Consider the following 115,775-nt stretch of genomic DNA (forward strand, 5'->3'; position numbering starts at 1 on the left):
AAACAGACTTTCTTCACGCAGCATGGCTCGCGTAACAATATGGTAGACTAGTTAATTGTTAAAATTTGGATGGTAAACTGTTAAGAAATAGATGATTTAACTGTCAGGAAACGACTGGTATACTAGTAAATTGTTAAGAAATTTATGGTAGACTAGTTCATTGTTATGATGTGGATGGTAGACTACTTCTAGTAAACTGTTAGAATATGGATGGTAAACTAGTCAATTGTTAGAATAGGGATGGTAGACTAGTTAATTGTTAGGATATGGATGGTAGACTAGTTAATTGTTAGGATATGGATGTTAGTTATTTGTTGGGATATGGATGGTAGACTTGCAAATTGTTATGATATGGATGGTAGACTAGTTAATTGTTAGGATATGGATGGTAGACTAGTTAATTGTTAGGATATGGATGTAGACTAGTTAATTGTTAGGATATGGATGGTTAGATTAGTTATTTGTTGGGATATGGATGGTAGACTTGCAAATTGTTATGATATGGATGCGTAGACTAGTTATTTGTTAGAATATGGATGGTTAGATTAGTTAATTGTTAGGATATGGATGGTAGACTTGGAAATTGTTAGGATACGGATGCGTAGACTAGATAATTGTTAGAATATGGATGGTTAGATAAGTTAATTGTTAGGATATGAATGGTAGACTTGGATATTGTTAGGATAACTTGGATATTGTTAGGATACGGATGCGTAGACTAGTTAATTGTTAGGATATGGATGGTAGATTAGTTAATTGTTAGGATATGGATGGTAGACTTGGAAATTGTTAGGATATGGATGGTAGATTAGTTAATTGTCAGGATATGGATGGTAGACTTGTAATTTGTTAGGATATGGATGGTAGATTAGTTAATTGTCAGGATATGGATGGTAGACTTGTAAATTGTTAGGATATGGATGGTAAACTAGTTCATTGTTAGGGTATGGATGGTAGACTTGTAAATTGTTAGGATATGGATAGTAAAATAGTTAATTGTTAGGATATGGATGGTAGATTAGTTGATTGTTAGGAAATGGATGCGTAGACTAGTAAACTTTTAGGAAACGAATGGTAGACCAAGTGTATGTACTGTTCAATTAATCAACTATGAGAAATGACGAGTAAGGTTTGATTGTGAAAGATTTCTATTGATCTAACAATCAGACATCATTCCTAGGTCCGTAAAACTTTGATTGGATTTCTCCGATCTTCGTCCTGGATTCTCGTCCTGGAAAAGAATCTTCCAAATCAGTTGTCAGGGTTTAAACCTGGACTGCCCTATATGGAATTGTAATATACAAGCAATATCAGATAAAGGTTTCACATAATAAAGGGAGGGTGAAAAGTAGTGGTGTGTGTGTGTGTGTGGAGAGAGGGGGGGAGGTAGGGGTTGCAGAAAAGAATATAAGATGGTGTGAAGAAGGCTTGTGCTTGAAACAATGAAAAATCATGATGAATAATTAGCGTGAAATTCTCTTGAATTAATTAAGACAATATTAGCTCTGTAAATACTAACAAGAGAAGAACAAGAGAAAGGATCTTAAAGGGAGTGTTGACGTAGTTTCAATTAACCCTATATTTAATAAGAGTTGCATGCCGCATTCACAATGGAACTCTTTTAACCTTCAAATGCCAAAAATGATGAAAATATACTTGACTTTTTATTTGCATCATGACAATTTTAAAATGTGGTTTTTTTATGAAAGAAACCTGCGGATCTATGGTGTTGAGATAAAGAGTAAACTTGACAGAATTAAAGACTAGTTGTTTGTTTGTTTTAGATTGAGTCGGGATGAAACAGACCAAGAATTTGTTACTCTGGCAGCTCTGCTACTGTGTGGTGAACTGGAGATCAGAGCAGATACATTTCAGGCCATAACAACCAAATTAAAGGTAGTTTAACTTATCTCTATCTATATCTATACCTAGACTCCATCCAAGATTTAAAAAAAATCTAACCATCTCCAAGTTTATTTAACGGGACAAACTATTCTGAAGATCACTAATAGTCTCCTTACCTTATCTCTTTCTCTCTCCATTTTGTTCAATTTCCTAGTTTTCCATTCCTGAGCACTTCTTCTATAGTTCAATCCTTCTCACTCGTTCTTTCTTTCTTTTAAAAATGATTATAATAATTACAGTAAAATTAATAATAATGATAATAATAATAATAATAGTAATAATAAAGGTTCGAGAGAAACTGTACGGACTAGTTTCAGCGGAGACGGACGGGATAGTTACAGGAGATCAGGTATTAGTTCTTCATTTTCTTAAAGGGACTGTTTTAGTAATTTTAAAAGTCCATTCATTTCAAAAGTTCATGTATCCTTTAACGTTAATCTAAGAAACAATGATAGAGATTGTTTTACCATAAACACGTGATAAAAGTGGTCGTTTCAATGTTTAAAAGAGAACTGCGTCAGTTTCTGGGACTAAACTATTGTTAATAAACTATATGACGAGGTTGCGTGATTTTACTTCTATTCGCGCACGTGTTCAATATATTCAGCGCTCATTTTGGATCTTTGTATTGAGTAGAAAAGAGAAGACGAATATATGAATATCTTAACACCTTTCCAACTTACAAAGAGGGTCAATGCACGTTGTATGCTAATTCTTTTATAGTTTTTAAACTAAAGATAGTTACGCTCTTCATAAACAATAAAATTAGCATTTTCAGTTTTGGTTCATTGTCGACATTTTAGGGGAACAATGCCATTTTTACAAGTTAGCGTTTGAAGGAAAACAAATGTTATTTTAATACCGCTAAATTAATAAATAGCGAGAAGAAAAATAGTAAGATGACATTTAAACAATCTCATGTTATAAAGTAAATAATTTGAAATCAACAATTATTTCTTGAAATGGATCTATTCTAGATATCATAATTGGAGTTTAACAGTCGTCTGCCTATTCCACGGTTTTTATGTGTCCCAATTTGTGCACTCGTAACTAGTTCATCTACTTCTTGCTTTTCATTAGTTTCGGCCTCAGATTTACATTAAAAATACTTTTCATTAGTTTCGGCCTCAGAATTACATTAAAAATACTTTTCGTGCCGCGTATATTGAGGAAGCAAACAATTTCATAAATATGCTCAAATAAATTTTGCAGAGGATGGAGTGCAAATCTGAGATCACAACTTTAATTTCGGTTTCTTTGACAGCAGGAGGATATATATCGTTAAAATATATTTTGTTGCTGTTTAATTCAGATGAAAGAGTGTCCCGAAAACCCCAATTTACTTTAGTCGTAAAGAAATTTTAAAAATTAAAAATTTTAGAATTGTCGCAGAAAACTGTACATAAGGAAGACGTCTCCAAGTCTCAAAGTGATGATTTCAAATATGAAATAGTCCAATAAATATGAAACACAATAATTATGCAGTGTACACAAACCCATTTCTCTTAATGAGTTTATTTTCAAGTTGATTTCTTGTATTTCTAGTTGATGAAGGAGTACACAAACCTATATTTCTAGTTGATGAAGGAGTACATAAACCTATATTTCTAGTTGATGAAGGAGTAGATAAACCTATATTTCTATTTGATTAAGGGGTGCACAAACCTATATTTCTATTTGATGAAGGAGTACATAAACAAATATTTTTAGTTGATGAAGGAGTACATAAACCTATATTTCTAGTTGATGAAGGAGTACACAAACCTATCTTTCTAGTTGATGAAAGAGTACATAAACCTAAATTTCTAGTTGATGAAGGAGTACATAAACCTATATTTCTAGTTGATGAAGGAGTACATGAACCTATATTTCTAGTTGATGAAGGAGTACACAAACTTGATTAAGTATTACATAAACCTATATTTCTAGTTTATGAAGGAGTACATAAACCTATATTTCTAGTTGATGAAGGAGTACATAAACCTATATTTCTAGTTGATGAAGGAGTACATAAACCTATATTTCTAGTTGATGAAGGAGTACACAAACCTATATTTCTAATTGATGAAGGAATTCATAAACAAATATTTCTAGTTGATGAAGGAGTACATAAACCTATATTTCTATTTGATTAAGTATTACAATAAACCTATATTTTTAGTTGATGAAGGAGTACATAAATCTATATTTCTAGTTAATTGAACGAGTAGCTACCGCACGTCGGTCAGCTCCCAAGTCCGAGCTGGCGGGGGATAATCTGAGATGGTTGGAGAAGGTGTTCAAGAGGACGGTGGGGGATCATGGAGAGATCACGCTCTCCGACTTCAAAAATATCGTCCAGTCCAAAAATGTAAGAATCAAAAAACATTTCTCCGATACTTTGCCCCAAAAAACAAGCTAATATAAGCTGATATAACTTTATTTAACATATCTCACACTCAGTTAGATATGTAGAACAAATTGTTATTTTGTGGCCAAATTAAAAGATATATGTTTCCACGACTGATATAATATCTCACACATTGTTTTGTGTGATTACGTGACTTATATAATTTATTAAACATTCCCGAAAAATAAGGATTAGAAAATTAGAGTTTGAAGCAAACAATCAGTTCCTTTCTCATGATTTATCACCAGAGGGGGGGGGGGACAAGTGCTCTGGATGATCTATGATCCTCTAAAACACTTTGGTTTAAAGAGACTGTACTCTCCATTACACGAATGGTATGTCCTATTTACAATAGTTACTTTAAAAGCTTTGTCTGATCAAGGATAAGTGAGATATCAATGGCTATCTCGATTAAAATTTATTATATCAATTGCAATTTCTCTAAAATAATGATTTGCACATTCTTTCTGCAGAAACAATAGAGTAGATTATCAGAATTCAACATTTTTTAAGCTAGAAAAGCGACAATATCCTCCACAAAAATTATCAGATCAAGATTTGATGGGTACCATTGTGAATCTGGCATGTCCCTCTTCTCTTTTTTAAATTGAGCCTCACTTGAAAACACAGGACAGTCCCTTTAAAAGATAAGGAAGTTTGTTTGATATAAAACTAAGAGTTGGTTGTAAACGTCTCCTTCGCTCCATTGTTCCCGTGTTCTCCGCTAGGGTTGGTTTCTTCCATTAGAGTATAAAAACCAATGGTTTAACAACTAATAAAACTAATGTATTCATTTCTCCAATGGTGGTCAGAGAGAGGGTGGATTCAGAAACTAGATCTATAAATTATTAATTTAGGGCTCCCCCACCGCCAACCCTTCTTTTTCAGTTTAAAGACGTGTAGAGCAGTTATTTGAGAGATGGAGGAGGCAATATTTAAAATACATTTTAAATATATAGCTGTTTCTAGGCGATAATATCAAAATATCAAATGCCAAATGATCAAATGGCTAATTATGGAGTAAAAACGCAGTACGTTTCAGTTAGGTCTACAAGCTAGAAATGCAAACAAATCAGAGAAAAATCATAATACCGTATGGTACTACAGAGTAGATAAAGAAGAAAAAATATATTGCGTGAAAGAGAGAGTTTGCATTTTACTGAAGTTTTATCATAAAAATACACATGTTTAAGAATACCTTAAACTTTAAAATTAACTTTATTGTGAAGTTGTATGATATTAAAAAAAAAATAGTTGTCCTAACTGTTCAGCGTACATTTTTTTGATCATTTAATGATTTTTGATCATTTGGCATTTGATATTCTGATATTTTTGCGGTTTCTAGGCTTTTAAAGGGAAAATGTGAATTCTATGGGTGTATATTGCCCTTAGCCCCCTTCCCCTGTATACGCCCCTGATTGAGTGACACTTTTTCGACTTTTAAATCCTCGATCCTGCACTAAAACAATTTACCAATATGAGATACAGTTCGATATTTATTTATGATTCCATCTCTCTTTATCCTGGTTGATATAGTGAACTATAACACGCAACTACAGTAGAGTATTGGATCTTTGTTTTAGGATTGCTAATGAATAAATTAAAGATATTTGGCGAGGTTAAAAACTTGGAGTTCGGAAATGATTCATTTCTGATCTTTTTTAAAATTGAAGACCCAAGAGGGGGGGGGGTTGCACATTCTAATCCAAAGCCCATTTGCAATAAAATACCCGGAATTGATGACCAATAATCCCCCAAAATACAAACAATACAGAATATAAATAGGAGTGGTGGGTTAGAGGTTTATTGCTCAATAACTATCAGAATAAAACTTAATACAAAATTATGACGCATTTCTGACGCTTTTTACGCAAAACCTGGGTATTGTTTTCTAATAATCAAATCTGAAAAATTGCTTGCTCCGGGCCTAGTGTAGATTTTGTAAGATTTTATGATATTTTTCCTTTAAATGTGTTCCCATCATTATAGTTATTACTGTCAGCAGTCAGCAGTACATTTTTATATCAAACTTACTTTGTCCTTCATCAGTTAAACATACATTTAAACATAGTCTCAAAATTCACCAATAACCCAAAATATTTGCCCCATCGGGATTATGCAGAAATTTTAAAATTATTCCCTAACATTTAAAATGAAAGTTCTGTTTCGTAAGAATAATAATGAAAACAAAGCAGAAAAATGGGAGCCTTTTATATTTCGACATTGTCCTCATCAGAGTGTTAATATGTATAGAAGGATCACTGGCAAACTAGACCAATTTTGTCTGACAAACATCCCTTAGTAATCTTTGTCGGAACCCTATATATGAAGCAGAATGTGAATAATCATTATTGTAAATAGTAACTGCAAACTGCAGTTGGTAAGCAAACACACTACTGAAAGTCGGTTTAAACACGTGCACAAGCTACAAAGTAAAGACTAACCGCGAGAGAAAAGAAACTGAGGAAATTCTTCACAAAGGAAATAGTTACTCGTCTTAAACTCAAGTTTTCTAATCCTTTTATCATTACAATCTGATGGCTAAAACCTTTGATATTTAAAACTTTAACTAATTGATTCCTAGTTACATTAAAGTATTCAAAGAATAAAAGATTAAAACCTTTGATACCCCTCTTTTCGTCTTTGTCTGTCTAGATTAAAGAGAATGTAGGCGTAATACCAAATGACCCTCCTTTGGAAGAGTTGCATTTCCAATTCACAACGATACCCTTTAAAACCTTTTCTGATTAAAGATGGTACCGTTGCGACCTTTAATAAATGGAGGGTCACATGACCCGAGTCTGACGTCAACACTGTCAACAGTCGCTAACTTTCAACTAAGATAATTTATATTTTCAGCCATTTTTCGTTGAACGAGTTTTCCAGATCTTCGACAAGGATGAGAGCGGATCCATTTCATTCCAGGCAATATATTTTTTAAACCAAACCAAACCAAACCATACCAAACCAAACCAAACCAAACTAAGCCAAACCAAATCAAACAAAACAAAAGAAAACTAAATAAAACAAAACTAAACTAAACCAACCCAAACCAAACCAGCCAAAAAATCTAAGCTATATCAATATCAAATACCATCTCTATTTCCTTTATTTTAGGTAAAAAAACGGTCGACAATAAATATTTTATTTCTGATTTTAACCCTTGCCCATACATGTGCATTGTGCACTGTGCAGTTTTGCTGCATGATACAATTCCTCAAAATTAAAATGAATACTGTGAGATCCATAAAACTGTGGAATAGGACGACGACTACTAGACTCAAGTTATGATTTTTCCTTATCAATAATTAACATGAAGACAGCAGTTGTGCAATATACGCCTAAACAGAACCATTCATTTAATTTTTAACTAGGAAAACGCTTTGCTTTAAATCTAATACTAAATGTGCGCTTTAATGTCGTTTTCCTATTTCACTGTTTTATGGGTCTCACTGTACAATGTAAAGCATAAATTCTATTGTTAAACTGCAGGAGTTCCTGGATGCAATGCATCAGTTCGCTGGTCAAACTCCAGACGATAAAATCAAATTTCTCTTCAAAGTTTACGATATCGACGGTAAGTTAGATTTTTATATAATTATACTGTTGGACTTTTTTCCAAACTCTTGACTCTCCTTTCATCTTACTCTACAGTCTACATATTTATATATTTATCCATATCTTGGATTCTCCTACATTTGGTTATATCCTAATCTTTGATTCTCCCATTATATATTCTAAGATTCTTCTTTGTTATTTCCAGATTTTCCTTTGTTATATCCAGATTTTCCTTTGTTATATCCAGATTCTACCTTGTTATATCCGGATTCCTCTTTGCTATATACAGATTCTCCTTTGTTATATACAGATTCTCCCTTGTTATTTCCAGATTCTCCTTTGTTATATCCAGATTCTCCTTTGCTATATCCAGATTCTCCTTTGCTATATCCAGAATCTCCTTTGTTATATCCAGATTCTCATTTATTATATCCAGATTCTACCTTGTTATATCCAGATTCTCCTTTGCTATTTCCAGATTTTCCTTTGTTATATCCAGATTCTCCTTTGCTATATCCAGATTATCCTTTGTTATTTCCAGATTCTCCTTTGTTATATCCAGATTTTCCTTTGTTATATCAAGATTCTCCTTTGTTATATCCAGATTCTCCTTTGTTATATCCATATTCTCCTTTGCTATGTACAGATTCTCCTTTGCTATATCCAGATTCTCCTTTGCTATATCCAGATTCTTCATTGTTAAACACAGATTTTTCTATGTAACACTAAAGTAAATTCCACGTAAGATTTAAATATCATATGTTTTCAATGATAACTCCACTAACTAAAGAGAAGATTAAGAAGAAGAAGATTTAAGTTTCTGACATGTCACCAGATAAATTTTCTTTTCATATGATTTTGTGCGTAAAATGAAAACTACAGGAGGTACGAGGTCACAAAGTCGTGCAAATAAAGTCTCACGAATTTGAGCTTCTTCTTTTGTCTAGTTTGCAGTGGTTTTATGTAAACATATTTTTATTTGATTTATAGCCTAATCTTTACTAACATTTTATAAATTAATCTCATCTATTCTAATTCCTCCTCTTATATATCCCGAATCCAAATTCTTAGTTTAAAACTTCTGATTCTAAATTTATATTTTTCCTTCTCCAAACTGTCTATATTCATAATTCTCACAATTTCTGCAAATTTTCTGAAAAATCATATTCCGTGAAATATCGCACTCAGAAACTCAACTTCCGGAACTATAAAGATTGTTGAAGAGTTGAGAACTGAGCGCTTCCTTTGTCAAGGTGGTGAAGGTCTGGTACTAACAATATATATATACTCTAGGTTTAACACTAACAATGAGAGTTTACTGTTGTTTTCTTCAACTCTGTAATAAAGCTGTCCAGTGTGCACTCTATGATACTTACTATGCAGCAAAGAGACTTCTTTTAAACCCAAGCAGAGAATATTGGTGTTGTAAAACATTCAAGTTTTTCTAGACTTTCCGCTTCATCAACTAAATCATACAAGAAGGGGTTAGATCGTAAAATTGTATTGTTTATCTTTGGTTATCAGGAGATATCAATAGATTAGGGTTTACGATACCGTTCTCTGCACACGTTTAGCTCTCTGGCAGGAATGTTAATAAAATGGTATTCGTTTTTCAACCCATTAGTTCTGGTGTAATATATGGACTTGAAGAGTTAGAATTGAACGGAGATATAAAGGGTGTAGTAAATATACTCTTCAATATCAACATATCATGTTTTGTTTAAAGGGATTGTTGTTATAATTTTCAGAACTATTTACAACAGTTTCCTTTAAACCTTTAACAAATAAATGCACCAGAAGCTGCAAATTATTAATTAAAAAAAATATTTAAAGGGTATTGTCACGAGTTTTGAAATAAAGTTGATAGTCCCACCAGGAACCAAGGTTTTCTAAGATATTAAAGGGAAATTGCCAGTTACCATTCAATAAAACGTATGTACTCATGTAATAAAATTAATTCTAATCAATATTTGTAATTTCACCTTTTCCCATTTGATTTTAGAGACCACTGTACAATTTATTTATCTGTTTTATTTTCCATTGGCGGTATCCCTGTAAATAAGGTTGTGTTTGAGTAAGGTTTGTCATGAACCCAAGTTGCAAAGAAGAACTTTGTGGTTTTCAAGGTTTCAGGTCGTGACTGCATTGCAGACTGTTTAATAGATGCAATTAGTATATATTATATCTACTTATATACACATTATAGATATAAGGACTAGAGCAATAAACAAAATGAAAAATGTAAAAGATAAGTTCGAAAAGAAAAATTATTTGCAACTTTTCTTCTAGGTTTGCACATAATTTTTTATCATAAGTATCTTTATAATTTTGAATTAATTTTAGCTAAATAGTTTCTTTCACAAGATTAAGTGGGAACATAAAGGAAAGGACATATAAGGGGAGGAAGTGGGAACATAAAGGAAAGGACATACAAGGGGGGGATATGTAACATTGAGGAGGGGGGATTTGAAATATACAGGGGGAACAAACAATGGATGGGAGAGGGGGAACTAAATGGGAGGAACAGAAAAGAGGAGAATGATGGAACATATATCAGAGGAACATACAATAGGAGGGTGATGGAACATATATCAGAGGAACATACAATGGGAGGGTGATGGAACATATATCAGGGGGAACATACAATAGGAGGGTGATGGAACATATATCAGAGGGAACATACAATGGGAGGGTGATGGAACATATATCAAGGATAACATACAATGGGAGGGTGATGGAACATATATCAGAGGGAACATACAATGGGAGGATGATGGAACATATATCAGGGGGAACATACAATGGGAGGGTGATGGAACATATATCAGGGGGAACATACAATGTGAGGGTGATGGAACGGCTCAGTAAATAAGAAATAATTACAAAATCAATAAATGGAGAAAATTACAAACAGTTTGTTCGTTTAAACTATTTTTGATGTTCATTTCAACTGCCAACCATAGCGCACGGCCCTCAGCCTGTCCTAGCCGCAGCGCTCGGCTCAGAAAGTGTCTTAACCTAGCCTTGTATTATTTCAGGGTTAGGTTAGGTTAAGACAGTTTTTGGGCCGAGCGCTGCGGCTTGGAGTTCAAATGAACATAAAAAGTAACTTATATTCTATGTTACTTATATCATATGTAATTATATGTTTTGTTATTATATGTTTCGTAATTATATCTAATGTTACTGAGCCGATGGAACACATAGCGTTAAAGCGGGCTGTACCAATAAACCTCTAATATTGCTCTATTGCTCCCTTTCTATTGCTCCACTGCTCCCCCTATATAGTAAATAAAAATAATGCTCCTGTAACCCCTCAAAATATGTTTCAAATATAGAACAATGAAAGGTTTAATTAGCATCAACCTTTATTGAATAATGAGCAAGCTAATTCTTTTGTCCTGTACTTTATATTCATTATTTTTCTCTAGTTCATGTACAACACTTGATTGCTGCACAAGGGTCCAGGAAGGGAAGAAGAAGGAAGAGAGGGGAGAGGTTAGAACTAGGGATAGGAAAACAATGGAGGGGAGGGGGAGGTAAATAGGAAGGAATGGGAAGGAAAGGAAGAAATGGGAAGTAACGGGGAGGTTAAGTAAGGAATGGGAAAGAATGAGGTTGGAAGCCGAAGGGGTAGAAATGGATTGAGGGAGGATCCGAGGGGGAGGAATAGGCGAAGATTTTGATATTTTGATATCCTGATATCTTGATATCCTGATATCAATTGATATCCTGATATCTTGATATCCTGATATCTTGATATCCTGATATCTTGATATCCTGATATCTTGATATCCTGATATCTTGATATCCTGATATCTTGATATCCTGATATCTTGATATCCTGATATCTTGATATCCTTATATATTGATATCTAGATATCTTGAAATCTTGATATCTTGATATCTTAATATCTTGATATCCTGATATCCTGATATCTTAATATCCTAATATGCTGATATCCTGATATCTTAATATCTTGATATCTTGATATCTTGATATCTTGATATCTTGACATTGAAATAAACTGATTTTGATTGTTCTGCTGCATGCACTGTATATTAATATTCATCTCTAATATCCCTGGTTCTCCGAACTACTCCGGGAACTGCCTAAACCTAGGGTTTAGCCTACAGATACCATGGTCATGGCTAGATCAGACCATATCGAGGAATATTGGTTTTTATCGACAGAATCGTCTTGAAACACTCTATTGTCCTCACATGTGTTTTTATAACGAACATTAATTATTATGCTTTAATTACTAACATATGTTATATAAGAAATACGAGTTTCATTGGGAAGGGTATACCCCACCCCCCCCCCCNCCCCCCCCTCCACGAAATATAAACCCTCCATGGCCCCTAGGTTGGCTGGAAAAAAATGAGAAACTGAATCTAGAATTATAAATTAAGCGTAGAACATTTCTTAGATAAGTATGTGGATGCTAGCAAGGGAAAGAGTTCCACCCTAGAATTACAAGTATTTAATAAACCTAATTTTGTTTAAAAAGCATGAATTTCAACACGTAATATTCAATATACATAGTTTATTCGTATTCAGCATGACATAATCACAAAGTTTTACTTTTCATCAAGCTCTTGGTTTATTTAGTTTTCAGGTTTTTAACCTCGTCAAGTTTTCATCCCTTTCCATACATTATGGTTTATTTTATGAATAAGTTACATTTCTTTCCATAAACAATATTGTTTATTTACTTTTATTCATGATTTTTTACATTTCTATTCATGAAGTTTATGGTTTTTTACATTTCTATTTATAAACTTTATGTTTTTTTTACATTTCTATTCATAACCTTTATGGGTTTTCACATTTCTATTCATGAACTTTATGGTTTATTTACATTTCTATTCATGAACTTTATGGTTTTTTACTTTCTTTTCATGAACTTTATGGTTTTTTACATTTCTATTCATGAACTTATAGCTTTTTACATTTCTATTCATGAACTTTATGGTTCTTTACATTTCTATTGATGAACTTCATGGTTTTTTACATTTCTATTCGTGAACTTTATGGTGTATTAACATTAATTTCAGAAACCATGGTTTATTTACATTTATAATCATGAACTTTATGGTGTATTAACATTACTTTCAGAAACCGTGGTTTATCTACATTTCTAATCATGAATTTTACGGTGTATTAACATTACTTTCAGAAACCGTGGTTCATTTACATTTCTATTCATGAACTTTATGGTGTATTAACATTACTTTCAGAAACCATGGTTCATTTACATTTCTATTCATGAACTTTATGGTGTATTAACATTATTTTCAGAAACCATGGTTCATTTACATTTCTATTCATAAACTTTATGGTGTATTAAAATTACTTTCAGAAACCATGGTTCATTTACATTTCTATTCATGAACTGTTTTTTATTTTACATTATTTAAAAACAATGCTTTATTTACATTTACATTAATGAAATTAAGGGTTTATTTACATTTATATTAATGAAATTAAGGGTTTTATTTACATTTCTTTTCATAAACTTTATATTTTTGTTAATTAAACTATCAATCTATCTGTCCAAATTTCTAACTATCTAACTTCTCTGTATCTATCTATCTTTCTTTCTAACTTCTATCTATGTATCTATCTATCTAGGGGATGGATTGGTCCAGGAGGCTGAGCTCCAGCATGTGATGAGAGCCTGTATGGACGAGAACGGGATGAATTTTGACGAGGATTCAGTGGAGGAGCTGACAGGAGCTCTGTATCAGGTTAAACAAACCTTTATTTTGCATTAAAAGGGTCTGTACACGTAATTTAAAGTAACCCTCTAATTTAAAAAAATGACATTTTTATGGAGAAAGCACAGTTGATTAGAAACACAAAACTGAGTTTTTGTCACAACCTCTAATTATCACATACATATAACTTTGCGGATTTGTACTCCAGATAGAATGAAGGAAATATTCAGAATTTAAAACTATTCAGGAAGAACGACAATGCTTTCTTCGTTTAAAGGGTACTGCTGTGAATCAAACGTTCCACTCTTTAGGTTACGTCTTGAAGTTACGTCTACAGTACCTTTTATGATCTCCCCTCTTCCCTCTCCCCTCTCCCCTCTCCCCTCTCTCTGTTTTATAATTTAGAATTGAATCAATGATTATTTAGGATGCTACCTCTAGTAATCAGAATGGGATCACATTCTCAGCATTGAAATCTCAAATCTCTAAACATGAAGGATTGTTGGAGAACCTCACTATCAGGTAGGGTTCAGGGTTTACTCCGACATCCAGGTCATCTCTAGTTTAATATTATCTGTGGTTTTATATTCCTAGTCCGTACCTAGAGCTTAAATTATGAATTATGAATATTACCAAATAAAAAATAATGAATTTGCATATATGGAAGATTATATTGATTTTATGTTTAGTATTGATCGCTGGTTAGTTCCCCCGAAACCTAAGAAAAGACAAATATTGACAAATTTGTTTAATTTGTCTCGAAACCGTCATCATCAGTTCTCCTTCACCTACGTGAGGAACAACGCGCCCTTGTTCGCGTTCTACATCATATTCTTCCTTGTCAACCTGGGGTTGATCATCAGCAGACTGGTCGGATACAGACACACCAAGAACTTGGACGGTTCCAGGAACTGGGCTCTCATGGTTGCAAGAGCAGCAGGTCAGGGTTTAACTTTTCTAACCTGAATCATGGATTCGTGTCTCTAGGTGTATTTCTAACATTGTACGTGTATACTAGTATACTATAGGAGTAAAACCTTCCAAATTAATTATCTGAAACCAGGAGGTTTTTACTGCAACGCACCCGCTGCATAATTAATTCATAGTTTAAACCTTTCGCGAGGGGCGGGTTTAGTAAACTCTGGGTAGGTTTGAACACTAGTTGGGCGGGTTTAGTAAACTCTGGGTAGGTTTGAACACTAGTTGGATTGATTGATTAGTTTGGTTTGTAGGAAGATCAGTTCTGTCAATCATCCGAGGCGGTAAATAATATATTTGTAGTATAATCAATCAATCAATCAATGCAACCTTTGATCATTTAAGAATTAACTCTTATTCAGTATTCCGAGTAGTTTATGATATATGGAGATTCTGGTTAATTATATGTATACAATGATTCAGCATTTTTCAAATTTTTAAAAAAATGTTCACTTTCTTCTTTTCTTCGGTTTTCCCCTATTCTTCTCTTTCCCATAGTTCTCAACCCTTGAATACCATTTTCCTCTATTCCTTTGGATCCACTAGTCCTTCCTGTCTTTCCTTGTCTTACCTTTCTCTCTCTCTTGGCGGTCCTTGTCCAGTAATCTCCTTGGCCCTTTTCTCTTCCTTCCTCGTGTATTCCATAATCCTCCCTTCCTCTTGGTTACCCTTGCCGTACCTTCCCCTCGGATCTCCTTATCCTTCAATCCCTTTATATCCCCCTGTTCTGTCTTTACTTTGGCTCCCCTTGTTCTTCCTTTCCCTGGGATACCTTTTTTCTCCTTATCCCACCTTCCCCTTTGACCCCCTTATCCCTTAATTCCTTTGATTTCCTTTGTCCTTCTTTCCATTGGCTTCCTTTTTCCCTCCTTCCCGATCCCCTTGTCCTTCCTTTCTCTTTGCTCCACATGTTCTCCCTCCCCCCCCTGCCCCCCCCTCTAATTCTTCCTTGACAAATGAAGATGTTTGAGCTGAATGGGACTGAATAGGTCTCAATAGAGCTGAATACAGCTCAGCAAAACTTTCATAAAGATCAGAAATGACCTTTCGTTGTCTCCTTGCCTTGGANAGGGTTAAGTTATAAAATAATATTAATGGATAACACTGAGATTTGGATTCGTTTTTCACCCTGTAGATAGACCTTTAGAATATTGTACATGTTGAAGTGAAAAAGACGACAAGTGCAGAAAATATACGAAAAAGATTATTAAATGTTTAGACTAAAAATTCCTATTGTTAACCTAATATCTGCAAATATTTACTCGTGTAAGGTTTACATTGGGTTTACATATGTGTGTTCATCCTGTAAAGGTGTCATTGGCTTGTTATACAGTATACAAGGTTACAGACACAAAAAAGACTTTAAAGGCGACCTGGAACTAAATAAAACAATTTTAAGGTTTAATTTGGGATTTTTCATAACGCATTATTTTTTGTAAATGATTTTGATAATGATGTTTAAAATATAAGACGTGATTGTGTACAGTTGTAGTGAATTACGAATTATATCAATGACAAATCTGTACAGTCGTCCTTGCAGTATCATCATGTATAGGGTTCCTTTATCGGTTTTTATTGACTAATATTTTTAAGATTATATCATTTCTTTCAGAAGTGTTGAAGGTAAAGGGAACTGACTTTTTGCCACAAACTCTAATTTTCTAATCCCTATATCTTTGCAACCTGACAGTATAATACTTTGGTATTTCAAATATAAAAGGTCAACAATTTGGGGTTGCCAAGATATAGCGATTAGAAATTTAGAGTTGCTTTATCTTCGATTAGAAATCGGACATAAAGTGAGAGAGGGGAGGGAAGGCTCAGATGATAATACGTTCGAAATTCTAAGAAACTAAATTTTTTTTCAGGTCAATGTTTGAACTTTTGCTGCACCTTCGTCCTGGTTCCAATGCTCCGGTTGAGCGTGACTAAACTCCGAGAGAAGGGTTTAAACTATCTTCTGCCCCTGGATAAACATGTTTCATTCCACGCTCTTACTGGCAAACTTATTGGAGTTTACAGTCTTATCCATACAGTAGCACATCTAGTCAATCTAGGTAAATATTAGAGTTTACAGTCTTATCCATACAGTAGCACATCTAGTCAAAGTTTACAGTCTTATCCATACAGTAGCACATCTAGTCAATCTAGGTAGATATTAGAGTTTACAGTCTTATCCATACAGTAGCACATCTAGTCAATCTAGGTAGATATAAGAGTTTACAGTCTTATCCATACAGTCGCACATCTTCTTTTTCAATAAAAAAGAAATAATCTTTTAATTCAGGAGCTAGACAAAAGGGAAGCTTAAGCTTCCATATATTCTAGCTCCTCAACTTCATAATTTTACCATGCATCACATTTAAATAACATGTTTGTTCTTGTCTAGGTTTGTGTTAAACTTCCAAAATTACGTCACTGAGTTTTGAGAAACCCAAATATAGTTTTCGTTAACGCCCTGTAATCAAAGCTTAGTTTGGGCCCGGTTTCTCTCTCCGGAGAAAAATTAGTTGAAAATTAGTCCCGATTCTTTAACCTTGGCCTAGAGATAGTTTAGAGAGAGACCTGGAGACTGATTAGAGAGGAACCTAGAGATTGCTTTGAAAGGTATTTGGAGACAGCGACGGGGAGGAATCTAGGGATGTTTTAGATAGTTTAGAGTGGGACCTGGAGACAGTTTAGAGAGTGATATAGAGATTTATTTGAGAAGGACCTAGAGATAGCTTAGAGAGGGGCCCGGAAATAGTTTAGAGAGGGACCTGGAGCAGCTTAGATAGGTCACCTGAGATTGCGTAGAGAGGGACCTAGAGATAGCTTAAAGAAGAACCTAGAAAGAACTGAGAGATGAACCTGGAGTCTAGAAAGGTCCCATGAAGACAGCTTAGATAGATCACTGGAGGAAGCTGAGAAAGGTCCTTAGAGGCAGTTTAGATAGGTCCCTGGAGACAGCATAGAGAGGTCCCTGGAGACAGCTTAGAGAGGTTCCTGGAGCCAATAAGATAATGAATAGCTAAATAGCGACAATCCTCATCCCTCAGATGAAAAAGGACAAAAAGAGTTTGTTTAGGAACAATCTGTGCCGGGATAGTAGGGTTAAGTTATAAAATAATATTAATGGATAACACTGAGATTTGGATTCGTTTTTCACCCTGTAGATAGACCTTTAGAATATTGTAAATATTGAACCCTGTAGATAGACCTGTAGAATATTGTAAATGTTGAACCCTGTAGATAGACCTGTAGAATATTGTAAATATTGAACCCTGTAGATAGACCTGTAGAATATTGTAAATGTTGAACCCTGTAGATAGACCTGTAGAATATTGTAAATGTTGAACCTAGAATATTGTAAAGGTTGAACCCTGTAGATTCTAATCTGGAATCATGAATTCTTAATTAACAAGAATAGAACAACAATGCTTTAATTGCTCTTTAGGGGTTTACAGGGTTGGGGGGTGTTGTGATAGTTATATGAGGTTTATCCGAGATATAAAACCAGAATTCTTTCATGTCGTTTTTATAAACTTTAAATATTACAAAATGTAAACACTAACGTGGATAGAGTCTTCCAGTATGTACACTGTACACTGTACACTGTACACTGTACACTGTACACTGTACACTGTACACTATACACTGTACACTGTACACTATACACTGTACACTGTACACTATACACTGTACACTGTACACTATACACTGTACACTGTACACTATACACTGTACACTGTACACTATACACTGTACAACTACAATTTTCCACCTTTTTTTTCGTTAGCCCCCCCTTGCCAACCCCTCAAGTTGCGTCTGCTTATATGAAGTGTGCTGTTAAATTAAAGCCTAATATATTGTGAGAGTTGAGAGCATGAGATATTAGACCCGCCTGATGGACACCTTTCTTATCAAGGATGAAATTATAATTTAAATTGTAGAGTTGGATTTGATTTTATCAGGTTTTTACATGCGTGTAAGGTTGAGCCCTCTTCAAGTAATGAGATTTTAATCTTTTCGTTGTTATACAACTTGTCTACATTGTTCACAATATCTACAGTGTTATACAACTTGTCTACATTTGTTCACAATATCTACAGTGTTATACAACTTGTACACATTGTTCACAATATCTACAGTGTTATACAACTTGTTTACATTTGTTCACAATATCTACATTGTTATACAACTTGTCTACATTGTTCACAATATCTACAGTGTTATACAACTTGTCTACATTGTTCACAATATCTACATTGTTATACAACTTGTCTACATTTGTTCACAATATCTACAGTGTTATACAACTTGTCTACATTTGTTCACAATATCTACAGTGTTATACAACTTGTTTACATTGTTCACAATATCTACAGTGTTATACAACTTGTTTACATTGTTCACAATATCTACAGTGTTATACAACTTGTCTACATTTGTTCACAATATCTACAGTGTTATACAACTTGTCTTCATTGTTCACAATATCTACAGGGGGAATCAGAAAACAGAGAAAATCTCGTCGTCTTCTTTTTCTTTAAGTCTTGAGATATCGCCAAGGATTTTGTAATACAAGGGAAATTATTTCCAAAACTAACACTTGCCCCATTTCTAACACTGTTTTGGACTGTGTGTTGGAAATGGGCCAATTCGTAGTATTGGAACTAATGTCCCCTGAATTAGCAAATGAATATTTCTAAAAATGTGCCCTGAACACATTTAGATAGGAATTAGGTGTTTCCCAAAAGTAAATGTTCGAATCCGTATATCTTTACAACCTGATGGTGTAAAACTTTGATATTTAAAATTAGATAACTAGATCTAACAGTATTCATTGTTTGAAATTATCTAAGGTATGTGACATTGGGTTGCAAAGATGTAGGGATTAGAAAATCAGAGTTTGTGGCAAAGATTCAATTCCTTTATCCGTTGCAACATTTTGCAAATAACATAATCCTTAGCCACATTTCTGAAGGAAATGAAGGAGCAATCTACGATTCCACAGTTTTTTGGTTATCAATGTACAATATTTAATATGCCCCAGCTAGGTTTAAACTAGATTAAATTAAATTTAAACCATCTGTTGGAATTCATGCAATGAGTTCTAGAGAAATTTGAATACTTGTAATTTCAGGGATGAATACATCTCTTATTAGTACAAGTACCTATGTTCAATGCTTAGGGATTAATATATATCTGAATAGTACAAGTATATATTTGTAATGTTTAGGGATGAATATATCTCTAAATAGTATCAAGTATATATGTTCAATGTTTAGGGATGAATATATCTCTAAATAGTACAAGTATATATTTGTAATGTTTAGGGATGAATATATCTCTAAATAGTATAAGTATATATGTGTGATGTTTAGGGATGAATATATCTTTTAAATATACACGTGTTTAATGTTTAGGGATGAATATATCTCTAAAATGTACACGTGTTTAATGTTTAGGGATAAATATATATCTCTAAAATTTATACGTGTTTAATGTTTGGGGATGAATATATCTCTAAAATGTACACGTTTTTAATGTTTAGGGATGAATATCCTGGTTGATCCTGTTGGTTTCCTTCTGATCAATAGAGTTCCTATACCAGAGCACTGGAGTTCAAATATATCCCTCTCTTCTCCTCCCGTCATAGCTCTTCTTCCTCCACCCTTCCTGACTCCGGGAGTAAACCTCAGCAGCTCTGGGAATCTCGCAAACCCGAATATTATTGATTTTGATCATCAATTCTTTAGGAACCAAGAGTTATTCTTATTCTTATACACTCACATTTTTTCATCGCAAAACTAATACTCGAATCACTGTATCTTTCCAACCAGATGGTGTAGAATTCAGCTGGTTGCAAAGATATATGAGATCATAAAATAAGATTTTGTGACTAGATTTAGTTTTGGGAATAGGAAATGCGCAAATTTTGCGTAATCGTAGATAATAAAACCAGGTTGTGCGTAATGATACGTATTTTCTGTTTATGGGGCCTTGTTCTCCCTAGAGTATACGTATGGTGGGTAAACTGTATAATTATTCCTTTTGTTTGGTAATTTTCTATGTTTATGCTGATATAAAACCCTAGATAAGATGTTTACGGGTATCCTTGGAGGTATAGTGGTATACTTCTAATTATAGGATACGTTGGATATCATCATATTCTCTAGATTAAAGAACGGCAGGCGAGTTGGCGCTTTTCAAAATGGAGTACAAAATGATCTAGACAAAAGTTTTTGAATAAATCATTTTATTTTAAATATTACAGTTTTACTCTGAACACGATACATCTCCAGAAAAATATTCATGTTTCAATTTTACGAAATAGTGTTCAACATAAATATGTTGACACTGAGTACCATTATTAGGGATTATTTAGTCCACCGCATGAGCTTGAAAGTATAAATTGACTTGTCAAAACGCAGAGATTAAAAGTAAAATTTGAGTCGCTTAAATCAGCATGAATGTACAGATTGACTCGTCTTAATGCACTTAAAACATTCGTTGACTCAAAAAATAATCCTTTTGCCTAGAAAGTACTAATTTTCTCGTTTAAAGTACATATTGGCTTGAAAGTACAAATTTTCTCGTTTAAAGTACACAGATTGGCTTGAAAGAAAAAATATATTTTTCAAAGTTCTGTTGATTAAAAACACTCACCGCGTTAAATATTCTGTCCGTCATTATTCTCAAATATCTTTATATTTCTGAAATATATCAACCGTCTGTTGGACGCCATGTTTAATCTGTCAATCTGTCAATTCATTTCTGTATTAAATACTACCATAGGCTTCACACAGTTCCGGGATTCATTTATCACTTTTTTAATTAAATAAACACATATTTATATAATTTATCTTATAATTGAAAATATGTATTTGATCCCATACAACTTATATAATAAAAAGATTAGTTAAATAAAAACAAATAGAAAATATTCAAAAAGACCTTCGTTAGCTTGGAAACCCAGCTCTGCCTGGAAACTAAGTTTACTGTCAAAGCCAACCTTTTAAATTTGGAATTTTTAAACCAAAGAAAGAAAATTCCCGTGATTTTACCAAGCTCTTCAATCAAAATGAGGCAAATCGGTCATGGGGTTCACGAGTATTGATCGGACATACATACAAACAAAAATAGATTTTAATATATAATATTTATTTTATTTATCTTAATTGATAATTATATGAATGGCTTGGTATAATCAGTATCCCCGAGAACTGGACGGTTTGGAGCTGGTTACTCACCTCTACTCCGGGTATATTTGGACTACTGCCTGGTTTAGCCAACCCTACTGGAGTAGCTCTAGTTATTATCCTCTCTATAATGATTATCTGCTCCATGAAGTGGGTTAGGAAATCAGGAAACTTTGAGGTAAGAGTCAATTTTCTAAATTAAAAACATATATATCTCAATTCTCAATCCTTCTTGATCACAAACAGCTTTTAAAGGTACCGTTGAAATAGGAGATACTATTCTAGTCTCTTTATACAGTCCTTCTAAGCGTTAAAATAGGACATAATATACTTGTCTCTTTATACAGTCCCTATAAACGTTGAAATAGGACATAATATACTGGTCTCTTTATACAGTCCCTATAAACGTTGAAATAGGACATACTATACTCGTCTCTTTATACAGTCCATTTAAACGTTGAAATAGGACATAATATACTCGTCTCTTTATACAGTTCCTTTAAACGTTGAAATAGGAGATACTATACTCGTCTCGTTATAAAGTCCCTTCAAACTTTGAAATAAGACATACTATACTCGTCTCTTTATACAGTCCCTTCAAACTTTGAAATAAGACATAATATACTCGTCTCTTTATTCAGTCCCTTTAAACGTTGAAATAGGACATAATATACTTCTTTATACAGTTCCTTTAAACGTTGAAATAGGACATAATATACTAGTCTCTTTATACAGTCCCTTTAAACGTTGAAATAGGACATAATATACTCGTCTCTTTATTCAGTCCCTTTAAACGTTGAAATAGGACATAATATACTCGTCTCTTTATACAGTTCCTTTAAACGTTGAAATAGGACAAAATATACTAGTCTCTTTATACAGTCCCTTTAAACGTTGAAATAGGACATAATATACTAGTCTCTTTATTCAGTCCCTTTAAACGTTGAAATATGACATAATATACTCGTCTCTTTATACAGTCCCTTTAAACGTTGAAATAGGACATAATATACTGGTCTCTTTATACAGTCCCTTTCAGCGTTAAAATAGGACATAATATACTGGTCTCTTTATACAGTCCCTATAAACGTTGAAATAGGACATAATATACTCGTCTCTTTATACAGGCCCTATAAACGTTGAAATAGGACATAATATACTGGTCTCTTTATAAAGTCCCTACAAACGTTAAAATAGGACATAATATACTCGTATCTTTATACATTACCTATAAACGTTGAAATAAGACATAATATATTCGTCTCTTTATACAGTCCCTATAAACGTTGAAATAGGACACAATATATTCTTCTCTTTATACAGTCCCTATAAACGTTGAAATAGGACATAATATACTGGTCTCTTTATACAGACCCTATAAACGTTGAAATAGGACAAAATATACTGGTCTCTTTATACATTCCCTATAAACGTTGAAATAGGACATACTATACTCGTCTCTTTATACAGTCCATTTAAACGTTGAAATAGGACATAATATATTCTTCTCTTTATACAGTCCCTATAAACGTTGAAATAGGACATAATATACTGGTCTCTTTATACAGTCCCTATAAACGTTGAAATAGGACATAATATACTGTTCTCTTTATACAGTCCCTCTAAGCGTTAAAATAGGACATAATATACTGGTCTCTTTATTCAGTCCCTTTAAACGTTGAAATAGGACATAATATACTGGTCTCTTTATACAGTCCCTATAAACGTTAAAATAGGACACACTATACTCGTATCTTTATACAGTCCCTCTAAGCGTTGAAATAGGACATACTATACTCTTATACAGTTCCCTTAAACGTTGAAAAATATACCAATATCCTTTCAGTTTTTAAATCTCAGACCATATGTTTATTGAAAATAATAGATTACGAAACGTCAAAAATAGAGTAAATTAAATCTTATAATATCAAGAACATAGCGAAAACTTATTATTTATTTTAGATTTAATCAGAGTAAACCAAAGGAAAATAAAAACCATTATTTACTAATTACGAAGACATATGTACATTTTACAGTCGTCCTCGTATACAAATATCAATACAATAAAGACAACTTTCAATTTCAATTTTAGATTTCTTTAAACAGCCTGCAGATAAACATAAATACACAGAAACAAAGAGAAGCTGTCAATTAACAGCTTCTTTTTCTTTACTTATAAACTTGTAATGGGATAAAAGCTTGATAGAACTCAAAACTCAAAAAGAAAAGTCGTCTTTATTGTATTGATATAAACACCGACAACTGTACATTAACATTAACGTGAGACTGAGTAACTATTTTACATAATATCAGCAGTGTAAGGACTGTTATATGGGAATGTGTCTGTGCTGCTAAATATATTTTTATAAAGATTAATCAATTTAAATATTTTTATAATGATTAATCAATTTAAATATTTTATATAATGATTAATCAATTTAGATATTTTTAGATATTTTACTGGACGCATTTTCTGTACTTGGTATTCTGGTTGTTGGTAATCTTACACGCTCCAAACTTCTGGAAATGGTTTATAGGACCCTGCTGTCTTTTCATCATTGAGAAATGTCTTAGGTGAGTTAAACTTTTTTTTTAATTTCTAACCCATGAAATGTAATGTTTCTTAATTTTCCCTTGGGATAACTGTGAAAAATAGTATCCTGCTGTGCAAACTCCAACGCAACTATGTTTCGGTAAAATGCAAATAATATAAACCAATTACTAAATCTATTAGAAATATCTGCTGTAAAGATGCTGTAAAGATAAAGTTCCTTTAACTCTAGTTTTCTTGGATATGTTAAAAATATCCACTGTAATAAGACAATTCCTTTAACTTTAGTTTTCTTGAAACAATTAAAAATATCCGCAACAAAATATTTTCTTTAAGTATAATTTTCTTGAATCTATCAAATATTTCCATTGCAATTAGATAATTCCTTCAACTCTAGTTTTTTTGAATCTATCAAATATATCCATGGTAACAAGATAATTCTCATAAAAAGCACAACTCTTCAATATTTATTTTGGACGAAGTCCAGATTGAGTCACGAGAATGTTAGAATCCTTGAAATGTTTATTGAACCTGGATTTTGCATCCATGCATCATATAAAAGTATGAAACTGTTTGAACCGCTTTATTCTTCTAGGTTCTACAACTCTTTATCTGAGAAAGGGAAAAGCTACGTCACTACTGGAGTAGTTCTACCCTCTAAGGTTGTTAACCTGGTGATAAAACGACCTCCCAACTTCAGTTTTAAACCCGGAGACTATATATTCTTAAATATCCCATCTATTGCCTACTTTGAGTGGCATCCTTTCACCATCTCCTCAGCTCCAGAGCAAGCAGATACCATCTCTCTTCATATCCGAGCTGTAGGACACTGGACCAACAGTCTCTATCAGGTATACAGTCTAACCCTGTCAATCCAAGTGTATTGAGATCAGTCTTGTCTACCTTGTCAGGATATTATCTTGGTTTGATTAGAACAGAATATATAGTTTAACTATACAGACTGACTTTGCAAACTTGACTTTGACATATCTAGACAGGAGATTTGAACCAAGGTTTTGTTAAACCATTTTGGCTCTTTAAATGTTTTTGACAATAAACTACATCAAGATGTTCACAACTTTACCTCAATGAGTTCAGTAATTATAAGAGTTTATTCAAAATACAATATTATCCCGATTGCGGATTATTTGCCTCATTTTCTGATTCTTACATTAAAAACATATGAATTCTGCTTGATTAACTAGGCAAAGTTTGAAACATCAAAAGAAAACACATTGCAAAGATATAAGGATTAGAAAACTATATTCTGGGGCGAGTGTCAATTGTTCCTTTCTAATTTTATTTACCAGAACTATTTTTTATGTTTATCCTATTTCAGCACTTTGAAAAAGAGCAAGCACGGCAGGACGGATTAGAATCTCCGAGAACTCGGAGAACTAGACTCCGAGAGACACTTCAGACTGCGCGCGAGCGTGCGCGAAAGATTAGCTCCGGTATCTCCGGAACCAGTACCTATAATCTACACAGCCGGCCTGGAGCAGGGGCGTGGCAAGGAGGCGTGGCAGGCCGAGGGAGGAGCAGAACTACAATGTCCAACCTTTACAACAATAATCACATGAAGAGGAGGGAAACAGTTCTACAGTAAGTTTTACTAATTAATTCAGAAATAAAAGAAAATGCCGCCTGAAAATCAAGTACAGGGTTACCTTCAAATGATGAGACTTCAGAGACGACTGAACGGAGTTTATGCTGTCTGTTTCCTCACTTGTTTCTTTCTTGTTTACCAAATCATTAAATAAGCTATTAAAAGGCTATATTTCAGGCAAATTTAATTTAATCTTGTAATTGTCATATTTTAATAAGAGTGTTAGGTCGTCTTTACCGTCTTATTATTTGTCGGTAACCCTGTAGACCATCGTTAAAAGAAGTTTCTTTTTAAATATTCTCTCTTAATTAATAATTTTTTCTATTATGCTTCCGCATTTCATATTTACCCTCCCCAGCCCTCGCTTCAATCAAAGTTTATAGGCAATGCCTATAGCAACAACATGCAGTATTCATGCAGTATTCATGCAGTATTCATGCATTTGTAGTATTCATGCAATATTCATGCATATGAAGTATTCATGCAGTATTCATGCAGTATTCATGCAGCAACTATAAGTTCATGAAGCATCTATACTTTCATTCAACATTTAAGGTTTATTCACTATTCACTCAGACTTATACTTTTTTGTAGTATTTATGCAATTTTTATATTCATCCACTATATTTTTATACATTTTTATTAATTCTCATATGTATTTACACTTTCATGAACTAAATATTTAATAGCAATGCAGTGTTCATAACAAATTTATGAAGTATTCATGCAGTGTTCAAGCAGTATTCTTGTGATATACATACAGTGTTCATGCATTAATCATGCAGTATTATATCTAAATTCAAAATTTGCTTACTTTTCATGCTGTATTTATACTTTCATTGCAGTATTCATTCAGTATTTAAACTTTCATTGCAGTATTCCTTCATGCAGTATTTATACTTTCATTGCAGTATTCATTTATGGAGTATTTATACTTTCATTGCAGTATTCATTTATGCAGTATTTATACTTTCATTGCAGTATTCATTCAGTATTTACACTTTCATTGCGGTATTCATTCATGCAGTATTTATACTTTCATTGCAGGATTTATTCAGTATTTATACTTTCATTGCAGTATTAATTCATGGAGTATTTATACTTTCATTGCAGTATTCATTCATGGAGTATTTATACTTTCAGTGCAGTATTTATTCAGTATTTATACTTTCATTACAGTATTCATTCAGTATTTATACTTTCATTGCAGTATTAATTCATGGAGTATTTATACTTTCATGCCGTGTTCATTCAGTATTTATACTTTCATTGCAGTATTCATTCAGTATTTATACTTTCATTGCAGTATTCATTCAGTATTTATACTTTTATTGCAGTATTAATTCATGGAGTATTTATACTTTCATGCCGTGTTCATTCATCGTATATATGCATGCAGCAATTATGAAGATTAAGTATTATTCCAGTATATAAAAATGTATTCTGAATATCTAAAAATATTAAAATATTGCATTTTTTAAATGTTGAATTTGTAGTTGAAGGTAAAGTGCTGACAAGTATAAGATTCATTATATGCATGTATATAGTGTATCTTGAAAATTTATTGCTGCTAATAAGTGTCACACCTCTACTCCCACATTTTATAGTTGTATGCAGTTCTTGTGTTGAAATTACCAAGAAATAAAACGATCTTTTTATTTTATCATTATTTTTGCAAAAAGTTTGCTTGATTTCGTTCATATTTTAATGGCTTGACGACTAGCAGTTGAAAGGAACTGAACTCATATCTAGTACTGTCTAAACTATGGTTTGTGTACTCTGTATATATCTAGTACTGTCTAAACTATGGTTTGTGTACTCTGTATATCTAGTACTGTCTAAACTATGGTTTGTGTACTCTACATATATCTAGTACTGTCTAAGCTATGGTTTGTGTACTTTTTATATATCTAGTACTGTTTAAACTATGGTTTGTGTACTCTGTGTATATCTAGTACTGTTTAAACTATGGCTTGTGTACTCTGTATATATCTAGTACTGTTTAAACTATGGGTTGTGTACTCTGTATATATCTAGTACTGTCTAAACTATGGTTTGTGTACTCTGTATATATCTAGTACTGTTTAAACTATGGTTTGTGTACTCTGTATATATCTAGTACTGTCTAAACTATGACTTGTGTACTCTATATATATCTAGTACTGTCTAAACTATGACTTATGTACTCTACATGTATCTAGTACTGTCTAAACTATGGTAAGAATAATATAAATGTTTCAAGATTTGTACTCTTGATATAAATGACTGGTTATCAAAGGAGGACATTTGTACTCCACCACATTTGATGCTTGTCTGAACATTAATATAATGACAACAAGTATTTTCATCAAATTGCCACCGATTATATATTGTATATATTGTTCCTAAAACCTTATCTATGATCTACAGAGGTAGAATTCAGAGGTGCAACTTTTGATCTAAATTTTGCTTGGGGCTGCTTTGACATAGCACGTTTTTAACTGCATACACTACACAGTTATAAACATTATACACGTGTGTCAAGATGGAGTTGAGCCGTAGAGATGGGCACCGTTTTTTCAACCAACCAAATTTTTGTGAAAAAGGTGTCGTTCAGAATAAAACGAATGATGGATGAACGAAACGGATCGTTCAGAGAAGTGACATTTTTTTCGTGTTTGAAAACGAACGAATAAAAGAACGATTTAAAATCGTTGGAAAAAAAAACTTGAGAAAACGATCGTTTAGTGAGAAAACGAACGAAATAGACGGAAAATGAACGATAATTTTGAGAACGAACGGAATCAACTTTTCTGAACGTTTGAAAAAAACGAACGAAATGGGTCGTTCACAAACAATTAACGAACGAAAGGAAAAAAGTTGAACGTGCTCATCTCTAGGTTGAGAGGCAGGATTTAGGTATTCTGTCAACTGTAATTTTACGAACAAATTTGTATATTTGCAGCAGCTATTATATTCTTCATATTTAACAAGGATATCTATAATATACAACGAAATTCAACATAATGGATAACAAATAAACAGTGGAATAAATGTGCATGGAAAGTTTATAATTAACAACTGTTGCAAAAATAAAAATAGCGTAAATTCCAACGAAAAGAAAAAAACAATACTTGATTTTTCACCTTAAACTATATTTCTTATATTTTTGCAACCTAACGTCGTAAACCTCTGATTTCTGTTAAATCAAATGTTCTTGAAATGTCAAGGGTTTTCACCATCATGCATGAACCAAATTTAATGAATATCAAGAAGAAGTTGAATAACGTTGCTTAAGCTTGAATCGGAGCATTAGATAAATGGCTTAACTTCTTTTTTTCTATTCATTAAAGAATTTAAGACTCTGCCAAAATCTAAGATTTTCTAATCCCTATATCTTGGCAACCTGATGGTGCAAACTTTTGACATTTCAAACGTAGATTATTTGACATTCGGTTGCAAAGACGTAGGGATTAGTCAATCAAAGTTTGCGACTAAGACTGAATTCTTTTGGTCCCAGGTTGCAAAGATATAGATATTATAAAATGAGAAGTTGGGGCTAGTTCTCAGTACCTTAGTGAGAATACAAATTTACATGTTTGGTTTAGGATGAGCGGGATAGGAGGAGGAGAGATGAGAGAGGACGAGGTATCTACAGATATCAAGATGGTGGCTAGATCCTACAGATATATGAGAAGAAAACCAACCATTCTATCCTACCAACCTCCTAAAGGTATTTTACTCCCAGGGGCGCGTATTCAGTATTTGATTTAAGGGCGGGTAGCAACACATGCTTGCCCTCATTGTTTACGCCATTGATTACGTTATACACGAAGTAGCAAAATGTATCCTAGGCCTCGTGGTAAACCTTCAGATATTTGCTTCAGAAGTTGAAACACATTCCTGCTTGAGTCACAGCATTAATTAGAGAATAAAAAGTGTTGATAGTCAGATAATGAGACAGATAGTTAGTGAGGAACTATATTTTATCTTTTGCTCCGGGATACATCTCAACCCTGGCAGGTTTAAATCCGTCCCTGCAGCTCCAGTGTATAGATGGACGCATCCCTCATCTTATACAAACTCCTCTTCAGTTTATCGAGGAACCAGGGGTGTAAAGTAGGATAGGGGGGGAGTACTAGAACAAGGTGTAAAATAAGAGGGGGGGGGGGGGACTAAAATAATATGATTGGAAAAGGTAGAAGAATTTAAGACGTGCATCAGCTGCGTTATATTTGAGGTCTGAAAAGGATCTAGTTCTGAAAGGGTGTTAGTTCTGAAAGGGTGCTAGTTCTGAAAGGGGCTAGATCTGAAAGGGTGTTAGTTTTGAAGCGGTGTAAGTTCCGGAGGGTGCTAGATCTGAAAGGGTGCCAGATCTGAAAGGTTGCTAGTTTTGAAAGGGTGTAAGTTCCGGAGGGTGTTAGGCCTGAAAGGGTACTATAGGTCTGAAAAGGTATACTATATGCCTGAAAGGTAATATAGGTTTGAAAGGGTGTTAGGTCTGAAAATGTAATATAGGTTTGAAAGGCTGTTAGGTCTAAAAAAGTAATATAGGTTTGAAAGGGTGTTAGGTCTGAAAAGGTAATATAAGTTTAAAAGGGTGTTAGGTCTGAAAAGGTAATATAAGTTTGAAAGGGTGTTAGGTCTGAAAAGGTAATATAGGTTTGGAAGGATGTTAGTTCTGAAAAGGTAATATAGGTTTGGAAGGGTGTTAGGTCTGAAAAGGTAATATAGGTTTGAAAGGGTGTTAGGTCTGAAAAGGTAATATAGGTTTGGAAGGGTGTTAGGTCTGAAAAGGTAATATAAGTTTGAATGGGTGTTAGGTCTGAAAAGGTAATATAGGTTTGAAAGGGTGTTAGGTCTGAAAAGGTACTAGGTCTAGGAATAGGTTGCTATGTTTAAAAGTGTATAGATGAGATTATAAAGGGTTAAGGTTAGCGCAGAATTGTTAAAGAATGAGCACGCTATTGAGAGAATAAGTAATTATATGTCTGGGTTGAGAGGATAAATGATTAGCACAAGCTTGTTTTCAATTTTAAAATATCTAAACCAGGATTGTACATTTGTCAGGTTAAAGGGGATAAGTGGTGTTTGACTCAGAACGGTCCCCTTAAAACCTTTGTTTGATCAAGACGCATGCATCAATCTACAATCAATCATCTTCTTTTTTAAATTTGATTCTTTCCAGTGGTGGTTTCCAATCTATAAAGTGACATTTGCATATCTGGTCCAGATAAAAATTATTTTATTCTTTAAATAAATGTTATTACAGAGAGTATTGATGAAAGAGTTGAAGATGATCTATGCTCGTCAAACCATTTTATTCTTTAAATAAATGTTATTACAGAAAGTATTGATGAAAGAGGTGAAGATGATCTATGCTCGTCAAACCATTTCATCCTGGATCGTATTGCTGAGAAGGAAAGCACTGATAATCTTTACAGGTATTAAACTAACACGTCAATCTAAATTAAATTGCATGTATAAAGATTGAAATCTTACATGTTTTCAATCATAACTCCTCATACTGAACTTCTGATATAACCGGATGAATGAATTGAGATTTTGCCACAAACTCTATTTTGGAAATCTTTATATGTTTGCAACCCGTGGTAGATCTTTGATATTGGGATTAGAACATTTGCTTTGTTTGTCTGATACTCATAAAATGAAAACTAGAGGATCTAGGAGGTTAGTGAGTCATACCAGAATGTTACGTACATTTTACCTTTCCCTTCTGTCAAGTTTAAAGTTGCAATATTTGACTGTGACATATTAGGATTGACACACGATGATTTGACAGTTTAGTCCTTTCACCTGGTCCTTTCACCAGCAAGCTGAGATAATTTGTTCTCTGTTTCTCTTTCATACTTTTCCACCGGAGAAGGCGTTTTAAATGAATTAGTTTAAAAAGAGATAGTTCCGTTAGTTTAAATCTTGTTGAAGTATGAAACAATTAAATATTCTAATAGAAGAAACCGGTTTTAAATGAATTAGTTTTAAAAGAGATAGTTCCGTTAGTTTAAATCTTGTTGAAGTATGAAACAATTAAATATTCTAATAGAAGAAACCGGTTTTAAATGAATTAGTTTAAAAAGAGATAATTCCGTTAGTTTAAATCTTGTTGAAGTATGAAACAAACCGCAATTAAATATTCTAATAGAAGAAACCGGTTTTAAATGAATTAGGTTTAAAAGAGAAACTAGTTTAATCAATAAAAATAACAAAGATTGTAAACAAAGGACGTAATTTTCCTGCGCTATATGCAGCTAGAGAGACCTGCAGGCTTGTTTACAAACTCTTATTTATTTACCTTTAACCACTTTCTAAGCAGTTCTAATTGTCACAGTAAAATGTATTGAAATCATTCAATCAATTTGGAGATGATTCTGATATAGATATCAAGAATGTGCTGAAACCTCTTTATTTTATATATTTAGGTCTGGGGATGATTCTGATATTGATATCAAGAATGTAATGTAAAACCTCTATATTTTATATATTTAGGTCTGAGGATGACTCTGATATAGATTACTAGAATGTAATAAAACCTCTATATTCTATATATATTTAGGTCTGGGCATGATGCTGATATAAATTACAAGAATGTAATGAAACCTCTATATTTTATATATCTAGGTCTGGGCATGATTCTGATATAGATATCAAGAATGTCAATAAACCTCTATATTTTATATATTTAGGTCTGGGGATGATTCTGATATAGATATTAAGAATGTCAATAAACCTCTACACGTCTATATAGACGGACCATTCGGAGCTCCCACCAGTCAAATCTTCCATGCCCAGCACGCTGTTCTCATTGGGACAGGGATAGGGGTCACACCCTTCGCTTCTATACTCAAGTCCATTATGCACAGGTTAGAATCAACTTCCATACCTATTGGAGTTCACTTTAAATACAGAGAAACTAAATAAATAACCTCAAACTCCAAATTTATAATCCATATTTCTATGCAACTTGATGGGTTTCCGATGCTGGGTTCCATTACGATACCATGTCTTCAGTTTTGGGCTCAGATACCTAGTATACAAGTATACAGGATGATGAATACAAAACCTGAGAACTGTTTTTGTTCCTGCCTATATATTCTTCTCAGAGCAATAAAACCAACAAACTCCTGAACATTACTACAAAGAAAACTGAAAACTCAAACTCCTGAGCATTACTACAAAGAAAACTGAAAACTCAAACTCCTGAGCATTAATACAAAGAAAACTGAAAACTCAAACTCCTGAGCATTACTACAAAGAAAACTGAGAACTCAAACTCCTGAGCATTAATACAAAGAAAACTGAAAACTCAAATACTAATGTCCTACTCAATATATCGTTGCAACCTTATAGTGTAAACCTTTGATATTTTAAATTTAATTACTTGCTTCAGAAGTATTGAAATTTGAGTTTGAGGCAAGTGCTCAATATTGAAATAAAGGGTATTGTGCTGAAATGAAAGGTTTTTGTGTTGAAGTGAAGGGTATTTGTACTAAAATTAAGGGTATCTGTACTGACATGAAGGGTATCTGTACTGACATGAAGGATATTTGTACTAAAATTAAGGGTATCTGTACTGACATGAAGGATGTTTGTACTAAAATGAAGGGTATCTGTACTGACATGAAAGGCATTTGTACTAAAATGAAGGGTATCTGTACTGACATGAAGGATGTTTGTATTAAAATGAAGGGTATTTGTACTGACATGAAGGATATCTGTACTGACATGAAGGATGTTTGTACTAAAATGAAGGCTATCTGTACTGCATGAAGGGTATTTGTACTAAAATGAAGGGTATATGTACTATAATGAAGGGTCTATGTACTATAATGAAGGGTATCTGTACTGAAATGAAGGATATCTGTACTGACATGAAGGATGTTTGTATTAAAATGAAGGGTATTTGTACTGAAATGAAGGGTATCTGTACTGACATGAAGGATGTTTGTATGTACTGAAATGAAGGATATCTGTACTGACATGAAGGATGTTTGTATTAAAATGAAGGGTATCTGTACTAACATGAAGGATGTTTGTACTAAAATTAGGGGTATCTGTACTGACATGAAGGGTATCTGTACTGACATGAAGGGTACTTGTACTGAAATGAAGGGTATCTGTACTCACATGAAGGGTATTTGTATTAAAATGAAGGGGTTCATAAATACTCTGACGCACATTTATTGTTTGTTCCACTGAAACATTAATAACTGTGTTCTAAATAATAGAAGATTAATATTCACTCTTTTCATCTACTCTCCTTTATCCAATACTAGGCTTCCAAGGCGCTTCGCGCCCATCTTCGATTTCAACTTTTAATTGTTGTTCTTATATCATTTTTTTAAGGCCATTTTTCAAATTCTAACAATCCTAAAACCTTTCTGTGAAGTCCCACAAAAATTGGAGTCCGGTTATTTCCGCCGTTTTGACGTTTATCGATTTAAAACAAACAAACGAACACACACCCAGACAAGCAAATTATATAGATTCTTCCATCCTTAATTTATCCAAACCGCCAAAATTACAAGAAAGAGTGCCGAGAAGCGCCCTGGATACTGAGAAGATTATTTACATACACCTTCAAGTTTAACCCTATTCCTGCTGGGGGGGGGTCAATTTGACCCCCCCCTGTAGTTTTTTTACATAACTCAAAAAGTATTGGTCTGAGGCTGTTGAAATTTTCTGACTTTTCTTACATACCCAAAGCCCTCCCTTTAGGCCTAAAACCGGGCTTTAATACTAACTGCCTGAGTCCTCAGGCACACTGCCTGAATGACTGCTTTTGCCTGTAACAAACTAAATCTTTGTTTTGACCCACTTTCACTTGTCAGATTTTGATAAAATTTAGCTTTTTGGAAAGCCTATGACATAAGGAAACGGATTGCACAAGTTTTGCGAAAAAAAATTGCAAATTTTTTGCAAACAACCTGTCAAAGGAAATTTGCACATTTTTAGTTTTTCTTGATTAAAAATCAGGTTAATTAAAATTTTGCAAAAATTTTGCATATTTGAAATGGCATGGTCAAGGGCTTTTCAAAAATGTATAATTTGTCATTTTTTGGACAAATTTTTTTTTGCAAACATTTTTACTATAAAACTGGATTTTGCGATAAAAAATTCAATTTTCGTAAATTTGCAATTTTTTTTGCAGATTCTAAAAGTAGAGCACAAGAGCTTTCTAATGATGTATCATTTGTCATATTTGGACATAAAACATGGGATTTAGAGGGGGGGTCAAATTGACCCCCCCCCCCAGCGTATCCTGGTTTTCAAGTACCCCAGCAGGGATAGGGTTAAACATATGTATATGCATGTTCTGCCATTGCTTTATCTTTGTTGATTCTGTTCCTTGATTTTTAATACTCCGGTTTCTTTATATTCTCGCATTAATGTCAGTGTTCAAGGTATCCAACATGTTTATCTATACATATATATAATACAACTACAATTCTACCAATCAGTTTAATTATCTATACATATACATGATACAACTACAATTCTACTAATCAGTTTAATTATCTATACATATACATGATACAACTACAATTCAACCAATCAATTTAATTATCTATATACATATACATAATACAACCTTATGTTTGTTTAAAACAAGGTGTACTGTAGCTTCTGTAAACAAACACAGTACTGCTTAAGGTGGTGTTTGTTTATTTTCCTCCCACAAAATACAGTACACTTTTTTGTAAAGTAAGCTATGAAGATTCCTGGTTTATATTTCTTGAAACAAAACAAACATGACTTTATGTATTAAAAACACAAAGAACAGAATTCTGATTTTTTGATTTTCATTTTTGAAGATTTAACATTTGCTTAGAGATTCAGCCCATGTAGGAAACAAAAATGAAAACAAAGTTTAAGAGTAATAAATAATATCAAGTCATAAACCATGGCCGACAATTGTATAATTCAATGGAGAACATTTCATAATTATTCGGAATTTACTACTTCACATACTCCTTTCTGAGGTGGGATTTTTTAATGGACGGAAAGAATTTAAACCAATTCTCTTTGATATAAGTCATTATCACATCACAAGAGTTTAAATTAAAACTGTAAATTAAAATGTTGAGATTGGACCAATGAGAGATGAGTTAAATTTCTAAGTTTAAAGATTGAATTAACAATGATAATAGTTTGTCCCTTTACTCCTGTATTTCTTCTTCTTTATTAACCTACGATTACATTAAACCTTGAGTCTGCTGCCCTGGGCTAATATTATTCTGTCCAGTTCATCAGACCGGGTTACCACGTTAAACTCAAGTAAATTCCGCGTCGTGTTAAATCTTAAAGGTTTTCATGCTTCTGATATTCGAGAGCTATTTAGAAGAAGAAAAATATTTTCAATTTCTATTATGCAACAGGTTAAATTTGCTTTTCTCATACTTTTCATGAAATAAAATAAGTTGTCCCGACAATGCCGCATGAATTTGACCTACTCCTTCTGTCTATGTTTGCATAGTTTTTTTTCTTTTCTGGCTGGTGGATTCATCCTTTAACATAGACCAATCTTATCTGCTACGAATTTCGTTTTCTATGAAATGTCCCCCATGCAATGTCCTGTCTATGAAATGTCCTATGTATGAAATGTCTTTCTATGAAATGTCTTCCATGAAATGTCTTTTCTATGAAATGTCCTTTCTATGAAATGTCTTCCATAAAATGTCCTCAATAAAATGTCTTCTATGAAATGTCCTCAATAAAATGTCTTCCATGAAATGTCCTCAATAAAATGTCTTCTATGAAATGTCCTCAATAAAATGTCTTCTATGAAATGTCCTCAATAAAATGTCTTCCATGAAATGTCCTCAATAAAATGTCTTCTATGAAATGTCCTCAATAAAATGTCTTTTGAAATGTCCTCAATAAAATGTCTTCTATGAAATGTCCTCAATAAAATGTCTTCCATGAAATGTCCTCAATAAAATGTCTTCTATGAAATGTCCTCCATGAAATACCCTTTCAATGAAATGTTTCATCTATAAAATGTCCTGTATTTGAAATGTCCTGTATATGAAATTTCCATTCTATGAAATGTCTTATCTATTAAATTTCAAATTTAAATCTTAAGATGGAACATTACGAGAATTTTCTAGATTATAGTTCCTATACAGAATAGCTAAGGTAGCTAAAGTATTTACAAATCCTCTTTGTTATCTGTAAAAATAGACTTATTTAAAGATAGTTACAATGATAGTTTAACCCCACGTGGAAGATTCTTTTGAACCAGATAAATTGCAGAGTTTCAATCCAACCCGGCTCAACCTAATGCCTCTCATCTCCAATCCATATCTCTCTCTATCCTCTAATATTCCGAAGGAATGCGAGAAAACGTTTAAAAATTCGTCTCTCTGCCAAATCCTAGTGTTTGAGTAAGGGGTTACACATCGGCCTCAATTTGAATAGAATAAATGCAGAGCTCTGCAAGTCTACACCTCTCTAAACTAATGTATACGCCAGACCTGTAGCAAAAACAGGGTTCAAAGGTCGAACAAAAGGTACTGAAGAAAGAATTTAAAAACCTCTTAGAACTTAAATTTCTACAAGTTCTCAGCGAAATAAGTTGTAAACCATGGGATATTTACGGTTGGATTTATCTAAGGACGCATTCTACATAGAGCAGAGGAACTCCCTAATAAATCCTAGTTACTGATCGCTATAAATCAATTCCGTTCTACATATATCATAGAAAGGCGTCTAATATATATTATCTGTCTATTTAAAAATTTGTTATTCTATCCGTTTTCCTGACGTATCCACTCTAACCCCCCCCCCCCAAAAAAAAAAGTGTTCTGATAGGAACCTAATCTGTCAGTTCATGGCGTAATCAAGAACTGATGAGCATAAATGAGCTGATAACTAGGTGTTTAAATCTCTATCTTCTCTTCTCCTTCTTACATCACAGCCAACTACAGTTCTTATATGAATATTACAACACAGAACGCATTTTTATGATTAATAGTGGCGGGAGAATATTTCTTGATTTTTCCTCTAGAAATCAGAACATTTATTAAATTTCAAATATTTTGATCCTGATTCCTCGGTGATTCCTGATTTCAATTCTGCCCTAGCCGTAGCGCTCAACACCATCCTACCCTTCTTAACTTTGGTTTTCTCAAGGTTTCCCAGGTTTCAAGTAAAGACTATATGAAAATGTCGTCTTCTGCTGTCTTTAATTATGATATATTTAGGTATTGGGCTGCTAGAAACTCCTGTCCTAAATGCTCCTACAGCTGGACAAACGACCTCAGATCATCAGTCATGAATCTCAGAAAGGTTAAAACACTTTGTATAATAGAATTTTTAGTGTTTTTGGCACGAACTGATTTTCTTTCAAACCCAAAATCTAATCTTATGCTAAAAACGTGTTTACATAAACTAACTTTAAATGGGTTCTTTGAAAGTGGCTATAAAAAACATAATTTTTTAGGTTCGGGAGGGGGGGGGGAACCAAGTTTTGATACCTTCCTTAATAACTGTTTCGATTGAAAACTATCATTGAAGGAGCCTAAATTGTCACTGTGACTTTGGGTAGTTTTACTTTTAGCATTTATACTAATGTGAAAACAACCAGATTAAAGTCGTCTTCATTCAATGTTTTTTAAAACGTTGGTAAAGTTAATGCAATTTATGACAGTATGACTATAGAGCATTTTAGCTTTTCAGAGCTTATAACAGTCACAAAATTCTGAACATGTTTATAGTGATAGACTGTAGACCAACGACTTTTTTTTTGATCTTTACAATGACTAAATTTAACTCCTAAAGCACTAGGAAGTTTGACACACGAAGATTTGACATATTTTAGGTTGATTTTTTCTGGATCAATCGAGAGCAGCGATCTTTTGAATGGTTCGTTAATCTGCTCTCACAGCTGGAAATTGAACAGGTAAATTTTTATTTCTTTTTAGACTTTTTAAGAACCTAAACTCCACACAGGCTCCCTTAAGACAGTCGATAGGTCTCCATTAAGCAAATCCCTGGTCCCCAAATGTATTTTCTATAGTCTCCAAAGAGCAAATTAAGTCCTGAAAAAGCCGCAAAAAATGGTCTGATTTTGGTTTTAAAAATAAAAACAAAATTAAAATCGTGTCCCCATTTGTACTTGAAAATGCGAATGGGTGTTTCGATCCAAAACATTTGTGTTTAAAAGATTAAAGTTTTTTTTAAATTTCATAATAGTGTCCAGCTGCTAATTTCAAAATGTTCAGCTGATATTTCGTAGTTTCAGCTTATAATTTCTAAGTACTCAGCTAGCAAGTTCATTATGCATCAGCTGATAATTCCACAGTGTCGGCAGATAATTTCATAATGTCAATTGATAATTAAATGTCATCTGATAATTAAATGTCATCTGATAATTAAATGTCATCTGATAATTACATGTCATCTGATAATTGTATAGTGCTCAGCTGATAACTACATAAAGCAGCAGATAATTTCATAATGTCAATTGATAATTAAATGTCATCTGATAATTAAATGTCATCTGATAATTGTATAGTGCTCAGCTGATAACTGTATAGTGTCAGCTGATAACTACATAGTGTCAGCAGATAATTTCATAATGTCAATGGATAATTAAATTTCAGCTGATAATTTCGTAGCGCTTAGCTGATAATTACATAGTGTCATCTGATAACTTCACAGTGTCTGCTGATAGTTTCATAGTGTCAGCTGATAATTTCATAGTGTCAGCTGATAATTACAGTGTCATCTAATAATTTCAAAATGTCTGCTGATAATTTCATAGTGTCAGCTGATAATTTCATAGTGTCAGCTGATCATTTAATAGTGCCTGCTGATAATTACATTGTGTCATCTAAAAATTTCATATTCTCAGCTGATAATTTCATAGTGTTTGCTTATAATTTCATAGTTACAGTTGATAATTTCATAGTGTCATCTGATAATTTTATAAAGTCTGCTGACAATTTCATAGTGTCTGCTGATAGTTTCATGGTGTCAGCTGATAACTACATAGTGTCTGCTGATAATTTCATAGTGTCAGCTGATAATTTCATTATGTCAGCTGATAATAAATCTCAGTCAATGTTTATCTGAATTCATTTTTCATGGCATATTCCTAAAAATCAAGAATCTTTAAAATTTGCTTTGTTATTCCTTTATAAGGAATATAAAATGTTGATCTTAATTTAGTTTTTGTTTGAGTAAAGTTTAAAAAAGATCTAAACTTTAAAAAACAATATTTTGTTTTCTCCTTTAGGCTGAGCAGGGCGGGGCTATGGAACGGTTTCTAGATATGCACATGTACATCACTTCAGCTCTACAGAAAACTGATATGAAAGCTGTTGGGCTTCAACTAGCTTTAGAACTTCTACATGAGAAGGTAACCCATTCATCTAAACACATATTTATTCGTTTATTCATTTTTTCTTTTTCATTTTTCTCAGAAGAAGGAACTGGACTTAAAATTTTTATTTATAGGGTGGCATGCCCGATTCTTGCGAAAAAATTATTGCTGTTTTTTAGATTGAAAATTGATAATTTTTAATGGCAATTTTCTATTTATATGACTTGATTAGTGAATATTTATTTTTTAAGAGACAAAACGATAATATCTTTCTCATTGTTAATCCGATATAGGGCGAAGAGTACCGTTGTGAATCGGGCAATGAATGTTTTTAATCAATTATCACTTTAACGGCTACAATTCCTTTAATTATTTAATATCTTAGAATTTTAGATTGGTCTGAGCTGGGAACTTTAGAATTGGAAACTTGTAATCCCGCTCGCTTCGTCTAAATTTCCAATGTGAACACTTTTAATTTCTTGCTTAATCAACTCTTTTTGGATAAAGTAGACAAATCAAAAACCGGTTTTCCAAAATAAGAAAGTCCCTCCCGTCTCTGTATATTCATCATAATTAAATGCGAGAACGCTCATTAATGGCGCGCAAAATTTCAAATTTCCCGGCTTCTGATACGCCACTCTGATTGGTTGAATTTTATACACTTTTCAGGATACAAACACAAAATTATGTTAGTGTCGAGATTAAAAAAAAGAGAGGATCAAGCAATGTTCTCGATATCCACCATTCTGAAATTCTCCAAATAAATATTACAATAAACCTCTTTTTCTTCATTCATTATTCTCTAAATTCAGTTTTTATCATCATTAAATACCGTTCGTAGTTTAATATCTACCATGATGTAATCTACACCTTGTGTTTATATTTTATAAAGTTGTTGGTCTAAACCCTGTAATCTGGTAAACCGATTCATTTAGGCATTCATTAATGTATCCAGTTAATTACCTTTAAATTAATTAGTTAGATATCTTCCTATAATATCTTTATCCAAACCAACGTTTTATATTTAGGTAATACGTCAGGGATTATAATTTAGTGGTGTGAATCTCAGGATTAAACATCCCGTGGTGGTTATACCCTGCAGAGATAACTTTGGTTTAATTTGCATACATATATTTGGCATCTGGTTGTTCCCCCCCCCCCCCCNGGTCCCTGGAAAGGTTTATGTCCATCAAAGTATATCTTTTTGTTAGACTAAAGATAAATTAATATATAAATAAGTGGGACCTGATAACTGTACTGGATATATATATATAAAATAGGTCCCTTTTAGACTAAAATATGTATATATATATAATAAGGGACCTGATAACTGGACTGGATATCTAGTTAAATTAATATGTAAATATTTTAGTCTAAAAGGGACCTGATAACTGGACTGAAAACAAGAACTATTGCTGGCAGACCAAACTGGGATAAAGTGTTTAAGCAGGTAAATACATCATAAATATCATTTTTAAGTTCTTCTTAATTTTGTCATTCATTTAACATCTAATGCAAATGATGATCTACAACTTTATTTGTCTCGATCAATCAAATTAGGATAAAATGGACGGATTTTTACTTATGATGAACAATTAAATTTCACCGGAGTATTTGTCTTAGTAGTCTGTATTTGTACTGTATAGCTTTCTCTTGCCGATTAAAATTCGGCCGTGTACTTGAAATGAACCTGAGTTTACAGTGAAAAGTTCTTAATTGAACTGGGAACGTTTTGGTGAATAAAAAAGAACTTTTAAAAGGGCACCATGGAAGCTTGATTTTTTCCTGTCTTACTTAACTGTGTACATCAAATTGGAAAAAAATTCAAAATAAAGATAAAATAGTTAGTTAGATATTTTTAACAAAAAAAGGAATAACAACTGATAAAAAAATTACTAGTATTAATATGAAAAGCTAAATTTTAAAATAAAGTAAAAAAAACTATTTTTTATGGAATATAACAAAAACATACAAAATTAAGTTTTTCAGGAGAAAATATTTAAAAACCTCTAAAAGTAGAGGTTGTGGAAATATTTCCCCCAATCCAAAAAAAAATGTAAAAATATAAATAAAAGGAAAGGAAAGGAAAGGAAAGGATGAGGAAAGTTACCTATTAACTGTTTTCTCATATTTATGTTTCAACTTCTTTCCTTTATTGCCAAATTATTAGAAAAGTCATTTAAAAATCACATTCAAGTCAGATGACTTAATATAAACTTGAGATCTTCATATATATAGAGTTTCAGGTCGTCTTTACATTCTCATTCTTTGTGGGTAACCCTGTGTATGCTTTATTAAAGTTTGTTTGTATCGCACAATTATAAAAATGGAAGCTGTAATTTGAAACTATTTTCAAAATTATACAGGTTTAAAGTAATCCAAAATGTTTTCCTTTTATCGCAAACATATAAAGGTATTTAGCTAAATAGCAGGTCTGTATAAGGTCATACTACTAGGGAAAAGGTCCTCCGACACTTGTAAGTTCACCCAGTCCTAAGAATTCTGCCTGATATTTGTTGGCGTGTGATTATTGGTACACGCTGTTTGAAGATGTCAACGCCTGCTGAATATATTTAAAAGAACGCGGCATAGGTTCATGATCCCCTCAACTACAGGAGTAGCGGGGTCGAGTTGAATCAAACAAACATGGAAATGAAATTATATATTTTTAAGGTGACTGAGACGAGAAAAGGACGTGTAACTGTGTTCTTCTGTGGACCTCCACAACTTGGAAAAGTTTTAAAACTAAAATGCGACCAGTTTGGATTCGATTATAGAAAGGAGAACTTTTAAACGAGTAAAAAATGACGAAGATTTTCTAGTCCTATAAGTCATTTTTCTAGTCCTTCTTCCAAGGTCCTTGGGGACTATGAACGTTGAAACTCTAGTCCTACAATACCTATTGAAAATAGGATAAACATATGTGATTCATGACTTTATCCTTTAAATTCATAATTTTTAATACATAGACAATAGGTTTGAATTCTTAATGAAGTTTACAATAGAAAAACAAGAATTAGAATTACTGAAACCATTAAAAATAAAACTGTTTCAATGACGTTGAGAAATAATCAAAATGATGTACAGATTACAGAATCAATAACGAACAACTGTTTTTTTTTAATTTTATCCTTATTTTAAAAATCATATAAAACCTTATTTAAACTTTTAAAAATCTGTAAATAATTTGATGAGTTGTCAATTTTTTGACAAAAAAAGAACAGTAGTGTTGTTATACATCTAAACATACATGTTTTTTCTACCTTTTAAAGCATACAACGTGTTTATATATATATATATATATATATATGTATTATTTGTAAATATATATTTTTATTCAATAAAATATTTTTATAAAAATGTTTAAGAGCAGAGGTTCTATGTTTACTCCAACGTTTAGATGACATAAACCATGAAATTAAACAAGATATGGGTTCATAACATATTTAATTTTGTGTCCGTCATCCGCGCTTCATTCGCTCATCAACTACACTTTACCAGATACCCTAAATCTGATCCTTAGATAGACAAGGAACCCTGTTATATCTACCAGAACCCTTAATCTGATCCTTAGATAGACAAGGAACCCTGTTATATCTACCAGATACCCGTAATCTGATCCCTGGATAGACAAGGAACCCTGTTATATCTACCAGAACCCTTAGTCTGATGCTTAGATAGACAAGGAACCCTGTTTTATCTACCAGAACCCTTAGTCTGATCCTTAGAAAGACAAGGAACCCTGTTATATCTACCAGATACCCTTAATCTGATCCTTAGATAGACAAGGAACCCTGTTATATCTAAGATACCCTTAATCTGATCCTTAGATAGACAGGGAACCCTGTTATATCTACCAGAACCCTTAATCTGATCCTTAGATAGACAAGGAACCCTGTTACATCTACCAGAACCTTTAATCTGATCCTTAGATAGACAAGGAACCCTGTTATATCTACCAAAACCCTTTATCTGATCCTTAGAAGACAAGGAACCCTGTTATATCTACCAGATACCCTTAACCTGATCCTTAGATAGACAAGGAACCCTGTTATATCTACCAGATACCCTTAATCTGATCCTTAGATAGACAGGGAACCCTGTTATATCTACCAGATACCCTTAATCTGATCCTTAGATAGACAAGGAACCCTGTTATATCTACCAGATACCCTTAATCTGATCCTTAGATAGACAAGAAAACCTGTTATATCTACCAGAACCCTTAATCTGATCCTTAGATAGACAAGGAACCCAGTTATATCTACCAGAACCCTTAATCTGATCCTTGGATAGTCAGAGAACCTTGTTCTTTGTGTTGGAGCCTTAATTTAGACCGTAGAGTGATAGGGAACCCTGTTCTATTTACTTGAACCTTTAATTTAGTTCTTAGATAGACAGGGAACCCTGTTCTATCTACAAGAACCATTAATTTAATTCTTAGAAATAGAGAGATAAAGACATGGAACCCTGTTTTGTCTACTAGAACCTTTAATTTAGTTCTTAGATGGACATGGAACCATGTTTCATCTACTAGAACCTTTATTCTGATCCTTAGACAGACACGGAACCCTGTTCCATTATTAGTTCTTTTTAATCTGGTCCTATGGAACCCTTTTCCATCTACTAGAACCTTTTATATAGTCCGTAGACAGACAGGGAACCTTGTTCCATTTAGTAGAACCTTTAATTTAACCCTAAGATAGACATGGATATGGAACCCTGTTTCTTCTACTAGAACCTTTAATATAGTTCTTGGACAGACAGGAAACTCTGTTCAGTTTACTAGAACCTGATCCTCAGACAGACAGGGAACCCTGTTCCATTTAATAGTTTTTTTTAATCTGGTCCTATGGAACCCTGTTCCATCTACTAGAACCTTTACTCTAGTTTTTAGAGGAAATACTGTTCCACGCACTGAAATCTTTAATCTGTAGTTCTTAGATAGATATGGAACCCTGTTCCATGTACTGAATTCTTTAATCTAGTTCTTATACAGATATGGAACTCTGTTCCACGTACTAAATCTTTAATCTAGTTCTTAGATAGATATTGAACCCTGCTCCACGTACTGGAAACTTTAATCTAGATCTAGATAAATAGAAAACCCTTTTCCATCTACTAAAACGTTTAATCTAAACCGTCTTAGACATACAGGGAACATGTAACACAGAACTTTGTTCCGTCTACTAGAATAATTTATCTAGTTCTTAGATAAACCTAGTTCCATCTACTATAACTTAGACAGGCACGCATCTATATATTTCATCATTGTAAGATTAGTATACGCGACACGAAACTATTTTATTTATTTATATCTATTTATGATATTGTAAATGAGTATTATCAAGTGCGGAAAAGTTGTTGACGGAATATAAAACTTTTCTAGTTTGTTTGAGATCAATATTAAAGTATTTAACAGCGAACTAAGAAATATAAGATAACAGATGTGAAGTATGAAACCAGTTCAATAAATATTGCAAAAATATATCATCATAAAATTCCTTGTTGACATAAAAACTATAAAGTCAAGATTTAAGATCAGATCTGTATTTAACTATATTTATAAGGACTGTGAATACAATAAATCACAGCGCAGACTGGAACGCATAAAATAGAAAAGAAATGAACCTTTGTAACAAATTATAGATTTTCCGATCCATATTTCTTTTCAACCCGATTTCGTAGACCCTAGATATTTACTAATGAGAAAAGATAATTATTATGAATTCTGTTGGATAAAAAATTTAAGTTTGAAATATCAAAGGTTCACCCCATCAGGTTGCCTAGAGATAGGGATTAGAAAATTTGAGGTTGTTGCAAAGACTAAATTCCTTTTGTGAAAAAAATATTCAAGAAACTATTTAAAAAGAGGATGCTAATAAATGAAAGAGAATGATGAAAAAGAAACAGATAAAAAGAAAAATAGATAAAGAAAAGAAGGGTAGAAAAGATATATAAAAGATAATGTGGAAAAAACTTGAAATGGATTGAATTGTGGGAACGAAGAAGATTATAAGAAAAGGATGGAAGCGAGGAACAAAAAAGACGGAATTGTAGAAATAGTTGAAACCTGGAGACAAGTTAAAATATGGAAGACAAGGATCGGAATGAAAAAGACGAGATGAAAATGAAAATAAAAAATAATATAAAAAGAAAGAACATGCTAATCAAGATATAACATTAGGAATTGTTTGAATATTTAAAGGAAGAAACACAAGAAAAGGAAAAAAGAAAAGAAAGAAGAAAAGAAAGAAGAAAAGAAAGGAGTAAAGAAAGAAGAAAAGAAAGAAGAAAAGAAAGTAGAAAAGAAGGAAGAAAAGAAAGAAGAAAAGAAAGATGGAAAGAAAGAAGAAAAGACAGTAGAAAAGAAAGAAGAAAAGAAAGAAGCAAAGAAAGAAGAAAAGAAAGAAGAAAAGAAAGAAGAAAAGAAAGAAGAAAAGAAAGAAGCAAAGAAAGAAGAAATTAAAGAAGAAAAGAAAGAAGAAAAGAAAGAAAGAAAGAAAGGAGAATAGAAAGAAGAAAAGAAAGTAGAAAAGAAAGAAAATGTTAACACAAGAGGAAACTGGAAGATAAAAAATTGATAAGGTACAGAGAGGTTAACTTATGAGAGGAAGATGATTAAATCTAAAAAAGAAAATTATGATATTGAGAAGTAGGACTGAATATAACAGGAAAAAAAAGAAGGTATAAGAAGGAATATGGTAAAGTAAGAAAGAGATACAATAGGAGGTGAAAGATAGAGAAGGAAAAGAAGAAAAGTAGATATAGGTAGAAAATATGAGAGAAAAATGGAAAAAATGTTTAAAAAAAGAAGTTTATAAGTACCAAAGAAACGGCAAGAAGATTACTAAAGTGCAAGAATTTAAAGAAAAAAAGAATTTAATTATAGGACTAGATAATAATGATAAAAAAATATAAAGAAAGAGCAAGAAAATAAAGAAAACAAGATAAGTACAGAAGAAGAAAGTAAAAAGAGAGAAAAGATAATGATAAGACAACATTAAGTTAAAATAGGATCTAAAGGAAGGTTAAAAAAGGGAAAGATGGTTGAGATAAGGACAAGAAAGGACGGAAGGTTCAAATAGTACAAATAAGAAGTGTACAAAAGGACGAGAAGTTAAAAAAGGGTAAAATAGGACAAGAAAGTTTAAAAAAGGACGAAAAGATTTAGATTGCAGGACAAAAAGGTTAAGAGATGATGAGAGCTTCAAGAAGTTTTCGTAGAAAAGAAAAGGTTAAGATTAGCTGGGAGGGGGTAGAGGGGTAGAGGGGAGGGTTATTGTAGAATGAACTAAAGTGATAAAATCTAAAATAAAAGGTTAAATCAAGAGCAGGGTGCAAATGCAAAGAGAAGGGAAAGGAAAAGGAAGACGATGGTTGGAAAGGAAGGAGAGAACGATTATGAAAAATTAAGAAAATAATGAGAGGTTGAGAAAAACTCATCTCATGATGAAACTAATTATTTAAACTGAATAATTATCTTAAGATAATTAATATCATATTTACGATGTTAATTATCCAAATATAGTGGGAACGTTTAGGACTTTAAGCACCATGAACCCTCCTCAACTAAGATGTACGAAGATACATGAATCAGAATATATACAGCAATGAAGGATTAACCACTATACATGTCTAGATCCTGCAGGGGTTAATAACCCCTGGGTTTCATCTCTGTATAAGTTTGACGTTCATCTATCAAGATATTTCGCCAAAACTGAGAATACGCAAAAACAGTAGAGGTTTAGTGCTATAGAGTGAACAATGTACATATCTCCTCCCCGAGGGAGGGAGTGCATGAACTACATATTAAGGAAAGCGCACGCCGCAAAACGTATTTACGTGATTGTGATTACACCACCACCCCAATCCTTCCCTTTATTTACCGCTTGGGGAGCGCAGAGGATTACCCACAAACGATGAGACTTCAGAGACGAATGTTCGGAATTTTTACAGTTTGTATGATTTTTTGCTGTAAACTGGTTTCGTTCTTTGGTAAAAAAAAATATTTAATCCATTAAAGGACTTTTTCGAGACAGACAACTTAATTCAGCATTGATAGGTCATAATATATATAAAGTTTGAGGTCGTCTTTATAGTCTCATCCTTTGGGGACACCCCTGTATAAATATACAAATATATATCATTCATAGATATAGCTGATAAACTCTATGTATGTATCTATGTATGTATACTTCTAATGCAAAAACCTGCACACTGCACACAATGTATGAAAAGTTCTAAATCTTCATTTAACAACGGGAAACTTGGGGTGCGGGAAAGGCACGAAAAAAAGTATCTTGCTGTGCATCATTAATAGTTTTTGCCAATTTATTAAACGAAAAGGAAAAATCTCAACCATATACCGATGATATCAGCTCCAACATTGAATATCCTCCATTCGACTTGAAGAGAATATTCGATACCCAAACATTTGGAATTAAGAACAAAATTAAGCCGCTTAAATATTTCCCGGGGTTTGGCAAGATAATTCATGGGTTCGTGGATTTTATAAAAATGTTATGAACATTTATTGCAATATGTTTATTCTTTGATTAATTATTGAAAAATGACAAAAACCGTGTTTCTTGCTAAATCATTGAACCTGGTGCTCGTGGAAATATTTAATTGCGAAAAGATTGACTTATAGTTAGTTCATTTATAAAAATTTGAGTTTTAAAATCTTTAAACAATATATCTCTGTCAAGAATACCGTTTTCATGCATCATATGCAAATGTAACAATGTAGATAAGATTTTTCTGAGAGGGGGGGGTAGATAAATGAGGATTTAGTTGAGCTTGTTAAATTTTGATAAATTAATTTTCTTATCTTAACCATGATCGGACACTATCGGCTAGTTGATTCTTTTCAATTTAAAAAAAGTAATTAAAATGCAAAGCAAGTTGTTTTAATAAATATAATAGATTCAAGCATAATTACTGTGGGATTATCATCCTAATCTAAAAAGTGTCACAACAGCCGCGAACTTCGAAGTGACAATCTTAACATCGTTTTAATTTAAAAAGTTCAATTGAACTTTAAACCCAGCAATGTTTCAGCGCACGTATATCGAAAGAATTCATTAAACTTCGAATTCTTCACTTTCTGATAATGGACATTTAATAAATTCTTTCGATGTATGGCTCATTTAGGGTTTTACTGTAAAGAGACTCATTTTACTCAAAAAAGTTGATTTTTAAGCTAGAGTGAAAACCACATAGAGAATAGAATATATATTAGAGAGGAATTAAAAGAATCTCTCGGTATGAATTTTTTCAGTCCCTTTCAGCCTGAAAGGGAGTTCAAAGTGTACAAATCATGTAAATGTTCACAAATTATGTGCAGTAGAGTACATTAATACAGTATGTTCTCTAGACTATTCATTTCATTTTCGTAATTTTTAAAGCTGTTAAATAAACTTTGTAATGAATTAGGTGAATAAAAACCATCATTTAATTTATAGTTATAAAGGAAAATCATCGTTTGTAAAGTGAAAGGCATAAAGTTGTGAAATGATCATTGGTCAATTATGAAACAAGCCTTTTTCATAATTTGGTTTTCTTTTAACATTAATTTTAGACTTTCTATAGAATGATATTCCAGGGCCCAACAGGTTATATAGCATAAATATGTGAAGTACACCTGCAGTATGGAAACTTTTTTCTAGTAAATTCCCCTCTATATATATATTCTATTCTCTATGGAAAACCAGAAAACTGTGGAATAGGATAACGACATTAAAGCGATATTTAAAGTATTGTTAATAATAATCACTGCACTGGTAAGACTATTTACAACTATTAATACAACATCAAATCCTCAAAGATTGTTTGAATGTCGTCTTCCCTGTAAGTTTGATAGTATTACAAATAATTGAAAACTAAATTTTTAAAGATTTTTCTTAAGTTTATTAAAATTAGATATTTTTCAATCTAATCGGTCTGGAACAAGGACAGTTTTATTTCATCCTCGTGTTCAGGTTTTTTATTCTCTCTATATCTTGGAAACTCAATGTTTTGGACTTTTCTTATTATTTCAAAATATTGAGTATCTTTGATCAAGTAATCTAAGATTGAAATATCAAAGGTTTACACCATCAGGTTGCAAAGATATGGGTTAAAAAAACTTGAGTTTGTGCCAAAAACTTAATTCCTTTCAAAATAATTGGTAAACAAAAATGAAAATGTAATATGAAGCGTTACATCATTGGTCCGCTGTACAGCACACATAATTCTCACATTAAACAAATCAAAAAGGAAACTTTAGAATATGTCCAACTTTGCTTTGATTATCTGATAAGGTTTTTAAATTGTCGGTCAACATTTTTAAAAGATTTTTTCTTTTTGTTATTTTCCGGGTTTTCCGAAGGTTTGTATCTAAAAAGATACCTCATCTAGCATTGCTCTATGGTAAATACAAAATATTCTCAGTTTTTATAAATTCATATAAATATTCTGTTCCCAGGTCGTTTAATACTCTATAAAATGAAGCCTAGACTACGTGTATATTTATACGTCACGAAATATGGAAAAACAAATTGGTCTCCACTACTGAATAATAATACAGTGGAGTATACCGCCGCCACAAGACCAGACTATTAATCACATCGCCGCAGCTCCGACAATATTCAATATTATGAATAATTTGACGGATTTATTGAAAACCAGAATTTACACGGCGGAGCTAGGGAACTAGGAAGGAATAAAGGCGGGGGGGAATAGCAGAGAAGAATGAGTACAAAGGAACCCATAAAAATGTGAAAAAGTAAGATGACTCTAAGTTTTCTTACATGTATATTTGATGTTGTTATCAAGCACATGCATGTAGTTTTAAAAACAACTATTTAGTATTTACGTGAAATATTTAGTTCTATGTCTATTTAAGTTCATAATTATGTCTAACCGATGTCTTCCTATTGGGGTCCACTGCAGGAGGCATGGAAAATAAGATAAAGCAAATTAAAAAGAACTGAAGGAGAAGAAGATAAAAATTGTATCTCAGATTATTTCCCCATTTTTTAAAATAAAAGAGAATGCAAAACAAAGCCGACATTTGCCTTGTACATATATGTACACTGTACAGTGAACCATATATAAGTGTGGAATAGGAAGACGACTGTATGATTTAAAATTGTCCAATGAAAATTAAACACAGCAGTGCAGTGTTACAGTGCCATTTTGCTTTATTGATTTTCGGGCTTTTGTTAAAACTTTATGCTTTTTAACAAGATCAATTATAAACACAGAATATTGCTGAAATGTCGTCTTCTTATTCTCTAATGTTTTATGTCTCGCTATATTTAAAGTTTAAATATGACCGGATATGGGAGAATATTACCATATATCTCTAATGTTTTGTGTCTCGTTATATTTAAAGTTTAAATATGACCGGATATGGGAGAATATTACCATATATCTCTAATGTTTTATGTCTCGTTATATTTAAAGTTTAAATATGACCGGATATGGGAGAATATTACCATATATCTCTAATGTTTTGTGTCTCGTTATATTTAAAGTTTATATATGACCGGATATGGGAGAATATTACCATATATCTCTAATGTTTTATGTCTCGTTATATTTAAAGTTTAAATATGACCGGATATGGGAGAATATTACCATATATCTCTAATGTTTTGTGTCTCGTTATGTTTAAAGTTTAAATATGACCGGATATGGGAGAATATTACCATATATCTCTAATGGGTTCTATCTTTAGGCAACTATAAAATACTAGTGTTTATGTTCTCATATCAAATCCAATTTTGATCAAATCAAAAACAAATCAACTAAATTATTAGTGTGTCTCTATAAGGGAGGTATAGATATACAGATATGCATATTCAAAAATTCATAAATTCATAAGATAATGTTAGATGTAAGTATCTTAAAAACACTATTTTATTTTCAATAAAACTTCAGAGACGACTGCACACAATTTATTAGGCCTTTTCCCTTTTTAAAAATATGTGTGGCTGGTTCTTTTCTAATCCTTATATCTTTGTAAATTGACGGTGTAAACCTTTGATATTTCAAACTAAGACTATTTGGCAACAACAACAACATCAGGTTCAAAGATAAACACAAAATCAGGTTCAAAGATACAGAGATTAAGTTTGTGTTTAGTTATCACTATACAGGGTATATTCAACACAGGATTCCAAGATTCACAACACACAAGTTCTGTATGCACACTACACTTAAAACGCATTTATGTGTTCGTAAATGTACCTCCAAAAAGGAACAAAAGATTTATTCGAATATTGTTTATTGAAATAAAGTTTGAAAGCAAATAAAATCTATATATTTACAAAAAGCTAAGTTGTAGTCCATCAGTAAGTTTCTTCTGTATGTCCAATTAAGCCTAAAAATAATTTATAGACACAATTTCATTTTTATTTCTCTAGCTTTAAAAGTGTTTAATAGTGATCATTTCTAGTTTGTATCTATAGCTAGTTAAAACCGCAAGTCTAGTAATAGGCTTAAACATTGAAATCTAATCAATACTTGATCAGACAAAGTTTTTAAGGGAACCATTGTGAATCGGACATCTCTTTCACTTGAAATTACGTTTACGCTTAATGTGTTTGTTAAACACGCTTAAATATCATCAGGAATAAAAATGTACTTAGAGATCGAGGTTGGTTTGAAAATATTATAGGAACCCGAGACTGAGTGTTTACCTTTCTGATTACTTTTTAGTATTTAGAAAGAATCTAAATATCTAGATGTCAAAATCTACTTCTTCTCCGAGGGTTTCCTTAACAGTGGAGAGCATACAAGCCTTGGCCATGCTTCCTTTCATACAGCTCATAAACATTTTGTTCTTCTTCATGTTCCCATCCTAGAATACTATATTCTTAGTTTTAAATATCAAAGGTTTACGCCATTAGGTTGCAGAGATATAGGGATTAGAAAATTTGAGTTTGTTGCAAGAACTTAGTTAAAAGATCTTACTTCCTCTGCAAACTGACAGTTATTGAGTTGGTCAAAGCACTCTTCCATTTTCTGGAGCAGGATAGTCTCTACATCCTCCTTGATCACGGTTTCCTAAATCACAGTCTTTATTTTATCTAAAAGAGAATTTAGAAATAGAATTTAAGCATGAAATAATGCATAAAGTCGTCCTTTCAGTGCAACATTTTATGTTTTAACGATTTCAAGCATGAGCTCAATAAAATTTTCAATACTCTTTTAATCGGGATTTCAGAAATAAACTCCTTGCTTAACACCAGTTTATTAATGGAAAATACGACAAAAAAAAAAACAGAAAAAGTCGGTCGCTGACTTTAAAAATTTAGAAAATTGGAACAAAAAATGTTTTTGCAACAATTGTATACAGCCTGTTTTAATGTGTTTTTTTTATCCAGGGGTGGGGATAGCTAAGTACTCATTGGGGTCCTAAGAAAACCTGGAAACCATAGATGTCACTAATTTATCTCCTTTTACCCCCCCCCCCTGGATTACCGGCTGAATTACCTTGATATATCCTTGAACTGCTTGAGAATCCAGCTGACCGTCAACTAGAATACCTAGTTCTCCAGCTACACAGCTTAGATCCTCATTCTTTCGTTCCTTTACTTAACAATTGGTCCGGACATTAGTCATCTTTAAACTCTGAGCAACTAATTTGAATAAAATTCACTGTTATACGAGAATAAAGATAAAATATATGTTGTATTCAATATCAAACCCTGTTCAATTTAGAAGTTTCTTTAAATACAGTGATGACCTGAAAACAATATTAAGACGACAATATAGCCAGACTCAAGCGTAGTTCATGTTGTTACAAAGCGCATTGTTTTACCATACACTTATTAAATCACTAATCTAGTGAAAAGAGTCTGTTTACACTGTACAATTGCTGTTTCTCATGCTCATTAGACTTTTTAGATTTATAACTTGAATTTACAGTCGTCTTAATGTTTTCCATGGTTATCACTGTATAAAATAGATTTTCATTGGGGGTCAACGTTTTGACTTAAACCAAGTAATTTTTATAAATATTTGCACAAAAACTAAATGTTAAAAAAATTTTTTTTTTGGTTTTGCGGGCGCGCGGACACCTCACCTTTCTCCTTTATATTTTCAATAACCTCCGGAGTGATTTCTCCACTAATAATATTTTCTAGAGAAATTTCTCCGCCATTGCATGTTTTCACTGCTTCCTTCATTGTAGAGAAATCATAACAGTTACCAAGCATCTAAAAATCAAATCTTAAATACAAATGTTTAGAAAATATATTTTTATGTTAATCAATTATTTAGAATTTGAGAGAGTACAAACTTAGTAATCTTCCTCTCAGAGCCAATCTATGGAATAGAGTCTTTGCCACAAACTCTGATTTTCTAATAACTATATATTTGCAATCCAATGTCGTAAACTTTAGATATTTTAAATTATGAATTCAATTAGATCAAATAATGATCTAAGTTTAAAAATATAAGAAGTTTACCATCAAGTTGCAACGACATAGGATATAGAGTGAAAACCAGAAAACTGTAGAATAGGAAGACGACTTTAAAGAATTACTGAAGTGCATTTGATGTTGTTACTAGCAATTTATCAAATCTCTTACTATGTGAAATGGGTCTGTTTACACTGCACAATTGCTGTGTCTTATGTTCAATGGTTCATTTAAAGTCATAACTTGAGTCTAAAAAGTCTAAAAAGTCTAAAAAGTCTAAAAAGTCTAAAAAGTCTAAAAAGTCTAAAAAGTCTAAAAAGTCTAAAAAGTCTAAGTCTAAAAAGTCTAAAAAGTCTAAAAAGTCTAAAAAGTCTAAAAAGTCTAAAAAGTCTAAAAAGTCTAAAAAGTCTAAAAAGTCTATTTCAGAGATATTTGATTCTCACTGTGAAAATTTGAGTTTGTGGCACAGGCTCAATTCCTAAGGACAAACTCCCTGGATTTGACTGTACTTAATTTAAACAAATAATGTTTTCTTCCTTCACCTTTTTCATCGTTTTCCTGATGGTGACAAGGTTCTGGAAATCTTCAATAGGAGAGGATTCTCCCCTGGAGGCCAGATTCTTCAGCAGGTTGAACAGAGGTCGAGGACCATCCTAAAATGGAACATTTTTCAAACATAGCAAAGAAATTGTTTCAATCAAGCTTTTTTTCTTTTATGTAAGAGAACGGATTTTTTTTTTTAATATCAAAGGTTTACACGATAAGGTTACAAAATTATAGGGATTAGACAATTTGGGTTTGTAACAAAGACTCAATTCCTTAGTTTAAAGCTCGATAATTGAACAACGGTTCACCCCCTACCCTACCCTACCCTACCCCTTTTATTTGGTGTCAAACATTCTCTTGCAAAAGAAAAACTTAGAAGTACAAACAAAAAACTTTGCAAATAAAAAACTACAAATGTAAATATTTTTCATCTAAGCAGACAAGGTTAGGATACAAAATTATGGCACGACGCGCCTCGAATTATTTATTCTGTAAATTACACCTGAGCAGCTGCAATGTTTACAAGAAGAAGAGCAGCGAGCAATTGAAAGAAAGTATTCATTTTGAGAACTGATAAAAAGCTAGACCCTAATCCTATATTTATACCAATATTTAGCCAACCATTACTAATCCCATCAAATATACTTCACAAATATATTCAATCATTTAGATAGTTTTTACCATGGATAAAAACATGAAAACAATTATGTTTAGAAAATTAAGTATATATAATATATTTATCCCTGTGCTTTCATCTAATGCAACTTAAGTTCAGGTTATTGTGTACTATATTAATCAAGTGTACACTTTGAAAATATTAAGATGAATACTATCCAACTCAAAAACTTGTTCCGAGCCAACCAAACCTGATCCTTTAAACCAAACTTATTATACTCTCTTCACTTAAACTCAAACGATTTTTTTACTTTCTTAATTTCAACTTCTCTTAATCTCATTTGTAATCTTATCTTTATTCTCCTTAATCGTTCTCAACCATCCCAACCCCATGCTCAATCTTTGTTTTCTAACATTTACCTCACAGGCAGATTTAACATTCGGTCCTTGTCCCAGAGAACTGTGACTTAATTACAATTCGACCTATTCAATATTTAACTTTTTTGCCTTTTCTTTTTGTTGACATATGCTTTTCAAACATAAAGTGAAATAAAGTAAATTAAAATAAGACAGCTCCGACCAATTGATTGATTTAATTAATGATTGAATTAAAATTGAAGAAACCGAGTGCATCTCACCCTTCTCAGCCCTGCTCCTCCAACTCTACCCTTCTCCACCCTGCTCCTTTATTCTATTCTTCTCAACTCTACTCCTCTACTCTACCCTTCTCCACCCTGCTCCTTTATTCTACTCTTCTCAACTATAATCCTCTACTCTACCCTTCTCAACCCTGCTCCTTTATTCTACTCTTCTCAACTTTACTCCTCTACTCTACTCTTCTCAACTCCTCTACTCTACCCTTCTCAACCCTGCTCCTTTATTCTACTCTTCTCAACTCTACTCCTCTACTCTACTCTTCTCAACCCTGCTCCTTTATTCTACTCTATTCTTCTCAACTCTACTCCTCTACTCTAACCCTTCTCAATCCTGCTCCTTTATTCTACTCTTCTCAACTCTACTCCTCTATTCTACTCTTCTCAACCCTGCTCCTTTATTCTACTCTTTTCAACTTCACTCCTCTACTCTGCCCTTCTCAATCCTGCTCCTTTATTCTACTCTTCTCAACTCTACTCCTCTACTCTACCCTTCTCAACCCTGCTCCTTTATTCTACTCATCTCAACTCTTCTCCTCTACTCTACTCTTCTCAACCCTGCTCCTTTATTCTACTAATATCAACTCTACTCCTCTACTCTACTCTTCTCAACCCAGCTCCTTTATTCTACTCTACTCTTCTCAACTCTACTCTTCTACTCTACCCTTCTCAACCCTGCTCCTTTATTCTACTCATCTCAACTCTACTCCTCCACTCTACCCTTCTCAACTCCTCATCTACTCTACCCTACTCAACCCTGCTCCTCTACTCTACCCTTCTCAACTCTGCTCTTCTACTCTACCCTTCTCAACCCTGCTCCTCCACTCTACCCTTCTCAACCCTGCTCCTCTATTCTATCCTTCTCTACTCTACTCCTCTATTCTACCCTTCTCAACCCTGCTCCTCTACTCTACCCTTCTCAATCATGCTCCTCCACTCTACCCTTCACAACCCTGCTCCACTACCCTCCTTAACCCTGCTCCTCTACCCTCCTTAACCCTGCTCCTCTACCCTCCTTAACCCTGCTCCACTACCCTTCTCAACCCTCCTTAACCCTGCTCCTCTACCTTCCTTACCTCTGCTCCATTATTCTTCCCTGCTCTTCTTATATGATGAATTTTCCTAAATCTGGATTATTCATCGCTCATCTTTTCCAAGTTCCTCCCTTTTATTTCCATCAATACTTAGTTACCTTATCTGTTCTCCCCAAGATTGTCAATAAGATTAGATTCATGGGTTAAACAGTTTTGTGTTTTCAGATTATTGATGAGATGAGCTAGGTTGGATTATCAATCTCGGGGCGGAACTTTTTAAACTTGGATTTAAAGTATCATCAGGGTCTCAAAATTGTGACACAACACTGACACCCTGAGAATGCCCGACCTTATCTCAAATTCTCGTCAACGAATTCCGTCTTATTTCCTGGTTGGTTAAACATTAACATCGTAAACCAGAGTAAAGAATAGAGGCCTGTGGGAGCTCATTAGACTTTAGTTTTCAAGTCAACTATAATTTGCAGACATCTACTCATGTATGCAAATATAATGTTTTCTGCACTAACCCCTATCTTTCTAAATATCTCTTTCATTCATAAATAAGCATTAAGCCAGCCTGCCTCTGAAATGTCTGTTATGCAGAGTTTAAAAATGTTTTGGATTATACATACAATTCATGTTTTAGCAATTCTCAAGGTATAAAGTAGAAACAATTATATAATATAGAAGCATCGATGCGATTTAAAATTAAAAGTAAAAACTGTAATCCTTAATGTTATACATTGTCATTTTTCTAGCTTTTCTAGCTTCTAGCTTGTATTTAATTCGGACAATTGCCTCCATTGTTTCTGTAGCTGCATAATCCTTTAAGGGTACCGAATTGAAAATTTTGTGCTTCACCCTTAAATATAGTTTTTGAATTATATACAAAATGTGTTTACAGCTGCATGGAATCGTAAATGTAAGAAAAAGGTTAAAATATTTTTTACTGTGCGGAAACCATTCATGCTTTTGCAAGGTGGCTTACCAAACAGGAAGATGAAGAAATGGCTTAAAGGGACTGTACGCGTGAATTTAAGTGACTCTCCATGCAATGATGGAAAGGTATTTTTTACAAAGGTATCCTTTAAACCTTTGACTGATCGTCGAAGCCAGAGAACTCTGTGTGATATCTCTCAAACGTGTTCTGATTTTCGTAAAACGTGAGTATTACGGTAGTGTAACTCTACAAGCATATCGCTACATGTATTGTATACCTAAAAAATTGTCTATGTACGTTTAGAGGCCGAATTTAAAGAATTTGAGTGGAGGTTTAAATTTGAGACGCAGTTCAAATAGGGTTAGTTCCACTGAAAAGTGTATGTTTGGCGGATTTGAGACGCGGCTCAAATTCATTAAATTCGGACTGAAGCGGGTTTTAAAAATTTGGAAGGATATATTTATTGTCTACGACTTCTATAAAGTAAATATATTGATATTTCTTAAATATAAAACAGCTTTCAAATATAGTGTTCATGTTCAACAATTACGTTCATTTCTGTAGAATAATAATAGTAAGTCAGACATTCTTGATTAGCCCCGGATTTAAAGGGTATTTTTGTGAATCGTACACGCCACTCTACAACGGAATGGTCACTTAAAATTATGCCTACAGTCTCTTTAAAGATTGTCTTTGATCTCTGATAGCGATCTCATAACGAAATGTTTACAAAAAAGTTGCATTTCATAATATTTTGAACATCCTATTTGTATATAGAATTGTAACTACTGAGGATCGTCATGATGGCGTGAAACATTATGTTTAGTATAATTCTTTTTAATAGAAAGAATGTGAAGTTAAAAACTGAAATATATGACTAAATATATATACCCTTCTCAACCCTGCTCAGCTACCTTCCTTAGCCCTTCTCCTCTACCCTCCTTAACCCTGCACTCCTCTACCGTCATTAACCCTGCTCCTCTACCCTATGAGGAAGCCTTATATCGTATGGTTTTCATTTTATTCTCTTTAGGTTATGGGATTTGATAAACAATTCTGAAACGATTTTTGTTCAGAAATATACGATTTACAGTCTTACACTTTTTATTAGATTAGAAGGTTGAAGTGTGACGTTTACTCACACAAAATTTGTGTCTTTTCTGTTAGTTTCTGTTTGATGTAGCCTAGATATTCCTGCCATTTCATAGAGGTTCATTTTCTCTTGGATTTTCTGCCACGGTTCTTAGATGCATTGCTGGAACCAAGTATATGTATATTCGTCCATATTGGGGCTAAATTATATCCCTCCCCTGTAATCAAAGAAGATTGGAATACAAAGAATTAGCATATATATCTACCAATAAACTTTTCAGCAGTGAGCTAGAAAACTACTTCAAGCTCCATGAGGAAATATTACAAGGAACTTGTTTACTAGATTTCAACTCCGGACTAGGACAGTAATAGGGAGGAGTAGACCTACTTAACTACCACATTTGCATAATTAACATCAACCATATAAAGAAAATATGCGCTGCCCCTTAACATATTCTAAAATGACTTTATTTGAGAACTGTAAAAAGTGTATGCATACAATGTAACAGGTGGAAATGAATATGCTAACAATTTTTTTCAGAAATCAAGTTGTGCATAAGAAGATAAGAAGGCAAGGAGGAAAAAATATATTAATACATGTGTATCTTACAAATCTTTTTTTGGCATACTTAAATACACATTTGAAAAAGAAACAAATTATTGTGAAATTGAGTATTTCGAAAAAAATATATATTTATTACCCCCCTCCCATGATAATGATTTTTAAACCACAAAATAAACTAAGTAAGCAAAAGTTGTAAAAGGTAAAAAGAAACTTTTTTTTGGGGGGGGGGGAGAAGCTTAACCCGAAATTCAGCTCTAGCTATAGAAATATATCTCCAGTTTCAACGCCAACAACCCCCCTCGCCACCAAGGCACCTATGCACGCAATGTTTTAATGCTTATTAATAAATCACTAATCTATTCAATTCAATAATATCCAAATCTATAATCAATTTTAAAATATTTTCATGCGTATGTATCTATCTATATTATTCATGTAGATATATGTTCTTACCTTTCCGACAATCTAGATATTTTTTAGCAATTAACGTTATTATTAGCAATTTGACATTATTCTTAATTAATAGTCAAAAAGATGTTTAAATATGAAAGTTTCATGAGAGATTTAAACTTTCACTTTTCATGAAATCCTTGAAAAATATTTCTAAAATGCTCGAAATAAAGTTTAAAATCCGGGATATTGATTGTGAAAGGGTTTCAGTCCACACTTAAATTTTCTTAAAATGGAACCACAGGTTGAAGCTATTACAAATGTATCCAATCTGGTCAGTCCATCTGCTAAGACAGAACGAATGCAACTTCTCAATAATATCATAGCTCCTTTGTATATTAGCAACGATTTATGCTGTACGCTTGAGAGGAGAATACGGATGTCTGTTGAGTGGGGATTAAGGCTGAAAAATAACCCGTTCACTTCTATAAAATGTTTCCCAACCTACGTCAAATCCCTCCCAACCGGGAAGGAAGAATGTGAATGTCTTGCTATCGATCTTGGTGGAACAAACTTAAGGTGCATTCTTGTCAGTCTTAAACAAGGGAGGGAACCAGTTTTGAAGGAACGTAAAGCAGTTGTTCCTATCAGCGTTCAACAAGGAACAGGAGAAGACCTTTTCAGGTATTTCATGCTTAATAACAAAAAATTTACCAATTGATTAACGGTTAAATTATTTTTCTTTCAAAACTCTCTTCCAAAATGTATTGGCACTGCACCGTTAAAGGGATGATAAGCGTATTTCAAAGTGAGAAATTCCCAGAAATAATAGCTTTTGAGTTGAAATAAAACGTTATCTTCTACATTTTTGATCAGATTAAGGTTTCAAGGATATCGTTGTAAATCCGGCAATGCTATCTTTGCATGGGTCATTTAAAATTACACTTACAGTCCCTTTAAAGGCAAAATTAGATTGATAACTATTTTTAAGGTTTGTTGCTTCTGAAATGAAATCCTTCCTTGATTCTCTCCCTGGAGGATTACCAAATGATTCATGTCTTCCCCTAGGATTTACGTTTAGTTTTCCTTGTTCACAAACAGCTTTAGCAGCAGCTCAGCTTCACCATTGGACCAAGGTTAAAATTATAATTTAATTTATAAATTAAGATTGTTCATTTATTAAATTAAAGAATGGTTTTTTATAGGGTTTCAAGTGTAGCAACGTGGAGGGTAATGATGTTGGACGGCTGCTCAGTGAAGCTCTTTCTGCAGCAGGACTTAATATATCTGTAGTTGCTGTTTTAAACGATACAACAGGTTTTAAAACATAAATTATCAAAAATTTAACCAAGAAATTCTAAACCCCGCTCTGTTTCAGGAGCGCTTATGTCGTGTGCTTTCAAGGATCCTTCGACTAGAATTGGTCTTATCCTTGGAACCGGAACCAATGCATGCTATGTAGAGAGACTGGACGAAGTGGAGACAGCTGATGGATCGGAGGGGAGCATGGTTATCAACACTGAATGGGGAGCATTCGGAGAGAAGGGAGAGTTGGATATAATCAGAACAGTCTGGGACGCAGAGTTGGATAACATGACTCCGAACCCTGGTCAACAGGTACTGGAGAAGATGGTGGGAGGAATGTATCTCGGAGAGCTGATTAGAATTATTCTAGTTGATCTGAAAACCAGAGGGATTCTACTAGTTGGTGCTTATCCTACCCAGGAGTTTAGTTTACTTCAACCTGGAACCTTTACTACTCATCATCTGTGTGAGGTAGAGAGTGATCCTCTAGGAGAGTTTACCAGATGCAGGAAGGTTTGGGGTAAGCTTGGTATCCCGGATCCTACTGATGAGGATTGTTTTGTTTTGAGAACTGTTTGTGAAGCAGTCTCACGTCGTTGTTGTCTGCTTCTAGCTGCTGGGTTGGCTGCTCTTCTCAAGAAAATGGACGAGAAAGATGTAACCATAGCAGTTGACGGAAGCCTCTTTAGGTAACAGTAACATATTTTTTTAAAATCCAGAATTATTTAGCTAAGGTTTTCAATATTTGTTTTCCAGATACCATCCTCACTTTGGCAGGAAGATAGAACATAGAATCCAGCAACTGATGGGAGCAGGATATAAGTTCAGGATGCTCATGTCTGAGGATGGATCAGGGAAAGGAGCTGCAATCATAGCTGCTGCGCTCAGTATGGAGCAAGGTATTTACAATTCATACTTTTATTAGGCAATCAGATAGATTTGTAAATATAAATACATTTATTAGGTTCTTGCTCTGCTAACTCCAACCAATCCAGTAATTAGGTAAATTAGTACTCTCAACTTTACTAAACTTTTTAAACCGGGTAATATATACAATACAAGGACAAGGGCTCAAAGACATTATTTCGAAGTTTATGTTCAATATTATTTAATTCGACAGTTCATGTTAATTGAGATGAATATAAATACTTATATATCGCATACAGATTTATGTAATAAATACAGTTATGTGATAATCATAATAAACTCATATTGTAATCTATGTATATAATATGTATGTGTGTGCAAAGATATAATAATGTAAGCTTGATTTAGGAGAAGAGCCAGGAACTCGGTCTTTACTTGATGATAAATCTGATAAGAGACTCAGTAATAATGATGGATGGGAGTTTAATATGGTTTAACCTGACCTTGTCAAGGATTATCTAAACATATATGTTTATAATTCAGTATATTAAACATGTTCATGTCATTAGTTTTAACAAATAAGTATATATTTAACCTAGTTTTGAGAGTTTTTCTTAATAGAAGTATTATTTGAACACTGGACAGGGAGTCCTGCGAGAACCATGGGATTGGGAAGTTTATTGCGTCTGTAAAATTGTTTTTTTCAAAGATTCAATGAAGACAAAGGTTTGTGTAGATATAAAGCTTGGTGCAAGTTGTTGTCTCAAATCACAAATAAAAAGTAAAATAGGTAGCTAACCGTTCTTGAACGTACAGACCTTAGTTTTGGAGGGAGGCTCATAAAAATTGTATACTGAACTAGGTAATAGATGTAGAAAGGTCTGGAAAAAGAAATCAACAGAAAAAAAGTTAATAAAGCATTTAAAAGGTGTCTCCAACTGTACAGGGTGTGTCTTAAAAAAACACATCATTATCTCACCAGGACGGAGTGATATGATTTGACGGAAACTAGTTTTCAATCATCCTCGTGCATGAAAACCAGGAACAGATTGAATTTCTCTCCGCAATACCATGCAAGTTAAACTGTGTATTACGGTATATTAGTTCCGATACTAATACTTGATCAATTTCTAAAGAAATGGGCCAAATCTGTAAAGTTCACTTAACCAGCGAATATATCTTTGAACAAAACTACACCATTCATTAAAAACAATGGATATAAAAATATTTATAATACTGAAGAAAATATAGGAATAGTTTCGTAAAAGGACTGCAAGCATAGAGAATAGAATATATAGAGAGGAATTAAAAGAATCTCTCGGTATGAATTTTTTCAGTCCCTTTCAGTCTGAAAGGGAGTTCAAAGTGTACAAATCATGTAAATGTTCACAAATTATACGCAGCAGAGTACATTAATACAGTATGTTCCCTAGACTATCCATTTCAATTTCGAAATTTTTAAACTGTTAAATAAACTTTATAATTTGAATTAGGTGAATAAAAAACATCATTTAATTTATAGTTATAACGGAAAATCATCGTTAGTAAAGTGAAAGTCTATGTGAAATGATCATTGGTCAATTACTCAATTATGAAATCAGCCTATTTCATAATTTGTTTTTTTTAATATTAATTTTAGATTTTATTTTCAAAACATTTAGTTAAAGAAAATTTTTGAATTGAAGATTCTGATTCCAAAATAATTTTCCCATTTGAAAATTTGTAAAATGAATTTAAAATATTAAGTTTATCTCCATCCTCAATTTTAGTAGAAAAAAAGTTGAACCATATGTTGATATCTTGAATATTTCTAAAATATTGGCTTTCAAATAATTTTCAAGAACATTTTTGTATAAAATGATGTTCCAGGGTCCAAAAGGTTATATAGCACAAAAATGTTAAGTACACCTGCAGTATGGAAACAGTACAACAAAATGGCCGTTTTACACTTTTTTCTAGTAAATTCCTCTCTATATATTCTATTCTCTATGACTGCAAGAGTTTAGACAGTAATTTTAGGTCATCTTCCATTTTAGAATGGTAAGCAATAAGTATACTAGGTAGATTGGCTCATTATATTATAGGTTATGTATGAAATATAATATACATATATTTGCGCAACATTAAGTTGTAATTGTGAATTGGTTTTGGTTATCTACCATATTTATCTAGAATAGAGTACTCACCACTTAAACTTTATATTCAAGTTCATTTTTTCTACACCATTCACTTGAAATAAACAGATGTAGATAGATAGATATATTTCAGTCAACTGGTGAATTGGCATATATATTTTAAATGAAAATGTGTTATTTTGGATTAGTATTGAATAACGTCATTTCTTAGATCACCCCCCCGGTTAATTTTAAACTAAGGTTCCTAGGACGGTGTTATCTGTTATCCTTTTCGGAGAAGGCTAAATATGAGAATGCCATGTTTAATTTAACTATAAGGATCAAAAAACAGTGATATAAAGCTGTTTTTAAATATATCTTTTTAACTGTATAAAAATCGTGATCAGTGATCAATTCTTAAATCATTCATTTCATAATTATTGTTTTTCAGTAAAAGTGTCATTTTTTAAGAATATTTGAATTCAGGAATTCATATAGAGCTCACGTAGAATATTAATCTTAATTCATAAAACTGGAAATTAAACCACTTTTTATTTGAACAACAAGGTCTTAATAAGGGACTATTAAACTCCCTGTGTAGGATAAGATGGTAAGGATTAAACTCCCTGTTAAGGATAAGATGTTGAGGATTAAACTCCCTGTGAAGGATAAGATGGTAAGGATTAAACTCCCTGTGAAGGATAAGATGTTGAGGATTAAACTCCCTGTGAAGGATAAGATGGTGAGGATTAAACTCCCTGTGTAGGACAAGATATTGAGGATTAATCTCCCTGTGTAGGACACGATGGTGAGGATTAAACTCCCTGTGAAGGATAAGATGGTGAGGATTAAACTTCCTGTGTAGGACAAGATGGTAAGGATTAAACTCCCTGTGTAGGATAAGATGGTGAGGATTAAACTCCCTGTGTAGGATAAGATGGTGAGGATTAAACTCCCTGTGTAGGACTAGATGTTGAGGATTAAACTCCCTGTGTAGAACAAGATGGTGAGGATTAAACTCCCTGTTTAGGAAAATATGGTGAGGATTAAACTCCCTGTGTAGGACAATATGTTGATGATTAAACTCCCTGTGTAGGACTAGATGTTGAGGATTAAACTCCCTGTGTAGGACAATGTGTTGATGATTAAACTCCCTGTGTAGGACTAGATGTTGATGATTAAACTCCCTGTGTAGGACAAAATGTCGATGATAAAACTCCCTGTGTAGGACAATATGTTGATGATTAAACTCCCTGTGTAGGACAATATGTTGAGGATTAAACTCCCTGTGTTGGACAATGTGTTGATGATTAAACTCCCTGTGTAGGACTAGATGTTGAGGATTAAACTCCCTGTGTAGGACAATGTGTTGATGATTAAACTCCCTGTGTAGGACTAAATGTTGAGGATTAAACTCCCTGTGTAGGACAATGTGTTGATGATTAAACTCCCTGTGTAGGACTAGATGTTGAGGATTAAACTCCCTGTGTAGGACAATATGTTGATGATTAAACTCCCTGTGTAGGACAATATGTTGATGATTAAACTCCCTGTGTAGGACTAGATATTGAGGATTAAACTCCCTGCAAAGGACAATATGTTGATGATAAAACTCCCTGTGTGGGACAATATGTTGATGATTAAACTCCCTGTGTAGGACAATATGTTGATGATTAAACTCCCTGTGTAGGACTAGATATTGAGGATTAAGTTCCCTGCAAAGGACAATATGTTGATGATAAAACTCCCTGTGTGGGACAATATGTTGATGATTAAACTCCCTGTGTAGGACAATATGTTGATGATTAAACTCCCTGTGTAGGACTAGATATTGAGGATTAAACTCCCTGCAAAGGACAATATGTTGATGATAAAACTCCCTGTGTGGGACAATATGTTGACGATAAAACTCCCGGGGTGGACAATATGTTGATGATAAAACTCCCTGTGTAGGACTAGATGTTGAGGATTAAACTGTAGGACTAGATTAAACTGTGTTAAACTTTGGACACTGATTTTAGGAGGAGGGGGGGGGGGTCGGAAAGGATTATAATTGGGTTTGGTTTCTGGATTGCGCTGAAGGGGGAAGAGGATTGAATCTCAGCATGTGTTTACAGTTCTATCTCTAGGTATCACGAGCAATAGATAACCTGGTACTCTGATCTGTATCATAATATTAAATACAGGTCGGATACTAAACCCTATTTACAGCTTAATTCAACCTTTTGGAAATAACATGGCAGCATTGTAGATACATGTTCATTGTTCATCCGTGCTAGGTTCTAAATACTAGAAATATATAGTTTTTGTCCTGGAAATTGATGGAATGTAGTCTTTTGCCAACAATAATATTATATATTTAATGTAAAATATAGAAAAAGGCACACAATAAGAGTAGATATAAAGAGTATTCCAGAATTGAAAACATTTTTAATTTCCGTCCGTTTTTAGCTCCTCACGGAGTAATTTCATCTGGGTTGAGAACTCGGATTGAAGCTTGATCATCTTCTCGGAGATCTCCTCCTTGATGTTGTCCAGGCTCTTCATCAGATCATCCAACCCTTCCTTCTCCTCTCGTCTTTGTTCTCTTTCCGTGATAGTTTCCCAAATATTCTGTTTTGTCATAACATCCTTCAGCTTCCAGAAACTAAACAATTCATCAATTAATAAAAAAACAGGGAGCCCAGTAAACATAGGAATAAAAGTGATTGATTAAAGGGACTGTTAGCGTTATTTTATGTGACCTTACATGCAAAAAGTGCAATGCCTGGTTAACAACGGTACCCTTGAAACATTTACCTGTTCATCGAGTAGAATAATCTTTCTGATTAAAAATTTCGAAAACCGCTGTACGCTGTGTACAGTCGTCTGTTACTTGCCTAATTCGAAAATAGATCGACTGTTTTACGTTTATTTAAGCGTTTTAAAACATTCAAGGGTAATTTTTTATTTTCTCCACTTTTAGAAAGTAAATATTGATATTTTTTAATTATATAACAGCTTGCAAACATAGTGTTTAGAAAATAAAAGCGTTTCAGTAAATAATTAGAGATTTGTCTGAAAAGGCACTGTTGTAAATCGGTCGATGTTCCTCTTTAAATGGAAGGTCACTTGAAATTACGCTTACAATCCCTTTAAAGATTGAAAAAGGGTGAACTATGAGGATTGTCTGATCGCATTTCTTTGTTTCTAATTAAATTAGAACTCAGACAGTTTTACGTTTCTTTCCAACATTTTTAAACGGACAAAATACTGAAAATCGTCTCAACATTATAATGTATAAAAAGGCACGCCACATTTTGGAAATCTCGGAAACAGTGTTATATATTATTTATTATGATTAAATAACAACATAAATGTATACAACCATTCTAAAAATTCTATAAATTATAAATGGTTCTAGAGGTCAGCGAGGTTTAATGGCAATGATATATTTTAAAAACTAAACCCCAATTAAGTTTTGACTTTTCTTATTGAGAAAACTTACGTAGATTCCTTAGAGTCCAATCTAATCTTCTGAACTGATCTTCTCTCCAGGATAAAGGATGGAAGAATCTTCTCCAGCTCAAATATCTGCTCGACCTAAATATATTAATATTATGGAGAAATAAACAAGTTTAAACTGCAGAGAAACATAAATGTAAGAAAAAAGACTGAATGAATTCTGTACAGTCGTCTCTGAAGTCTCATCCCTTGTGGGTAACTATTGTATCTAGGGTTTAAATTTAACCAATCTGAAAAATAACTATTATTTTTCTGCCCCTTAGTGCCCTAACCTGAGATGAAAGCTTCTTGAGTTCTGCATGATCCTGAACCTCCTTGATATCATCTACAGCTAGACCCACGAGTAGGTTCATCATGATAATTGCCATCACAAGAACAAATATAACGAACATGAAAACTGTTGCTCCAGGGAACGGAAGCTGAAAAATCAAAGATTAAAAACCATATTACAAATTTAGTTTGTAGACTTCTTTCTTCAAACATGTTACTTACACCAGAAACTGTTGACCTCCACATAATAAATATTAAAAGGTCAACCATTATTCCGTGAAAATCAAGGCCGAGTCCAAATACAAAATAACCGCCAAGTAAACCTTGGCATTTATCTATTAATAACTAATGTCCATTAATCTACCAGCATGGGTGTCCGTAACTATCCATATTTACCCACTGATTCATCAAAATTCTATAAATCTACCTCGTAATCCAAAAATATTCCCATTAATCTACCTGGGAATTTATAAATATCCATTAATCTACATGGTAATCCATAAATATCCATTAATCTACCTGGGAATCCATAAATATCTATTAATTTACCTGGGTATCCATAAATATTCCCTCAAACTCGTACTCTCCTGTGGCCATAACCATCGTCTTCAGCACAGAGTATCCAATACTATCGAAGGCCGGCTAAACAAACAAAAGAGTTCAACATACAAGCATGTTCCAATAAACATGGGAATTTAGCTTAAAGTATTATTAAATAACAATGGAATTAAGCCTTGCCACAAGCTCAAATTTCTAATCCCTATATCTTTGGACCTGATGATGAAAACCTTTTAGATCTTGATCTTGAGATTATTTTATCTAACACAATCCATAGTTTGATAATTCGGAGGTCTACGACATTGGGTTGCAAAGATCATGGGGATAGTGGCATAGACTCGATTCCTTTACTAGGATATAGTACGACTCCTTGTCTTTACAATATGTGGCTTTAATATTCTAAAAATTTTAGATTTTTTTTTTACAAATTGGGTATTTTTTATTTTCATATTTTTTACAAATTACAATTTTAAGCGACTACTAATNTTGTATTTCTTTATTTTTACTGTGAACAGTCTGAATTTGAGTAGCCAGCTTCTCCGCAACATTATGCAAACTCATCATGAAGCTGACTTGTCAATTTTTATATAGGTTTATACCCCCCCGGATATAAATTAGTAGAAGTTGAAGAGATCTCCATAGCCTAATACTGCATTCAACTAGGTTCAAGGTGATCTAGGAGAACCCCCTAAGACAAGTACTCCCATGTCAAAATGCTGATTCCTCTCAGAACGTTTTGATTAAGATTCCACAGTATATGGGTTTCTGAGTTCCACTTTATCTGCTCGTGAAGTAGGTTAAGGTTGGAGGTTTATGAAGTAGAGGGGTATCGAGAGATCTTCTTCCAGAAAATCCCTATTTTTTCCTCTGGATTTATACATCTTTCCGATGTGTATGCGGAATTTGAATAAATTATCACATTATTACCCATTAGATCTGCACCGCAAGTATCCCTTTATCCATAGTGTGATCAGAGATTTACCATTAATATCCCTTTATCCATGTGTGATCAGAGATGTTCCATGAGGGCTCCAGTTGCTGAGTAAGTAGTTTAGGTAAAAAGCTGGATTGATGTATAATGTATAATATACTGCTATAATGCTTTAAGACTCTTTTTAATTATTCTTCCTCTATTGGATTATTACCCTCCTGTTTATGTATGGTCTCACTAAGCATTCCAGCATTTCAGGATACCCGCTTTTTCAGCGCCTAGGCTTAAATAACAAGAAAAGCTCGGGAGAGAGGTCTTACACAGACCATGATATAGGATCAACTAAATTTTGAATATTTAAATTATAGATAATTTTAAAATTTGTAACTTTAGAAAACTTCTTAAGTTTTTATCAGTTTAGAAGGTATAAAACAGGATATCTCAGGAGTAGGGAAATATATAAAAAATTGATAATTGCACATGAATAAGTAATAACTAATCTTCCCGTAGACAAATTGATTATTATCAACTGCGAGTTCCCAGTTCTCTGCAGAAAAGGGCGAAAAAAGGTGTTCTTAAAAAAATGACAAATTGGATCAAAAGGCAAGTTTTTTTTATCCTTTTAACCGAAAATTTATTTATTTTCCCCAAGAAAATCATCCATTTTCCCAAACTCAGCGAATAAACCACTAAAAAAAACTAAATAACTTTGATTTAAAAAATGAGGTAGAACAGGTACTGTTATGAATCGGAAATGCGATTCTTTCCCCTTTTTTCAAATGGAGTCACTTGACATTACGTTAACAGTCCCTATTAACTGATTCAATTAAGCATGACAGGGAAAAATAATTTTGAATTTCAGAAGAAAATCATCCCAGTCAAAAACGCAAGATTTTGTGAAAACACCCAGCATGATAAAAGCATGAATTCGTCACCTTGTTTCTCTGGATTATTGTACTGAAGGTTAGCAAGAGCTTGAGTTTGCTTTCTATGTCTTAAATCCATCTTCTCCTCCTCCTCATCCTTCCTGCTCAACCAGGAGCTGAAGGAGTTGATGGAGCTGTTCAATCTATGAGCTTCCAACCTGAATATCAATATCAATATATTGTTTAATCTGTGAGTTTCCAACCTGAATATCAATATATTGTTTAATCTGTGAGTTTCCGACCTGAATATCAATATCAATATATTGTTTAATCTGTGAGTTTCCAACCTGAATATCAATATCAATATATTGTTTAATCTGTGAGCTTCCAACCTGAATATAGTTCAATCTGGGAGCCTCTAACCTAAATGTTTAGTTTAATCTGTGAGCCTCTAAAAGTATATTGTATAATCTGTGAGCTTCTAATCTAAATATATAGTTTAATCTGTGAGCCTCCAAAAATATATTGTATAATCTGTGAGCTTCTAATCTAAATATATAGTTTAATCTGTGAGCCTAGATATGTTGTTTACTCTGTGAGCTTCTAACCTAAATATAAATTGTTTAATCTGTGACTTTATGACCTTAATACATTGTTTATTTGTGAACTTCGAACCCATTTATATCGTATCGAGTTAAAAAGTACTCCAACCTGATTTTTGGAGACTCGAAACAGCTGACATCAAACCTACTACTGGGTGTGAGAAGAGTAGTGTACCCTGAAGGTTGATCATCCTCCTCTTCCCGATCAGAGTAAACGTCTTCATCCTGATATTAAAATCAATAAAAACTTAAATAAAATGTGTAATTTAGAATTTCCTAACAACCCTACTTTTATTATGTTAACCGTATAACATTGTAAATAATTATAAAGTTTTTTTTTTTAAACAATATTTTCTATTTCTGAATCTCAAATTTCCAAAAGCTAAGAAAATCATTTCATGAAAATACAGTTAAGTTTGACTACAGTATTAAGAAAATGGTTAAGGTTAAAGTGTTTTTACACCAATTTCGTAACATTTTACGTTTGGCTAAACATTTCTAACAGATTAAATTTTCTTAAACATTATTTTTTTCTTTTATTGATTTAATTTAAAAAAAAAAAACATACCTTTGATCCAATGGACATAATGTTGAAACTTTTCTTTGATGCTGAACTTCGACTTTTAATTGTCACCGGGGACGAATACGATATGTATCCGTCCAGACTAACGTTGCTCTGCAAATCGTTGATCCAATTCGAGATTCGCTCAACAGTTTTCGGAGACTGAACTACAGAATCCGGATCCGTTGAGGTGGTTTGAATACTGCTCATCTTATCCTTCTCTCCTACTCTACTCATCACCTGATTACTCAACATTTCAATCACCTCCGTCTTTTCATCGGAGGGATTCAGGCTTTCTCCGATATAATTTCTTACGTCAATTTTCCGGAAGATATTCGAAATAATACTGCGCGCAATCTGACTTCCGGTCTCGGTGCACGCGAGGCTCTCACGCTCCTCGTCAAGGGTTTCAGTTTGATTCATCTCGTCACTGACCAGGAGCTCCGGTAGAGTGGATAGACGAGTAATGTCAATATCTGAGAAGGTTTCTTCGTCAAATCCCGTCAATAGGTCTTCATCCTCGTCACAACTATAGGATTCTACAAATAAAATTCGTCAACTATCAAACTCATACAGTGGTCGGTCAAGAAAAGATCATTTTAAAAGATGAATGAAATATACCAGGAATCGTTTTACCGACTTAATGCGCCGCTGGTGAAGTTGTCCGGTAAATAATTCTGGACTTTATATGTTCGCCATCGGTTTGGCGGAGACTAAATGTTTAAAGGGATTGTTGGCGAGGAAGAGGGTGTTCAAAAGGATAGTTGGGTAATTTCCTATAGAACGATTTTCACTCCCCCCCCCTCCTATCAATTTTGTACATGACTTTTTCAAAAAATTTCACTTAAATGCAAGACATGTGGCCGCAGCGCTCGACCCCCTAGCCTGTCCTAGCCGCAGCGCTCGGCCCAGAAAGCGTCTTAACCTAACCCTACGCCAGGGGGGGTCCAAAAATTGTTCTCTAGGAAATTATCAACTAGTGTCTTATATATTGCAACCCATAGAATACGAATTGATAGCAGGGGCCTTGCAGGTACCAAAAATCGTTCTCTAAGAAATATCCCATAACCAGAAAGCTACGAAATAATCTTACATTGCATGTAGTAGTTGTTAACGTAAACGGACATTAAAAATGTTTTAAATCCAAATCATGAACAGAAACAACTAATGATTCAAGGCCAGAGAGTTTCAAAAACGAACGTTATTATAAATGATTACCAAGTTCAGTATTCTGCCGGTCTCCCGCCATTCTCAACTGAATCCTGAAACAAGAAACAGGTTTTCTGTCTGTTAAATATTATTGCACAATGTTTGGAGCAATGCCGCGCAATATTTAACAAACGTTTAGGGATCGTCTTTTTAATAGTAAGGTTGTAGATGGACTTCTGAGGCCGTTCATTCCATAAACTACATTGGTCGAGAACTTGACGTCTCCTATATGGGTCGTCAAATGTACGGAGAAATATCTATCAGATGAGAATTTAGCATGAGACATCTTGCGGCCAACATATCGTCCCCTAAAGTACGTGAAATACACGACCACTTTCTATGGAGAAAACGGGCTTTGAGGAGGTGTCGTATTGTAAGTACTATAATGATTGATCGGACTAACGTACATTCGCAGTAACGTTCATTCGGACTAACGTTTTATTTGAGGGTTAGGTTAGGTTAGGTTAAGACAATTTCTGGGCCGAGCACTGCGCGGCTAGGACAGGCTAAGGGGCCGAGCGCCGCGGCTAGAACAGGCTAGGGAGCCGGGCGCTGCGGTCATAAGTGTTAGTTGTTACTGATCAGTTGACTTCTGGATGCTATATCGTTTGCACTAATTTCCGATTGAACTAACGTACTTTTGTCATAGCCGCAGCGCTCGGCCCAGAAATTGTCTTAACCTAACCTAACCCTCAAATAAAACGTCAGTCCGAATGAACGTTAGTGCGAATGTACGTTAGTCCGATCAATCATTAGTGCAAACGATACGACACCCTTCTGAGCCCGTTCTCTCCATAGAAAGTGCTCGTGTAGTTCACGTACTTTGGGGACAATAAGTTGGTCGCTTGATGCCTCAGGCTAAGTTCTTGTCAGATAGATATTTCTCCGTACATTTGACGACCAATAAAGGAGACGTCAAGTTGTCGAACAAAGTAGTTTATGGAAGGAACGGCCACTGACCTCAGCGCTCGGCCCAGAAATTCTTTTAACCTAACCTAACTCTAAAATAGTACAAAAATAAACAGCTGTCGTGGTTCGGATGTGCAATAGGACGGATCAACATTACCGTTTTTCGAGTATAGTGTGCATATTTTGGCGTTAAAGATTGGAGATAATATAATATGGTATGGGGGGCTCTGTATATTTCATTTCAACACGGGACCAAGCCATGGATTTTATTAGAATTTGGAATATTTGAAGGCACAGAGCCATCCATTCAAAAAATAAAAAATGCCGTTATTTAACTTCAAATCCTAAAAACGGCGCTTTTTTGAAAAAAAAAACACTCTGCCCCAGTCCCTCGTCAAATTTTGCAACAATGCTCTATTAAATTATTCCACTGAGTTTTATACTAGAGATGACAATTTTTAAATATAAATAATGGTTCAGAAATATTTTCGTACATGAAATGTTTTGTAACGTCAATTTCTATAATATTAAACTACAGGGTGTCCCACGAAACATGACAGTTGGTGAATAGTTTGAATGTCTTTTTCCATAATTTGTTGAGTTGTTAGGTACCAAAGATCAATAAAAGTAATATATGGGAGTCATGTTATATTAAAATTGATTTCAAAGTAAAAGATAATGAAGCAAAAGGATGTTTTAACTAAATATAACGATCTTTTAAATGTCATGTTTCGTGGGACACCCTGTAACATCCACCATATTTACTGCAGCAACAATTTAACAATTTTATTTGAACTATGCAAAACAACAACAAATGTAAACAAGCTTTTAAATAAATAAATATAAATAATAGTTTTAATAATATTCGAGAAATAATTTATAATTTTGAATGTTTTTGGAAAGATTTAGTCTTAGGATGAATGAAATGTATAAACAAAATCAGAAAATTTAGTATTTCTCAGATCACAAACAAATGTATTGACACTCGAGGTGTAGCTGTAATTCATTAAATAAGAGATTATTTGAGCTGACAAAATAAAAATAAATATTTGAAAGGTCCGTCATAGCAGGCCTGGGTCAAAATAATTAATATTATTATTATATGAAAATTTATCGTAAATAAAAATAATAAAGTATCACTTTCTAGTAAATATTACTTTGTGACGGTTATTTATGGCATGCAATTGACTATCTTAAAATAAGATATAAAAGCCATTTTAAGATATGGCCAAAGGTTTTTTTCTAAATCCGAATTCCCATCAATTCTACAAAAGATTGAATAAACTTTCACTTTTATCAATCATCCTTTGGACTTGGAGTATGTTAACATTATGCTTCTACAGAGGTGTAACAAGAGCTACGGCTGAGAATGGATGGCTGAGGCTGCTTGTGGCGAATAAAGATGATGTTCATGAAATGAATTATTTAGATCAGGAAACAACATTTCAGAATGTATTTGCTCCCCGTGCAACTGCTGAGGTTGACAATTTATTGATTGTTGTGTCGGAGAATTCCCGGATTGTGATTGCAGCAAAGGTTCTCGTGCTTGGGACTCTGAAGTTTGTGAGCCATTAATCAGAGTAAAAACACCATCAACAATTCTCCCTGGAGTAAATCCGGGAAATTCCTGAGGATTAAAACGGTTCTTCTCCGACATTTTCTCCCCTTTTGTATTCTTCAGTCGAATATTTGGCGGGAAAACAAAACCAACAGCTGAAAGTGTTTTCAGCTGACAAGCAATTGGAGCAAAATCTCCCGCTAACCAATCAACATACTTCTGATAATGGCTGCTCATCTGTTTGTCGACATAAACATCCTTGGCGTGTGTGCTAAAGTGAAGATTAAAGTGTTGGTAAAAAACTAAACCGATCCTAGTTGGATGTAATCGGTTTGGGTTTTTCAATGCAGTTGTGGCGTGGAGCTCGTGTTTAGCCACCTCCAAGAGCATGCTGCCATGAGGGAGGGAGAAGGCAACCCCACCCATCTCAGGACTTTCAAACACTTCATGACAATCAGACTCATAAACCTGCAACAAATATTTAATTTAATTTCAACAAATAAAAATCACTCTGTACCTGAATTACTTAAAGTTTGATTCATAAGCACGGTTTTGAAAATCGGAACCTGGACATTCTCCTGCTGTGTTGGGGACTGGGGTTGGGAAGGAGACTGTTCAGCTGGACTAGTTGTAATCCATTCCTCCCTCTTTATTCTCTTCCGTGGGGAACCTTCTCCCACTTCTTTACTTTTTGGTGCTCTCATTTGAGCTTTGCAGCTTTTAGTCTTGGATCCAACAACCACCTAAACAAAGGTTTGTTTTAACGATATCATCAAGTTAAAATTACTCAACTCTCGTTCGTTTCATAATTTGATCTTTCTTGAAAGTTTTGTTGTTAATTTTCCTAGTTTATAATAGTAAAACGATTTTTGAACCTTTTTATTTTATTTTCAAGATCAAAATAAGTTTTTTGTTTGAAATATAATGTGTTGTGCATTTTTTTAAACCAAAAAAAGGTTTTAATAATAATAAGATTTTCGAATATTTTTGGAATAATATAATTTCAAGTTTTTTCTCTTTCACTTTTAATGAAATTTTATTTAGCCTTGAATATAATTATTTCCTCGATTCAATGATAAAATACTCTCCGAAAAATAATGAATCGAAAAGTTTTTTTTCCCGTAAATATTGATCTACCTTTTTCTTAAATTTATTTAATATTTCTATTCCTCCGTCTGCTACAGAAGCCTCCAGCTCTGCTTCTGTAGCACAGGGTAGATAGAGGGGAAGACAGTGAAGTTGTTCATCATCGTCATCCCTAACCCTAGCATCGCCACTCCCTCCGCCAACAGGATTGGGTCCTAATAAATATATAAATTAGAATCTTTTAAAATTATTGTTGACAAAAGAGAGGTTTTTCATTTTTTAAAGTTAAACTTATGAAACGAAAATCGAGTTTCCATTTCTTTAAACTCCTGCATGGAACAGACTTGCTTTAAAATAGTAAAAGAAAAGGGTTCTCGGAAAATGAAAAATGGCGTAGATTAGAAAACCCATAATTGGCACTTTTTTACTTATTCTCATTCCAAAAGCTTCGAATTGAGGTTAAAAAAATTCAATTCAATGTTAAGCTTGATCTAATTCTAATAGCATTTTCCGCTTGCACACACTTCAAGTCGAGGAAACGTTTTAATTGATTTTAAGTTTAAAGAAATTAATTTTTATTCACCTCTCAAATCCTGTCTCAATTCCGGCTTAGTAAGCGTTATAATTGCAGTACAGCCGCCGATCATGTTAGATTTGTCTTCGTGCGCGTGGGCGCAGAAATCGACGACTGTGGTAACTCCGCTATAGGGCCGGTCGTTCCCTGTGCCTATTCGGCAACCATAATTACCAAATAGTGCCATGTTGTTATAGCAATCTGGGGCTAGGACCTATAATATAAAACAAGAATCAGTTAATAACAAAATTTGAATGATGCTTTAGATTCAATAAAAATGTAAAAAAATAGAAACCTTGTGCTTTACAGCGACAGAATCTGCGACCTTGTCGATTACACATTTGAGCTGCTCCTCTAGCTCCGTAGGCTTATTGTCCAGCTTGAACTGACGAACCTAAAACACAAAAACGTTGTAAGAAAACTATAAACAGAGGTTGGTACTTTAATGTTAAGTTTTAGCAAAATCTGGATTTTTACGCAGTACACATATACGAATGAATATTTACAGGTTTAGTAACGAGATATACGATAATCTCTGGTTTGAGCTGGTTTCATGACAGTCAGAACTAAGAATCACTCATCGCATGGACTTAGTTCTAAACTCGGAGATGCTCTCAGGACTGGGACTGCAACCGTAGACCAGCCTAGAACAGACAGACTCAAGACCGGAGACGGAGCTGCTCACAGATCTAGGACTCAATTTCAGGAATCTAGGGACTGAAATCGGTTCCGTTCTAGGGTTAAGGAATCTACCTTGGACACATCCTCACAACAAGCAGGCTGTAAGTGAATTCTCTTCCAGTGTGCAATTGCATTGTAATGTGAACTGTGTACTGCGATCCATGCTCGGTTTCACAAATTTCGTCACAGCTGATACGTCCGGAGGAATAATTCAAGATGTAAAGGAGGGTTTTATAAAGTCAATTATCACTTTGTTTTGGAATAGAAATGATTTAGTTAAAGTAAGAGTAAATTTATTACCTCAGCTGGGTCTCGAGCTCGGGAGAACTTGCAGAGATCATAATTATAAATAGAATTACTACACCCCCATGTGTAACTTTGCCCAGCCAGAGAACTGTTAGTTCCCTGAACACAAATAAAATCAATTAAAAATATTTTTTTTTTCAATCTTAAAAAGCAAGATGATAATTTTATACCTGACATCTACACGTTCTTTCGGCATTTATTCCACAGGCACGTTTGGTTTCGGTTCCTAGATTATACAATATTTTTCTTCTTCAAATTTTTTTTTAAAAAACACAAAGCAATTAGCTCTATACATGAGTTATCCAAAAATCACGGGGTTATGTATAGAGATAACCAAAAATCACAGGGTTAAACAAATGGCTTTTCGCTATATACTCTCTACTTGCTCAGGAATATATAAAATTTGAGATCTTAAATTTCGACAGCTCTGTTATTGAAGACATGTAATTTAGTATTGAGCAGCAAACATGACAATAAAATTTGCCTTTGTAAAGTACTTTTCGTACATTACTATCAAATACAGGAGAGAAAACAAAATGCAAGTAAAAATTAAAAAAATAAACAAGAAATAAGAAATAAGAAAAAATAATGTAGATCAGTGTTATTTATCTCCTTTCTTCGAGGAGAATTGCATCAAAATCAATCTTGGATCTTGGAAATATAAAGAGAAATATATATCAAAATCAACCTTGTAAATATTGGATGTCTCTAATTATAAGATTCAGTTCAATCTTAAAAGATATAAACACTTGAAGAATATGTAATATCGTTGGATTATGAGGAAATAGAATATAATGAAACAATTATGTCTAACACTTAAGTGCTGTAGGGTCTGTAATAGAGGGGACTCGTGTACATTGTACAGTGTACACCCTACAGTCAAAGATGAAGGTGAAATGCATGTTAAATGTTTTTTTTATCAATTTGGAAAGACCTGATCATTCTTGAAAATTTTAAATGCAAACTTTAATGGTTAAATATTTTTTCTTTAAGGAATTGCCTTACAATTATAAAAAATTAATACGATAGAAAAAAAAGTTTTCTTTACCTATATTTGCATTTGTAATACTAGTTATACTAGAGTAGGCCTGGGCACTAAGTCCACTGTCCAGAGCATCATACTGAAGAAGTGCCACAACAATACAAGCACTTTTACATTCATGTCCAGGTCTAAAGATAAAACATCCACTGATTTGGGTCAAATTAGCTATTTTTTTCTTTTTTCAAACTCCTTCAAAACAAAAAAAAACACCATAATCGATGTGCTTAGAAATTTCCCCCTCCCACCAACCACCACCTTCATAAAACATTTATCATAAATAAATAATCGAATAAAAAATACCTGGTTTTGAAGACGACCACAAACTTTTCCAGTTTGCTTGATCGACGAACTACCCATTTTGGAACTGGGCACTGTTCCGCAGATTTTCCCTCGTATCCTAGTTATTAATTGTATTTAAAGGTTATTGAGTACATATATTCCAACTGTATTTTAAAGGTTATTGAGTACATATATTCCAATTGTATTTTAAATATTATTGAGTACATATATTCCAACTGTATTTTAAAAGTTATTGAGTACATAAATTCCAACTGTATTTTACATGAATTCCAAATTTTGTTAAAGAGTACATTTTTTAAAAGATAATGGTAAAATCTACACGAAAAATAACACAAAGAAATCTTTAAAAAATGTGACTGAAAGTGTAATTTCAATTGATCATACATGCAAAGATGGCACTGCCCGATTCACAACGGTACCCATGAAACCTTTATTTGACCAATAATATGTAAGATACCGTTCTTTTTTCTCGGTTTTTAAGTGTTTAATTCTGATAATTCCTTTGTTTTCCTGCAGTAGAAATGCGCAAGTCACTTTAGAAAAGAAACCACAATTAAAATCGTCCATTTATAAAAATTATAAACATTAATAATCTGTTTTCAAAATTATAAATATTGATATCTAAGTCATACTTGATCAGACAAAGCTGTTTATGGTACCATTATGAATAGGACATGCCATCTTTGATTAAAGGGTCACTTGAAATTATCCTTAAAGTTTAATTTAGAACTTAAATTCTCAGTTAATATTAACTTTTTTCAGATTTAGAACAAAAAACCATTTTTCTATGAACCCAGTTCAGTGTTGAAAATTAGCAAAAATTGGAAATAATGAGTTTATGATGATTACCTGCAAGTTGAACCTGGATAAATCTGATTGAATCTCCTGACTCCCCAACCCTATCTTCTATTTGCTTCCTAAGGAAATAGATTTATTATTTATTCATTATTTAACTCTAAATTTCGGAGACATGTAGTGTTTAAGATTTAAATGTTTAGAAGAAATTCCTAGTTTGCATAAGTCTAGCCTAAATGTATATTCCGAGGGTGAGAGAAATAATTTTCTTCTTTTTATGCAATATAACACAGTTCATATTTAGTGCATATGTAACATTTCAAAGATTTTGCATAAATTCATATGCTTGTATTTACAGTGATAACTAGAAAACTGTGAAAAGGAAGTCGACTTTTAGACTCATGTTCATGTACATAAGGCACAACAATTGTGCAGTGTACACGGTCCATTTCACTAAATAAGTGATTTGATAACGCACAAGTAAAACTACTTGCTTTGTAACAACATCAAATGTACTTTAAAAATGAGATTGTGTAAATCATGATAAAATGTGCGTACCTGAGTTCTTGTGGGTTCTCTGCGTATCCTAGATGCGTATACCAAGGACCATTTTCTCTACCCCTACAGTCACATGCAGGGAACACATCCTAAAAATATTGTTTCTTAATGACTATACACTTTTTAAAGGAATTGATTCTCGACACATTCTTAAATTCTCTAATCTCTATATCTTGGCAACCTGAGTCTAAAACTAAAGAATGCGCGAAGTTTAAGTTAAAGTTTAAAAGTTCTGTAAAATAATGAGTTGCTACTTAAATATTGAACTTTTATTTAAACTCTGGACGATGCTATATCGTTTGAACTAACGTACTTTTGCACTAAAGTCAGCTGATCAGTAACCGGTTTTTAGTACGATCTAACATTAGTGCAAATAAACGAAAATCTGGTTTTCTGTGTTCAATTGAACTAAAATTTTATTTTCCCGCCAGGAATATTTTAGTACGAATGATCATTAGTGCAATTGATCTGGAATACTAAAAATATTTGTTCAAGCGCACTAATTTTTTTTCTGTAAATATTAGTGCAATTGAACGTTAGTGTAAATGAACATTTTCAACAAAAAATTTGTTCAAACGGACTAAATTTTTTTTCTGTAAATATTAGTGCAATTGAACGTTAGCGCAAATGACCATGTTCAAAAAAAAGCGTTCAAAATGGACTAATTTTTCTTTTCTGTAAATATTAGTGCACTTGAACGTAAGTACAAATGAACATGTCCAAAAAAAATTTTCAAACGAAACTAATTTTTTTTCTGTAAATATTAGTGCAATTGAACGTTAGTACGAATGAACATGTCCCAAAAAAAAAATTTCAAATGGACTGATTTTTTTTCTGGAAATATTAGTGCCATTATATTGTTAATTTATGGGTAATTGGTGAAATTTTAGATTTTAGTTCGATTGAACATATTTTTGTTCATTTGCACTAAAGTATGTTCTTTTGTACTAATAATATTTTATGGGCAAATCGTAAAATTTTAGATTCTAGTTTGATTGAACATTTTTTTGTTCATTTGTACTAATAATATTTTATGGGCAAATGATAATTTTAGATTTTAGTTCCATTGAAGATATTTTTGTTCATTTGCACTAAATATGTTCATTTTTACTAATACTATTTTGTGGGCAAATGGTGAATTTAGATTTTAGTTCGATTGAACAAATTTTTGTTCATTTACACTAAAAGATGTTCATAAGTACTAATTAATATTTTATGGGCAAATTGTAAAATTTTAGAGTTTAGTTCGATTGAACATTTTTTTGTTCATTCCCACTACAATGTTCAATGGAACTAATTAATTAAATGAACCGAATTCCGCTAGAATTTAAAAAAAATGTTCTCCACGTGCTCAAAAAACCTTCCATGTGGTTTTTAGTTTGATTGAACAATCAGTTGTTCAGTCGCACTAAACGTTAGTCCGAATGAACGTTATTGCGAATGTACGTTAGTCCGATCAATCATTAGTGCAAACGATACGACACCCTCTGGACGAGGGAAGAAAGGCCAGCCACACCAAATTCTCGTCCGAGCCATATTCTCCCAATTTTCTCTTCCGAGCCACCTCGGAATCCTAGTCCTTCGCTTATTATGTGATTTAACGTTTCCAATTCTTAAAGATAAAACTACTTTTAAAAATGTGTCCACGTTAGGCCATAACATATGGATGGACTAAAGTGTTGCAATGATACACCCATGAGAATGATGTCAAACTTTATTTAGTTTTATCTGGGAGGATTACACTTTGAAAAAATAATATTTGAAGGACGAGGATTTTGAGGTGTCTCGGACGATAAAATGAGGATAATGTGGCTCGGACTAGAAATTGTGGCTGGCCTTCCTCCCCTCGTCTATAAGTTTAAATGTTAAATAAGGATCTTGAATATTAATCTATATGCTATACAGTTTACAAACACCATTATATCTAAACGACCGAAACGCTGGAATTTATATTTTCATCTTTTAAATTAGGTTTCGAGTAATTAGACAAATTTACTTTTGGAGCAATATTTTCTCCACTACCTAGAGTGTTTCAATATTCACTCCTTAGTTAATTCCTTTATCTATTATTTCTACATTTGATTGGTTGATTTACTTCACTTTTACTATTTTAACTATCTTGGTTAATTTCTTTTTCTATTTATAATATCTTCTAAAGATTTTTCTCTTGATTTTATTATCTTACTTGTTTGTTTAATTTTAAACCTTTTCTGAGTATTTTTATCATTAATTGAATATTTTCTAGATTTTGTCTTTAACCCCTCAATTCTATATATTAAATAATTTATATTTTTTACATTTTTCTACCTTGAGTGATTTCTTTTTCTCCAATAACTGAGTCTGTTCCTCCGGAGAAAAATATTTAAGATCTCTCTCCAGTATTCGAATTGGAACGGTTTCCATAGATTTTCTCATATCTCCCAACTTATCTGCGTCTAGCCGACACTTCAAAACCTTCCGTGGAGAATCCTGGAAAATGAGTAGGTTCGGATTAGAGGAACAAAATTAACAGTATTTTTGGAAAATCTCATTTTAGATAGTAAATCAAAAAAGTAAAAAATAAACGTTTTCCGGAAAAATCGTGTTTTGCATATATTGTATTGTTGTTTTCTTCTATTACAGGGGTTGTTATATGATTTTAAAAAGCTTTATTTTTTGGAAAACAGAGAAAAGGTTTGAAATGCCCACTAGCAATAAATAACAATTCCAATCAACGATAGCAACATCAGTTTAAAAAGTCATAAGATACTATGAAAAGCTTTACCCTTTAAAATTATGCTTTTGAATGTTTGCCATTTTAACTCTTATAAATGATTTTGCATTTACAACCCCAGTAGCCATGGAAAAAAAATATTCGATGTGTACCTTGGGATTTGTTTTCACAGATTCTGGATTAGCTTTCAATGGTTTAAATTCGGATTTTACTTCTGGTTCAATTTTAGGTTTAATATCTGGGCTCCAATTGTAAGAATCATGTTGTCTTTTAAGCGGATTAATTTCATATTTTATAGGACCAGCTCCTGGACTTAGGGGGATATTCAAACTGTTTTCAGTTTTGTACTTGTTCTCATTTTGAGTCCAGGGTTGTGAAAATTGCCATCCTCCATTTTCATCACGGTTTAATTTCAAATTTATTCTTGGAGTATTTACATCAGAGTTGGTTTCACTAGCTAGAGATTCACAAGGTTTCTTTGGACTAATATATTGAGTCCAGTTGTAAGCAGAAACTGAAATTAATGTTCATTCAATAAATTTCGTGGGATAATAGAAATTTGACTTTAGAGGTAATTTCAAGTAACTCCTCATGGTAGATAGATAGTCTGATTTGCAATGGTACCATCTAACCCTCTAAGTGTGCATGTTAGCTGTTATGTTTTAAAATATTGTAATTTCCTTCTTGGCAGATGCTCTCAATTCTTAGTGAGAAAAATAATAATTTGTTCCACCATTGAAGATCAGACAAGGGTTAATAGGGTAACATTATGAATCAGAAGTGACACTCGATAAATGGAGGGTTTTTTAAAACTACATCTACAGACCTTCAATAACACCATATGAAAAATATTTGGGTCTGACCTAGAGAACGATTTAGACCCTCCCCCCCCCCCCATAATTTAAGCTAAATGATTATTATTTATTTTTTAATATTTTAGGGTTAGGTTAAGTTAAGACAATTTCTGGGCCGAGCGCCGCGGCTAGGACAGGCTAAGGAGCCGGGCGCTACGACCACATGACCAATTATAACCATGTGCGACCTTGATAGGAGGAGGGGGGGGGGATCCAAAAATCGTTCTCTAGGAAATTACCAATATTTTCAGTTTGATCAAATTAAATATGAATTATTACTTTTTTATTCTAATAATCTTGTATTAACAGATTTTTTATAGTTAAATAAAATTGATTGATTCTGGGTTACCTTTCTGTTGTTGCATTTGATAATTAGGTTGAGGATGAGCAATTAGAGACTGTTGTGTGTTAGTAGATTGTAAATTTATGATTCCATTCTGGATTGCATGATTATTTCTAGATTGTTCACACTCTGGACTGATCATGTTTCCATTATAAACTAAATTTCCATTTGCATGGCTGCTAACTCCATTCACATTGTTGCTGACTCCATCAATATGGTTGTTATCTCCATTCACATGGTTGTTAACTCCATTCAAATGGTTACCAATCCCGTTCATATGGTTGTCATCTTTATTTACGTGGTTAGTAACTCCATTCCAATTGTAACCAGCTCCGTTCACCTGGTTGCCATCTCTGTTCACATGTTTGGAAACTTCATTTTGATATTGCCCAACTCCATTGCCCATGAGAGCAACTCTAACTGAATCGCCATTTGAGTCGGTGGATTGAAAGGGTTTTCTCAAATAATGGTGTGTTGACGGATATGCCGGATAGTATGGAAAACTATGGGAGGAAAATCCTCCGCCCCATCCGGCAAATCCATTCTGGTGAGCTACTCCTCCATCCAATTCTTGAAGGTGATCCATCCAACTCAGATTTTCAGGGAGAGAGACAGGAACAGATCTTTCTTCTTCTGGCATTTTCAGTTCATTTTAAAATTTTTGTCTGAAAACATTAAAAAAATCTGAAAGATTTCCTATATTTAAGTTCTCTGGGAAATTACCAGATCTACCCTGCACTAACGAGGAGAAAAATACAAGTAACTTACTTTTACTTCCGCAAATAATTTGTAATTGTAAACATCATTTAGAGTCTCGGGTCTCCATTTAGAATATCTTTATTGGTTGGCGGAAAAACTGCGATATCTGATTGGACAAATGGAATTTTAGTTTCTTCTGCGCATGCGCAAAAAGTATTTTTACGTGAGATTTCTCAATTGCGTATCAATACGATACGCGGCATAAGTTACGGAGAAAGCCCACAGGGATAGTTAAACTCTCTTAAAAAATATAGGTTTTTTAGAAACTACCCATTTCAGAATAAATGAGACTGTTTTCCAACAAAGGTCCAAGAATTTAGGACTTAATAGTTTGGTTGGCATCGATTCGTAATTACTGACAACTCACAGTCGCATTTGTCGCTGGCGGCTGAATAGTGAATTAGTTGGCGTAAAATGACGAAAAAGATCGTTCTACTAATTAAGTCCATTTTATTGTTTCCCAAATATGTTAGTTTTAGCGGCCATGGTTTGTTGTTGCCCGGACCGGCTTTTGGCAATAATGTAATTCTTAATCTTTTGTTCATTTAACAAGAAATGGCGTCCAGTATGTTCCTAAAATTGTTGCCAAGTATCAAAAGAAAGAAGTTTTTCACGATTTAAAAAAATATATATTACGGAATTTTGTTGAAGTTATTAAACTTGCATTCCAAAGCTAAATGTGCCTTTTTTATTCTGAATAATTTGTTCATATTCCATTATTTTTAAAATCCACGTGTATTAATGGCTGCCAGTTTGTTCCTTTACTGTGCGCAGATCGATTTCAACCTCCTCACAAGGCGGCCATACTTAGTTCGTGATCGTTGAAAATACTGTCTGACGAGCTTTTTCATGATTTGTTGTGAATGTAAGTTAACTTGGAGTGTGACAATACCAGTAATTTATGTCAAACTATTAGTGTTTATGGTTAAATAATTCCTTATATTTATATCGGTCGCTTTTTCGTACTGTTAGGGTCCACATCGCAAATGAAATCTTTGTATTAATTTCATTCACAAGAAACGAGTTGGGGTGTTGGGTGGTAAAATTGCGTCAGACTAAGTATTGGGCTCGTAATGCCACCTTTTAACGTTTATTTTAACGTACATAAGTAGGGTCCGTCCTAGTGAACGATTTTTGGCCCCCCAGCCCCCCCCCCCCTCCTATCAATTTTGTACATGACGTTATTACTATTTATTTAGCATTATTTAGGGTTAGGTTAGGTTAAGACACTTTCTGGGCCGAGCGCTGCGGCTAGGATGGGATACGGGGCCGAGCGTTGCGGCCACGTGTTAGGTTAGTTAAGACATTGGGTCTGTCCTAGGGAACGGGGGGGGGAAGGTCCAAAAATCGTTCTGTAGGAAATTACCAAGACACTTTCTGGGCCGAGCGCTGCGGCCAGGACAGGCTAGGGGGCCGAGCGCTGCGGCCACACGGTCAATTATATCCATGTCTAACATATAAGAGCCCTGTACAAAATTGACAGGAAGGGGGCGGGGAGGGGGGTTTCCACAAAATCGTTCTCTAGGAATATACCCGTACTAGAAATTCAAGGCGCTTCGCGCCCTTCTTTCTAGGCTTTTAGGGCGCTTCGCGCCGATCTTCTATTTTAATTGTGAACATGTTCTTTTTGTTTACATTTCAAAACAACGATGAAAAATTTTTGCGGATTTTTAAAAAAAATTCGTGGATTTTCAAAAATTTAATTTTTTTTACAAAATTAAAAACCTTTAAAACACAAATTTTTAAAATTTCAATCATTCATAAACCTTCCCTGGGGTCCCTAGATGTCCCACAAAAAATTTGGGCCCGATCGGTTCAGCCGTTTTGACGTTAATTGGATACAAACAAACAAACAAACAAACAGACAAACAGACAGACAAGCCAAATTTATATATAGAAGTATTATCCGGTACAGCCATTTCCCGGAGAGATTTATGGACCCCGCCCCGGCGCCCCCCCCCCCTTCTTGTAAATTATTAAATGTTGAATATGTGTCTTGGGTCCGTTCCAGTATACGATTTTTGGTCCCCCCTCCTAATATATTGTTATATTGTTATATTGTTCTGGTTTCGCTTAAATACCATTTTTAGTAATAAAAAGCGATTCTTAAACTTGATATTTTTCACTATATATGCTCGACATTTTTCACATGATCATCGAACCTGTTCTTGAAAATGTTTAAGGTTTTAGACTCTTAATAATATTGTGCATAACCATTAACTTTAAGTTATTTGGTATTACGTTAGGATTAGGTTAGTTTAATACACTTTCTGGGGCAAGCGCTGCCTCGAGGACAGGATAGGGGGCTGGGCGCTGCGGTCACATGGTCAATTACATCCATGTCTTACACATAAGATCCATGTACTAAATTGAAGAGAGGAGAGGGTACACAAGGAATTTACTTCCGGCTCCTCTAGCATGTCCTAGCCATATTGCTCAGCTCAGGAATTGGTTTAACCTAATTTAGCTCTGCTCACTGCTCAGAATTTATTTATTATTATAAGTCCTCTGAAACTTGCTAGGAACGATTTTTTTGACCCCCCTCACATTGAACACATGGATAAAGTTGGTCATGTGGCAGCAGCGCTCGGCCCCCAGCCTGTTCTAGCCGCAACTCTCGGCCCAGAAACAGTATAAGCCAAGTTTATTTTCAAATTCACTAAAAGACAGCAAATGTATTTCACCATTTAAAATTAAGAAATTTCCCATGAAATTTATTCAGTCATTTTTTCAAATACATAGACAAAAATGCCGGAGGGCCCGGAATTGCACATTGCAGCAAGATTTATAAACGCGGCAGCTGCAAGGTTTAAGTTCGGCGGCGTGATTGAGAAATCCGAAGTATCGACGAAGAATCCTACTTTGGAATGGACGGCAACAGAATATAAAATCAGAGCTGAGACTAGGGGTAAAGAGTTGAAAATACATCTGGAGGATGCCAAATCTCTGAGTTCTAAAACTCATCTGTTGTTCAGATTTGGTATGTCAGGCTGTTTTAAACTTGCAGAAGCTTCAGATCTCCCAAATCATGCGCATTTACGCTTTTACACTGTCGACTCAACTCCTGTCATGGCGCTTTGTTTCGTAGATTACCGTAGGTTTGGGAGATGGGAGATAGAAGGAGATTGGGGGAAAGATCGAGGTCCGGATCCAATGTTTCAATATTCAGACTTCAGAGAGAATATTTTGAAGAACTTGAAGAATCCAGCCTTTAACCGACCAATCTGTGAAGCATTGTTAAACCAGAAATTCTTCAACGGTATTGGGAATTATCTGAGAGCTGAAATTTTGTTCAGAGCTGGAATTAGACCCTTTGACCAGGCTAGAGCTGTCCTAGAAACTCTGGGAGAGATTAAAACCGAAGATGGGATTGACATCCTAGAACTATGCAGTAAGGTTCCAAAAGAGGTTCTAGACTTGGATTCTGGAAAGGAATATTCAAACGAGGATAGTCAGAAATCACAGGCTTCTTTCACTAGCTGGCTCCGGTGTTATTACGTTGAGGGAATGAGAAACTTGGAAGATGGGAATAAAAGAACTATTTGGTTTACTGGTGAACCAGGCCCCATGGCTCCTAAGATTAAGAAAGAAAAGGGTAGGAAAGGAAAGAAAGGATCTCAAATCCCTCAATCTGGAGAAGAAATTAAGGCTATCAAGATAGAAGTAAAAACTGAAATAACGGAAGAGGTTGAAGAATACAAACCTATTAAACCTAAATCAAGGATTAAGAAAAAAAAATCCCAACCAGTGAAAGAACTCAAGACTGTGAAACGTAAATCTAATGTCAAGACTGAACTCCAAGAAGAAGTTAAAGAATGTAAACCTACAAAGTCTGCCTCCAATAAGGTCAAGAATGAAACTCTACCAGTGAAAGATCCCAAGGCTGTTAAGCGGAAATCTAATGTTAGAAGTGCACAATCTAGTAAAGTTAAAAAATTGTCAACCCCCGTCAACGTTCCTGTCATATTAAGGCCGAGGCGCGCAAGTGCTGGTTATCATATATCTTAATTGAACTTTAAACTTAATATCTCACAATTTACAGTATTATTAATGCTTATTACTTTTTTCTTAAATTCTTATGTCCTCAACATAGTTTTTTTTTCAGATTAAAATTTTGAAATGATATAATGCGGAACGTAACCGTTCGTGATCAGCCGAAAGAGGTAATTGAACTCTTCTATCATTGGAATTTTTGATGTAACATTAATGTCTACTCAGGGGTTTATATCTAGATTCTAGATGACTAGTTAAAATTTAATGTAAATTACAACAAGATGTATGTATATTCGGCCTCAATGTTCAAAACTATTTTTTTGTGCACATAATAAATTTCGCACATATCTCAATAATTTCTTGAGAATTTGATCGCTGGTTTTGAGGAAATAAATTATTTTTGAGTAAAATGATATACAGAGCAATATTTTTTTCTCGAGTATTTTTTCGACACAACCATTAACTATTTTCTTCATTTTTGATAATTAAGATTTAGGTTTTAATTAATTTTCCTAAATTTATCAATAAATAAATTCAGAGTCGCCGCTCTGGGTCCTCTGGAGACCTGAGAGAGCAGCTGAGGAAACGATTGAAAGGAGGAAAGAAGGAGTCCAAAAGTGGGATGGGTAGGAGTGAGTCCGGAGAAGATCTTCGATCTAAACTGGAGAAGAAGAAGGTATTTAGAGATTGAGAGTTTATGTTTAATATCTGATAAATGTTCTTATCAGTTGCCGATATTAATTCTTTATTTTACTATCCTACAAACTCAAACTTTATTGATTTTAAATTTTCCAGCTTTATGTGCGTTTTTTCTCTTTATTCAAAGCCTATTGTCGTCATATATCTATTTTATGCATTCATAAACCTATCCATTAGATGTTTGTTGTATTCTATCAAAGCGATAACTAATTTCAAGTTAGGTAAATTAAGTTAAGTAACAAATTTAATTTCCCGAAAAAACAGTTGTATACAATTTTATCGGATGAGAAGAAAATGCGAATTTTTTTCGCGAAAACTTCGCTGAGCGGGTCGTTATTTTACTTACTTGTCCCAAGGGACGTAAAGTAATCTAACGTCCCTCTGATGGGGAATCATAGGTCGGTTATGTTTGAGAGAAAAAACGGTAAAATGATAATACAGATTACTTCAAAATGATAAACTAACCTGTCTAAGAAGTTACTCAGCCACTTAAAAATATTTTATCATTTTGAATCTTATTTTTTTTTTTGTTGTTTTTATTCTTATTAAGTACTTTTTCGAGTTTTAGTAAATTTATTTTAAAAAATGTGTTATTATTTGTTGCCGTTCTTCTTTTTTCGTTCGTCTTAGGGGGTAAACAATAGCAAGTTTTTATGTGTATTTATTTTTTTGAAAGATTCTCTCAACTTTTGGGTTAAAAGTATTCAACGGAGCATAACAAAAACTTGCCTTTTTGTTTATTTTCACCCCATGGCTTTCTTTTTTAGCTACTTCATTCGAAGTTTACATATGAAAAAATACACATGTGTGTTCCACACGTTTTTATAATTTTAATCAAGGTTGATGTAAAACCGGACCGGAGCAGATGGGATGAAGATAATAAATCTTCTACAGAGGAGTACTCCAGGGACTCCAAGAAGCACAGGGACAAAGAGAACAAAAAGTCCGAGAAAAAAGACGAGTATAAACGAGAAGCTAGACGCTCCGAGTCCAGGGAAAGACGGCGAAAAAGCCGAGATCCTTCTAGGGATAAATATGAGAGATCTCATCATAGTCCTGTATCCAGCTCCGCTAGCAGAAAACCGTTGAAAGAGAAGATGTCAGAGTCAGAGAAAAGGGATCGGTCACGAGACAGGTCAGAGAGAAAAAGAAAACTCTCTCCTAAAGTAAGTCCCAAAAAAGCGAAACAAAGAAAATCTCGTTCCGTGTCTTCCGTAGAGATCACACCAAAGAAGAAGAAGTCTGCAGTAGATTCCGAGGAAAAGGTTAAAAAGAAGAAAAAGAAGAAAACCAAAGACAAAAAACTTTCAAAGAAAAAGTTTAAAAGTGAGGATACTCCAACCGAAGAGTTGACGGAGAAGATAAACGCAGAGACCGACTCCCAAGATCCAAAAGGCCGAAAATCCCGTGTAGACAGCGGTATATCGACTGGCTCTGTTCTCAACGGAGAAACTCTAGAACAAAAACTTGTATCAGTATCTAGGAGAGCAGAGAGTAAGGTATCAGACTCTCCTCTATCTGGAACTAGTCTCAGTCTCTCTCCCAGTGTAGCAAACCAGAGCAGTCCTACTCAGGAGATGGAAAACCTTGTGAAAGAAAACGCCGAGAACCTGGCTAAGATACCTAAGGTGGCAGAAGAATCTGAACAAGTGGAACGTAAGGAGAAGAAAAAGGTTAAAAAACATGAAGAAAAAAATCAGGTAGGTTCTGGATCTCCAGTGAAAAAAGAAAACGAGGAGAAAAAAGGAAAACATAAGCACGGTGTTGAGTCTAAAGAAAGGAACGAGGATAAACGAGATCACTCCCGCAGCAACAAAGATTACAGCAGGTCGCCTGTTAGGAAGGAGAAACATAGAGATCGACGAGACAGAACACCTAGTCGTAAAAGAGAAAGAACACCATCCAAACAAAGGGAGAGGACTTCCAATAGGAGAAGGGAAAGAACTCCCATAAGAAGAGAAAGAACTCCCATTAGAAGAGAAAGAACTCCTATTAGAAGAGACAGAACTCCTATTAGAGACAGAACACCTATTAGAGACAGAACACCTATAAAAGACGGAACACCTTCCAGAAGAGATAGAACACCTTCCAGAAGAGACAGAACACCTTCCAGAAGAGACGGAACACCTTCCAGAAGAGACAGACCACCTTACAGAAGAGAACGAACCCCCTCTAGGAGAGAAAGAACGCCTTCAAAACGAGAGAGACGTGAATTATCTCTAACAGAAGCAGTTACTACTCCAGGTATCTCTCCTAACAAGCAAGAAACTTCGGACATGAAAGCTGACAATGAAACCACCAAACAATCAGAAACTGAGATTGATAAGATAAAAAACACTGAAGAATCTGCAACACAACCAATCAATGAATCTGCTGAGAATGCATCACAAATCGCGAAAGAAGAAGCTGTATCCGAAACCAATTCTCGTATTGAAGATAGACTAATAGAGATTGCTTCTGAGACTGCTGGCAAGACTGAGAAAACTCCTATAAAGGAACGGAGACACACTGTAGATGAGTTCGATCCCAGGAGGAATGGATGGGATAGAAGAGACTCAAGAGAACGCCTTGACTACAGATCGGTGAAATCAAGATCCCCACAGGGGTCCCGAACTCGAGATGTGGACTCCAGACACAGACGTCGATCTCGAGACCGCAGAAGAGATCTTGATCGTCGCAGTCCTAGACAGCTTAGAGATCGTTCTAGAGATTGGAGAGATAGAGAGAGGTACAGTAGAGAGAGAGAATACGGAGAGAGAAGATACGAGAGCCGTGATTACAACAGAAGATACAGCACTGATACCAGAGAAACCGGAACCAGAGCTAGCTCGTGGGAAGATAAGGTTCAAGAGTTCATTTCTAAGATCGGCGTGACTTCAAACCTACGTGAGCTACCACGAGATAAAAGAGAACCATTGGCAGATTTTGATCCATCCCGACCCCCGCCTCTAAACCTTGTCCCTGAGCATCAGAGCAACTATATAGATGCCGCTTTCCCTACAGTTGATTATCCCTCAGAACATACTCCTCAGATCCCTCATTTCTTCGAACCATCCATAGCTCGTGGTCCGCAGTATTCTCCGGACCCTGAGATACATACAGGGATCAGTGTTGATGAGTCTCTGGAGCGGAGTTCAAGGGAGAGGGACCTAAAACCCTTGTCGAACAAGGAGAAAAAGAGGATGGAGATTGCTCAGAAGGATATTTGGAAATATGTCGCTGGATGTTTGATGCAGGATAGAATATTTCTCAAGAGAAAGAAGAAACGGGCGGATTCGGAGGAGGAAGATTTAAAGGTTGGTTTTTATTTTTAATCATGATTCTTTTATGATTCATTTTCGGTTCCTTCAATTTCTCTGTTGTTAAAGTTATATTAATAAGAATTTTATTTCTTTTATTCCTGTTTTTCAACAAAAAAATTCCAAATTACAAAATGGTCTTATTTCTATCACATGTGTAAAAGTTCTTAATTTCGAGGAAAATGTAAACAAATTTTTTATCTTCAAACTTTTCGCCTTGAACCAATTTCCAATATTGTTTATTTAAATCATTGAAATATTACATATCTTGGTTTAAACTTTTGTCGTAAAAATACAAACTTAGATTGTTTGGAAATCATTTTTGAAGACAATTTTTCTTATGGTCGAAAGTTTGGGGGGAAAGTTGTTATGTATTTTGTTCAGGAGAAAGCTGAGAAGTGTACTGTTCGTATAGCTCTAAAACTAGAGAAGGCCGGGTTCAAGGAATCCAGGCTCTGGAAGATGCTGAGAGACAACGAGGCAGGTGTGGAGGGGTTCGTGGACGAGATGAAGGTGGAGGTGATGAATGATAATATTGAGGTGGATTATGATTCAAAGAAGATCAAGGATAGGATGGATGCTGATCTATTGAAGGACGGATCCTTTTTCAGGTTAGTTGTAATTGCTTTGATTATTTGGGNCCCAAAGCTTTAATTTTTAAATTTTGATTTTATTATCTACATTTGAACCCGGAGGGAAGATTATACGGCAAAACGATGAGTTGTTTCGTTTCTCGCTTGTATATTTTGCGCATCCTGAAAATTAAGTAATATTTTTTAAACACTGTTCTGTGAAAGTTTACCACAAACTTTCACAGAACAGTGTTTAAAAAATATTCTAATTCCCCCCCAAAAAAGGGAGGTAGCTGGTGCCTTTGAAGTCTAAATTCTGTAAATGTTTGACTAAGATAGTCTGACGGGGGGCTGCCCTTTGAAAGTCACAAATGTTTCGAACTTGATCAATTTTTAGATCAATTTTTATAGCTGTAAGATGAGCCAAGAATTCTCAGTGCCAAGTTTTTTAATAGATTAAAATATAATGGTATAGTGAATTTTTAAAAAATATATGTTTTAGGTATATTGGTCAGTTTATCCAGGACAGTATAACCGGTAAACACAGCCGGGATTACCATCAATCTGTATCCGCTAGCCACCTCCATGGACTAGAAGGTTTGTCCTCGAACACCCTGCAGAACATCCTCCACACAGCCTTCCAACTCCCAGCTCCAGTAACTGCTCAAGATCCCAGGATTCAGAACAAGGGAGAGTCAAGTCTGGATTTTGCGATCAGATCGTTCAGCGATCTTCAGAAGTTTATTTGTGTTCATCTCGTGCAGACTCTAAACGTGGATATTGAGAAAGCGCGGGAGATTTCAGCGCTGTATGTTGAATCCTTGGCTAAAGCAGACTTTAATATTCTGACCCTAGAGGACGCTGTTAAGAACTATACCCCACCTCCTCCTGAGTTTGAAGGAGAACCAGAACAAACAGTTTATGGATATCTCCTGGAGATAATGCGTGGAGTTCCTTTCGACAGATATCCACGACAGCTGACAGACGGAGATCTGGATACACATCAGACAAACATTGTTCGGATATCCTTGGATTATTTTAATCAGGTTCCTAAACCCAGAACCCCCAGCCCTAAACTTTCTATTCGAGCCGTCGGGGAAGAAGAAGACGGGTTTATCGGACCTATGCCGCATATTGAAACCGTTCCCGTCGGCGGTAATACTGAGTCACAACTTCCTCAACGGCGTTATGTTCTAATGTCGGTGGCTGTTGACACCGTGTCTGTTGACGGACGTCTGGTAGTTTGGCAGATTTCTGTCCATATCCCAGGCCTACCGGAGGAGGAAGACCCCGACTACGAGTGTCTGATGGTTCCCATCGCACTGATGGATAAACCTCAAGTACTCTCAGAGCTAGGGTTTACTTTTGACGCGGAGAGGAACAAGTACTATCATCAGGGTACAGAGTTCGGTAGGAGGAAGGCAGAGATGGAGGAGAGTAGTATGGACAAGTTTGCTAACTATCTGGACGTAAGTTTTTCTTTTAAGGGACTGTAAACGTAATTTTAAGTAACTCTCTCTAGAGTGGCATGCCCATTGCCCAATTCACAAACGTTCCCCTTAAAAAAAATCTGATAAAGTTGGGTGTTCACAGTTTTGTTTAAGAAAACAGATTATTTATTAATTGTTTCTCTCTTCTCGACGATCAAGATAAAAGCAGAAATAAAAGAATTCAAATCAGAAAAGATAGTAATACACGGTTTAAAAAAAAGAAACAATTTTGCTATTTGGTTTTCGCGAGAGATGGAGAATGTTGTTGGCATTCCTTTGATAGCTCGAGTCAAAGTCTGAGACTCACATGGACTGAAAGATGGAGCCATAAATGTATCTAGAAGTAATTCTTTGTCTATTCATTCTTTGGAATGTTTAATCCTTCCAATTGTTTCTCTCTTCTCGACAATAGAGACTTGCGCATTTCTTGCTCCTGGAACTATGGAGAAATTAACAAAATTATACATTAAACGCGAGCACTAGATAAACGAGGTTTTTTTCGACATTATTGAAAAGATTAAGATACCGTTGTGAATCGGGCATTTTCCTCTTTGCATGGAGGGTTATTTGAAATTACGTTTCAAGTCCCTGTGACAAAATAAGAAGACCCTTGAATTAATGTTTTATTCATTTCTAATAATTCTTCTATTTTGGTTTAGGAGATAAGGAGTGGGATGCGAGGAGCAGGAAACAACAATGGTTTAGTTCTACTCTTTGAGACAGGAGAGGATCTCAGCCTGGTTCAACAACTCTTCGCTAAACACAGTCATGATGTGTTCTATGATGTAGTGAAGGGTGTGAGTTGTCTGGATAACTACCTGCGTGTATCTCGACCTGGTCGACCGGCCTCCTACACCTGGCCATCATATCAATTCAAGGAATATATTTAGATTCAGTTAGGGTTTATTCTCAAAGATATAGGAAATTTGATTTTTAAAACTGCCTGGTTGAGATTTATGTCTGAAAGGATTGGTGATAGGGTTGGTGTGGATTAGTAACGTTATATTTATACTATGTATAGTACATCTTCGTATAGGTAACATCAAAAAATTTAGATTTATTTAAATGAAAAATTGCAAGCTTTGTGTGATTCCCCACCCCCCCCATATTTCAGGAAATCTAAATTAAATTTGGGGGGGGGGGATTCTTGTTCATCTTTTTAGATTCAAAATTGAGGATTTTCTTTGAAAAGATTTTAAACCTAATTAAAGTCGTTTGGAAAAAATAGTTACGATTTTAAACATGCATTTAAATTAATGTTCTTTAAAACAAATAACAGAACAATTTTTGAATTTATTTTCCTAAAAAGGGTGTTTTTAATCATTATGCAGATTTTAAGTATAGAATTTGAAAATGGATAGAAACGAGAATGAATAACCTTGTCCGTGCTTCTGTGATAAAATGCTCTTTTAATCTAACCCAAAAATCGATACGGGCCACGTTGCTCTTTCTTGAATCTTCGGAGGTTATAGAAGTGTCTTAGGAAGACACGTTCCTTGTCCGTATATCTCGGTATTTGAAAGGCTCAGATAATTTGTAGATTCTCCGTATATTCCCACTTTCATCAATGACAATTTGTTCAATTCTCTGCATCCCTCCTTAACGGCCGTAAAATTAAAAGATAAATGAGGAGGGAATCAGGGGTTTATTCCCCCTCTCCCCTCTATGAACATCTTTTTCAGATTTTATTTAATTTTAAGGGCCTTATTTCCCCCTCCTCATAAAAAATCAATTTGCCCTGGATAAATGTTTTCTCACATGCAGTGGTACATTAGTTAGTCTTGAGTTGTCACGGGGTTTTTTATGAACCAGTTTCTTTGTTTTTATTATTCCGTCTTCAGAACAGTTTACAGATTTCCTAGTTTTATGTTTTCTGGTCTTGTATTGCTCGTGTATATTTTTGAGAATTGTTGAAGAGAATATTACTAAGAGTCATATAAATCCAATTTATTCACATTGCTTCGTGATCGGGGGCCCAGGGGGGATATTGTTTATAAAAAAAAACTTGAATGAATCTTAATATTTTTGGTATAGGTGGGAGAAGGTGCGAAGTGGACTGCAACCATCACTAACTCCGGCAACGTGAGCAGACTGGACGCGGTTACTAAGCCTGAGTGTATCTACAAGATTTGCGAGGGTATACTCGGCTCTCCACCCAGCTTCATCAATTTCATCAAATGGTTCTGCTATCCTATCCTCCACCCGGAGATATCAAGGATGACGGCAAGCCTTGAACACACCCTGGAGCTTCTACCACTACAGAACTTTATCGATCGTCAGCTGTTTACTAACAGGGTTCAAGTAACGTTAGAGGTACACTTATCGATATATAATGCTCGGTTCTTATTCATAAACCGTACAATATTTGTGACTGATGTCATGAATTTGTGGTACGGGGTCTTTGATATCATGTTTTACTATTTTATCCAAACTTTTTTCAGAAATATATTCATAGTTTCCATAATGCTTGGTAACATTATGCAACTCAAAATGAAATCATGATTCGGCAGCACTCCTCTAAGGATTAGATTAGACCGGAGTTCAGGGTTCAGGGCGGGACGGCAAGTTCTTCAACCAAGGTTGAGGGAGGGACGACTAGTCCTCCAATCAAGGTTGAGGGAGGGACGGCAAGTTCTCCAGCAATATCATCTCTGCCGCGGAAACCTTTTTCATCGATCCTCAAATTTCTGTTATTATTTATATGTCTATTTAGCCTGTATTCAGCGCACACAATTTCTTAAATATTTGATGTTCTAATATTTTCAGGGTGTATTCGCTGCACGAAGCGAAGTAGAGGCGTCCCGGCCTCATAGTGCTTGCGCTCGTCAGACGATTCGTCGGCTGGTCTCCCTGGGATTTAATCAGGATGTTCTAAAGAAGAGTTTCCAAGTGGATCCTAACTACGATATACCTACAACAGTTTTTCTTCAGGATATGACTGAGGTAATTAAAGGGAAGCCTACCCGGTTCACAACAGTGCCTGTTCAGTGGAAGATATTGTATTTTTTTAGCTTTAAAGAGGGTTCAATTCTCACAAAAACTCTCTTGGACATCTCAATCATGCTTTACCAGAATTCAGTTTCAAGGGTACCCCTTTAAATCGGACATGCCATTTTTGAAAATTGGGGATCACTCTCAATAAACTTTTTTTTTGAATTATTTATATTCCACAGTACTTGGATACATAGTCTGATCGCTTCATAAATCTTTGGGGGTGGGGCAAAAATGTTTTATATAAAGTATTAAGTAAAATAAGCAGTAGTAAAACTTTAAAATTATCTCTTTGTATCTCTATTCATCGCTATTCATCTCTTTCATCCTTTTCATCCCTTTTCATTTCTTTTCATCTCTATTCATCTCTTTTCATCTCTTTTCATCTCTTTTCATCTCTTTTCATCTCTGTTCATCTCTGTTCATCTCTGTGCATCTCTGTGTATCTCTGTGCATCTCTGTTCATCGCTATTCATCTCTTTATCATCTCTTTATCATCTCTTTATCATCTCTTTATGTCTCTTTTCGTCTGTTTTCATCTCTTTTCATCTCTGTTCATCTCTGTTCATCTCTGTTCATCTCTTTATCATCTCTTTATCATCTCTTTATCATCTCTTTATCATCTCTTTATCACCTCTTTATCACCTCTTTATCACCTCTTTTTCATCTCTATTCATCGCTTTTCATTGTTATTCATCTCTTTTCATCTCTTCGTCTATATTCATCTCTTTTCGTCTCTTTTTTCTCTTAAATTCTGATAAAAAAATCTAAATTCTAAATATCATCCATCATCTTTGTTCAGGTTCAGAAACTACGGCTTCACGAGCAAACAGATCAAATTCGGCAGATTATTAAACAGTTCTTTGGCCGACATTAAACAGTTCTGGCCAACATTAAACAGTTCTGGCCAACATTAAACAGTTCTTTGGCCGACATTAAACAGGGCCAACGTTTAACAGTTCTTTGGCCGACATTATAAAGTTCTATGTCCAACATAAAATAGTTCTGGCCAACATTAAAACATTCAGCAAAAAGTTATTTAACTTAGAAACCATTTAAACCTTGTAAATATATCCTTGCCATGTCGTACATTTTAACCGGAAGTTCCAAGTTTGTGTGAACTTAATTTTTCAATTTGTGTACACTGTACATATGCTTATGCAAATTTATTTGTAATGTAAACATTTCCTTGTATGTTGCTGTGCATTTCTCAGAGTTGAAAATATAGTCATTTATTATTGAAAACTATGTCGTAGAGGAGATTTTTAAGAGTTTTAATAGTCTGAGATCGAAACTTCTGCTTGAATATTTTTAATCTTGAACGCCTGATCTCACCTGGGCAAGCTTAATTTTGAATATAATTGCTCGATCTTTCAATTATTACAGTAGTTTATTAGGAGATATGATAATCACTGGATATCAAAATTAAATTAAATTAATCCGTAGATGGGGATCAATGCTTGATCCCGAGATTTAAAACACACGGTCTGACTTTTGGGTTAGATTCTCACTGGTGTTGGATTTAATCCGTTCAATGTTGTTTAGCTTTCAAGAGGCTTTACGAGATATTTCAAAATCTAATTATCCCGTGTAGTCGGTGCTTCTCTGAAGATTAACCAAAGCACAAAAATTTTGTTCTGAAAACGCTAACCTCAATTGCTGTCTAAAGCGTTTAGTAAAAACTTTTAATCTCCGAATTCGCAACTAAAAGAAATTAATCCTAAGTGTTCATTACAAAAATAAGATCTAGGCAGAAGATGCAAGCCCAACCGGATTAACTAAGTGTGGTTTGCGTTAAGTTTAATCTTTAAATACGTTTAGTGAAGGAGGGGAAGCCTGAAGACGCTGAATGATTAAGGATTATAAAGGAATTACTAATTTTGTCGAGAACATTTACGAGAAACGGACATTTTGTTAACTTTTCCGGATCCGTATTTAAGTGGCAAAATATTTTAAAACTCTGATAAATACGAAATTATAAAAAATGTCTTTACCTTTTATGGGTTCACTTTTAGCTAAAAATAAGCGAAAATAACAAGTATCATCTTAGTTATAAATATATTTATTTTCCCTACAGGCTTGTTGACTTAAACAGTAAGGAATCAATTTCAAGAGCCAAAATAATTTTAATTATATGTTAAAAAGTTATTGTTCATTATTTAGGTTCTTGAAAATGGTTCCCGAGAAACTAAGGTATTAACGTTAGAGTTGACTGTTGAAATCTAAATTAACGTTAAAATTCACGTAAGAGTGAATTTAAGTTACAAGGGTTTTATTATGAGATGGATGGGTCAATCTGCCATACAATACAGAGATAATTTCACACGGAGCGAGGAAAACTTCGGCTGCCTAAAATTTCGAAGAAATTCTGAGTCGAAGCACTTTTAAAGTGTTTTTCTTGAACTTACGGTGGTAATCGATTATATCAATATAATAAAGACGACTTTTTATTTAAGTTTTTAATGTTACCAAGCTTTTCTCGACTTATAAGCTTAAGTAAATTAAGTAAAGATAAGCTTTTTTAATTGACAGCCGCTCTTTGTTTCCATATTTTTGTATAGCTCTGCTGTTTACAGTCGTCGTTTTTAAATATTTTCTCTTGAAACACTTAATTTTGAACTAATTAATTACTCACTATTATTTTCAAAATAAAATAACTAATTGAAATAAAAAATTATTTGAAATCAAATTAATACAAAAATATTTATTTTTTACAGGAAATAAAGTACAGTGAAACCCTTAATAACGAATACATCGGAAGAATTTATCAAATGTCGTCTTGACAATTTTTCAATGAGTTTTATACTATATTACGTAAATTTCAGTATTTGCGAAAATAAATAAATAGCCATGAATATGCGGGAACAGTTTTAAAGAGTTCCATATAATCATTTAATAAAAAAACTAAATATCTGCAACATTCCATTATAAAAAAAGTGAAGAATACGACATTTGATGAATTCTTTCGATGTATTCGTTATTAAGGGTTTCACTGTACGTGGAAAAATTTTTATAATTTGTTAAATAATAAGTTTATCTTATGAAACTTTTGAAATTAAATTTTACATTTAAAAAGAAACAGTTTTGACATAAAATCCTAAAAATGTTGACAATTCTAAAATTTTGAGTTCTTCTTAAAGGCTAAATAAATATATTTACAGAACATATGTTCTTTGCTGGAAGTAAATAAGTTTAAAGTGATTGTAGCGCAATTTAAAGTGAACTTCCATTCAAAGATTTCAACGCCGTGTTTTATCTCTAAGTTGGTGTTCAAATTACCGAAAATCTGGGAGAGTACGTTATCGTGCAGAGTGAACTGAACGCAGCTAACGTTATACTCATATTCCTCGAAAACCCCGAATATTTAATGTCCAACCCGGTTTTCAAAAATCCAAATGTAAATATTTATTTCCCACAAAAGTAAATATTAATATTTCTTAAATAGAAGACGGCTTGCAAAAAAATGTTCAAAGTTACAAACGTTTTAGATAAATAAGGACGAGTCTGTCGTCCTTGATCAGTCCAAGGTTTAAGAGTACTGTAGTGATTCGGACTCGCCACTCTGTAAATGAAGGTTTACTTGAAATGCGTACAGTCCCTTGACAAGGATGAAATAAGTTTTACTGAAGCTACACTAAACTAATGGTCCGTATATGTAGAATCGTTACTTTCTTAAACATCTAAAAGGAGATTTTTAACACATTGCATAATAGCATTGTATTATTTCGCTGGTTGTATTACACTGTGCAAAAGCTTGCATCTTGTAGAAGATATCAGTCTTAACATTCTTTCAAATTCTTCAATAACGAACAATTGGGGTTGCTTCGTGGAGGCTCGTGTCTTCTGTCGGAGTTTACATTAAACTGATATAACATAAAATATAGACTTTATTAAGACAGTTCTAAAATTGTTGTGGAGACCCTCAAAACTTAACGTTTTCTGGAGCATGATCTGACGAGAGAAGGAGATTTATGTAAAACCATAATTCTAGAGCATGATCTGACGAGAGAAGGAGATTTATGTAAAACCATAATTCTAGAGCATGATCTGACGAGAGAAGGAGATTTATGTAAAACCATAATTCTAGAGCATGATCTGACGAGAGAAGGAGATTTATGTAAAACCATAATTCTAGAGCATGATCTGACGAGAGAAGGAGATTTATGTAAAACCATAATTGCTCCGATTCGTTGATAGCGGAGAGGAGGAGCTTTTATTAATTTCATCCAACCATGATTAATTTCATTTATTTTGAGGCTCTCGAAGATCACTTTCCAACTTTCAATAATCCCAGCTTTTTATTGAAAAACACGGACGAAAAACAAGGTAGACCACAATTTCGATTACCCAGAAGCCGTCCACCCTGCAACCTTTTCAGACATAAACTTTTTTTTTCATCTTTCTTAAATAAAAATTTGTTAGATTCTCTTCTTTTTTTACTACTGAACTATCCCTTTTTTCAAAGAATTTTCTATAAAAATTAGAAATAATGTTTCGACCTAATATGCTCATTTTCTTTATATCGATACAACAATTTAATGAGAGAGTTTTAATGATAATCTAAACAAATTTTAAACCCATTAAGTTCTAACTTTTCAGTTAATTAAGGAAGTAGTACTTTTGAATGAAAAATTTTTCGAAGAGAAAATAGCTGAAGAAAAATAATTGTTAGTACATATAACTACAGAATAAGTATATTGATCAATGAGTACAAGTAGGTACAAGATGTCCACATAAACATGGGAATAAGTAACGAGATATGTGTGATCGTTTTTATTCTACGCGGCATTTTTTCTTGAACACAATTATTGTAGTAATCTATAGTTAAGCCAACATTTTTTTGCCATTTTCATACCTTTAAGATTGTCAAAGATGTTGAGAATGGAATGAGTCTTTGCCACAAAATCAAATTGTCATATCCCTACATATGTGCAACCTGATGGCATAAAACTTCTATATTTCAAATTTTAGATTATTGATATCACAGAACTCGTAGTTTGAATATTTCAGGTCTACCACATTGGATTGAAAAGATCTGGCATAAGAAATCAGAATTTGTGGCAAAGACTCAATTCCCCAGATTTAAATTAATTAAAGAACTCCGAAGTTTTAGAAATTTATCATCTCAGTCAGTTTTTGATTGAAAGAAAAGACACATTGTAAAAAATATTTTTGCGATGTCCCAGATATACAGATTGGATCTAACAAACGACTCTGAACCGATAGGGTTTAACAACCCAAAAGTTTAAAAGAAAAGATTTCAAACTTGTCTCTGAAGTTTCATACTTTGTGGATAACCCTTTTAATAATTAGAATTTGCTTGAGGTTAGAAACGGTTCTTTTTGACCTGCTATGGATCAAAATATCGGACCTAAGTTTAAATGCTTCGTTTCGTAAGGGTTGCCATAGATGACAATATAATTTCTTAAAGCGTTCTTGATGCAGTGTTAGTAAAATTCCACAGTTGTGTTTGTTCCACCTATCGATACAACTTTGGAGAGGAAAAAAATAGTTTTATACACATATTATTAGTCTCCTCGAATAATGGAATTTCGGCAAAGAATAGTCCCCAGCTTGGCTATAAAAGTTCTTATTTCAAAAACGGTTCTGTTAAAATTAAAGTGAGTGACCGACAATGTATGGTAGTTGAACTGAGAATGTATTGTGGAGAAATATTTAAGGAATTATTTGAGACCTATGTGACGTTATTACGGTGCATATTTGAGATCTATGTGACGTTATTACGGTGCATATTTGAGACCTATGTGACGTTATTACGGTGCATATTTGTTCAGCAAGAGGGCAAATTCAATCTTTAAAATCCTCTTGGATTGTCCATTCTTGAGGGATGATTTCAAATATAGTTTTTAAAATATTTATAAAATAGTTTATAAAAAATATTAAATAACGACGCCGAAAAATGTAGTAAAAATTCTACAGTAAACTGATAAGTTGTTTAGGAACAGGTTTAGAAAATAAAAGTTAATTATTATCATGGAAAATATGTAATCTTTTTCAGTTATTGGTTTCTGCAATGTCTCATTGTTCACAAACATTTTCTATAGATTTCCAGGAATTTTTATTGAAAAGACGACATTTGAAGAATCTGCGAACAAATTCAAAAAGCATAAGAAATTCAATATAATGATGAAAAAGAAATAACTAATTTTAACATTGATTTATTAAGAAAATTTCAATTCAGAAATATGTTCCTAAACATCTGCTTATTGTTCACTGTTAATTTTTTTTACATATTTTGTCCTCGTTGTCGACTTTGCGCTCAAACTCAGTAATTATATATCATTAAACGTTTTATAGCTCTTAAATAAATCCTAAAAATTTCTTCACAATAATACATTCTCAGTTCAACTATCACCCTATCAACTAGCGGATCACCCTGATTATTTATTTATATTTTAAAACATTCCTAAAAATGTTTAGGACGCAGAAAAAATATTACAATAAAAAAAATTTGAAGAAAAAAAATTTCTTATTTTTTTCAGTCTATGTCACCCCCAGGCTACCCATGAGTGTCCACAAAAAATGTCAGTCCATTCGGTCCAGCCGTTTGGCCGGCTATAGGGAACATAAATACGAATGTCTTGTTTTATTATATAGAATTTCAAATTATCAAAAAACTATGTAAACTTGCACAAGTTTTCAATATTACAACCAAATAGGATATTTTATAAAACTTTTAGAGTATGGTGTGAATTTTTGAGTTTTGGTCTTTAATTCAACAATCTTTAAACTATGTCAACTATGTCATACGTTGAGCAAAAAGTTAAGTTCTTAGTTTTCATTAATTCTCATCTCAGCCCTGTATAGTTTTTAGCGAAGGAATTCAATAACCAAATGTGCTCTCTCAATAATTTTAAATAATTGGAAAAATTAGGATATTTTTAAAATTCTTGATATTCCCTTGTTTTTGGTTAATTTGAGATCAAGAAGACTGAGCATGACGTCAAATCTAACCTTTAAACTTATTTAATATTTTCATCTTATTTGCGATTATCCAATGAATGGAGGATGTTTGAACACGATTCTTCTCTCTGCTCACGTGGCACTCTCGTCCTCACCAGTCTCACAAACACGAGGACAGTTCGAGGCTATACAGGAAAATTATCAAGAGGTGTCTATACAATATATTTTTTTGTCCGAATTAATTAATTTTTCTTTTTTTGAAGGATGTAAATTATTCCTGGTATAAACGTAACTAAAATTTTTTTTTTATTTGTAATTTTCATTTATTTTTTTCTTTTCGAAAATGTTTTGGAGATAAAAGTAAATAAAAAGTAATTTTAAAATCAACAAGATTAATTGATAAATCGTCTTCAAATATAATTTTAAAATCAGCAAAATTAACTGATATATCGTCTTCAAATATAATTTTAAAATCTTTTAATCGTTAGGTTTTTTCCAAATTTAAATTCTGCTAGATTATTTAGTCATAGTTTGAAATATTAAAGGTTTACATCATTATGTTGGAAAGATGAAAAGAGATAATTAGAAAATAAAAGTTTGCACCGAGTAGATCTATATAATAAAACAAAACATTCATATAATATTGCGTATAGCCGGCTGGACCGATTGGGCTGAATTTTTTTTGTGGACAATCATGCTCATAACCTAAAAGAATCGATTTTTTAAAATATCAAAAAGAAAAAAATTCCCTGATATCAGTTCCTTTACATGCAATCAGGGGATTTCTAAGGAAAATGCTATTCTTAATTCGGCAAAATAATTTTGGACATTTTCCGCTGTCAAATTTTATTTTGTCAACTCAGTTCTTTTCTGGACCATCCTTAAACTTTAAAGATTGAATTTATATATTTCTAAAATTTATTACAAGATCGACGCATATGTCAACAAACTATAAAACAAATCAAACCAGCTTTTTAAACATATCTATTATACTTTCTTACTAATAAATTACTTTCTTCTAACTAATAAAAATTTTAAATGATTTTATTCATATTTTTCGGTTTTATAATAATAATAACGTTTATTGCTAAATATTGTTAAAGATTTACAAATAAAGATATATTTATATTTATTTACAATTTTATAACAATAAATTTTTTTACCTTACTGTATATGCAGTCCGTCGTACTGTCCAGTCAGGCTACAAAGTTTAGAGTCGACCCAGCACGTCTTAAGCAACAAATGTAGCTTGGATAAGATCACAGTGAGCAAAGAGCTTATTACATATAGATATAAAACCAAATGCCAAGAGGTTGTGAAACTTTAAAGTCGCGCCTAGGTCTAGAAAATTGATGCATGATGTTGAATGATTTCTAAATGTAAAATGCTAACCAGGAAAAATAAGCATTTACAATCTTGATTTTAAATTTAATGAACCTGATAATGATAAATAAAGTGTATAATATGAGATTATGTAAACCAAGCTTAGTATTTTATTTGTTTGGATCGCAGACTATAGTTTGAGATTTGGATCAACTTACACAGTCATATTTACAACTTCAGCTGCAGGTTTCATTCATTCTATAAATATTCTTAAACTTATCTATTTATATTCCTAAACATATCTATTTATATTCCTAAACATATCTATTTATATTTATGAACATATCTATTTATATTCCTAAACATATCTAACATATCTATTTATATTTCTGAACATATCTACTTATATTTCTGAACATATCTATTTACATTTCTGAACATATCTATTTATATTCCTAAACATATCTATTTATATCTATGAACATATTTATTTATATTTCTAAACATATCTATTTATATTCATTGCTAAACATATCTATTTATATTCCTAAGCATATCTATTTATATTCCTAAGCATAACTATTTATACTGCTGAACATATCTATTTATATTCCTCAACAAATCTATTTATATTCCTCAACAAATCTATTTATATTGCTGAACATATCTATTTATATTCCTCAACAAATCTATTTATATTCCTCAACATATCTATTTATATTCCTCAACATATCTATTCATAATATACATTCTAGAGTTTGATTGATAAGGTAGAATTTGTATTCTTTATCCAAAAAAAATTGTGTTTAACTTATAAAGATTATTTTTTTAAATGTGAACAATTCCTTTACGAGATAAAGGATGTTTTAACTTCATAAATTCGTATTTTAATAATTCCCTTTGAATGTAATGAAAGCTGGGAAACTGAAATATTTGAAATATTTGCGGTAACCGCGATGTACCGCTGTACAAGGACAAATTCTTTAACATGGGGGGGGGGGAGGGGGGAGTTTTCCCTGTATGAATAAGGAAAACATTATGTAATAAATGCAAATAGTTCAAATACTTGCAGGGCTTAGAAACATATTTAGAATTAAAATTAAATTAAAATAAACAGGGACAAGGTCGTAACTAAGGAGACAGAGGCGGCTTAGTGGGGGGGTCATGAATATTAGCCCCCCTCCCCCCAAAAAATGACCAAAAGCTCTATATAAAATTGCATTAATTAAATGTTTACCCCATCCCCTGGACAATATCGGAACCCGATCCTGTCAGGAGAGCGGGGGGGGGGAAGGGTAACCAGACGTAAAAAAGGTCAATCAATGATTCACAACTTTGAGCTGAAAGCCGGAATCTTTAAAATAAAGCATAGAATAATATTTTATCTGAGTGGAGAACTTCTATCAAGAGCTGTGTTGTGTCTTTATGAATAGCTATACTCCTGAAGAAGCCGCTAATGTATTAATTTTTAGATATTAACGTCAAAAGAAGGATTTTAGTTGGAAATTTTTAATTTATAAATGGCTTTCACCTAGATATAAGTGACGAACTTATTCCTTATTGCTGGTGCGACTGTGTGACCACAGAACCCTTATAGATTTAATTTTACATGTAAAATGAAGGAAAGAATCTTTAAATAAAGAGTTCAAAACATTCTTCTTATCAACAGCTTTTTAGAAAAAAAATGTTTGTTTAAAAAATCTTTCAATCTTTGAGTTTCATAAGCTGAAATTTTTTTTTACAAAGTGTCGTTTTTAAAATACGTAAATTTAGAATATCCTTTGCTCAGGAAAGAACGGTATCTAATTACTTGTTTACTTTAACTCACAATAGTTTTGTTTTGAATCCCCTATTTATNGTACACTACATGTCATGAACGTCCTTGTTGCAATTGTTGAATTGCAAAAAGTGTTGCGAGTGAAAATAGTAAAAAATGTGCATGCCAGGGTTGCGAGGCAAGGGTTGGCAGAACGAGAGAGAGAGAGAAAGAGAGAGAGAATACAGCGAAAATCTCGCGTTGCATTTATACCACACTTAGGAAACATCGACGGATATACGCCCCAGGAAGTTATAATTGAGCAGAGACCATATTATGGATGGAAAGCGATTTTATCAAATAGCTAAATCAACCAGCAAAGAATAAAGGAAAAATTAAAGAAAGGAATTGTAAAGATTTTTTGCACAAATATTTAGAAGATCGAAGTTATAAACATAAACCAAAAAGTGGTAAAAAAAAATGTTTAAAATAAGTAGCAGTAAACATTAACAAGAATTTGTAAACATAATCAAGCAGTTGTAAACATAATCAAGAAGTTGTAAACATTAGCAAAAAGTTGTAAACATAATCAAGAAGTTGTAAACATAGTTACATAATCAAGAAGTTGTAAACATTAACAAGAAGTTGTAAACATAATCAAGAAGTTGTTAATCAAGAAGTTGTAAACATAAACATTAACAAGAAGTTGTAAACATAATCAAGAAGTTGTAAACATAATCAAGAAGTTGTAAACATTAACAAGAAGTTGTAAACATAATCAAGAAGTTGTAACATTAAAAAGAAGTTGTAAACATAATCAAGAAGTTGTAAACATAATCAAGAAGTTGTAAACATAAACAAGAAGATGTAAACAGTTCTGAACAAAAACGAGTAGTTCTGAACAAAAACGAGTAGTTGTGGACATACACCAGTGGATGTAAAGATAAAGAAGAAATTGTAAACATAAACAAGAAGATGTAAACATAAACAAGAAGTTGTAAAAAGAAAGAAGAATTTGTAAGCATAAACAATATGTTGTAAACAGAAAGAAGAAGTTATAAGCATAAACAAGACTTTGTAAACATAAACAATGAGGTGTAGGCTTAAACACCGAAAAAAACGTTTGATCAGCTGTTTTAGCAAACAGCTAATCGTCGACTATTAATATGAACGGGAAAACAAGATGGTGGACGGAACCTTGAACTAACTGTCCCCCCACGCGCTCTGCCGCGGAGCTGGAAGTAAAATTTATATTTCGTTACTAGCAACTTAAACCATTATGTATGCTATTTTGGCTTTATATGATGACCTGTGTAACGGTGCGGGGAATAACAGAGAGACTTTGATTATAATAGTTTGATCAAGGATATTTTGGCGGATTTACTTGTTCCTGGTGTCATGACTTTGAAATAATATTGCACTTTTTACATGGTTACGACCTAAAGCAAAATATGAAAATATCATTTCTATATTTGAAGCTGAATAGAAATAATGACATATTTGAAGTATGATGTATTCGTTTCCTCTCTCTAATCCACATGAAACTTTATCTCTGTTTTCAACGGATAGTTGTAAACTAATTAGGAAACCGTATACACATAGCATAAAGAATGGATAAGATGTATAGGATGGATAGGATGAATAGGATGGATAGGATGGATAGGATGGATGAGATGGATAGAATGGATAGGATGGATAGGATGGATAGGATGGATAGGATGGATAGGATGGATAGGATGGATAGGATGGATAGGATGGATAGGATGGGATAGGATGAATAGGATGGATAGGATGGATAGAATGAATGGATCGCTGCACCGGGAAACCATGTATGCGTGTTGAGAGCATGGTTCAAGGTTCTGTTGTTTTGAATTAATATAATACGTTTTCTCAGGGTTGTGTATTCTCTTCAAAACACATGAACGGATCTAAAATTAATCTGCAAACCCCCATAAATTCAAACAAATGTTTGCGCAAATATTTTAGGAGATCAGTTTAGATTTCTTAAATTTCCCTGGACTGTTAGTTGACATTGGTTTGTGATGTATAACCTCTAACCAATGCCAAGTATAACTGTTCAATGCTAACTCTAGGATTATTTAATATCATCTCTTCATAACACAGGTTTATTTAACAGATTTTATTGAAAGGACAAATATCTTGTTATTGTAATTTTTAAAATAAAAGATCTGTAAAGCATTGTATTCATGTCAAAATATATATGTAATATATGTAGTATGTATTTTATGAATATTAATTTTAGATTCCTGGTTCCCCAGAAGACTTGAGAAGTTAATGCTGCAGACGTCCTGGACCTCTACCTCAGGCAAGTCAAGGAGGATTTGGGTCTTTACACTGGGCGCCTTTTGTGGAGAGGAAACAGGATTTCATTCACCAAAACTCCTCTGGGAAAGAATATGGTCGGAGAAGTGCTACACATCTCCATTTTGATGAGCCAAAAAGTATACATTCCATAGCTACAGGAGGTCGGCTGCTACAGCTGTAGCAGATGCTGGAGCTACATCTCACCAAATGCAAGACTTTTTTGGTTAGACAAATGCCAAAATGACCACGGAATATATATCCACCAGCAAATCAGCCATTATCAAGGTCGTCCAGAAGCTCCAGGATACTGAGACAAAGGACAGTCTTGGCCATATGAATGTTGCTGAGAAAGCCTGCAAGGAGAGTTCAAAGCTTGCCAATGAGAGTGCAGAGGTCGCCCAAGAGAGTCAGGTTAGCGACATTGGGGAAATCTGGGATTATTGGAACCCAACTGGAGAGGAGATGAGCGGAGCAACCTCAGCTTATAGTATTCCTATGAAGATAGAGTCTGAAGCTAAAGTTTTCTACATAAACAAAATCGAAAACTTCCATTGCTAAATATAAACCATGTGTTTTCTCTGTCAATACACAATAAACATATTGAATGAAAATTTAATAACAAGGTGATTAAGTTACTTTTTCCCCCTGTTGTAGGGCGATAAAGTAACTTTTTCGCCCTACAACCGGAATATTAGGTGTGATAAATACTCTCAAAATTGAATAAACATTTTTAAATATTGATTTTGATGGTTTTTAAACTGTGAGAACTGGGAAGGGTCAACCCAGACAGATAAATATATTTTAAAAATGTGGTACTAAGATATATTTTTTTACTGTGTAAGATTTGCAGCATCTTTAACAACGAATTAAAAACAATATATTATACCTATTTCTTACACGTCCTTAATTTTTTAATGCTATCTTAGAAATAATTCACGGTAAATTCAGGGTCTTGGATAAACGTCAGAGAGACTTAACTTCGAAACAAATTTTCACACTTTTAATGGACATTTTTCCTATTTTTTTATTTTATACATTTTAGTTGGACTATGATATATTTTTAATACTAAAATGTTTTTAAGTTCTTTATGCTATTTTTGACGCTCTTTGAATTAGAGTTGTAAATATCACAAAAATATTAAATACAGGCAGGATGTACTTGGTTGAAAGTACTTAAAATAATACACATTCAAAATAAGAAAGGTTTGAAAGCGTCTCTGATATCTAGTTTTTAAATATGTATTAATTGCATGAATTGTATGAATAGTAAACTGTACAGTGTACAATATATAAAGATGAAAGTGCAAGGTTAAAGATAATGAGATATTAAACTCTAAAACAGCAGAAACAAACAAGGTTATACCTAGGCAGATAGATAGATAGATAGATAGATAGATAGATAGATAGATAGATAGATAGATAGATAGATAGATAGATAGATAGATAGATAGATAGATAGATAGATAGATAGATAGATAGATAGATAGATAGATAGATAGATAGATAGATAGATAGATAGATAGATAGATAGATAGATAGATAGATAGATAGATAGATAGATAGATNAGATAGAAAGATAGAAAGATAGAAAGATAGAAAGATAGATAGATAGAAAGATAGAAAGATAGAAAGATAGAAAGATAGAAAGATAGAAAGATAGAAAGATAGAAAGATAGAAAGAAAGATAGAAAGAAAGATAGAAAGATAGATAGAAAGATAGATAGAAAGATAGATAGATAGAAAGATAGATAGAAAGATAGATAGATAGAGGGGGTATTACAGTGGAAAGTCAACAAGAATTAGGATTGAACCAAGAAATGTGTTCGTTTATTGCATATTGCTTGAGCTTCCGTTTTTAAACCTCCTTAAAAGAAGAGATTTTACATTGTAAATACATACTTTTACAGTTGAAATTAGAGAAAGAAGCCGGTTTTCGCGCATTTCTATTCAGTGGGAGGTGTATCCGTTGTAAGAGGTTGCACATTAGCACGACCAAAGTGCGCGTTTTGGGCCGCGCTTTAAATTCAAAATTCTCGCTCAAGATCAGGGTCATGTATGCTTTGAAATATCAAACTTTGTTTATTGGGTGCGTCAAGGAAAATGGGGGGTGGGGAAGGGTAAGAGCGGGGAGTTAAAGGAATCAAAGGGTTTGGATCGGTAGATCAAGGTAATCAGCTGACATTCATAAACTATTTGTTCAACAAAATGGAGGACATCAGGAATGAGGATAAGAACAGTCAGATATGGAAAACAACAACCCTCGGGAAATATAAACCTAAAAATGGAAACCCATTTAAATCTAAAATCTAGATATTTTAAAAATCAGGATTAGGGGATGATGAGAGGATGAGGAGAGGAAGAGGAGAGGATGAGGATGAGTAAAGGATGAGGAGAGGATGAGGATGAGAAGATGATGAGGAGATGATGAGGAGAGGAAGAGGTGAGGAAGAGGTGAGGAGGAGGAGAGGATGAGGATGAGGAGAGGATGAGGAGAGGATGAGGAGAGAATGAGGAGATGATGAGGAGAAGATGAGGAGAGGATGAGAAGAGGATGAGGAGAGGATGAGGAGAGGATGAGGAGAGGATTAGGAGAGGAGAGGATGAGAAGGGATGCTCAATATGAAACGAACAATGCAAAGTAAATAAAGATCAAATCAAGGAAGACCGTTTAAAAAAGAAACGTGATTAGGTATATAAGAAAATAACAATACAAGTAAAAAAGGAAAACCGTTTTTAAAAACGAAACGTGATTAGCTAAATAAAAATCTAACGATATAAAGTAAAAAAGACGAAATCATGGAAAACCTAGGATCTGATGGAACCATGTGTTAATCTGGAGAAAGAGTATGGGTGGATAAGCGGTTTAGGATGGGTCTAGAGATTCGTCCTTGCAGATCCGCTATTTTCTTGCACTTCCGTCTATGGATAGGATAGGGTGCAGCAAATCTCAGTTTTTATTAAGACACAAATTTTTTTTACAAATAGCAAATCGAATTTAATGAATATTCTACTTTGAATACTTAGAATGATTAATTTAAAAAACATATATATGATTTCAGAAATCATTCCTTGCACATTTGAGGACTGGAATGGAAGAATAAATTTTTTTATAGCTAATTATTTATTTTTGATTCTCATTGAAAAGTGGAATCAATGAGGAAAACGTGTGGATGGAACTATTTTCAGTTCGTTTCTCCCTAGTTGGTGAGAACTGTGGGCAGCTCTACCTCTATCCTTGAACCAGGTTCAATCTTTCAATCCTTCCAACCTAATCAGGCAGAATCTTTAGGCCTTAAACCTTGTTCTTATCTTGGTTTAACATTGGTTAATATTGGTTAAGGTAGTTTAATACAATAAATTGAACTAGGATGACTGGTTCAACTACTCCTTCCATTTTAACACCTGGAGTTGAGCTAGTCCTACCTAGTTGAACTCCCTTTCTTTTTCATAACTTTCATTATCATATTATCACTTTCATTACTTTTCTTTATAATTCATTACGTTGACAATATACAAAATATGCATAATACTTAATTCATTACGTTGACAATATACAAAATATGCATAATGTTTAATTTATTATGTTCACAATAAACAAAACACGCATAAGTTTAAATTTATTACGTTGACAATATACAAAATATGTATAATGCTAATTTATTATGTTGACAACATACAAAATATTCATAATGTTCAATTTATTACGTTGACAATATACAAAATATGCATAATGTTTAATTTATTACGTTGACAATATACAAACTATGCTTAATGTTTAATTAATTGTGTTGACAATATAAAAAATATGCATAACGTTTACAAATTGACAATATACAAAATATACTTAATGCTAATTTATTACGTTGTCAATTATAAAAATATACTTAATGTTTAATTAATTGTGTTGACAATATACAAAATATACTTAATGCTAATTTATTACGTTGACAATATACAAAATATACTTAATGCTAATTTATTACGTTGTCAATATACAAAATATACTTAATGTTTAATTAATTGTATTGATAATATAAAAAATATGCAAAATGTTTCCAAATTGACAATATACAAAATATACTTAATGTTTAATTTATTACGTTGTCAATATACAAAATATGCATAATGTTTAATTTATTACGTTGACAATATACAAAATATGTTTAATGTTTAATTTATTACGTTGACAATATACAAAATATGCATAATGTTTAATTTATTACGTTGACAATATACAAATATGTTTAATGTTTAATTTATTACGTTGACAATATACAAAATATGCATAATGTTTAATTTATTACGTTGGCAATATACAAATATGTTTAATGTTAGGCTGCATTTCTAAGGTTTGAATCAGTAACAAACGATTCAACTTGATAATACTTATCACATGTTTTTAGAATTTACACGTTTTATGAATAAAAGGGCATTTATTTGTATTTATTTTTCATACAAAAACATCGATTGAGCTTAGAGAATTTGTTCTGTCAGTAATAGTCTAAATCTAAATGTATAAATATGAGAATGATTTAAAAGTTTCTATTTTGACATTGAATACTTTAGGGTTTCTTGGGAATATCGCCCACTCCACCATTTTCCGGAAAGTAGGCGTTACAAAAACTATCTGTTTAAATATGCATAAATATATATATATATATATATGT

The 115,775-nt window shown here is 33.5% G+C and overlaps 8 protein-coding genes across 10 annotated transcripts; 4 read left to right on the forward strand and 4 right to left on the reverse strand.

Moving 5' to 3' along the window:
- Positions 1-1,117: 1,117 nt before the first annotated feature.
- LOC111708897 (NADPH oxidase 5) lies at positions 1,118-43,204 on the forward strand. The gene is made up of 23 exons (XM_023482404.1): positions 1,118-1,129; positions 1,768-1,896; positions 2,192-2,254; positions 4,100-4,255; positions 7,154-7,219; positions 7,787-7,871; positions 13,491-13,606; positions 14,004-14,098; positions 14,266-14,516; positions 16,423-16,611; positions 20,091-20,295; positions 21,751-21,916; positions 24,191-24,312; positions 24,885-25,140; positions 25,629-25,891; positions 29,483-29,607; positions 31,222-31,318; positions 32,579-32,755; positions 38,099-38,183; positions 38,716-38,796; positions 40,135-40,257; positions 41,594-41,671; positions 42,895-43,204. The coding sequence occupies exons 1-23, from the start codon at positions 1,118-1,120 to the stop codon at positions 43,012-43,014; spliced, it is 3,060 nt and encodes a 1,019-aa protein (XP_023338172.1). The 3' UTR covers positions 43,015-43,204.
- A 9,261-nt stretch (positions 43,205-52,465) lies between these two features.
- On the reverse strand, positions 52,466-55,767 carry LOC111708894 (uncharacterized). The gene is made up of 7 exons (XM_023482401.1): positions 55,684-55,767; positions 55,178-55,288; positions 54,299-54,431; positions 53,707-53,807; positions 53,185-53,277; positions 52,911-53,071; positions 52,466-52,591 (listed from the first exon to the last, which is right to left on the reverse strand). The coding sequence occupies exons 1-6, from the start codon at positions 55,741-55,743 to the stop codon at positions 52,952-52,954; spliced, it is 618 nt and encodes a 205-aa protein (XP_023338169.1). The 5' UTR covers positions 55,744-55,767; the 3' UTR covers positions 52,466-52,591; positions 52,911-52,951.
- A 4,929-nt stretch (positions 55,768-60,696) lies between these two features.
- On the forward strand, positions 60,697-63,241 carry LOC111708899 (hexokinase-2). 2 transcript variants are annotated; one of them, XM_023482406.1, is made up of 7 exons: positions 60,697-61,154; positions 61,462-61,606; positions 61,676-61,787; positions 61,849-62,464; positions 62,532-62,674; positions 62,740-62,777; positions 63,051-63,141. In XM_023482406.1, the coding sequence occupies exons 1-6, from the start codon at positions 60,763-60,765 to the stop codon at positions 62,775-62,777; spliced, it is 1,446 nt and encodes a 481-aa protein (XP_023338174.1). In that variant the 5' UTR covers positions 60,697-60,762; the 3' UTR covers positions 63,051-63,141. The 2 variants fall into 2 exon arrangements, with proteins under 2 accessions (XP_023338174.1, XP_023338173.1); XM_023482405.1 differs by lacking the exon at positions 62,740-62,777 and having other exon boundaries at positions 63,051-63,241.
- A 3,846-nt stretch (positions 63,242-67,087) lies between these two features.
- On the reverse strand, positions 67,088-69,491 carry LOC111708888 (transient receptor potential channel pyrexia). Its single transcript, XM_023482396.1, has 4 exons — positions 69,080-69,491; positions 68,533-68,679; positions 68,244-68,338; positions 67,088-67,403 (listed from the first exon to the last, which is right to left on the reverse strand). Exons 1-4 carry the CDS (start codon positions 69,131-69,133, stop codon positions 67,187-67,189), a joined length of 513 nt encoding a protein of 170 aa, XP_023338164.1. The 5' UTR covers positions 69,134-69,491; the 3' UTR covers positions 67,088-67,186.
- Positions 69,492-70,862: 1,371 nt separating this feature from the next.
- LOC111708889 (uncharacterized) lies at positions 70,863-73,374 on the reverse strand. Its single transcript, XM_023482397.1, has 4 exons — positions 73,268-73,374; positions 72,056-72,588; positions 71,597-71,712; positions 70,863-71,103 (listed from the first exon to the last, which is right to left on the reverse strand). Exons 1-4 carry the CDS (start codon positions 73,296-73,298, stop codon positions 70,878-70,880), a joined length of 906 nt encoding a protein of 301 aa, XP_023338165.1. The 5' UTR covers positions 73,299-73,374; the 3' UTR covers positions 70,863-70,877.
- A 1,444-nt stretch (positions 73,375-74,818) lies between these two features.
- Positions 74,819-85,642, reverse strand: LOC111708890 (methylcytosine dioxygenase TET2). Its single transcript, XM_023482398.1, has 14 exons — positions 84,984-85,642; positions 83,933-84,294; positions 83,375-83,536; positions 81,068-81,156; positions 80,564-80,631; positions 79,715-79,811; positions 79,421-79,542; positions 78,543-78,598; positions 78,367-78,471; positions 77,681-77,779; positions 77,395-77,599; positions 76,863-77,026; positions 76,292-76,468; positions 74,819-76,193 (listed from the first exon to the last, which is right to left on the reverse strand). Exons 1-14 carry the CDS (start codon positions 85,615-85,617, stop codon positions 75,525-75,527), a joined length of 3,009 nt encoding a protein of 1,002 aa, XP_023338166.1. The 5' UTR covers positions 85,618-85,642; the 3' UTR covers positions 74,819-75,524.
- Positions 85,643-86,582: 940 nt separating this feature from the next.
- LOC111708893 (endonuclease 8-like 1) lies at positions 86,583-89,840 on the forward strand. Its single transcript, XM_023482400.1, has 2 exons — positions 86,583-86,601; positions 88,479-89,840. The coding sequence occupies exon 2, from the start codon at positions 88,485-88,487 to the stop codon at positions 89,742-89,744; it is 1,260 nt and encodes a 419-aa protein (XP_023338168.1). The 5' UTR covers positions 86,583-86,601; positions 88,479-88,484; the 3' UTR covers positions 89,745-89,840.
- Positions 89,133-100,025, forward strand: LOC111708892 (eukaryotic translation initiation factor 3 subunit A-like). Of its 2 annotated transcripts, XR_002766747.1 has the most exons (11): positions 89,133-89,144; positions 89,842-89,899; positions 90,268-90,405; positions 91,268-93,724; positions 94,112-94,338; positions 94,802-95,768; positions 96,449-96,667; positions 97,824-98,102; positions 98,556-98,732; positions 99,583-99,714; positions 99,753-100,025. XR_002766747.1 is itself a non-coding variant. In XM_023482399.1 (10 exons), exons 2-10 carry the CDS (start codon positions 89,864-89,866, stop codon positions 99,655-99,657), a joined length of 4,575 nt encoding a protein of 1,524 aa, XP_023338167.1. In that variant the 5' UTR covers positions 89,133-89,144; positions 89,842-89,863; the 3' UTR covers positions 99,658-100,025. The 2 variants fall into 2 exon arrangements, 1 of the variants encoding a protein (XP_023338167.1); XM_023482399.1 differs by having other exon boundaries at positions 99,583-100,025.
- Positions 100,026-115,775: the final 15,750 nt, after the last annotated feature.

Source organism: Eurytemora carolleeae, unplaced genomic scaffold (genome assembly GCF_000591075.1).
Source record: "Eurytemora carolleeae unplaced genomic scaffold, Eaff_2.0 scaffold603, whole genome shotgun sequence".
Taxonomy (NCBI): Eukaryota; Metazoa; Arthropoda; class Copepoda; order Calanoida; family Temoridae; genus Eurytemora; species Eurytemora carolleeae.

Excerpts from the sequence above, each read along its gene's own strand:
- LOC111708893 (XM_023482400.1), top strand. The coding sequence starts at position 88,485 with ATGCCGGAGGGCCCGGAATTGCACATTGCAGCAAGATTTATAAACGCG.
- LOC111708889 (XM_023482397.1), bottom strand. The coding sequence starts at position 73,298 with ATGGCGGGAGACCGGCAGAATACTGAACTTG. Across the intron at positions 72,589-73,267 it reads CCGGCAGAATACTGAACTTG|AATCCTATAGTTGTGACGAG; the intron begins GTAATCATTTAT and ends TTTTATTTGTAG. Across the intron at positions 71,104-71,596 it reads TTCGAGTCTCCAAAAATCAG|GTTGGAAGCTCATAGATTGA; the intron begins GTTGGAGTACTT and ends ATTGATATTCAG.
- LOC111708892 (XM_023482399.1), top strand. The coding sequence starts at position 89,864 with ATGCGGAACGTAACCGTTCGTGATCAGCCGAAAGAG. Across the intron at positions 89,900-90,267 it reads TTCGTGATCAGCCGAAAGAG|AGTCGCCGCTCTGGGTCCTC; the intron begins GTAATTGAACTC and ends AAATAAATTCAG. Across the intron at positions 96,668-97,823 it reads GGCCATCATATCAATTCAAG|GTGGGAGAAGGTGCGAAGTG; the intron begins GAATATATTTAG and ends TTTTTGGTATAG.
- LOC111708899 (XM_023482405.1), top strand. The coding sequence starts at position 60,763 with ATGGAACCACAGGTTGAAGCTATTACAAATGTATCCAATCTGGTCAGT. Across the intron at positions 61,607-61,675 it reads AGCTTCACCATTGGACCAAG|GGTTTCAAGTGTAGCAACGT; the intron begins GTTAAAATTATA and ends GGTTTTTTATAG. Across the intron at positions 62,465-62,531 it reads GTTGACGGAAGCCTCTTTAG|ATACCATCCTCACTTTGGCA; the intron begins GTAACAGTAACA and ends TTTGTTTTCCAG.
- LOC111708894 (XM_023482401.1), bottom strand. The coding sequence starts at position 55,743 with ATGAATACTTTCTTTCAATTGCTCGCTGCTCTTCTTCTTGTAAACATT. Across the intron at positions 55,289-55,683 it reads TAAACATTGCAGCTGCTCAG|GATGGTCCTCGACCTCTGTT; the intron begins GTGTAATTTACA and ends GTTCCATTTTAG. Across the intron at positions 54,432-55,177 it reads TCAGGAAAACGATGAAAAAG|ATGCTTGGTAACTGTTATGA; the intron begins GTGAAGGAAGAA and ends TTTGATTTTTAG.
- LOC111708888 (XM_023482396.1), bottom strand. The coding sequence starts at position 69,133 with ATGGTTATGGCCACAGGAGAGTACGAGTTTGAGGGAATATTTATGGAT. Across the intron at positions 68,680-69,079 it reads GAATATTTATGGATACCCAG|CTTCCGTTCCCTGGAGCAAC; the intron begins GTAAATTAATAG and ends TTGATTTTTCAG. Across the intron at positions 67,404-68,243 it reads TTGGACTCTAAGGAATCTAC|TTTCTGGAAGCTGAAGGATG; the intron begins GTAAGTTTTCTC and ends TGAATTGTTTAG.
- LOC111708897 (XM_023482404.1), top strand. Across the intron at positions 1,897-2,191 it reads CCATAACAACCAAATTAAAG|GTTCGAGAGAAACTGTACGG; the intron begins GTAGTTTAACTT and ends GTAATAATAAAG. Across the intron at positions 21,917-24,190 it reads GGAAATCAGGAAACTTTGAG|ATATTTTACTGGACGCATTT; the intron begins GTAAGAGTCAAT and ends AGATATTTTTAG.
- LOC111708890 (XM_023482398.1), bottom strand. The coding sequence starts at position 85,617 with ATGCCAGAAGAAGAAAGATCTGTTCCTGTCTCTCTCCCTGAAAATCTG. Across the intron at positions 81,157-83,374 it reads AGAAAAAGAAATCACTCAAG|GATGTGTTCCCTGCATGTGA; the intron begins GTAGAAAAATGT and ends CAATATTTTTAG. Across the intron at positions 76,469-76,862 it reads TAAATAAATTTAAGAAAAAG|GTGGTTGTTGGATCCAAGAC; the intron begins GTAGATCAATAT and ends ACCTTTGTTTAG.